This window comes from Myodes glareolus, chromosome 17 (assembly GCF_982192425.1).
Source record: "Myodes glareolus chromosome 17, mMyoGla1.1, whole genome shotgun sequence".
Classification (NCBI taxonomy): Eukaryota; Metazoa; Chordata; class Mammalia; order Rodentia; family Cricetidae; genus Myodes; species Myodes glareolus.
Window position 1 is genome coordinate 56100472 of NC_142042.1, and position 144179 is coordinate 56244650.

General features: G+C 48.7%; 1 protein-coding gene across 4 annotated transcripts; it reads right to left on the reverse strand.

Moving 5' to 3' along the window:
• Nucleotides 1-21611: 21611 nt before the first annotated feature.
• Igsf3 (immunoglobulin superfamily member 3) lies at nucleotides 21612-110817 on the reverse strand. 4 transcript variants are annotated; one of them, XM_085677918.2, is made up of 12 exons: nucleotides 110703-110817; nucleotides 109430-110103; nucleotides 58826-59203; nucleotides 56153-56563; nucleotides 51598-51987; nucleotides 50165-50221; nucleotides 47465-47866; nucleotides 43175-43579; nucleotides 32279-32689; nucleotides 29645-30052; nucleotides 26722-27195; nucleotides 21612-24830 (listed from the first exon to the last, which is right to left on the reverse strand). In XM_085677918.2, exons 2-12 carry the CDS (start codon nucleotides 109470-109472, stop codon nucleotides 24580-24582), a joined length of 3630 nt encoding a protein of 1209 aa, XP_085534044.2. In that variant the 5' UTR covers nucleotides 109473-110103; nucleotides 110703-110817; the 3' UTR covers nucleotides 21612-24579. The 4 variants fall into 4 exon arrangements, with proteins under 4 accessions (XP_085534044.2, XP_048298153.3, XP_048298154.3 ...); XM_048442196.3 differs by having other exon boundaries at nucleotides 50165-50224; XM_048442197.3 differs by lacking the exon at nucleotides 50165-50221.
• Nucleotides 110818-144179: the final 33362 nt, after the last annotated feature.

Consider the following 144179-nt stretch of genomic DNA (forward strand, 5'->3'; position numbering starts at 1 on the left):
GGTGACTCAGCGGTTAAGGGCACACACTGCTCTTCCAGTTTGGAACCTAAGTTCGATTCCCAGCACCCATGTGGGGTGACTTACAACTGCCTGAAACTCTAACTCCAGGGGATCTGATGCCCTCTTCTGGCCTATTCAGGTAACTGTAGTCACATGTATGCATACACACACACACACACACACACACAGAGAGAGAGAGAGAGAGAGAGAGAGAGAGAGCAGCACATTCCCACTTGAGATCTGCCTCTTTGATAACATTTATGTATATTCTCTGAATCAGTATTAACAGTGGCCATTTTCAGACATGAGCAGGGCCCTAAGTTGCCCCCAGAACCGTTCTCAGCTGAGGGGGAGCCCACCAAAGTGTTGCCTTTGATTTCAACTGTTCTTAACAAGTATTGAGGTTACAGTCAATTTAGAACCATGCTTTTTACATGTTTTTGGTTTTTGTGTTGATTCCTTGGGTTTAAAGGGTTCCCATGTGTGGTGTTGAAGCACAGCTAGTTCCTAAGTGTGAGAAGGCTATCATGTATTACTACAAAAGCATACGCGTTAGCCAAGGTCTATCCAGCCCTAACTGTAGTGTGGTTTACTGTGACTTACTCAAGATCCATTACTAATGAATCAACAGTGTGTCTGTTTTGGTTGCTTTTCTCATTTCTATGGTGAGACACTCAACAGGAGTAACTTCCAGGAAAAGGAGGGGTTTACTTTGTCTCACAGTTTAAGGATGCAGTCCATCATGGTGGGGAAGGCGTGGACAGCAGCAGGTACATGAAGCCGTTGGTCACTTAGCAACCACAGTCAGGAAGCAATGGGAGATCCAATTGATAACCAATCTTTAAACAGAAGCACACACCAAACAGACCTATGTGGGGATTAGCTAATGGATATGCTTTGATCAGAGGCACCTGGGAATCTGACCCTGTGCTCTTTAGGACCAAGAGGTTCAGGGCTCACTGATTCAGTGTCCATTGTGACTTTATGAGACACAACTGAGACAGAAGAACAGACCCCTCTTGTTAAGATTACTATTGCTGTAATGAAACACCAAAGGAAACTTGGGGAGGAAAGGGTTTATTTGGCTTACACTTCCATATCGTAGTTCATCATTGAAGAATGTCAGGACAGGAAGTCAAACAGGGCAGGAACCTGGAGACAGGAGCTGATGCTGAGGTCATGGAAGGGTGCAGTTAACTGGCTTGTTTCTCTTGGCTTGCTCAACCTGCTTTCATATAGAACCCATGACCACCAGCCCAGGGATGGTACCACCCACCAAGGTCTGGGTCTTCCCCATCAATCACTGATCAAGAAAAATGCCTTACAGCCAGATCTAATGGAAGAATTTTCTCAATTGAGGTTCCCTCCTTTCAGATAACTCTCAAGTGTGTGTCAAGTTGACATAAGACTAGCCAGGATAGGCTCTAACTTTCCTCTGAGGACTTAGAAAAGCCCATTCCTCTCCAGACAGCTCAGTGTATCCACTCCCAGAGTCTGTAGTCAAAAAAGAGGACATTGTGTGTGAGAGAGCATGTACTCTTCTTTTAAAAAAAATTTAAAAATATATGTATATGAGTGTTTTGCCTGCATGTATGTCCATGAGTGTATACAGTACATATGCAGGCCAGAAAAGGCCTTCAGATCCCCTGGAACTGCCGTGTGGGAGCTGGAAACGGAATCTGGGTCCTCTGGAAGAGCAGCAAATACTCTTGACAACTAAGTCTTCCTTCCAGCCCACAGAAAAAGTTAGTTCTTGTCATTGGGGCACATGCACGTCTACATAAGCACACAAAAAAATAAATAGATCAAAAAACTTAAAAACAGTTTTTAAAGGAGTTTTAAAGGTGCTTGAGAGAGAACAAATGTATTTAAAACATGAATCGCACATGGGCCCATGCAGGCAATTGTGCCAGAATGCAGGATAATCCTATGTGTGTTTTCACCCAGTCTTATCAGAATTTTGTTGTTTGCTTTTTGTTTAGATGCCTTGCCCTCCCCATAAGCACCCATAACAGCCTCTAGTTCAATAAACTGTATTTTAAAGTCTCAGTGGGTAAAGCACCTGCTTTTTTATCTCAGTGGGTAAAAGCCAAGCCTTATGACTTGAGTTTGATCCCCAGGAGCTACATCAGGAAAGGAAAGAGCCAACTCCTCCAAGTTGTCCTCTGACCTCTACACATGTGCTGTGGCACTTGCACACATACACATTAAATAAAACAATTTATCTTAACCTTAGAGTATCTCTCTCATTATTTTGATAATGTACAGACAGATGTGTATAACATATAATAAATGTGTGTGCATTGTTTCATTAAAGTAGTCTTATGTATATGTTCCTTTTCTCTACCTTTCTCTCTCTCTCTCTCTCTCTCTCTCTCTCTCGTGTGTGTCTTCAAAGAAAGGGTCTCATTATGCAGCCCTGATTGTCCTGGAACTCACTATGTGTAAGCTTCCGCACTTTTCTGTGAACACCCGAACCTCGAAACAGGCGCACGCTTTTCCTGACTCGAGCCCACGAGAATGGACGATTGTCCTAGGGGTTAAAACACATGACACACACACAAAGAGACCAGGCTCATCTGCCAAGGAGCAAGTGGCAAATGGCAGCTTTATTAAGCATAAGTCGGGTATATATACTGTGGGGCAAAAGGACACCAGCCCCCCATCAGGATCAAGGAAAGAGAAAAGTCAGGGGGCCGCACCCAAGGTCAGAGAGCAGCTGAACAGAGAAAAGAGGAAGCCAGGTGGGCGTGCTCATGCTCAGAGAAAAGCTGACCCGGGAACCTTGCCTGCGGGGCGAGAACCTTGCTTGCAGGTGGAATTACCATGACAGAAGAGTTCTCTCTAAGCTACACCCTTGGGCTGTAGGCGAAATTAACATAACAGGAGAGGGCAGTTCTATGCTACACCCTCAAGCTGATGCAGTAGAACCAGGAAGCAGAACAGCCCTGCAAAGCGCCTCGGGGAAAAATGGGGAAGCTGTGTACCTACAACTATGTAGACCAGGCAGGCCTTGAACTCAAAGTGATCTGCCTGCCTCTGCCTCCTGAGTGCTGAGATTAAAGGTGTGAGCCGCTGTGCCCGACTCTCTTCAATAATCTGATGACCCCACCAAGTCAATTGATCTAGTTATACAATATTCTAAGGTGTTCATAGATCATAACTTGATGTGGGAATCCCCCCTCTGTATGCTGTGAATGTGGTTTGGTACCATTGGTTAATGAAGAATCTGCTTTGGGCCTATGGCAGGCAGAATAGAGCAAGGCAGGAATTCCAAGCAGAGGCAGAGGAATAAAGAAGGTGGAGTCAGAGAGACGCTGTGTAACTGCTAAAGGAGAGAGATGCTTGCCCTCTGGAACCTTACCAGTAAACCACAAGCCTCATAGTAAAATGCAAAGTAATAGGAATGGGTTAATTTAAGATATAAGAGTTAGTTAATAAGAAGCCTGAGCTAACAGGCTGAGCAGTATTTTATTTAATACAGTTTCTGTGTGATTATTCCGGGTCTGGGTAGCAGGGAAACAAACAAGCAGCCTCTGCCTAAGAAACTGGTTGGCATGCCACAACTAGTAAGATTCCCCTGCCCCCCCCACCCCACTGATGTGCACGGTGTTTGCCTGTATGTGTGTCTGTGCACTGCTTATATACCTGGTGTCTGAGGAAGAAAGAAGAGGTATTGGTTCCTCTGGACCCAGAGTTACAGACAATTGTGAATCACCATGTGAGTGCTGGAAACCGAGCAGCGCCCGCGCTGTCAACCATTAAGCCATCTCTCTAGCCTGTGAAGGGCCCTTTGGTCCCTGAATTTGTTCACTGCAGTAGCACTGACATAACTTTATTCATGTGTGTGTGGGCTTTGTATTTATAAAATGCTGCTGCAGGAGTGGGGTTGGGGTTGCTGAATCAAAGAGCAAATCAATTTTGTGTTTTAATAGAAGCTGTAGTACGGCTTACAAAAAAAATGTTGCAATTCCCATTTCCATTAGTGATGTCTGAGACATATTTTATCTGTGCCCTTTGGTTTAGATTCTCACACTCTGCTATTGGCCACCAGCAACCTTTTGTTGCTATTTGAAGATGTGCTTTTCTGACCTTCGGGCTAGAAGCATCTTTCCTGTTGATGGCTTACGTTGCTTTTTCTGAGATCAATCTTTTCACATCCTTTGCCATCTTTTTTTTTTTTCCTGTCAGATTGCTAGTCTTTTTCTCATTAAATTTGAAGAGCTCCTGGTAGAATATATATAAAAAAAAGATGTATATTTTTTGTTATAAGTCTTACACTGTTTTTAAATCCAGCTTTGCCTGATGGCTTCAGTAAATGGATGTCGTCTGTACAAAGCTTCTAAATCTTCACATAATCAAAATGTCTATGTGTTCTGGCTCGGTGTGGGAGACAGTGGAGGAGCAATGGGGAGAGAGCGAGAGGCCAGTCAGCAGCAGGCAGATCCCGTGTCTGCCTTGAACAATGGTCTCTTGGTCATTCCGGAGGTGGCATGGGAGGGACTAGGATGGGTGGGCTCAAGAGACATCTGGGAGGTAGAACTGACAGGACAAGAGGAATGACAACGTGTGAGTAAGGAGGGGAAGAGTATCGGGTCCCTTTTCCCAGGTGGATGGGGATGTCATTTCCTATGGAGGGGGAAGGAATAGCACTGTGGCTGGGCTGGACACTGGTGCTCTAAGCTGGGGTCAGTGCAAGTGTGAGGGGCCCTGTAAACACACAGAGGCGCCATCTAGTGACTACTTGGTAGCAGGTGTGGGCTCAGGAGAAGGAGAGACCTTTAGGTGACTCAGGAAGAGCATATCAGGCCCAAAATCTAGGGAGAGCAGCTAAAGGGAGACAGGGAAGCCCACGGTGCCTTCTAGAAGTTGGCTGGAAAGGAGTAAAGAAGACCAAAAGTGGTCTGAGACCGAGATCAGGATGGGATGATTCAGTAACCGTCGTAAGTGACACATTACACGGGACTGGGGAGATGGGTAAGAGATTCGGAGTTGTAGCTCTGCAGTCGTGAGAACCAGAGTTCAGATCCCACAAAGGCCTGTAACTCCAGCTTCTGGGGGTCGGGAGGACACTGGATGGTTGTATGGCTTGCTGATTTCCAGCCTAGTCAAGAGGCTGTTTAGGAAGCCAAGTTTAGGAAGAAAGGAACAGGAGAAGAGTGGTAGAGGGGGTACCTAGCGCCCTCTTCTGGATACCTTCCGCCCTCACAGGCATGCACACCTAATGTACACACAGAGACAATATGCACACGAGTAAACACATCTGAGGGAGTCGATGGAGATGTAGATGAGCAAAAGGCATTAGCAATAGGACCTGGGAAACAGAAAAAGTGCGAGAAAATTCAGATGCAAACAGGACTGAATACACACACATTATGAATTTATTTTTAATTTAAAAAAATTTCACCCACATAGTGGCTCACAGCTGTCTGTAACTCTGGTCACAATGCTCTCTTTTAGCCACACAGATACACATGCAAGCAAAACCCCCATCCGCATAAAATAAGAGGCAGGCAGATCTCTGTAAGCTAAGGACAGCCTGGTCTATGTAGTGAGTTTCAGGTCCGTTGGCATACATAGTGACCTTGTGTCAACAACAAAATGTCTTTACAACAGCCCCATTTTTATCCTTCATCTTATTCATGACATTAGTGCAATTCAGTTTTTAACTTTTTTCCTTTTGAAAAGTCGATCACCACCATATTTTTAACTCTGCAGTTAATGAATTAGAATCCCTCAGTGCCGGCCATTAATCCCTCTGTGAGTTCTTCCCTGGGTTCTGAGGTTGCAGCTGACTCTGAGGGCCGCTTCCAATAAGACTTGGGTGGTACTTGCTTAGGGACAGGCTAGCGTATCTTACAGAATTTGGAGGGCAGGATTTCTTTGAGTTTGTTCTTAAAAATGAATGGGGTAAGTGTCGGGGTCTGGTGCCAGCCTGGACCCTAAATTATTTCTCTGAACCAGACCCCAACATTAACTATCTCTCTGGACCGGCGTGGGGGAGCGTGGGGGAAGCGTGGGGGAAGCGTGGGGGAGCGTGGGGGAACACAACTCACATGGCTTCATCGGGAGGGAGATTCTCAGTGATTCCCTCATGAAACCCTGAGTTCGCATCCTGAAGAATTCCTCTCTTTTAGTCTCCAAACAGCCTTTATACCAAAACATAAACTGAGGGGGAAATTCATTAGCATTCTGTTTCCTAGGTAACCAGGTGAATGGTTTTAGTCATGTCCACACCTTTGACCACACTCACCGTTCTATGCCCATTTTGTCCCGTCTCCCTATCTTGCTGCTCTGTATACCAGCTCTGTCTCATAGGCCTGAATTAGCATCTCTATCCCAGGCATCCTCTAAATTACAAAGGAGGAGCAGAACAACCTCCTGACCCTTTGTTAGGGTAGGGACAGGCTGTCTGGAAGGTCACGTGACCACCACAGGCGCGAACTATGGCTTGAGAGCCTGGCATGGGCTTACAGGCAAGCATAAAAATCTTATTCTACTGCTCTTTGTGGCCTGTAGATTTAAGCAGCTTTGATGCTTAATTTTAACTGGCCATGGGACCCAGTCAAGAATCACTCGGGCAAGAGGGTCTTAGTGAGGAATAGTCTAATAGATGATGTTGGCCTGTGGGAGCGCCTGTGCGGGATTTTCTTAACGGCGTTTTCAAGGTAGAAAGACCCACTCTGAATGAAAACCACATCGTCCAGGATGGACCCTGGAGTGAGCGGAAAAAGGAATCAGCCCATGTACGCATGCGCTATCTCTCTGCTCTGGGTCACGGAGATGACGTGGGCCGTGGTTTTGTGTTCTGGCTGCCTTTGCTTTCCTGCTCTGACAGAGGTGACCTGGAACCGTGGGTGAAAATAAACCCTTTCTCCCCTAAGTTGGTTTTTGCTGGGCTATTTTTAACACAGCACGAGAAATAAAACCAAGGCAGCTGTTACTGTTTTTAAAAAAATCATTCAACAAGAAGTCTCCCTAGAGTTTCAACACTCAACTCTGTAGACCCTGATATTTCCTTCTGGATACTGACATCACAGATTAAAATCTTGTCCCAGCGCTGAGACAGCAAGGGTGGCCTTAGGCATTGATCCCCAGTGAGCGACACCTTGCTGTGGCTTTGGGGGTCACACAGGGGCTCCTCTCTGCTCTGCAGGTAGCCCCGTGCTCTCCTGGATGATCAGAACGTGGCCACCTGGGAAGGAAAGCCTCCCTCCACGCATGTGTATGTCCGCAGAACAGCCACAGACACTTCTTAAAAGTCCAGGCCAGCTTGGATATCAAATAAGTTCAGGAATTCTCAGGCGAGTTGTTCCCAGTTTAGGGGTGAGCATGCTCCGTGGGTATGCAGACAGAAGTTACATCGTCTTTGTACCCAGGCAGGTGTTAGCAGCTGTCTTCTTCCACCAAGCTCTCCAGAAATCCACTGCTTTGAGACGGAGACGATGTCCCCCCAGAAGCAATGTTGAACCACGGAAGCTGCACAAACATTGACAGAGGGCTCACCACGGGCCAAGCACTTCTCCTCAGAGGTTTACTTATCAGCTAATTCAATCCTCAAAACTCGGAGAGTTGGTCTTATTCCTTTATTCATTCAGCAAATGTTTGCGGAGTCCCTCAGAGGTGCCGGGCACTGTAATAAGTGCTGAAGGCACACTAGAGAGCCAAGAAGACAAAGCCCCTGCCCTCTTGGAGTCTATGCTATAGGGGACACAGAGCACACAACAGCAGAATCTCCAGTGCTGGGTGATATTAGAGGCTGGTGAGAAAGACCAAGCAGAATGGTAGGACTGGAGAGTACAAATAATGGGGGGCTGTAGTTGAGCAGAACCGAGTAAAGGAAGAGTGAATCTGAGATTTGGGGGGTAGAGGGTAGAACATCCGAGAGGGAGAATTATCAGGCTACAGGTAAAGACTGTCTTAGATTTCTGTTGCTGTGAAGAGACCATGACCATGGCAACTCTTATAAAGGAAAACATTTCATCGGGGCTGGCTCACAGGTTCAGAGGTTTAGGCCATTATTGCTATGGTGAGAAGCATGGTGGTATGCAGGCAGACATGGTGCTGGAAGAAGAGTTGAGATTCCTCCATCTGGATCTGCAGGCAGCAGGAAAAGAGAGGGCAGTGCCTCTGGGCCTGGCTTGAGCTTCTGAAGCCTTAAAGCCCACCCCCAGTGACGCACTTCCTCCAACAAAGCCACACCCCCTAATCCTTGTCAAGTAGTACCACTCCATAACAACCAAGCATTCAAATCTATGAGTCTACGGAGGCCATTCCTATTCAAACCACTACAAAGACTGCGCTCAGAGGGATTGGGAAGTTAACAGTGACCACTCAGCAAATCAGGGACAGAGCTGATGTCCAGGCTCTGACAGTAGCTTTGAAACTAAGTGTCACCTTGGGTGGGGTCATCTCTGTCTTACCTTGTCATTTTATCCTCAGTCCAAGTTCATGACTTCTCTCTGATGGCCAAAGACAGAGTGATCTGCCTGCATCAGCCATATTGTCACAGCTCCCTCACCTCCACTGGGACTGTAGTTATCTGTCCTCTCAGTTGGCGACAAACCCCAAGATTAAGATTTTCTAGAAACTTGACCTACATATACTATTGTTCTTTTAAAAAAAAATATGATGATGGGATGCCCCGGACGGCTCACAGAGCAGCTGCTAGTCCGACAAGGATGGCTGTGGGTCCCTGCAAGATCTCCAGGGTGGCAGCGCCATGTGGCTGAGGGAGTCAGGTGGGCGGTTACGGTGGATAAAAGGCTCACAGGACATAGTATTATTTAAAGAAGAGGGTGACATTTATTGCTTAAAGAAGAGGAAAACAGAGAGACATAAGAGAAACATAGAAAAAAAACAAAGACACATGTACACACGACAAGAGACAAAACACAAGAGAGAGGAAGATGGCGACAAGGGAGGTCAGAAGTGGCTGGGGGATTGGCGTGGCTAGCTCTTAAAGTGACCGCAAAGGAATAACATATACCTTGGTAGTCAATCTGTTTCTTGACTGGTTCGTGCAGAATTGAGCTGCCAAATCAACATCCTTTTGTGTTCTCTTTTTCGAAAAGGTTTTTAAAGACTCCGTTTATAATTGTGCATGTGTGCACGTGAGCTCACAGGTCATGAGGTATGTGCCTGAAGAGACAGGAAGGCATCATATCCCTTGGAGCTGGAGTTACAGGTGGTTGTACCTGATATGGCTGCTGGGAACCAAACTCCTGTCCTTTGCAACAGCAGGGCATACACCCACCACCCCCACTCCCCGACCCATTGTTCCTGCCCATTCCTACGCTTTCCTGTCTCCTATACAGCTGATTAAAGGCATGCTCCACCATTGCCCCGCTCCTTTTATTTCTTATCCTTGGTACTTAAAGTCCTTCTTCATGATGTTTCCCTTTAAATCTACATGATCCAATGCAGCACCCACTGGCCACTCTCCGCTAGGGCCAATAGGAATGTGGTGTGAGAGTATAGCCCACACCAGGCTCCAAAGGCTTAATAGGAAAAGAGCAGAATAGACAATCTCTCATTAACATTTGTTTATAACAAAATGGTGAAAGGAAATGCTGTGGATTGAGGTTAAATAAAATGCATCATTAAAATTAATTTTAGTGGGGGCCCACAGATGGGGGAGCGTGTTCTACCTTGACTAAAGGTCAGAGAGTCTGAGTTTATTTTTACTCTTTCAGAGTTGTTGACAACAGGTGTGGCTACAAACAAAAGATTCTGACCTACAGTGTGGTTAATTAGTATTTTGAGTAGAGACACAGCTCTACCTTGCTATTCCTGCTCCTTCAAAGGAGATTGGCAGGAGGTTCTGGGGAGTGGCTGCCTGCAGGATACTTGGTCCATTCCTTATATCATGTTAATGAAATCTGTCCCCCCCACACACACACACTTTGGAGTGAAGTATATAAGTATGTGGAAAATAACCCGCGGGTGGTTCAGTATTTACTGAATTTCCCTCCAGTGCTGTCCCGGGTTTCTGTCTTTTTTATCTCTCATCTCTCTCTTCCTTTTGCTTAATAATTCTAATCCTCACACTCCTACCCAGGAACGTGCGAACTGTCGAGGCTGGATCCCAACAGATGGCCTCCAACGTGGAGGCTTACGACAAATTTTACCTGCTTCACATTCTACCTGCATTTGATGGCTCTATTCCAGCCTTGTCCTTTCAAGATACTCAATGCCAGCATGCTTGAAGGTCATGTCTACTTCCGACTGTTCCTGTGTTGGGTGAGGACAGAGCAGAAAGCTACAGCATGCCTTGGGGGATCCGATTCTTATAGAGCTATTTAAAACTCCACGAGGCTTTTAAAGTCTGTTCTCCAAAGTCTGATTCACAGCATTTCAATACATTATTGATCATTTTATTAAAATTCCTATAATTCCTGCTACTTTCCAGACACTCGGTCCCTCGCTGGGAAACTCCACGGCAACTCATTTATGATGCACGGGATCATTACCTTCTTATTCATCTGAATGTTTTATCAGTCTCAGACTTTATTTATGGAACTTCGTGCCTTCTTCTCATTTGTAGTTGTTGCATAGGTGAAATGCACACAAAGCAATGGGCCAGTGGCGCAGACTGGAGAACCCACAGCCACACTAGAGAACACTATGTACTTTTGTTTGTTTGTTTACATATTGCTGGGGATTGAGTCCAGAGCCTTAAGCATGGCAGGCAAGTGCTCTTCCACTGAGCTACACCCCTAGCCCTTTTATGAAAGTAAAGCAAAAATCAGGGGGATCAAGATAAGTTCATTTCCTGAGAAGAAGCCTATGTGGATCCCTCTGACGGACATGGATGAAGACTATAATTTAATATACGGTGGTCCCACTTTGAGGCAGGGAGCAGGCATGCAGTCATTTCAGTGCCCCGAGGCCAGAGGTTTTCTTACTTGCCCTGGTCTCCGTTTGATCTGTGGAGCCACGGACTAAGGAATCATCAGGCCAGGCACAAGCAAGAGGTGAGAACATGAGAATGGCAAGAGAAGAAAGCAGCCAGGGGCAGGGAATGAAAGAAGGATGAGGTCAAAGAAGACCTGGATCTACAAGAGGATGCAAAGCCATGTTCCTCCCAAGGAGCAGCAGATGTTGGGGGACCTCATACAAGAGCTCCACAGCTCTTTCCCGAGGGTTTCCTGGTCACAATGTGGGAGCCAGCCATGATAAGCTACGTATGGGCAGGTCACCCAAAGGAAGTTCTTTATTTCCAACCATTATCTCCTGCCAGAGTAGAACTTGACCCTCAATAAATTTAATATGAGTCTCAGTAGTTTACCCTGAAGCAATACCTGCTAGCAGGAACTGAGATTACCTGGACCACCGCCCAGGAGCAGACATTTCAAAGGAAATGCCTAACATTCCAACTGTGGTAGATAGGGTCACCTGCCAGGGCACCTCACCAGAACACCCCTAGGCAGATGTCAGCCAATCAGGGGTCCTGAGCCTCAGAGACCCCTCACCCCCACCTTTACTACTATAAAAACCCAATTTTAATTGAGCTCTGGGCTCTCCAGTTATTCCAATACATTGGACATGTGGAGAGACCGAGCTTGCAAACTTGATAAAAAATAAAGGCTCTTTGCTTTTACATATGGGACTCGGTTTCCTTGTGTGGGGACTTCGCGGATTTGGGCATAACAACATGTCATATGCAAATGGCTGTGTCTCAGGGTTTCACTCCCAGGCCTGAGATGGAACGTTTCTGTCTAGAGAACGTGAAGGGGTCCCTCAAGTACAAGTTTACAGAAAAAGCTATGGACAGTCTTTCATAGCCAAGCAGGAACTGCCCGAGAAGAACCGAAAGAGAGAGAGAGAGAGAGAGAGAGAGAGAGAGAGAGAGAGAGAGAGAGAAGAGAGAGAGTGCAAAATTGTTTATCTAGTTCTAACTCAGTCATGGACTTTTTGTTTTGATAGTAGATAGGTTCTTAAAATATATTTGATATTGAAAGTGAAAGATGGAGCTGGGTGTGGTGGCACGTGTCTTTAATCCTAGCACTCAGGAGGCAGACAGGCAGGGCCAGCCTGGTGCAGAATAAGCTCCATGTCTCAAAAAAACAAACAAGTGAAAGCCGTAGTGGGAACGCCACAGCTTCCGCTCTGAATGCTAACTCTAACTGTGCGCATGTTCATTAAGTTGTATAGTCTTTGAGTCTGTTTAATTTTGTTGTGTGATGCTTTTATTTATCCCCAAGGTTTCTTTTCTAATAAAAAAAAAAAAAGGAAGAAAATGGGTCTGGGATTTTGTGATTGCCTTCCTCATCCCTAGTGTTTATGTGTGTGTCTAGTAAATCCAGGTAATGTTGGTTTCTCCTCGTCAGAACAAGAAGTCTGCATAAACCAGCCCCGCTTGGCACAGTTTCTGCCTTTGAGGATCACGTGTAACCAAGTGAACCAACCAATTGACAAGGGTTGCTTACATCACCATGGGCGACAGCCCAAGAGAGCTGCGTCCCTGAGAGTTTGCTCAGTTTCAGAGGAAAGAGCCCCGCACCCTGCCCTCCAGCCCCCAGCAATTATTCACTGTTTTTCTAACCCTGGACAGAGGAGGGGGAATCCTGTAACTTTCCTAACGTCCTTTCTTTCTTTCTCTTCTCAGGAAGGAATGTTTCAGCTCAGTGGACATAGCTACCTAACACCCCAGCCCTTCCTCTGGCTCACACATTCTCCCTGTTCCTCTTCCACAGTGTTCCTTAAGGCTTGGAGTGGGTAATATAGACGTCTGATTATTTCCTTCCTTTTAGTTGTGAGTCTCTGTGGTAGGCACCACCTACTGCACAGAAGCGGTTTCCCTGCCTGAGCAAAGGAAGCCAGCAGCATCAGTGATCTATGGGCATAAACAAACTAGCAGAAGACAAACTGAAGGCACACCACATCCATTTAACAAAACAGCAGTAATGGCCTCCCTGATGGGGCCTATGACCTCCCTAGCCACAGCTTTTGCCTTGTTTTTATCTTACCCGACGTGAATTCCCTCCTGTGAAGTGGGCCTTAAATCCAACCAGAAAGCCACGGTCTGCATTCCTGACGATCATGTCAGATTGCACCATGCAGGCACATCTTTCCTGGCATGCTGGTAGTGCAGCATCCACAGTCCATAACCAAGCAGGATGGCTGATGACCACCCTCCCCTCCCCCAGTCGCACACCTGACACCGTCCTTTCCCACAGATGCCATCGTCCATCAGGGAGGGAGCCACCAGCTGAGTCCCAGCTTGACTTACTGCAACCAAAGCATGTGATGTCTTTAAGTCATTCTAGCATAGAAGCAATAACTGCAGCAATAACGTTCACGGTTTATGGAACTTCAGGGGGCCTCCATGGTTGAAACTTGCAGGGAGGTTAACTCGCCCTTGACATTGAGATTTCTGTCTAAATGTATGGGTTTTGAGATTGCCTCTTCCCACCCATGCAGGATGCCTTGGTTCAAACTCTTCAGCTTCTGATTCTGCTGTTCTTTCAGACACTTTCCAAATCGGCTGCTCACTCAAATGTTAGTGCTATATAATGAAACTCTTGAATGGGGCATGGGCACCGGTCTGCCAAACAGGCTAAAGAAATGCTAGGCTGGAAGTGTTAGCATGGTCCAGGACAGCATGCCAAGGTCCCATCACTTCTGTCAATTGTTTCAGCACAAGAACAAGGGGTAAAAGGCACTATTGCCATCTAGCCATCCAAATCCAGTCTTTCTCCATGATGTCTCCTGCTTCCTATGCCTAGTACCATTGCTCCTGCAGGGCTATTCAGCCATTGCTCTTGCAGGGCTACTAGGCCTCTCTTCAGCAATATTGGTCTTGGTAGGGCTGGCTTATGTCGCTTAGCCTAGCCCACTGTGCCTGCTACTGGTGCTAGTCCTGGACCCTGACAGACTCCCAGCCAACACTGTGGCTCTTGTCTTTCCTCTGGCCACACCTGGCTGGTGAAAGAGCCCTGATCTAACTGAACAATCTCTACTCTCACCCCCCTGTATACTCAGCTTTGGGGGAAGACATGTCTACCTCACTCTACTAGAGACCACCTGTCTACTCCTCAGGCACGCTGCAGAGGACTCCATGAAAGCAGGCCCCCTCTCCCAGCAATCTCTTTCTGATTTTATAATATCAGGGAAGGGTCTTACAAACTTTGTGACTTCCTGCATTTCATATGCCTTGTAAGTTGTGATAGTCCTTTGTGTTTTATGGCTGCTCCCCCCCATCCAGGAACGCAAAGGAAAAAGCTACACACAAGTAGGTTCAAGCTACTATGTCATTTTGTGTTGTGTGAACTTGGATGAGGTACTGAACCCACGTGAGCTTGTTCTCTTTACCCAATACCCTGGTGCAATGGCAGGGACTTACGGCCTCAGCTACTCGGGAGGCTGAGACAAAATGACTGCTTAAGATCAGAAGTTCAAGGCCAGTCTGGACAACATGGTCTGACTTTGGGGGAAAGGACTGGGGAGGGAAGGAAGGAAAAGATAGGAAAAAGGGGACTGAAAAGATGGCTTAGTGCTTAAGAGCATTGCTGTTCTTCCAGAGGACCCAGGTTCGGATCCCAGCACCCACATGGCAGCTCACCACCCTCTCTAACTCCAGTTACAGGGGATCTGATGTCCTCTTCTGACCTCCACGGACACCAGGCATTGCTTATACTCACTTGAGTAATAGATAATACACATTTAGTAGACATTTCAAAGAAAAGGATTTAGCACATTTTAAAAGTAAAAGAGTAGGACACCTGTACCCACAAAATAAAATAAATTTAAGAAAGAAAATGGTGTCTATACAAAGCATACAATAATATTACATTGCTCCGAAGTATTACTTACTTATCCCACTACAACAGTTTTGGTTTGACTTTACTATGTCTCAAGAAAAACACAAGACTCTCCGAGCGTGACTGCAGCAAATCGTGCGGACATATGTCGTGTGAAAATGTGAACTACCACAGATGGAGAGACAACAGCTGACAAACTAGATCCTCCGAGGCTCCCATTGAACACTGCTGTGGGGGAGCAGGAGACTAAAGTGAGCCAATGAAAGGGAGCATCTGAAAGAGGAATGGGTGCCTGAGTACAAGGAGCTCACTTTCGAGATGGGGAGACAAGGGCAAACTCAGCCACAGCCACAGCAGAAGATGCAGGTCTGCAAAAACTGACGGATAACAATAAAGCTGCTAACACTTTTTGTCAAGGTCAGGTTAACTGTTTTTTTGTTTGTTTGTGGGTTTTTTTGCTTATATTTATAAGACTTTTCAAAGAATTAGCTTTAACATATTTTAAAAGTAAAAACATAGACACCTGTGCAACAGATTTGTGTGTTGTATAAGGTAATATCTGGACCTCTACTGTCTTTAATTTTTTAATTTTTTTTAAAACGTGCATCGGTGTCTTGCCTGCATGTGTGTCTATATAAGGGTGTCAGATATCCTGGACGTGGAGGTACACACAGTTGTGAGCTGCCATGTGGGTGCTGGGAACTGAACCTGTGTCCTCTGGAAAAGCAGCCAGTGTTCTTAAACACTGAGTCACCTCTTTGATTTGTAAAAAAAATAAAATATTCACATCATTACCCCCTTTCTTTTCCTCTCTCTCTGGCCCTTTTCATACCCCTTTCTTCAGGGTCTTTCAAATCTGCAGCCCCTTTTTATTATTTATGTATATTATATATTCACACGCACACACACATACATATATGCACGCATAAATATATAAATCCAACCTCTGACTATCTATTTACTGTTGCTTGTATGTGCCTGATTTCAGGGCTGACCACATGGTATTGGATAGTCAACCAGGGGACTTGACTGTGGGGAAGACTGACTGTCCCTCTCAGCAGTTAGTGGCCAGCAGTTCTTTGTCTGAGGTGGGGTCCCACAAGACTCCTCCCCCCCTCCACATTAAGTTAGCGTGTTTACTGGCGTTGGCATTGCTTGGGTCTTGTTTAAGCAGCCATATGGTTACAGCATCCTGAGATGCTTCCTGTCGTTTCCAGGAGATGTGATTGCAAGGCCCACTTCCCATCCGTCCTCCCTGAGTCTGGGGTGCAGGAACAGTGCTGTAGATGTTCCTGTTGGGGCGGGCACCCCATGACCAGCTGTTCTCTGTATTTACAGTCGTAGTTTTCTGTGCTGGTATCCCTCTGTTGCAAAGAAGCTTCTCCGATAAGAAGTGAGAGCTACATTGATCAGGAAAAGATGGCTCGCGAACCAAAGCCTCCAGCTTTTAAACTCTTGCTTGGTCCTGTCTGTCCATGTGTCACGAAAGCCAGCCAGTGCCAACCCATGCCAGCTCTGCCTTCATAACAGAGCCAGGCATTTCTCACTCCCTCCAATACCAGCCCAAGCTTCCACTTCTTTTGTACCTGTGTTGTTTCTGGGACCCCAACTCCTCTCTATGGGCCATTCTCCACTCAGCGGTGGAAATATTAAAACACACGCACATTTCATAATACCTATTATATTGATAAATCAACATGTGCTCTTTAAACCTGTTGATAAAAAGACTCTAGGAGTAGGGGGGACTGGGGTGGAAGGGGGAATCCTTTGTCTCTTCAAAATAAAAAACAATCTCCCCCTCCCCAAAAAAACCCCACCCTGTTCCAGGTCAGGATGGCCCCTGGCTGTCTAATGGGGAGACGGAAAAACAGCAAACAGCTCAGGGTATTAAAAACATTGTGTCCTTGAGCACAGCTATGAAAGAACACTTTCCCAACAGAGGTTACGATTGCTTATTCCATGATATAGCAATGCCTGTGGGAACAGGAAGCTGTAGCTCCAAATGACTGCCTCAGCTGCCCCAGTGGATTTCTGCTGAGGTTGGTATACAGCCCTGACTGATGTTACCTCAGGCTAATCCGGTTGTGACGCTGAGTGCCGTAAACAGTTTCCAGGATGTCTTGCTACCTCTCTGCTGCTTTGTCTGCTACTGACAATCTGTTCATTTAATTCTGCTTCTAAGCACTTAAGAGACTGACCTGTTCAAAACCGAGAAACCACAGCTACCAGAGGCCATTTCCATTCTATAAATTTATTCCATTCAAACCTTCTAGAACTTTCCACGTCACTGACTGACCACCTTTTTGTTGTTGTGAAAGAGCCCAACCCTAGTCTCCAATCCAAGATGTTTTTGTGATCAACAAGGGGGCAAAACAGGATATCTGTGGGCAGCAGAAGCAGCCTTGAGACCAGCTGCACCTGCCAAGAGGGCAAAACAGGATATCTGTGGGTGGCAGGAGCAGTCTTGGGAAAAACACCCAGTCCTTTGTGTATCGAAACCAAGGGGGCAGAAACTGGCTGAAACTGGCTTAAACTAGACTTGCTTTTGTGCTGATGTTGACCCACCCCATATGTTAATTTGAACTGACCAATCGTGTTGCTGTTGCTATGCTTCCCCGTTATGTAATGCTGAGACCCTATAAATGCTTGCTGGAAAAATACACGGGGGGGGGGGGGGGCGGCGGCTCAGTCTTATGGGAGTACTGAGTCGCCTGTTGGTGCCTTCAACAATAAAAAAATCCTCTTGCTGTTGCATCCACTGGCATGGCTTATTGAGTCTGGGGAATCCTTCCTGAACCCTAGAAATTAGGGTCTTTCAGTTGTTGCTACTTTGGTTTCTTGTTTTCCAAAACAGAGTTTCTCTGTAGCTTTGGAGCCTGTCCTGGAACCTGCTCTGTAGACCAGGCTGGCCTTGAACTCACACAGATCCTCCTGTCTCTGCCTCCCGAATACTGGGATTAAAGGCATGTGCCACTACCAGCCTGACTGTCCATCTTAAGTTCCTAAAACTCATGGGGAAAAAAAAGTCAGGTATGCGACTTGCAGGGCAATGAGATACAGCCTGGTGCCCAGTAAGACACACTCTAGCTGTAGCTGCAGGAACATTGCTGGTATACTTGAGTCCACAAAAAAGAGTTAGGGAGAAATATTGGCTTCCTTTTCTTTTTTTTCAGTTTGAAACCACACCCCATGGGACAGTGCTACTGACACTCAGGATGGATCTTCCCTGTTAAATCTATTAGGAAATTCACTGACTTACCCAGAGGTGTGTCTCCCAGGTGACTCCAAGTCCATCTGAGTTGAGAAGGAAAATTACTAACTTGTGAAGTATTTCTATTCTCTTCCTTACCCCCCCCTTCTTCCTCTCTTTCACATAAATATTTTATGTTTGGTCTAGCTACAGATTGAGGACTGTTCCCTAGGTTTCTCAGGCTTCTGGGAATGCAGGAGAGGCTCCCAGAGGGTTCACCTCTAATGGGGCTACAACACTCAGTTGCAAAACCTCATTACAGCTCTGCGAAATAGATCCTATACACAGGTCTGTTGGCTGAAGTGACCTCTGAAGAGATTCATGGACTCAAAGAGACACCATTTCAGGAGTTTTAGGGTACAAGTCTTGATTCTAGAAGTTTTTAAAAAAAAGAAAAAAAAACAGGAGTTCAGACACTCATCCCAATATGCCAATGAAGGTGCAGGAAAGGAAAGAAGAAGGAAGTTTGATGGAAAGCAAAGGGAGACTGATTCAATGTGGTCATATTGGGAAGAGGAACAAACACAGGGGTTCAGTAACACCCTCCCAGTTCATCTTTGGGAGTCGTGACATAAGTTTTAGTTTTAAACAGCAAACGAAGCATATATACATCGCCCAATCACTTCTCCTGCTGCCCTGTGCGACCCCCTCCCACAGCCATGCCAACCCAATGAAGGCAATGAGGAGTGGAGGCTCAGGCTGGGGCTGCCACTCCCAGAAGGCTGTGCCCTATGGGGTTGGCTTTGAAGTGACACCATGATAGGCCAGAATGTTTCATCCCATCAAGAGGCGTGTTTCCTCTTCCCCCATGACTCAGTCCTTCCTACCTTTTCCTCAAATATTAAAAAGGGGGCCCTTTGAGATAACTGCTAGAAAGTGGGGTTCCCTGGAGTGCCTTACACAAGCACGTCCTTTCCTTAATCTCCCAAGGACTACCAGTAGCCTTGGTTTTTCTCTTCCATTGCCCTGTTGTTGGGTGTGGATTATTATTATTATTTACTTTCATATCTATCTATGTATGTGTGTGTGTGAGTACATGAGCACCATATGTATGCAGTACTCCTAGGAGACCAGAAGAGGGCACCAGATCCCCTGGAACTGGAATCATAAGCCCTTGTGACCCACCTGGCTGTCAGTGTAAGGAATTGAATCTGTTTCTCTGTAAGAACAGAGAGATTAAGTACTCTTAACCTCAGGGCTATTTCCATAGTTCCTTGTTGTTTGTTTACAGACAGGGTGTTTTGTAGTCCAGGTTAGCCTAGAACTTGTGAAAGCTATCCTTAAATTCCTCATCTTCCTGTGTCTGTCTCCCAAGTGTTGGGCTACTGACTGTTCAGTACACCCCTCCCCCCCAGGGAATCCAGGGCAGAAAGGCACTGTCAACTGAGCTCGGGCTGTCAGATCTATTCTCTCCCTTGGGAGTGACACTCCTGACCCCCAAGCACCCCAGCCTGAGCCTGTTGATTTTGCTTTCACAGGCTTAGACTCTTCCAACCCACCAGATACCAGGCCAATTGACTATTCTCAGACCTGCCCCTCCAGATCCTTCCTGGCTGTCCCCTTTCTTGCAAAGAAAGAGAAGCAGCAAGCTTGGCCCTGAGCAACTGAAGGAGTGAGGGCATGCTTGTCTTGGGAACAGGACTCTCTACTGCAGCCAAGGCATGTTGCCAGTTGTGAACATGAAGCGTGCTTCTTGCTAGCTTCTCCTTCGTCCTCAGGTGGTGACCCAGGCACACAGACATATGAACAGGAACTCATAGATGTCTCAAACGGCTGTCACTGGATTCCTGGGATTGAAGTTCCACCCCGTGGAAACCTTCATCACCTGTAGATCCCGGGAACTAGGCAGGTGTAAGGCGTGGCCCAGAAAGTGAGAAAATAAATTCTCCCGCCCCTTGGCAGTCAGAATGTCCACCACCTGGGAAAGGCAGAAGAGGTCAGACATCACGTACCAGGCAGCTGTCGGAAGCCTGTCTTGGAGCTGGGAAGGAACGGCTGGTTTTCACGGGGTTGCTGCTTCTATCTTTACAGCGAGGAAACTGACTTGGAGAAGATAAATGGCTTGCCCAAGACACAGCAAGGGGCCGAGTCCAAAGTCTCCCCTTTGTCCTGCCCACACAGGAAGGGACTGAGAGGAATGGGGCTTGAGACTGAGCTGCAAGGGCTGTCAGTATGGGCAACGGCAAGCTGCAGAATGAACTGCCCTATCGCCTGGGGCCGGGCAAGTGCCTCAGGTAGTGGTCTCCCCGTACTGGGTGAGTTTGACAGACTTGTCAGACAGAGCCCAGTGACCAGTTCCAGGCCTTTCATTAAGAGAAAAGCTGTGTTCCCATCGAGAAGCTCTAGATGTGCCGATGGGCCTTGCATAGCAGACTTCATGAATCAAAAGTGGCTTACGATGGCCCATAATGCATTTGGCAGAGAGCCAACAAACTCCCTCACAGGCTAAACTGTTTCTACTTCTTTCTTAAAGGATTGTTTGATGTGTGTTCATCCTGTGACTGGCATGATGTGGTCCAGATTTTCCTTCATTACCAAGGGGAATTATGGATGAGAAGGTAGGAAAAGATGGCACAAGGGGCTTGGACCACACTTTGTGGCAGGCTATTCTCTGTTGCTCCGGACTTTGGTTTCACCAAACGCTGGGAATTACAGTGTAGGAATCTGGGACATAGTGACAAGATACAGTCTCTGAACCCAAACACACAGATGGTCATTTTCATCATATGCCTCACAGAAGGTACACGTTCCCTTAACCCCAGGGTTTAATAGGGCAGTCTTACTCCACCATACTCTACCCCCTTTTAAAATTTAGTTCCTGGTGGAAAGAAGGCATGGGGGGGGTAGTCAAGCAAAAATAATGTGTACAACTTAGCTGGGGACCATTTGTGGGTACCTAAGAAATCAACAGTCACATTTTCAGCTCATAAGCGAAACTAATGCAGAAGACTTAACATGGAATCACTGTGGGCACCGAGGGATCGGCAGTCGCAGTTTAAATGGGGCCAAGCTTGCAGCTGCACAAAGGTGATAAGAACACAGCAAACGGGGCCAGGAGCAGAGGAAAGCGCAATGCCCAGCCTTGGTAAGGCAGAATGAAAACGGGAGACGGAGGGGAGGGGAGGGGAGGGGAGTGGAGGGGAGGGAGCACCTCCTCTGCTCTCAGCCCTCTGCGCCCTCCTCCTTTGCATCTTCGGTGAACTGTGAAGACCCAACAAGGTGTGACCATGGCCAGGCCTACACTATCCCAGGGCTTCAGAGCTGCCTGTCAGCCACTCACAGTGACTGGTGCTCAGTCTCACTGCCTGGGACTGTCCAGCTCCTGGCCTTACGTCTACCCAGGAAAATGCCCACTTCCATTCACGAACACTAACGGGGCTTGAGACGGGACGGTGGGGTCTGCTGCAGAGGCCCTAGTGAGCCGGCAGGTTCTTTGCAACAGTGTCTTCTTACCCTAAATTTCCCACCAAAGGAAAACGAGTCACATAACCCCTCACAATGTCAGATTCCAGCTCATCCATATCACAGCCCCTGGGGCAGCAGTCTTAATGGGGAAGGCGTAGAGTTACAATACACTTCAGCATATGGCAAAAGGATCTTGAGAAAGATTTTTTTTTTATCATTTGTACAAAAACATAATTTAGGCTGGGCGAGGGCATGCATAGAAAAGCTACAGCTTGTAAAACTCGAATCTGGTACATCAGTGCCAAGGGCAGAACTCCAGGCCACCCACCGAGCACAGTCCCACAGCCGAAGGTGGCTGGTTCAGTGAGGGGCAGGAGGGCATCAGACTCCAGAAAATGTAAACAGCGTATTGTCAACATAATTTACTACAGTCTCTGCAGTGTATATAAAATGTCTTAGTGCAGCGGCTTACAAATAGTTTTTCCTTTAAAAAAAAAAAAACTAAAACAAACCAACAGCTCTCTACTTCATGCACGGATAGTCTTTTCAACCCATCCCTCTCCAACAATGAACGCAGAGAAACCATTGGTTGAAACAAATATGAAAACTTGCTACAGAAACACCCTGGTGAGAGAGGGTGTGGTCATAGAGTGTCCTGGGACAGGCCTAGCACAGTGGACAGGACAGGTGTCCGGAGTCTCTATGGAGTCCTTTTCTCTCTGAACTCAGAAGACCAAACCCCAGCACACAATGTGCAGTGAGGTCATCCAGCCACTGGAGGGCACCATCACCATTCAGCTGACAACACATGTCCATGGAACCAGCCACAGAGAGGCCCTCTGGTTTTTGCTTGTTTTTCATAGAAAGCTTGGAGTTCAACTTTGATTGCATCCCCAGCCCCCAGAACATACACACAAAAAGCAGTTGTTAAAATACTGACTTCGGTTTCTTTGCTCCTTGCGAACGTCCTGCAACCGTTTTCGCACACTTATGTGCAGCATCAGTTTTCTGCGGTGAAAGAACCCATCAGAAACTTTAATCCAGGCCAGCCCTCTGGCGTCTTCCCATCCAGCGGCGGACTCAATCTTCCCTTGTTGACTCAGCCTGAAAGCCAGGAGTCAGCAACTACCCACCAAGAGCCCACACCCATGAAATGAAGGAACAGAACAAAAGACATTCTTTCTTCCTGACTGGGTCAGTTTGGTCCCTCTGTTTGCTGATGCAGCATGAATGAGAACCAGCAGGGTAGGCACCCAAGGAATTAAGGTGTCTGGACGCCTCTCAGAGAACTAGAGGGGCAGGAGGGGAGAGGAAGGTTTGTCTTGCTTCTCCTCTCCTCCTCTGCCACCCTGCAAGCTGCCCACACCCAGTAGACCTCTTGAAAGGACCTGTAACCACATGGTCCAGCGGCCTGGAACTTCCATGTTTGCTTATTCTCGTTAGATTTACTTCCACAACCTTGGGCAGTTTTTTCCACGGGGCTCTCTATCTTGGGACTCAGGATGCAAATTCCCATGGGAACGTATGGCAGGTGAAGATGGGGGAGAACGGGGCGGGGGCTTCACAAGGTCTTCAGAGTGAGCAAAAGGCAAAAGGCAGGATTCGCGATTGAAGCTGAGGCTTTAGGGCAGCTAAGCATCTGGGCTAACGGGGGTGGGGGGGATGGATTTCGGATTTGTGGGCTGAAAATTAAAAGCCACCAGCACAACCAGACAACCTGAGCACACGCGCACACACACACACACACACCCAGACAACCTAAACCACACACACACACACACACACACACACACACGCACGCACGCACGCACTCCAATAAAGCAAAGGGATAACCCCTGACTCAACGCCTGTGTTCCCTTGTCGGTTGAGACTAGGGGACAGCAAAGATCACAAAAAGCTGCTCCTGGTCCTCTCCTAGGACGAAATCCTAACAGCAGTGAGATTTGGGGAGAGCAGTGACGAATAAGGAAGACCTCATCATCGGGAAGGAAGACAGAGAGAGGTGAGAATTCCTCCAGCCTCTCCAGCAGGCTCTAGAGACACCCCGTACCCCTCCATTCTCCCAAGCTCAGTGTGATATAGCTCAGCACCCTCCATGGGGCCACACACAGTGGCCACTCTGGTCACAGCGCTCCACTCTGGCAGTCCCTTCCGGGTTCGTGTCCCTTTGAAGCTTTGGCAAAGCACCTGCAGATCAAAGCTACCTGCTCAGTCAGGAGACTGAACTAGCCGACGACAAACCTTCTTTCCTCCCTCCCTAATCACTGGCTTTGGTCACTACAATGGTAGGTTTGTATGCTCAGGGCAACCCTCGGAAACCAGGCGCCGCCGCCATCTGGAACGCTGGACCCATCCTTCAGGCTGGTTTGCCTTTTTATTTTTGGCAAGGACCGGATCCCCTTTCGCCCCCCTGGCAGATTGGCTCGCTGGACACCATCTAATCCTAACGGGGTTCCACAGGGTTTCTTCTGCACATGCGCAGTTCTTTGAAGCAAAATTCAATGCTTTCATCTTGACTATAAAGTGGTTCCAACAACTCCAGCTGAGGGAAAAGATAAGATACAAATTGGGCCCACGCTACACATATTTTTCAAGTCTTGCTAAGAAAGTAAAAAAAAAAAAATGTTTGGGTGTATTTTGATCCACGGGTGGCATTTTCAAATGTGCAAAAAACAAAAATGTCTTGGAAGAGATTTCTTGTTACTATAAAGTCGTCTTCCTCTTGCTTTTCAGTTGTGAGAGAAACCCTTCCACAACACTGTGAGATCCACACGGAGAGGACCAAAGGGGCTTAAAAGAGTACATTACACAGAACAGGAAACCCCGTAGCACCGATCTGAAAACACGAGACAGACTGGCGAGTAGATGCGGCACCTGGAGCTACGCACTACGGTACCAAAACCAAAAACTAGAAACCTAGGATGTTGGGATCACAACACCTGGGTGCAAATAGCTAACCGGAACTGCCACCCGGAGGCAGTCATCTCTGTGACTGGGATCTTCCAACACATTCCAGGTCTGACTGGTTCCTGCAGGGAAACCGCAGAGTTCGGGTGCCGTCGCCTGTCCAATCACAGAGCATGAAGCCATGAGGAGAAGCCCACAGGGCTCCTCTGACCCGACCCTGCCATGGGCAACGTCCACTGGGGGTCGCCTCCCTTAGTCTATGGCCCCAGGATGAATGCTGAGCACTGGGGGCTCCAGGCAGGTCGGAGAGTAGTTGAGGTGCGGCTCCTTGATCCACAGCAGGGGCACCCCGTTCTTGCCCTCTGAGTTCTTGCTGGAGTTCCGGCTTTTGAAGCGCACCAGCAGAATGGTGATGATGAGGATGCCGAAGATGGGGAAGGGGTAGAAGAAGACAAAGTAGAAGAGCGCATCGTTGGAACAGATGAGTGACTGCAGCGTGGAACCTGGAAGGCAGCAAGAACGTCAGGGGGGGGAGCCTGGACTGGATGGAACTGCGTCCCGCTCCTGAGAGGTCACCTGCCCTATGGAGCTCTTCCACACGCTCTCCTAGCCCTCCCCTGCCTCCAGTGGCCGGGAGACTTTTCCCTGTTATGTCTCCTAGCCATTCGTTCCTCTTCAGTTCATATGATACAGTGCTTCCATTTCTACTTGGAAAGTCTTACACTAAAGTTGACCTTATGGACCGAGAACATGATGGTGTCTGGGGTGGCAGAGAAGCTGACCCCATTCATCCTCACCCCACTTCGTGGTAAGTGGGTATCTAACAGGTCCTTCTGCACCCAGTACTGCTGTAGACGCCACTCTTGGGCAATCTAGCACACTCCCTTCCTGCTTGCTTGCTTCAAGGAGCAACTGTACCAGAAAGACACTTGCTTAACACTATCCACTCGCATGTCAATGTGTGCCATGGACAGCGTCCAGTGTCTGCCTGCACAGGGTGGACGTACAGCAGATACGGTAGAGAATGAAGCGAAATCCCTGACACCAGGCCAGGCTGCACAGTAACTATTAGCCCTTGGCAGGCAGCCGGTCTCCCAGTGAGCCCCATGTTCATGAAGCTTATTACAGGGATCCACAGAGCAGGTCAAGCATGGCCTCAGCACTGCCATTTCCGACACTGGTGCACATCGGTTCAGGCTCTCTCCATTTCCCTTCCGTCGGACAGTTGCACACCATCAGAACTAAGTCCTAAGTCAGCACGCGCTTACACTTATGGTTTGCAAATTTCTATCAAGTTACTGGTGGCCAACCACTCTCAACCCATAAAAGCTTCAGTTTCACGTAACATGAGGTCAACAGGAAGTGATACGGGCAGAGATTTCCGAGTAGCCTGAACCTCAAATCAAAGTGACAGAGATGGGATGAGTAAACCGATTGAAAAGAGGTTGAAAACTTGAGATTTCTTTGGTTTCTGAACTCTCAGCCGATTCTGCTGGAGCAAACACCATGCTCAGCCTGATCTGCTCTACATTTCGACAAATGGGCAATCAAACGAGCATTTCCAGGGCTGAAGAGATGGCTCAGTGATTAAGAGCATTGCCTGTTCTTCTGAAGGTCCTGAGTTCAAATCCCAGCAACCACATGGTGGCTCACAACCATCTATAATGAGGTCTGGTGCCCTCTTCTGGTCTAAAGGCACACACGTAGACAGAATATTGTGTGTGTGTGTGTGTGTATATATATATATATATATATATATACACATATAATATATATATATATTTAAAAGAGCATTTCCTCTAGTCTCTGTTTGGAGTGAAAGGCCCTCACAGGAAGGAGACCGTGTTCAGGGCCCATCTGAGGTGATGGGCTGCTATTATGTGTCTCCAAACTTCCCTGGCTCCGTTCTTCTAGGCTGGACCCAGTGACTAGGTAAAATCTATAACACCCACCCCTAAGTCAGCCTCCAGAATAAAACTGACCCAGGGACACGAGAGAAGGCATGGTTGATAGCTTCCCTTTTTCCCTCCCTCCTGTAGTCTGGAAACACTCGCTAAGTCACTGCAGACTGACTTTGCATTCTAATGTGTAACAAAAATACCAAGCAAGACATGCGCACAGTGAGATCGTACTGACTCAGGTAGAGGTCAGGTTGATCACACCAGCCATATGGTATCTCATCACTTTCATTCCTAGCCCTGTTTTTTTGCTTGGGTAACTAAGGGTCTGCTTTGTGGGCTAATGTGTCAAATTCTTCCACATCTCAAACCCTACTAGTAAGTGCCCATCGCAGGGAGAAAAAGTGCTTATTAACCCACAAACAAGCTCTGCATTTACTTTCCAGACACTGCAAGGACAACAGGGACACCCCTCTTCATAACTGGGGAGACTCACTTGTGTCCAGAACCCGGATGCCAATGGGGGCTGACTCCTCCTCTGTTAGCCGGTACCATTCCTTCTGAGGGCTGGGCAGCCACTCTTCCACACGGCAGGAGTAGTTCCCTGTGTCATGGGGGCTCGCCTCCAGCACTGTGAGCCGGTACAGCAGGGGCGAGAGTCTCTGGAAGCGTAGTCTGCCTTCCCAGGGGCTGCCTTCGGGACCAAAGACAGCATCAGGTCCCACGCTTAGCAGGACCATCCTCTCTGCTGGGTCTTCACCGTCCTCTTCTTCTGATACCACCTCCTCCTCTTGGTCCTCGATGCCAAGGCTGCCCCTTCTCCCTCCACCTTTAGTCCTTAGAGAATACCAGGCCACGGCAAAGCGGGAGTCCTGGCTTGATCGAGACAGGATGCTGCAGTCCAGTTGGAAAGCTGCCTTCTCAGACACGGTAGCATTGGGGACCACTGTGTCCACCTGCAGGGCAGCATCTGGGGAGGGACAAGAACAGTGAAGGGAAAAGAGGCTGACTCACTTCCCCAGGAAGGTGGCTCAGAGCTGAAAGAGGCTTGCTACACAGACCTGAGTTCAAGCTACCCCAGAACCCAAGTCAATAAGCCAGATGCCAAGGGTTTGCAGGAGAAGCGGGGCGGTGGGAGGATGGGGGTTGGGGGGGAATGATGGTGCTGATGCTGGGGAGATAGCTCTGTGGTTAAGGACACTTGATGCTCTAGTGTAGGACTGGGGCCCAATTTCTAACAGCTACATAGTGGCCTACAACCATTCTTAACTCCAGTTCCAGAAAACCTAATACCTTCTGCTGCCCTCTGCAGGTACCAGACACACATGCGCATGCACAAACACACACACACACACACACACACACACACACACACACACACTACTCATACACATAGAATAAAATTTTTAAATCTATAAACTTTTCTTGTATGCTATGGTGGCATACATCTTTAACCCCAGCACTTGGGAAGTAACAGCAGGCAGACCTCTGTAAGTTCAAGGCCAGTCTGGTCTAAGATTTCCAGGACAGCCATGGCTACACAGTGAGACCTTGTCTCACCACCCCCATGAGAAAATTAATTAAATGCATAAATGAACAAGAGAAAGGGAGGGCAAGAAGGAGGGAAGATGGAGGGGAACTCTAAACTGTGTGCAGGGTCTCGGGCTTAGGGGCCACACTGGGATCACGTCTGCGGCAGGACATAAACTTGCATCCACTCTGTCTGCTCTCAGCTGTGCAGAAATTTCCTTCAGGCTCATTTCCCTTGTTAGAGAAATCTACCAGGAAGACTAGACATCATTCTAACTGGCAGGGACCTAGCTGGTTCTCCATAAATGTTTGTCTCCGCCCACTCCATGGGGGGCTTTCCCAGTGATCTGCCAGATGGGTAGGAGTTGGGGAAGTGTGTCCAGCTGCAGTTCTCTACACTTTACTTCCAGGGAAAGAGAAGCAGCAGCCTCCAGGCAAGGTTGCAGCAGCAAAGCAGCCAGCTATGTACACAGAAAAAGAAAACTCGGAGGGCATTTCTCCTCCAGCAGGGACAAACGCAGGTGAAGCCAACCACTGCCCCTCCCCTGGGGCAGCATGGCACACGCACAGCTGCTGGCTCCAACTCTAGCTCCAATCAGATGTGACAAAAGGAGAGGAACCTGCAATGCCACAAGATCAGCGAGCGTGCACATCAAGATGCCCAGAAGACACAAGGCGAGGCGTTTACACTGACAGGTCGCAGGTTCAGTGCCATGCCATGTCCTCAAGGGATGGTTGACTCTTTGCTCTGATAAGGCTCAGTGATGCTGTGGTGCTACAGGAGGCATGGGGACGCTGCACATCTTAGTCTTAATTATGTGTTAAATATAACAATAATTACACCCAGTAATTATATGCGTTTACACACTTTAGAAATGGCAACAGGGACAAGAGGAACAAAAGGCCACATGGAAAAGTCATTAGTGCCAGTGAGATGACTGGAAGCAAGAGTGGCGGCTGGAGGTCCTCACTGCTTTCTGCTTAAAGAAGCCAGCCTTTCCTACTGAAAACCCACCGGCACAACTTCTGAACGCAGGGCCAGTGTTTCAAGGTTTCTGTCGTACTAACCACCTGTTCAGATCCGAATGTATGCTTTAAAAGGAAAATAGTCTTATGACCTAGAATAATTAACTGCTGGCTTTTATCCTAATTAAGAAATCTAATCACCTGAGGAGAAAGCCGGGTGCAAGTTCCCATTCACAGGAAAAACAAGTTGAGAGAATTTAGAATACAAGTGTACAATACAAATGTCCATATGCTTAGCTGCAAACAATTTCTTCCTTTTTTAATAAAAGGATTTATTTTTTTTTTTATTTTATGTGTACTGTTTGTGTAAGGCTGTTGGGTCCCCTGGAACTGGAGTTACAGACAGCTGTGAGCTGCTGAGAATGGAACCCGGGTCCTCTGGAAGAGCAGCCAGTGCTGCTAACTGCTGAGCCATCTCCCCAGGCCCTGCAAATCATTTCTTAAGGACTGTGACAGTTACCCTTTGTTCTCGACTGTATTTGGAATCATGCAGGAGACACCACCTTTGAGCATGTCTAGGAGGGAATTTCCAGAGAGGATCACCGAGAAGGGAAAACCCACCCACTCCGAATGTGGGCAGCACCACCCTACAGACTGGGGTCCTGGTAAGCAAAAGGAGGGAAGGGAGCAAGCCAGCTAAGCAGCAGCACCCACATCTCTCTGCTTCCTAACCGGATGTCACGTGACCAGCTGCCTCATACTTGACTTCCCCCCATGGGCCCGTCTGTCAAACCAACCCTTCCTCCCTTAGGTTGCTTCTTGTTGGGCACTTGGTCACATAGGCATTTGGTCACAGAGATAAATGCCTATACAAGCATCCAAAATATTCTGAACACGGAAACACGGAAGGGTAGGGGCCTTACCAGGTCGCATGACGGTGACGACTGTCTGCCCAGCTGTATCCTCAGCCCGTTTATACCACACACCACTGGGGCTGGGCAGCCACTCCTCCACTCGGCAGCTGTAGGTGCCACTGTCCTGGACCGCCACGTTCTGGATGAAGAGCCTATACATGCCAGAAGAGGGGCTCTCCAGGTGCAGCCGCCCCTTCAGGTTATTTTTGGCAGCCTGTTCACCATAGTGGAAGGTGGCATCCCGGCTCAGGTGGGCCACTACTTCTCGCTCTGGGTGGTTGGGCTTCCACACAAACCATTCCACCATGAGCTGGGAGGTCATGCTGGTACGGTTCAGGACCACGCACTCCAGCTGGATCTGCCGGGTCTCCAGAATAGACAGGTTCCCCTGGGCTTGGCTGAGCTTCAGGCGGCTGTCTGAACAGGGAGAAAGAGACACGGTGACGTGACAGCAGGCACTGTGAAGCACCCTCGAGAGGGCGGTTAAACAGGTGTCCTGGAGCACCGGAGGGATCCCATGCATGTTTCTCAAACATGGCACTCTGAGCGTGCTGGATCCCTGGCCGTGTGGGAGTCCAGTGCCCAGCAACAGCTGCCTCTGGTTCAGAACTCTACCCTAAGAGGTTGAGAGGTTTGGGGGAGGAGAAATGAGCAAGAAAAGACTAACGACAGAGACTCCAAAGTGTGCAGCTGACAGAAGAGGCAGTTAGCAAGAGAAGGGGCAGGCGAGGGCAGTGTGACAGCCCCCCTCCCAGCAGCGATAAACGTGAAGTTGAACCCAGGGTCCTGGACGTGCTAGGCAGGTACTGTACTATTGAAATATCACTGCGGTGAATGGCCCCCATAGCCTTCTTTATTTCTTGGTTCCCAGTTGGTAGAACTATTTGAGAAGGATTAGGAGGTATGTCCTTACCAGAGGAGGTGTGTCCTTGCTGGAGCAGGTCTGTCACTAGGTATGGGCTCTGAGGTTTTAAAAGGCTACACCATTCTCTCTCTCTCTCTCTCTCTCTCTCTCTCTCTCTCTCTCTCTCTCTGCCTGGGGTTTCTGGCTCAGATCAGATCAGATCATCAGTAGTTGGCAGCCACTGCTCCAGCCCCATGCCTGCAGCCATGTCCCTCACCATGATCGACATAGTCTCACCCCGTGAAACTATAAGCCAGCCCCCAATCAAATGCTTTCTTTTCTATGTTGCCTTGGTCATGGTGTCTCCTCTCAGCAGTAGAACAGCAGTAGACAATCACCAACCCATGGAAAACTGTTTCACTAAGTTGCCCGTGCTGGCCTTGAGCTTCTATAGCCTAGCAGGCCTTGAACTTGGGATCTTCCTGCCTCAGCTAAGAACCCAGGATTATAGGCCCACACCACCAGGCCTGTGCTCGCGAAAAACTTTGAAGTCTGACCACATAATAGATGGACTATGCAGAGAGCCAGAACCATAAAGGAACTGGCAAGGAAAACCCAGTTTAATATGCACAGACAATGGGCCTCCAAATGGCTTCTTTTTTGAGGCGGAGAGAGAACAACGTGACATCAGCACAGAAAAGATGGTACTGATGGGGCTGGGAGCTGTAAACAGCTGCAGAAAAGGTTTCCTTACGTGGAAGAAGTGCACAAACCATGGCTCTTGCCGATAGCATCCCTGAAACTTCACAAAGGACCCTTACGAACCTCTCCGTACCAGAAGATGCTAAACAAAAGAGCCTCGGAACCAGCATCCCCGAGTGACTCGTAAAGAGGAGAGCCTGACTCACTCACTCTCTATGCTTCAGTGTTGTCTAAATGTTTTGTACCACATAGAAGATTGCTGTTGCAAATAAGAGGCTAAAAAACAAAATGGTTCTATTTTTAAACAGTTTGGCTAAAATATATGTATGAGATGCTAACGCTGGCGCTATATCTGAGTTGCAAGACTGTGATGCTTTCCATCGTGAGGCCCTGCAAAGGCTCAGTAATGTATGCTTGCTTATCAGGAAAAAAGAGAAGGGGGCAAAAAACAGAAAAAGAAAGAGACGAGGATGCAAACCATAAAATCAACTGGAAAAGCAAAAACAGTCGTAGTCAGCACCCTGTGAGCTTTCTGGACTGAGTTCACTACAGAGAGACATCACTGTGCTTGCTGACGGGGATCCTTGTGACCCTGGCATTGTCACTTAGCTTAACACAGCTTTAGGTGGGAAAACCCCTTCAATATATTTAGGACCCAAGAAGACCTTCTTGGCATCAAACGAAAGGAAGAAATGGAAAAGATTGGTGACTAGAAAAGAGACCTTGGGAGGTGGGGGTCAGAGGGGCGAAAATAAGGTTATCCTAACGGAGACAAGCTAGGACGGAAGGCAGAGGCAGAGCAAGAACTCTGGCGGGCCTGATAGAAGCTGTCAACCAGCTCTCAGAAGGCCTGCCCTAGTGACCCACTCCAGCATAGCTGTAACCACAGCTACTTGGGAGGCTGGGGCAGGAATGCAGCTTGAGATCAGAATGTGGGAGGGCAGGCAGACAGGACCCAGGACATCGTGATGTGACAGCCACAGAATGCACCTCACAGACGGACTTCCTGCTTCATGCACCAGAGGAACATTTAGCAGAGTATGCTAGTCTCTGCAGAACAGCCACAGGCCTATGAGAGCCACACACTCCATTCTTACCTGGCTGCTTCACGGTGACCTCTGTGCGCCCTGATACCTCCTCAGCCAGCTTGTACCAGGCGTAGTTGGGGCTCAGCAGCCATTCCTCCACGTGGCAGTAGTAGCTCCCGCTGTCGCTGACCTCGGCTCTCTGCACGGTGAGGCTGAACAGGCCGCCTGACGCATGCCGCTCAAACTGCAGCCGGCCTCGCAGGCCCTCCTCCTCAGCATAGGTTCCGTACTCGAAGGCTGAGCTGTGTGTGGTCTTGAGAATGAGCTTGCCATCTGCGTCCGAGGGCTTGTGGACGTACCACAGCACGGCGAAGTGGGAGTTCTGGCTGGTCTGGGACTTGACTGAGCAGTTCAGCTGAATGGGCCGGTTTTCCACCAGGGTGAGGGTTCTCTTGGACTTGCTCACCTGCAGCTTTGTCACTGTGAAGGGAAGAGGGCAACTTAGGACCGACCCAGCCACGGAAACGAGGCCCGTCCCCAGCTCAGTTCCAGGCTGGGCGACTGGGTCTGTCCAACAGGAAATATACCATGAAGTAACATCCTTCACCCTCCTGTCACCTCCTGTGCCCGGTCCATTCTCCTTGCTCGCCCCCAGCCAAGATGCCAAACTGACAAGAACTTGGCCTTGCTTTAAAAAGTTTATTGGCTCCCAACTGCCGGGAGAATCCACAGAAGAAGTTCACATGGCCAGTACAAAGCCCCCTCAGAACTTGACCCTTGCCTAACTGTCTTGACTCATCTCCTAGGACTTACCCCCCAGATTCCCCAGCTCCCCCAACCCACACTTTACCCTGAGCTCTGGCCACTCCTCCTGTTCTTCTGTCTTTCCTGCCACCTCCCTGCCAGACTCTTCTTTCCATTCAATCTCTTGACCTTTCTGCCTCCCATCCCAACAGGCACTGTCTTTCCTCCTTTGCTGCCTTCTGACACCCAGGCTGTCCCTGCACCCTCACCTCGCCTCTCCCTTAGACCCCGAGCTCCCAGGAAGAGAGATCAAGCTTTTCCATCCAGACAGCTGGCATTCTCCAGCACCCACTGTCCCACTAGGGCTGTAAAATCCTGAGGACCCCTGAGAGTGGAACAGTCCCAGACTCACAGTGCTAACTGCTGGTGGAATTCCTCATTCCTGCACCCCAGAGCCTAGCAGTGTAGGCTTAGGAAGGCAAAGAGCCCTCCCTCGATGTCTGCTGGGATGCTGGAGATGTGGCAACCGACAGTTATGGGAGGCTTGATGAGAACAGCAATGGACAGAGCAGAGCGGGCACCAGCCTCGCTACCCTCACCATCGCAGTCCAGAAGCAAGAGGGGTGGCCAACTCCAGATATCTCTGCTCAATAACGGAGATGAAACTTCACCTTTAAGGACCAAGAAGCCGAACTCTAGTCAAGCGTATCTTAGGATGATAACTGGAGACTCTTCCCCTAGGCATTATTACACTTGCCTCTGTTTTTCCCTACCAACCTAAAAAACCTTCCTACTAAAACTGAAGAAACACAACAAAAACAAGAAAGGAGAAGGCAATTCTCTTAGTAGGCTGACCATGGGAGCAGGAGTCACCCCACTCCTGTCTTCACCCCTGGTTCTGGACCACTTTGCCAGTTGAGGAAAGCAGGGTATGGTACAGGTACCACAGCGAGGGGACAGTCAGGGCCCCTGCCTACTGGCCAGGCCCATCTTCAAGCCAGGCCGGACAGTCCGTTTCCTTAAGGCCGGAGTCCTGCAGCTGGAACACACAGAAACTGTCCCGGTGTGGGATGGGCCCCTGGTTGTGACCCTGGGACTCTGGCCTATTTCATTAGAGGCTCTAAGGGCTGAGTCCCGTTGTAAGGAAGGAGAGCTTTGACAGCCATAGACTGCTCCTCTGTGTGCCAGGTAACACACAGACGGATGGATTTGAGGCTGTGGCGAGAAGGCTTAGCAGGTCTGTACCCAGCACCATTCCTACAAAAGCACCTCTGAGGATCTGTCCCGTGTTGCCGAGGCAGACTTTCTTCACATGAAGGACCTTTGAATTCACACACAGACCTCAAGCCATGGAGCAACGCCAAGATGGGCTACGGCCCCACACTCTAGTGCCCTCTATTTTCTCCAGTCTTCCACTTTCTCCTTTCTTCAAACACCAAGTCCTTGGGGACACCCTGGGAATCCCGGAGACTGGGCTGGTATTAGCCTGCTGGACAACTTTTCCGAGTGGACACCGGTGAGGCCTGAAACAACCTGTTCCCTTTCATCCCTTCCGACCCAATTCACCACATGCAAATGATATCTCAATCAGTGCAGACGACACCACCTGAATTATCTGGTGTACGGCCAAACGAACTGGGTTGTTCTGTGTGGAGTAGAAAGAGCTTTAAAATGTATTATTAATTGGGGCCAGATTATTTTTGCAACTGTTACTAAGGAAACCTCAATTGCTATAGTAACCGCATATGTTAAACTGGAATCCTATGACTCAACTTCAAGTCAGTCACATGGTCAGAAAACCAGAAGCCAAGGAAGGAAATATTTCAAAGCATTTCCAATTTTTCTTTTTTTTCTTCTTTTTCTTTTTTGCCATCCTGTGTCAAAATATTATGAAGTGTTGGGGAGCTTAAAAGAGGGGTACTTTTGAAATCTGGTGCATGTCTGACAGATGGGCAGGGGGTCAGCTCTTACTCTAAGCTCTGCTTTTCCTCCCAAGTCTCAGGGGTAGGGAGGACACGTCCTGAAGCCCGGAGGAGTTAGGAGGCTCCACAGCTAATTAGGAAGCATTCACAGGCCTGTCTCAGCATTGCCTGGGGCAAGGTGCGGCTGCTAGCCTCCCTCCCCCCAGTTAGGACAGCCTGGACTTTTTAAGAGCCTGTGTTTTCATCTGCCAGCGAGAGCACCAGAAGTGTGCATCTAATTCACCCAGAGCGCCTGGCAGATTAAATGCAGTAGTTACAGGTCTGGGGGTACCCTGAACACCATGTAAGTTTTAGCTCTTCTCACTCCCTTTCGGTTTCTATTTCTGGTCCCAAGATCAAAACTCATAATTAAATGGGACACTGATATGTTGGCAACCAGACTTTTAAAAGTGCTGTAGATATGGCTGTCAAGTTGGATAAGGGCACCTGCTGCCAAGACTGGCAACCTAAGTTCAAACCCAAGGACGGAGAGAACTGGCTCCCATCAGTTGCCCTCTAACTTCCAAGGGTGTGCTATGTCACATACCTACTTCCTTCCCTCGCTCCACATCCCCCACAATAAAATAAAATAAATCCTAAGTCTGGAGAGAAGAGCACTGACTGCTCTTCCAGGAGGCTGGGGTTCAATTCCCAGAACCCACAAGGAGGCTCACAACCATTTATAACTCCATGTCCAAGGAACTTGAATATCCTCTTCTGGCATCTGGCATATGCATGGTACACAGACATACATGTAGGCAAAACAACTACCTACATAAAAAAATAATAAACAAAAAATTCTAAGTGGTATGGACCAGCAGCATGAGATCAACTGGGGTGGGGGGGGGTTCTCAGAAACAGACTCTGGGGCCCACTCAGTCAGAATCTCCATTGAACAAGACCCTTAACAGAATCAGACAAGCCTTCTGGTAGAGAAACAAATGCTGGGCTTGGCTGCTCAGCAAACGGACTTGGAGAACCAATGAATGCCTAGGCAAATGTAGAGACACTCAGAAATGAGGCTTAGTTAACCCCCCAGTCAATCACTGGGAGATGAGAGAATGCCGCGGGAGGCCGGAGCAGAGTCAGAGAAGCGGGGTGGATGGCGGTGGTCGGCCAGGATGGCGGTGATCTGTCAGGATGGCGGTGACCGGCCAGGATGGCGGTGGCTGGCTGTGCAGCACACTCACACAGCAGCACCCACCTTCCCAGCAGCTCCCATCATTCACAGGAATGTCCTTTCGTGCGGCAGCTGGACAGTTTCCACCCCAGGCTTTGGATCAAAGTCTGTCAGTCGAGGAAAGGAGGAAAGGCCGCTGAGCTAAGAAGAAGAGGGCTACATGGAGGAGGGAGCGTGGAAGCGGGGGGGGGGGGTAGCGGCAGAGAATAGCAGCTGCTCCCCAGCCAACCTACCCATCCTCCGGATTGGTTTCATGTGTGTACTGCTCAGGCAAATACACTTATTCTATCAGCAAATGACTCTCCTTAAACATAACCATAGCTGCCTCACACCAAGGGCCATTTTGCAAAGGTCTTCCCTTTCTGCACGTCTGGGCAAAGAACTATGACCCAATCACTGCTAATCACATTAATAAATGGGTGATTAAATAAAAACCCAATTAATCTTTTGAAAGAGGAGCCATTAATTCTGACTGTGATGAAAGAGAGATAACCTTGCAAAACAGCTGTGATCCCTGCGCTGGGCTCCAAGAAACAAATGAGCAGGTGTTCAGCAGGCGAAAATCGAAAGGGTTCGGGCACCCAGAGCAGGAAACAGGCCAACTTCTCTGTGTACTGATCAGAGAAGAGCCAGTGGTCGGGCATGGTGGATGCAGTTCGAAAGGTGAGTGGCATGCACGCCCTGGGAAGAAAGCAGCAAAAGCAGCTGCCACGCACGAAGTTACTGCACTTCAAGTGTCTACGCCCCTGCCATGTCTCAGTTCCTCTTCTCCCTCGCATGGCCATGACCTCCCAGGCCCTAATAGCTCTCCCTCAGACCAGGGAGAGCTTTCTAAGGGGCAGGCAGGGGAGTGGCCACTCCCAAGCTGACAGCTGTCCCTGGGACAGCAGTTCTCCACGGGACAGACAAGTCCCTTGCTCCCCTGCCACAGACAGCTCATCTTCACAGGGATCTGAAGGCAAAAAGTCTTTTCATTGTTACACTGGTTTAGGGAGTGGGAGAAATTGAATGGCTCAAATTCTCTCTGTCCCGTGTCCTCTGTAAGAATGCTGCCTTTGAGTCGAATCCTACTTGGCTTTTATAGTAAACACAGCACTGTTTCCCCTACATTTTTATTATGTAGGTTAACCAGAAGGGATCTTTATCTTCTACAGTCGGCCCTTTTGTAGTGGCTGTCACTCTGCAGTTAAGGGCAGCATTCATAGCCCCTCCGGCCAGGACTGTGCCCCCTTGTCACTGTCTCTGAGTACTTATTTATGGTGAGATGCATTTTGCTACAAAACTTGAATATATATATACATATATATACACATACATACATATATATACATATATATATATGCAATTAAAAAGACAATCTTAAATGAAAGAGGTATATGGTTTACATATGACCAAATTCCTAATTCCCCAAGTTAGGAAACTCTCCCTTAGCAGGCTCGTTTCCTGCTACCTCCTACCCTAAGCTCTTTACCAGTACTAACCGTGTTCCTCGCTACTAGCCCCAGTTTTACAAAGATGCTTTTCTCAGTCACAGAGCCAGTGATCTGGTAGACATGGAATCCCACCCAGGTCGTGTGGCTCGCTCTCACTTCTAAAAAGTATGAACCGCCCCACCCCCGTGTGTCCATTCTCTGTGCTGGCTAAGCCCACACCTGGAAGGTCTGAATGCCCTGCCTTCTCCCATCTGGAACCTCTCCAGACAGTCTGCACAGGAGTCCTGTGTGACAGCCACCTCAGCAGTCCCAGCAGGTGCTCAAACACGCCCACAGGGGTCTGGAGGGGCGGGGCAAAGGGAAAGCAGCAAGAGTTGGGAGGTGAGGCAGCAAATCAGCAGAAAGCCTGGCACACCCACCCTGCCTGACCTGTCTGCAGACAGAGCAGTGATCCTAACTAGCTGACACCAGGAGCAAGCGTCAGGTAGATACCAGCAGCCACAATGGCAATGAGGCCGAAGCATGAATGGAGGCTGAGAACTCCTCCTGGGACTCTTACTCACGTGCCCTGCAGAGACAACAGGCAGGCAGAAGCTGCGTGGGTAGGGAGAAAGAGAACCGAGGCTGCCCTGGGTGATGTCCTGACAAGGACAGCCATGTTCACAGGCCCTGGACTCATACAGGCACAGAAAGGGCCCTCAGCTAGCCCAATCTGCCAGGTCAGCAATGAGAACGCAGAGAAAACGGATTTGGCAGCAGGCAGAGGGCATTAAATATTCATCCACCTGCCCATCAGTCCGATCCCAGCAGCATGCACCCACTGACAAGCAGCCTTCTACCACCGGACGCTGTCCGCCTGGAGGCTTGTTTATTGCTTTGTCAATTTTAATGCACAGTATTTAATAGCCAGACCAAGGGATGGTCATAAACATTGGCTAAGTGAATGCTGACATTTCCCTCGTTGTTCTGCATTTAGCCATGTGAAATTGGAGGGTGTTTTTGGAACCGAAGAAAATCAGAAGGAAGTAAGATGATGCCTCACAGTTAAAAGAAAGAAAAAGAACTGAACGAGAATGGAGCACACTGGGCTGGCTAAGTCTTGACTATGGGATCATTCAGAGAAGAAGACTAGACTAAATCAAGGCAGAAAGGGAAGTTAAGATTGCCTTGGGGAATCACAGGCTCTGAAGTGTGCCTATATCATGGCGAGTCACTTCTGACAGGTTGCTCATGTCAGCTAACCAGAGAGCTTGATGAAGTAAACAGCAGTGGTGTGGTCACCATCAGTGGCTCGGGCAGGAAGGAATCTGCGTACAGACCACACAGAACGTGACTGGGACAAAGGACGTCGCGACGGTAGAGGCTGATGATAAAAGAACCAAGTCCGTCACCAGTGCCTGGGTTTCTCGCCAATTCTCCTCAAATAAGAACATTCCCTAAAATATTCTTTAGGGGTGAATGGTGATCCTTTGGAAGATGCTAACCCAGGCTTGGAGGGGAAGGCTCTACAGGGAGGGTGGGAGAAGGGAGGCTGGCACTGGTTTCCCCTGGACCTAGAGCCACTTTGTGGCAGAAGTTAAATAAAGGAACCTGAAATAGGTATATATTTGATTTTGTCTTTAACAGCTTGAATCTCAAGGAAGCTCCAAATGCTTTGTAGCCTTAATGCTACAAAACAAAGGTCCAGGGAATCTGGACAGCAAAACCAGACAGGGAATTCATAGGAAGTGCCTGGTGCTAGGGTGCAGCCCTGGAAAAGCCCTGCATTACACACACACACACACACACACACACACACACACACACACACACACACAGTACCAAACAATGCCATGGAGAGAAGAAAACACAAGTAAGTATAATTTTGGCTCATTGTCTACAAAGTAGATAATATAATAAAATTAAAAATTTAGCTCTGGGTCCAGACTGCCGGTTTAGGCCTGAATCCTGGCTCTTCCACTCAGCATGAGTCACTGGGCAACTCATTCACCCTGGGAGGCAGAGTCCTCGTCTGCAAGCTGCATCAGGCACACCCCCCACCCATTGACTCTGTATGGATTAAGGAAGAATGAAGCAAGTCATCAGAAGTAAGGCATTTTCAATGGTGACAGCCACACATTGCTACTGTTATTTATCCTACCATTGCTGTGGCTTCCACACACCAGGGACCTGCAAGGAAAAATATCCCCCATAAAGAATGTTATGGGGTTGGATGCAGAAGGAATAAGATGTGATTACACGGTTTCCAAAAAGGGCAAAGTCTCTCCACTCCCAGCACTTCATTAAGGCATACCTAGCTTCGAATCCCAATCTCCTACTCGTGGCTGATGGTGGTGAAGTTGGGGGTGGGGCACTGTTTGACTGTTCACTTATCCAAAAGACTCAGTGAGAAAGCACACAGCAAGGACGCAATACTGTCTCTAGCACTGTCTCCCTGCACCCAAATGAAAGCACCTGCACTAGCTGGGCATTTAGGGAGAAGCTCTTTGGAAAATATTCAGTGCTAAGTGCATAGATAATTACCACAAGAGAAACAGGAACACTTAGGGGATGCGCTCCGGTGCCTTAGTCATGCTGGGAGCCGCACACTGCTGCTCTTCCCAGTCTCCAGAGGGCCAGCCATACGAGCAGGCCTTGTGACAGCTATTGCCAGGACCTTCGCCCTAGGGAGGACAAAGCAACACCTCACCCCCTCAAGGTCCCAATAGCAAACCAGAATCCAATGCTACCAAAGCTCACCGGGGAGAACCAATGATTTTATTCAGCTTACTTACAGAGCAGTAGGTGAGGGGCTACAGGCAGGAGCCGGGCTGACTTTAAAGCAGCCACACTGGAAGGTATGCGCCCGGCAGGGATGGTGGTTACCACAGCTGTGTAGATGGAGCCCACTTTCCTAAGTCGTTTGCCCAACTATGCACCTATGCACTCTAGCCTCCCCATGGACCACCCGCAATTAATACAAAACTGCAATACAACTAGTTGGGAGGGGTGCCCAAATATTCAGGGGAGGGTCCCATGACCCTTTCTGACCCCTCCTTCAATGAGGGAAAGTCAGGAGCCAACAAGCCCAGGTGGATGATATTTGCAAGCAGGCCCAGCAGCCTCCTGAAGATGGTGGCCGTTGGGAATGCTCAAAAGTCTCCAGTGCCAATCACTACTTGGAGACACTTCCCAGGGAAACCACAAACAGTCAGAGGCATGTTGATGCTCAAGCAGATGCTGTTGCTGGATTCAGCCTTCTCCAGGTTTGGAGAGCAGGACTTGCCCCTCCTTGGATCATGTATGTATGTGTATGAGCCATGAAGGCAGCTCTAAGCCCCCAGTGAGGAGACCAATGAGATGGCAGGATGCGAAGGTGGGTGGAGTCAAAGGGATCTGGCCTGACACCTCAGGCTGAGTTTCAGCTCTACCACTTAACTAGCCTTGGTCACGGTTCATGGTAGGCAAAAGAGTCACCATAAATTTGAATCAGTATCCAAGCAATGAGAACCTTAAAGGACTAAGTGCACACATGTGCTTCAGGGCTCTAGTCGATTCCAAGTAGTAACAAAAAAAGCAAACGGTAGGGGCTTATTCAGGGGGACAAAGGCAAGCAAGGTCTGGGGGTCACTGTCTCTGCTACCGCTGCAAGCTGCAAAACCATGCGACAGCACTGCCACTCAGAACACTGACCTTGAGTGGCTGACACGACAACAAAAACGCACAATTACCACCCATACACACTCTACGCCATAAGGCAGCCGGTGGTTATCTCCCCATCTTCCGCAAGTGTTTACATCAAATGGGGTCTCCGCTTAGCCCTCCATTAACCTGAACGCCCACTGAAGAACACCCTCTTCTTCAGCATCCTGTTGGCCCAGTTCAGCTCTAATTGGCCAGACACAGTCTCAACATCTATAAAGCCCATTTGTTCCAAATGTGGCACAGAAGAGGTCTCTGTGATGGGGTCAGGCAAGGGGAAGGATAAACGCAGACCTTACCCCTTTTACCATCACATGCTAAAAGCTTCGCTGTTCGTGGGCCAGTCTGGGTACACTAATCATAATGGGAGAACACGGTCCAAACCATGCTTGCAAAGTGAGTGGGTCAGAAAGACAGGAAAACAAACAAACAAACAACTCAACTATTTGTAAGTTCTAACCACCACCATTGGCCGTGTGGGTACCTTTTCTATTCTAGGGGTACAGCATCCTAGACTGGACACTCTGCTCCATCACCTTCCAACCTAGTCAGTCACAAGACAGACAGAAAAATCCAAGTAACTTCTCAAGTCAGTGGAAAGCCTGCTGAAGGTGTCTGAAGGCACCTCCATGCAGAATGCCCCCCCAAGTGAGTGACTTTTGGATAAATGGACTTCCACAAGAGAAAGGAATGCAGCCCATATGACAGGAAATGAGTTAAGAAAAGACTATAGAAAAAGACCACATGGTTCCTCCAGTAACCAGGCCAATGGCCTTAAGCTAGTTCCTTAATTATTCCAGGAAATGTAAAATTGTAATCAAAGGGCTGTTCTTCCTAATGGGGGTGGAGGCAGAGAAGCTCAATAAATACCACTGCCTTTCCTTTCCCCTCTAAGTTCTCTAAACATGGACAAGGGAAACCACACACACAAAGTTACTGCCAGGACTTTAAGAGAAAAGTTTAAAGATTGAAACAGCCTGCCCATTTTATAATGTCAGTGTCTACACACACACACACACACACACACACACACACACACGGGGGGGGGGGGTGCTGGGCACTGTCCTGGATTAAAGAGAGTGCAAAGAGACAGGACAACTCAAAGTGCTGTGTGCTCCCTAACCAAAGTCTCCTTGGAGGTGGTGGTGGGGATTACACTGAAAAACCCTGCTGAGACAACTGGGGAGTTGTGGGTAATGAGACTGCACCAATGATGAATTCCTGAGTATGACAATGGGGCTGTGATTAGGTAGGACAACGTCCTGTTCTTAGGGGTCACATGCTGGAGGATCTAGACGTGTCCTAGTGCACACCACCTATAAACACACAGGGAAAAAACACATGCAAGACATGAACTAGCCACAAGGAAGGTGCACGTGATTGGAATTTCTCGGAGGTGGGAAACAGATGCTGTGCCAGGGCTCAGTATACCCTTTATTTCCTCATATCTCCCAGTCAGGCAAGCAGATGCCCTTCAGTGTCTTACCATGTCATATAAGCGGGAGCAGACATCCTCATGGCTCATGTATCATGGAAGGGCACACCTTCATATATGTCAGGGAAGAACAAGCATTCGTATCTCACATAATATGAGCACATATCTTCATATCACATATGCACACATCCCTGTGTACCCCACTGTGTTACATATGCACACATCCCTGTGTACCCCACTGTGTTACATATGCACACATCCCTGTGTACCCCACTGTGTTACATATGCACACATCCCTGTATACACCACTGTGTCACATATGCACACATCCCTGTGTACCCCACTGTGTTACATAAGCATGCATCCCTGTGTACCCCACTGAGTTATAAGAGCACACGTCTTCCATACTGTGTCATTTAAAGACACATTCTCACGTCTCTTACCATATAAGCACACACCCATGTCTCTCACCGTGTCATGCAGACACACATGGGCCCTACAGGAGGGAGGCCCTGGAGCCTGAGCACCCACCTGGCTGCAGCACCCGGATCTCCAGCAGGTTGGAGGTCCTCTCCGCCAGCCTTGTCCAGGTGTTGTTGTAGTTCCTCCGCCACAGCTCCGCCACACACTGGTACTTGCCTGCCTCTGTGTCACTGGCCCGGCTGATGCTCAGGCGGACGTTGTTGCTGGACTCGGCCTTCTCGATGGCAGTCCGAGTTCGGAAGGTGGATGACCTGTCTCCCCACTGAACCCCTCCATCCCGCGTGAAGGTCACCAGATCATGGAACTCGACCGTGCCCACTGGCTGGAACCGCCATGTCACCGACACGGGGACTCGGGACGGGTAGTGGGGTTTGATGATGCACTGCAAGTCAAAGGAGTCACTGTAGGTCACCCCTGGCGTCCGGGAGATGGCTGTGACTGCAAAGCCCGTTTCTGCAGGGAGAGTGGAGAGGTGAGGCAGACACATCTGGCTTTTCTGGGGTAGTGTGTCATCAAATGTGGGTCACCTGGCAAAGCTGGCAGTCAGAGTGGAGGCTGCATGTTCTTAAGCTTTCTGGTCACGAGAAAGCTATTTCTTTAGGTGTTGTGCTGAGGCCCAACTCAACGGGTCCTAAGACTTCTCACAAAGAGGGCCCAGGCTATTCTGGGTAACCCAGCCCTGTCTCCTCCCAGTGAGACCTGAGAGCCTCATGTGGGTTTACAGCACCTCCTCCTCTAGGCTAAGACACCAAAGCCACATCCACTCCTAGCAATCCCAGAATTCTGTGCAAAGCCAGTTTCCTTCACTGCATGTACCCAACACCTAGATACCAGTCCCTGGTCTTCTAGTGCATGACGTCCTGAAGCAGGCATGTGCAAAAGGCTGTCAGCCTCTCCTCTAATTCCCCATAAGATCTAGGTTCAGACAGGTATTAAGGGACATACGGCAGGAGGGCCTGGTCTTCAGTAGATGGACACCTGAGGTGGGGTGGGGAATCACTCCTAAATTGTGGTGCCTGCAGTCCCAGTAGGCTGTGGCCTCTCAATATTTCTTACTGACTGGGAGGCATCCCTGGCCTCTAACACTCATTCTCCAGTACAAGGGAGTCACAGTTCCTTCAGTGTGGATGGACACATTGGTGAGAATTATATGAAAGTAATGGTGGTCGGTGTGTGCTGCGTGCCAAGCCTGGTGTCGGAGGCTCTGCTTTCACCCCCTCATTTGATCAGCACTGGGAGTTCAGGCAGACCTGCTGCCCCTTTTGCAGGGTGCAGAGAAGTCAAGTAAACTGCTTGATATTGTGAGTAGTAAATGGTAGGGTCAGGGTACAGCCCTATGTGCACCTCACTCCAGGGCCAGCCTGGGGTTGCTGTGCCCAGGGGAATCATCAGACTGATCAAAGGCACCAACTCTGCAGGCAGTCACGTTCTTGGGACACTTCCTAGCTGTGTGACATTAAGCAAATGATCTAAGTCCCCTCTGCTTCTGTTTTCTTTTCTGTAAAGGGTCCTTGTGAAGTTTAAATGAATATGTAGGACATCATATACAGTCTAGAAAATACGCAGTTTGTTTAAGAAACCAAAGGGATGAAATACTTTAAAAGTCTGCAGGTGAAACTCAAAGCACGGAAAGAGTCTTCGGGATTTCCCTGGGGAGTTGTTAGAGAACAGGTTGGCAAAAATTGCTGAACTCTCTGGATCTTCAATTTAAAAAATGAAGACACAGAGACCGACCCTGTGTGGCCGTGATGGTCACTTAAGCAGTGGTGTGTAACACACACGCCATAAGAGAGGTAAAGATCAGAGACGCCAGGGAACAGGTCCTGCACTGGGTGTTTCTGGCTTCACATATAAGCCTTGGTGCCCAAGACCAACACAGGCCAACACTGTGGACACAGACCAGAGTGCAGATAGTCAAGCCTTCATAGTCACAGTGGTCTGTGGGCAGCCTATTAGTTCATCCACACATCCGTCAATGGCTGGCAGGACAACCACAGTCCTAGTTCTAGAGGGACGCTAGAGAGAGGGTCAAGTGAGCAGAGCTGGTCTCGGGAATCCAAGGGAGTGCTACTCAGTCTGTCCTGGCTGTGAGAGCGGCCAGACACATGGTGAGCTTGAGAAAACTGTAAAATTACCTCCAGGGAAAGCACCCTGACTCACCCTCCCTGGATACCGTAACGTCTTCAGTGGGGAAAAATCTACACGTAGCAGATCTCAGAACCATCTCCCAGGTTCTCATGTCCAAGTCCACAGCAGTGCCAAGCACAAGCGATCATCACTGTAAGTTTCTAGACATAGACATCAGAGCTGCCTGGTGACTGCAGAAGGCAAGCCCATCTTTGGTATGAAGCATTCGGAAAGCTGATGCAGTCACAGTGAGGTGCAGGGGAACACAGGCTGCATCTGGGTTACATGATGCTGTGTTCGTTCCAGGGCCTAGACAGCAACCAGTCTAACCAAACAGGCCCCACGGAATGCCATGGGTCCAGAGCAGCTTCTTGTTTCCCTACTGCTTGCATGTTTCTTTTTACTGCATGCCCTGCTTGGGAAGACACCTTGTTACCCTGAAAAGCCCAAGGATTCCTACAACAGTGACAGGTGGCTTCCCCCCATTGCAAGGCAGCTGGAGGGAAGCCCTGGCACGGGGGAGTTAAACATCAAATGGAAAATGCTTTATCACTAGAAAATTGAAAACAGACATTTAAGAAGAAAGCCAGAGCTGCCCTAATCCCAAAAGGGAGAACAAGGACTTGGTCCTGAGCAGATCTACCTTGCGCTGCGGCCTTTATTGAGTGCTCGACAGCACTACCAGCCTTACCTGAGGTGGTGACACAGTCCCCGGGAACGGGGACTGACAAAGCTTCCTGACAACAGAAGGCCTGACAAAATAAGTTATCTTCCCAGCAAAGAAGCGGGTTGGTCTTTTAAAACCGTGATAGATGGACTGCATCTGGCAGACAACACGGGAAGAAGCCTCTTTGGATACCCCGTGAGGCGCAAATCTAATAGTACTTGGTTTCCGCAGATCTCAAGGTATCTTTTCACTCCGTGCAAATGAGGAAATGTTTTTTTTTCTTAAGTGGGAGCTTCACAGAGGAAGAGATAAAAACACAGGCCTAAATGGGACAACTGAGCTGAGTACTGAGACTCAGCCAGATGTGGGGCAAATGCTGTATTGTTGGCAATGAGATTTCCATCCTGTTCAGACACTTTGGGGGGCTGGGCTGTGAGCAGCTGAGAAAGACATCCTGTGGCAGGAGAAGCTTTTCACTATACCTGGTCATTCCTCTTTTCCAGGCCAGTTTTACCACAGCCGCGTCCTGCTAGTATGACTGCACTTATCCACTAGGGTCCTCATACCGCCCAGCTCACCCAGCGCCAGGGATGGCGACAGCCCACAGGGGTCCCTAGCCCCACCCACCACCGACTACTGTTCGTTTCCTCTAGCCCTTCAATAAAACACTCTAGAAGATTCCATTATCTCTAATCAAAACTTGTTTTCCTTTTTGCCGTGTGTGTGTGTGTGTGTGTGTGTGTGTGTGTGTGTGCGCGCGCGCATGTGTGTGATGTAATGCATATGAGTATATGCATGTTTGCCTGTGGTTGTGTGTGCATATGTATGCACACACAGACCCAAGACTGATGTTAGGCATTGTCAATTGTTCTTCCACCTTATTCGATGAGGCAGGGTCTCTCAATCAAACCCAGAGCTAACTGATAATGGCTGGTCTTGATAGCTAGCTTGCTCTAAGGAGCCCATGTCTGTCTGCTTCTGGGGCTAGAATTACAGGCATGTGATATGGGATTCCCCTTTGTATGCTGTGAATACTGTTGGTTAATAAAAAATCTGTCTTAGGCCTGCACAAGATAGAACTTAGGTAAGCAGGGAAAACTAAACTGACTGCTGGGAAAAAGAAGATAGAGTCAGAGAGAAGTCATGTAGTCCCACAGGAGATATTTGCTGTAACTTTACCCTGTAAGCCACAACCACGTGGCAATACACAGATTACTAGAAATGGGTTAAACTAATATGTAAGAATTAGCCAGTAAGAAGCTAGAGCTATTGGGCCAAGTTGTGATCTAATTAATACAGTTTCTGTGTGGTTATTTCGGGAGTCTGGGCAGCCAGGGCACAAACAAGTGGCCTCCTACAACAGGCATGATGCTGAGCCCACTCAACATTTTACCAGGGTTCTGTGAACCTGAACTCCAGATGGTCACGCTTATGGAATGCACTGTAACAACTGAGGCATCTCCCCAGGCCCTCCAACCAGAACACTGCTAAGACGGGAAGGAGCCTGGCAAAAAGCATCTGCCATAGTCCCAGTGCTCACTCACCAAGAGCTGTGATGGAGACAAGGGTGCTGGCACGGCGCTCTCCCACGATCTGCCACTCTCCATCCACAGCCCGTACCCACTCTGTCACATGGCATTCGTACTGGCCCTCGTCCTCCTTCCTGCTGTTGAAGATGCCCAGGCTGAAGGAGTTGGGCTGCACCTGCTCCATCTGGATGCCCCCGAAGCTGCTGCGCTCCCAGTAGGACGAGCCCGGTTGCACGGTGCCATCGCGGTCCAGCCACATGACGTTGCTGCGGCGGTTCTGCCTGTCCACAAGCTGCCAGATGACAGAGAACCGGCCCTGCAGTCTGCCCACTGTGCGGACGCTGCAGGAGAAGTGCAGATCCTCGCCCTCGAGGATGACACTGGCATTGCTGGCCACCTCCACGGAGATGCTGCTTTCTGGAGAGAAGAGAGAGTGCCACACTGGGGGTTTACGGTCTCCATGGCGCCCTCCTCACAGATGACACAGGAAGAAGGGTGCAAACCGAATCCCATGACTCTGACAGTGAAGGTCAAAGGAGCCAAAGCATTCTGATTTGCTCTGACAACTTACTGCTGTGAGATCTGGCTGGTGCAGACCAGGCATTGCCTCCTAGATCTGGTAGCCTAGAATGCTCTTTGCTTTGTGGAGTGGATTGGAATAATGAGGTCCTAAGACCTAAGAGTAAATCAGAACCTGAGAAATTCAATACAATGACAGGGTGTGGATAGCATGAAATTATTTATGGGTGACCTGTTCAGATGCAGTTCAAGGCTTTTGGCTCGGAGTTTCGGAGTTTCGGCATGAGGAAAAACTTCCTAATCCGACCACACCTCAATCTTCTAGCACTTGGAGCCACAGCAGTCAAATAAAAGCTATAAAAATCCATGTTTTTATATGCCATTTGAATCCTTCGGGGAAATATTAGGAAACAGAAAAAAAATGTCAGGAAGTATTTGGAAGATGGCACGTGCTTGTGTGTGGAAATTGGGGCACAGAAGGTCTAGCCTCACCAGGAGTGTGTGGAGAGCAAAGTTTCATGTTTTCATTAACACAGAAGAATGAGCTGCAGCCAGTGGCTCACCGTCTACTGCTCCCCTGTTCTACCCACTCATTCATCCCTGAGGTGCTCTGCTCACCACCCTGACAGTCCGTCAAGCAAAGGTGGGGATAAGAACTTCACTCCCAGCCTAGCTTGGTCTAGCCTTTGCCACTCCTTTGGATAGCTGGTCTCAGTCAAGGGGATGAGTCAAACTCGACAAGGCTCAGCTTCTTCTTCTGTAAGATACCATTTTTAACTTACAAAAGAGTAAAAAGCAAGTAAGACAAAGCACACAGATTGTGTAACACACAGTGCGCTTTTTAAAGACGGTGTCCACAATCATGATTGATTTTACTATACTCGGATATTTCTGCTTTCATAAACAGCATAGCTAACACTTTCCTAATTATGCATATATTATTTTGCATAATTACCTATATTGAGTTCAATAAGCTCATATAAATTAAACAACACAATAGATAGTGTCATAATCAATTTGGATTCAATTTTCTAGGCACCATTGACAATCGATTAAGTCAAATCCCAGATCAAGAAGCACACCCGATCACGGCAGCATTTGGATCCACTTTATTCTTCTCCCTTTTATTTCCCCACAGACAGAAACAGAAAAGAAGAGCACCAGGCCTCAGCGCCTAGCTTTCGTCATAGTGAGTAGGCTGAGCTTGCTTCACAGGAAGTGGATCTGGACAATGTGGGAAGAGCAGCCCTCAGGAGGACAGCCTGCCCAGGGCAAGGCTGTTGTTGGCAGGGCTTTGGAGCTTGGCTGCACTGCCTGCCTCCTGACTGGAATCCTGGTGTTCTCACCAAGCCTCAGTTATCACGTGCACAGTTGGGGACTCTACGAGTGTCTACTTCAGGTCATGACACCGAGAGGAGGAAATGGGGAAGTGGGCAGAACTGAGGCTGAACCTAAGGCTCATGGATGCTCCACAGGCATTCCACAGCTGAGTTACAGCCCCAGGCGTTATTCGTCATCACCAGTATCCTTCCTCACTGTTTTCAGCTCGAGGTGAAATACGGAAGACAGCTTCAGGATCAAGGAATAAACCCTCTGGTCTGTCTCATACAGAAGAGCAACCTGTAGGACATCAGTCGTATGCACGACTGCCAGCCCAGTGGACTCCTCAGGACATTCTGGATGGCTATTTGGAGGAAGCCTGGAAAACCTAGACAGAAGGAAAGCCTCTGGCAGCCAAGGCCTGGACAAACCCGGCTCTGCTGCTGCACTGCACGCTGTAACTATTTACACGGGTTCCCAGGCTTAGAACAAGGTAAAATCCTCCGGACTGAATGAAAACTAGGACAGAATTATTCAACATCTGAGTGTGTGTTCATAAATGAATTTTCCAATCAAGAGGCTGCCGGCGGAGCACAGGCTAAGCGCGGAGCAGCGGGTTTGGAGTTAGAGCGAATGTTCCTAATGCAATCGCAAGCCCCACCACTAACTGAACAACCGGATCAGACACTCCCTGTGTGTGCTCTGATGTCTCCATTCACAAGATGGATGTAACGCTAGCTTGGACGGAGATTGGAGGATTGAGAGCAGAGAGATCATTTATGCAGAAGCACTTTGGGTTCTTAGGAGGAAAGGTGCCATTAAAATCCAGGGCATTATCACCATTACCGATTGATTGTTGTTCTTCAGTAGACTTACCCAAGTGGCCTTGGGGCAGGATCTGGTGCTGCTGGGGGACTTTAACTACCCAGTTATCTGCTGGAAAAGCAATATAGCAGGCCACAGATCATCAAACAAGTTCTTGGAAGGGCTGGGGGAAATCTTTTAGCACAAAAGATAGAGGAAGCAAACAGGGTGGCTGCCCTTCATGCCATCCTTACGAAACAAGGAGAGATTAGTTTAAAAGCACAGAGTCTGTGGTTAGGGCAGGCACAGGAAAACAGGATAAAGAGTGTGGGCATTCAATCTGATCGTTTCAACTGTACAAGTATTCAGCAAGCACCTACTCTATGCAAAGCACCATGCAATTGCAAGAAAAGCACCAGAGTTCAAGGTTACGTGTGTGTGTGTGTGTGTGTGTGTGTGTGTGTGTGTGTGTGTGTGTGAAGTACAATAAGCATGACAGAAAAACAATCCCATTGATGAAAAGAGAGAGAAGGGTGACAGGCCTTCTCAATCTATTTTGGACTTCACACTTAATAGATAAACATTTCAAACACACAAACGTGTAAATAAAAATGTAAAGGAAATCATTACAAGGCTAAGAAGAGGAACAGTCCTAGGAGCTAAGAAAAGGTTAAAGGTTAGTTCTTAAACTGGACCATCTTGTTTAAAAATCAGAGCGTTGTAAGTTGTGATTAACTTTTTGCTAAAAACAGAACTGTGAGAGAAAAGAGATTAATAAGAATGTCTCGACACCATGGATATTTTAAACACAGCATGCATGCACTCTGTTCATCTCTGAAGTTCCCAGAAGGGCACCACCCATCCTGACATGGTCAGTGTCATGCATGAGGCAGAGCCCCTGGAACAACCTTGAGAGGCCCAAGCTCTCGAAGCACACTCCAGTAAGGCAGACACCCCATCCCCTGACCATCTATGTGCACATTAGGATGAACCTATCACTTCGTGCACGCTAGCCGAGTGCTCTACCACCCACCGCCTTCTAACAATGCAATTTCAGTACAGAAGAGACAATTAGGGAACTACCCGCCTTGATACCTGAAAAAACCCAGACAGCAAATCCTTCCTAACAATGCAGTTGATGATACCCAAATCCTCCCATAAGAGATGAGCTCTCCTTAAGTGAGATTTCAAGGCAGGCCTCTACCCACTTCTGGGATTTAACTCCTCCAGAGGAACAAATGACTTCCTGGTCTTCCCCCAGGCTGAGCTGGCAAGGCTGGTGTTTTACACCAAGCTGCGTGAGTTCAAGTCTGCAGGTACCATCTCCAGCCAAGACAAGCCCCTGCTGCTTTGTAGACCGGGGGCTGGAGAAGGCAGAGAGGCCCTCTTTCTGGTCATCTTATCCCGACCGCCCCTTCCCCCTGGAGCTATTCTCTCTCCACTACTTCTCCAATATGACACTAGTCACTGCACTAGGAACTAGTAAGCGCCGCACTTCTACTTACTGAGGGGAAGGACGACGATGGGGATGTTCTTGGGACGCTTGCTTTCCTTGTCGATGAACTCGCCAGTGACAGTCTTCTCTCGCTCTGTCACCCGGCAGTTGTATTTACCGCTGTCTTCCTGGCGGAGGTGGTATATCTTAAGGACAAAGACACCGTCACCCTCTTTAGCCACTTTAAGCTGTCCCTTGGCTTCACGGTGGGCAAATTCACTGTTGAGGACTGGCACAGCGTTGGGCCCCATGGTGGCGATGAGTGAGCTGTTGAAGGCCCAGGAGACGGCAAAGTACCGGTCAGGAATGTTCTGAGCCTCTAGGATACACCTGAACTCCACTGTCTCGCCCACTGTGTGTAGCCGCTTATCTGTCTCCAGGCGCACGGTGAACTCTTTGTCTGCGAACAAATTGGATGCATTCTGGGTAAATGAGGGCTGCAACCCAAACTGCTTCAGGAAATTCCTATTCCCCAACCTTCTTCACGACACTAACCACAGAGACGACTCAGCGTTCATCTTGAGAGAAAAACCCAACTCCAGCCATGCAAACTCTTAAGAGTCTCAACCAAACCCAGGCGGTCTCAGGAGCTCACCATTTGCATCTAGACCAACGGGACTCTGTCAAGGAGCACACTGCTCCGGATTAAACCTCCGGCGCCTGCAGACAAGTCTAGTCTCACTCAGTGGCAGCTGGCAAAGGTCCAGGCCTGAGTTCCGCTAGAGCAACATGATCACAAGGACGTTTGTTTGCTCAGCAGATCCTGTAGGACTCACAGAGGTCTGTGAGACAAAATTAGGTGCTGACCCCAGTTCTAATCAAAACTCAGGTGAATTTACTGAGATTCTTCTCTACTACTATAAGAACACTGAAAATTAGATGTGGGTAAGACAAACTAGCTGCGTCCCATAAAATGTCTTTGCACCAGCCTAAAACCTGCCAGGTCATGACTTTAATCAGACAGAGCAGGAAAAGAATCTACTTCCACTAACAGTCAAGCACCTCTGAAAATGGCCAAGGATCGAGGCAGGAACTCTCGCAAGAGCTGGTATCTATCTAGGCCCAGCGGTATCACCACTGCAAACAATGCCACGATCTCCAGGAAACAGTAGTAGTTGATGGTCGACTCAAGAGACTTCACCCTGTGGCGGGAGGCACTCACGGTGAAAGTGGGGGGGGGGACAGGAAGAGGGGTTAGGAGTTGGGGAAGTGGCACCATCTCCCCTTGCTGTGGGAGCCTGCAGCTCCTAACTCCTTCCAGTTCCAGCTTGAAGAGACTACAGAGGGAAATCCCATCATGGTGGCGTGTGAGTGTCTAAGGACTCATCAACCTCAATGCCATAATGGCCTTCCCTCTGCGGCACTTCCGGGCCACCACTACCATCTTTGAGATCCATGCCTCGGTTGTCCCGAGCCCATCCCTCATGCTCTTCAAGCACACGAGCGTCCTATTTCCCCGTGGGAGTGGACTGTGTGAGCCAAGGAAGCGTTGCTCTTCTCCAGTCCACTCAGCCTGTTTTCTCTCCGTCCCCTCCTTCCACACAGGTCAGTCTCCTGAGTCAGACACCATTTCTTGCCCGTGACTAGCTCCTCCCTGTATTACCCAAAGCCCTCTCAATAATACCTGTGACATGTCAGCTGTGGGCTCCACCCCACCTCACATGAAAGAGTCCTGGGAGACAACGGCAGAAAGCAAAAGGGTTTACTCTGCTACCGTCTGCTCGGACAACGTACCCAGATGAGACTGTGCCCATGTTATCCATTGTCATTAGCCCTCTGATCAATAAAATACAGTACTTCATAATCCATCATCAACCCTAAAAGGCACTCCTTCCAGGAGATTGCCCGTGTGGCAAACCAGAGGATCCCAGGGTCTCAGACCTTCTCGTCTGTCCTAGGCTAAGTGAGCTACCGCCAGGGCTTTCCTCTCTTGGCAGCCCCGGATGCTGCTTATCCCATGAGAATGCCTCAAGTTCCATGGAGTCTTCACATTTCCTGGAGATGCAAACCCCCCTTTCTGCAGAGCAATCTGCTCTTGCTTATACCCAATCAATTGACTATGGATTTGGCGTACGCTATTTTGTATCCCTTTTTCCTAGCCCACTGACATCTGGCTTCCTGATCCCTTGTCCACTGACCCAGTGAGCAACACCAATGGTTGACGCGACCCTCATCCTCCTGAGCAAGCTCTAGCCTCTAGGGCCACTCTCCTCCCTTGGTTCCAGGACAGCATCATTTCTGCCTCTCCCCTGTCTCTGCCTCTCCCATGCCTCTGCCTCTCCCCTGCCTCGCCTGACCATTCTGCTCCTTTCACAACGGGGCTTGTTCTCGGACCACCTCCTACTGTCATGGGTCTCTTGAACTTGGTCCTAGTCTTGCCCTAAGGGCTCTCCCGAGTCCTCCTCATTTGCGTTCAGTCTTTAGATGTCCATGTCCAACGACACAATGGGTGTGTCATGCTATGAGTGTCTCTGAGAGTCCGCTTACAATGGACCCCTCGACCAAGTTACAAAGACAACCAGTGCTGCCACCAACAGGTGAACAGACCTCCCAGCGGGGCTCTGCATGTCCCCATGACCCTCCATCACTGCACAGGGTAATGTCATTCATCTTGGCAGTCCTGGGGCCTCGTACCACACCTTCAGTGCTGGAAAGACTAATGTCTATTAAAATAAACATGAAGAAAAAGGCCGGAAGGTGGAGTTGCAACTCCTGAGCTTGAACAAGTACACACCGTGAAGATATCAACGTTTTATTTTTTCCATTAAAATTTTCCTCTGCTGGCTTAGTCTGGATACATGCGCAGGGCAAGTTCAAATGTCCTAATTCTAAATTGGTAAGATTAAAATAAAGAAGATTAGCTGATGCAACCTAATTTAAAAGCATTAAGACTCGAAATTAGGTTCAGACATTTTTTTTGACACTGATCTTAAGACCAACCAGGAAGGCAAATGATAAACAGGAACTAAAGCCTCTTGGGTAAACTTAATATTAGAAGATCCAGAAGCCACTAAGAGCCCCAGTCCTAAGTGGATCAAGTGTGCCCCTCTCACCAAGAACCCCACCACCATTTGCTTTCACACCCACTGGGTGTCCAGAGATCCTGCTAGCCTGCTCCCTCTAGAGCTGTGCTAGAGAGAATGTAGACCAGTGAAGAAGGACCTGGGAAGTCCATCAGCTTCCCAGCCCTGCCCCAGGAGTCTCTGAGGAGGGATCCTGGATGAGTCAGAAAGTTCAGTATCAGGTGACTCGGAAGCATTGCTCTCAAATACCCCAGCACCTTCGCAAGGAGGACAAGAGACAGGGCTGACAAGAACACTGCCACCTGTAACACAGAAACATCCTGTCCTCATCAGGACCAACAACCCTCAGCAGAGAGAGGAGACAAGGCCCTCTGGCGATAACCATTCTCCAGCCAAAGCCAGGCCCACATAAGAACCCGCCCTAGCCCTAGCTCGGCCAACACCGGTCACAACGGCATCAGTTCTCAATGGAGCTCTGCAGGTGCAAGAACCTAGAGGAGAACCCGGAGTCTCAGGAAATATCAAGAGAAGCTGTGGAGAGCTGCGGCTTGCTAGGCCACCACCACTACCTCAGCCCTAAGGACTGCACAGGCCGCCACCACTACCTCAGCCCTAAGCACACCATTCTTCCCCTTCAGGGACCCTGCCAGGCCTTCCCTTGACAAAGTGTCCACAGCAGGAGCTAACACTCTACACGGGCCTCATGGCACACATCTGGTTCTTACTGGGGTCACGCCAAAGAGCACTGTATTCGCTACGCTCAGCCGCAAGGTGAGGAAGCCATCCTACCTTGCCTCACAGACGTAACAACATGTTAAAGCATTTTAGAAGTTGTAAAAGAATGGCAGGAATATTAATGTCAAAATAATGGTACACTAACATCTGCTTTCCTTGCTGTTTCACACATCCAACAAAAGGCTCATCTCAAATGTCCTTTGCAACCGAAACATCATCAGACTGGGTGGCACCCACGGCTGTCAGGAATGGGAACCCAGAGTCATACATACATAAGACACAATGATTTTCTGTGATATCTCTCATTTTTTTTTTAAAAAAAGATGTACTCATTTATTTTATGTGCCTGCATGTATATGTGCATATCACATGTGTGCTTGGAGATCCAAAGAGGGCAAAGGATCCCCTGGGACTGAAGCTGAAGAGTTGTGAGCCACTGTGTGGGAGCGAGGAATTGAACCTGGGTCCCCTGCAAGGGCAATACATGCTCTTGGCCACTCTCCAGCCTTCTCTCCAGCCACACTTTTCTGTAAAATCTCTCATTTTTAAAAAACAAATTTCTTATTCAAAATAAAGTATGAGACCGTATAGTAAGGAAAACATGATGATGAGCAGGCCCAGTATAGGCAGCCGTGACTCACGGCAAGTTGGGTCTGTGTGCCCGTTTTCTCCAGCAGACGTCACAACCATTTCTAACCTCACCCAAAACCCTACTGTGTTGTCATGGTTACCAAACAAGGTGTTCCCAAACCCTCCTAGTGTCTGACTCCCCACCGGATAAAGGACAAGAAGCTGAGAGAGACTGACCGGTGGGCTGAACGTTGACCACAGCACCCTCGGAGCGCTTCCTAGTCATGGCGTACCAAGAGCCATCTGGATCTTGGATCCACTCGGCAGCCTCGCAGTAGAACTCGCCCTGGTCGGACGGCTGCAGGTGGAAGATGGTGAGGCGGAAGGTGGTTCTCCCCAGCTTGTCCAGCCGTACCTCGCCCAGGCTCTGCCTCTGGGCGTATTCACTGCTGGAGTGCAGGATGAAGTCTCGGCTCAGGGAAATGACTTCCACCGGCTTCTCGCCACCCTTCCGCCGAAGCCAGGATACTGAGAGGTGGCTGTGCTGGTCGCTCTCAGTGGACACTTCACAACTGAGCTCCAGTGGGTCCTGTTCCACTTTGTGCAGAGTCTGGGGGACAGCTGTGGCCTGCAGGGAATCTGGGATCACTGTAACATAGAATGTTCCGACAGAGGAAGGTTACAAGGCTACAGAATCCGAGACTCACCTTCCGAGAGGCGAGGGCCCTACTCTACACAGAAACCACTATTACTGCCTCAACAAAAGCAGCCCTAACAATCGATTTGAGGCCACAGACAACCCCGAAAGGCATATAAACCTAAATACACTTTTCTTTTATGGTAGCCGAGATAATATTTTTGGCACGGACACCTGCTTGGTATTTTAATAACACTCAGAGCAAAGATGGACTTTATTTTTAAAATGTATACAACAAAAAAAAATTCCCTGAGAAAACTGTAAGAATAATCGCTGAGGTCTAATAAGATTTGACGTTGGTTTTGGTATTGCTTTGAGATACCTTCACCTCACTTCTGACTGGGAACGGCTCCTGGACCTTCTGGCTTTCCATTCCTAAGCAGCCCCTCCCCTCTTCCCTTCTGGACCCTCCTCTCCATCCCATCTCCCAGTTTACCTTATCCGCGCACTGTCCTGAGATGTGGGGCTGGGGAGTGGGAACGGAGAAAAACCACCATCATTCCCTATTTTCCCCTTGTCCTGGGGAAAAAGCCTAGGACTTGAATAGGCAAGTACTCTACCACTGGGCTCCAACCCCCACAGTCTACCTCTTTAATTTGGAGACCAAGTCTCACAATGTTGTTCAAGGTGGTCTCGAACTTGTGATCTTCCAGCCTCAGCCTTCCAAGTGGCTGGATTACAAATGGGCACCACGAAGCCTGGCTGCACCCTCGTGCCTTCACGGGATTCATCAAAGTGGCCACAGCTGTACACAGAGGACTCAGGCAAATGAAGACACTGCTATGTCCAGTCACTGGGGTTTTTACCCCGACCTTTATCTTTCTGAAGACTATACGCCATCCTACTCGGCCTGATAAAGGCCTGATAAAGGCGCTCCAGTCATGACAGGGGCATGTTTTCCTCCTGTTCCTGTCCCAAGGTTGATGTTTAAAGTCCTCTTACTTTAGAGGCTCATTACAGAATGAAAAAGAAGCAGAGGCAGCGTCCTTATTGACAAAAGCCCACCAACAGGTTCTGCTGAGCTCAGGACTTGGGTACAAATCAGAACAGTCTTGCCGCTGTCTGCCCTTTCTCACCGGCAATGGTAACCAGAGGGGCCCACACTAAATGCTCCCGACTCTTCCAGCTTACAACCTCCCCAGCACAGAGAGAGCACCGAGAGAGACAGGCAGTCTGTAGCTTCTTAGCACGCAGACAGGGAGGTCTCGGTACCCGGAGCCCTACTCTCTCCCGCACCTCAAAACCTGTCCTTTTTCCTCATCATTCCTGAAAGATGGAGTTCAGGGAATTGCACCCCAAAATAGAGACACTTTTCTGTCGATTACTTCACATTAAAGACAGACCCTTTGGACAGTAGTGGAGGCTTCAAGCAGTGCTATTCCAGTGCGTGTCTGCCCAAAGAGCAGGCCTGCTGAAGAAGCTCTCACCTTCTGCTTCTTCGTTGGATTTTCTATTCATTGAACTCAGATCAACAGGGAAGGAGACTAAAGAACACAACTGTTCATGGGCAGCTTCAGTCACAAGCTCCTGTCTGTCTCTGAGATCCACTCAGTTCCCAGAAGAACCATTACTGTCTGAGAATCACTAAAATCACTTACTATATCTCAAATGGTCTCATTCCCGTCTCGGTCTCTGTCCCCTCTGAGCATCTGGAACTCACTGGGTTATCTGAGCAGGAACTCTCCTGAGATTGCCCTCACACACATGACCGCCCTCCTGCAGTGATCCTCCTGTTAGCCTCTATCTACTGCCACTGTCCTGCCTCTGGAGGGTGGGACTTTTGCTCTTGCTCTTGAAGGGACTTGGCTCTCTTCCCATTGACCTTACCCACTTTACCGTCTGAGCCATCCCTCCAAATTGTCACCCACAAATGTCCTTGCCACAGGGTAGTGCCTTGCTTCAGCCTCCTGGATACTGGGATGATAGGCGTGAGACACTACTCCCAGATCTTGATTTTACATATTCATATTGCCTTTGACCAGGAAAGGTCTGGTTAGTCACTGAGGTTCTTAACGTTTGCACAAGAACTCCCAAGTGTCAGCCTCAAATAGTGTTCACAAGTACACACAGAAATAGTGTTCACTTATGCTCCCCTATGTATCCCAAGATATTTGGGGAGTCTGTCTTTCAGCCATACAGTATGCAGCAAAGATACATGGCAACAGAAGGGGCTCAGGCCTGACACTGGCCACACAAAAGCAATGTCTCCTTACCCACTAGGTTCATCTTGGCACTGTAGCTTCCAAAGTAGCGTTCATCCGTGTTGGGGGTGTGACATTCATACTCCCCAGCATCCCGGGCTTGTAGCTCTGTGATGTGCAGTAAGGCTGAGTTCCCCTGGATTCTCTCCACGTAGATCTTCCCACTTCGGACTCGCTGGGTGTAGATGGCGTAAGGGAAGGACGAGTCCACTGTGCTAACGATCTGGACTTCACGTTCTGGAGCAGAGGGTAGGTAAATGGACCACTGGAAGTTCTGCTCAGAGGGACCCTGGTAGCCACTCACATTGCACCAAATGGTGATGTGGGAGCCCTCTGTGCGGTACAAGGGTCCTTCCTGGACGGTGACCTGTCGCTGTGCTGACACCACACCTAAGGGGAGACAGACAACAACGTGCTTACTTTTCCGACCAAATGCAAAGCAGACAGCACTCCCCTGAGGATCTGTTATTTGTGCGACATGATAGCAATATAAATAGGTTACTGGTCCTTTCCAAGGCACTCTGTGATTTATAAATATTAATTAAAACACTGTAGTAAAGCTCTGGATCTAATTTGCATATATGAGCATTTGATCGCACAAGGACGTGGCTCTGTTACTTATTCAACGCTGACCCTTGTGAATTTCATTTGGGTCTCACTGTCATTTATACGGCAGTTTTATATCTATTTATTATTACTGTTTATAAAGTTTTTAATAAAATGAACAGGAAAAGTTGAATCCTTGGCACAAATCCAGCCAAAAACAAATAAAAGAAACCGCCTTGTAATCTGGTTGAAATTAAATGTTTCTCCCATGATTAGCGGAGCTGGCCCAAGAAAGCCATTGAGTCTTTTTTTATTTGGAGGAGGGGTGGGGCAGTGCTGCATTCTTTCTTCCTCTCATCCCAAGGAGCAGCTCCTTTTCCCTGTACAAACAGATGCCAGTAGATCCGGCAATGGGAGTGAGCGGGGTGTGTGTGTGTGTGTGAAGCAGAACAGATTCCCACCAGCTGGCACAGAGGGGCGGGGCTTAACAGTACTGAACCAAGGTTAGCTACCCTTGGGCTCTTGGCTCTGTCTGGCCCATAGAGTCCCTGCCTCCTGGTTCAGACACAGCTCTCCAGGGTCACTTCTGCCTCTGCCTACCCTATGTCCTTCACATTGCATCCTCTTGTAGGGGCAAAAGTTAAATCTGGAGACTCAAGATTCTCATCCCACGCCAGCTGCTATGCCTTCGACAGGGTCTGAGTGTGTTCCATAAGGGCTGATATGCTGGTGAGAAGAAGCGAGAGGGTTGGAACCTGTAAGAGATGGGGGCCTAGGACAAGGTCAAGAGGACATGGGAACACTGGAAAGGATCAATGTCAACAGCTGGGATGTGTTAGCTTCCACAAGGGTGGGGTGTGTGTGTGTGTGTGTTTTTTTTTTAAATTCTCCAAGTCTGGCTTCCTGCCCCACCATAAGATGGTTCCTCACTCTTGCACATTACACTTTCCAGTCAGGACACCGTCCACTATGATGTGACACACTCAGGAGGGCCCTCACCAGAAACAGAACACACAGGGCCAACCAACCATAAGCTAAAGAAACCACTTTTTAACACAAAACACTTCAGCTGGGCGGTGGTGGCGCACGCCTTTAATCCCAACACTCGGGAGGCAGAGGCAGGTGGATCTCTGTGAGTTTGAGGCCAGCCTGGTCTACAAGAGCTAGTTCCAGGACACTCTCCAAAGCTACAGAGAAACCCTGTCTCAAAAAAAATCAAAAGAAAAATAAATAAATAAACCGAAACATTCCGCCTTAGGATTTTGGTATAGCAATAGAAAATGAATTGCTAACTGGGTGGTGGTGGCGCATGCCATTAATAATCTCAGCACTTGGGAGGCAAAGGTTGATCTCTGTGAGTTAAGAGACCAGCATGAGACCAGAGACAGAGCAAGTTCTAGGACAGATAGGGCCACACATAGAGAAACCCTGTCTTGAAAAATTAAAAAGGAAGAAGAGGAGGAAGAGAAGAGGAAGAGGAGAAGGAGGAGGATGAGAAGGAGGAGGAGGAAGAGGAGGAGGAGAGGAGGGGAAGAGGAGGAAGAGAAGGAGGAGGAGAAAGAGGAGGGGGTAGGAAGAGGAGAAGGAGGAGGAAATGGATTGCTTTCTCTACCCATTCCACTCAAACAAGGAGAGCCACTTTAGAAGTCAGCACAGCTCAGACCAGATACAGCCGAGTCACCTTGGTATCCATTTTCATCTCCAGACCCTGGTCTCATCTTACAAAAGGACTTCAGAGAGGACAATGTCGCAAGGCTGGCCCTGTCACTTATCGGTAAGTCACTTAAGGCCTACAAGCCTCAGAGATGAAAAAGACAGGATGTCTACAAAGCACTCAGTAAAAAGATGCTAAGTCTCAAACTAGCTGAAGCACACAATGGACCTGAATCCGGAGACTGACCTGGGTCAGTAACCGCTAGGGACATTTCTGTAGCCTCCTGTGAATGACCACATCCCGGCTGCTCATACCTACCCAACACTGCGGTCCATTCCCACGAAACCTTTCCTTTTACCCAGGAGAAACTTAAGCAACTCAGCTGCTACAGAGGTGGGACAACACCAATCCTGATGGGGCACAGCTCAGTTTAGCCCACAGGGCCTTTGGGCCTCAAAGTAAGCTAGCCTAATCTGCAGGACAACAGACTCCCAAAGGCCAGCTATGCTAACAATAACAAGAAAATAAAAAGCTTTTGGGGGGTTGGGGAGGTGGCTCAGTGGTTGAAGCATTGACTGCTCTTCCAGAGGTCCTGAGTTCAATCCCCTGCAACCACATGGTGGCTCACAACCATCTATAATGAGATCTGGCGCCCTCTTCTGACTGCAGACATTCAGGCAGACAGAATACTGTATACATAATAAATAAATAAAAGATTTCCTTGTAAGCAGAAAATATTTAAAAAAGAAAATAATAAACTTTTTTGTTGTTTTTCTACAAAGGGCAGGGAAGGGTTGAGGAGAGAGTTTAGTTGGTTAATAGGCTTGCCACATAAGAATAAGGAGCACAATTTAGCCCCAGTATTCACTGGCTAGGCACAGTAACCCACATCTGTAATCCCAGCACTGGGCAGACAGGGAAAGGAAGCTGTCCTGGGGCTTGCTGACCAGCAGAGTTAGCCAACTTCTGGGTAGTGTAGGCAGAGCAAGGGGAGCTCCGGGTTCGAAGAGAGACCTTGTCTCAAAAGGTGACTTCCCTCTTCCATACGCATGTACAAGTATGTCTATGCGTGCACACACACACCCCAACCTGAAATCCCTCCTACCCCTCCATCACCCCTGCACACGCACATACATGGGGAGAGGATACCTAAGCAGGACAAAAGCAACATGAGAACCTGCTTTGTTCTGCCTGATGACAGCCATTACTATATTTAAAGTCACAGAGGAGGCAACTGACAGTAATTTCCAAAGTTAGTATTCGGCACCTAACATGAGTTAGGTACTTTTATGGAATTGAAATGCACTCATACTTTGTGACAATTCAAGCAAACACTTGAGTTCTCCTGAAACGCACAACACTATGAAAACAAGTTGGCTGCAATACTAACATTAGGTCTCCTTGGCATTAGGGCTTTGTACTTCAGTGATCTGACACTGAGCAGCTCATACATGCCTCGCCCACTGCGAAGGAGGCTGGGGGCAGGTCAGAGAACTCTAGCACCTTCCTTCCCGGACTGTTTCTCCTCTTTGGACCCACATGGAACAACGGCGGTGGGGGAAGCCTCAGAAAACAACAGTGACTTGATGCCCCCTATGATGTCATCACTCGGGGCTGCAGCCTGGGGGAGTTGGTTCTCTCCTTGTACCATATGCTTTCCAGGGACTGAACTCAGGTCACAGGCCTTGATGGCAAGTGTCCTTATCATCTCACCAGCCCCATGAAGTGCGCACAGGGATCAAGTTTTTTGAATGCCCTCATGTAATCCTAAATATGTGTCTCAGACGTAAGAACTGTCTGCCTTGGGGCTGGGGAGATGTTATTGGCCACACAAGCACGAGGACCTGAGTTCAGATCCCCATCATCCGTGTACAAGCTGACACAGAGGCGCAGGCCTGTGATCCCAGTGCTGGGAAGGTGCAGACAGGTGCACCAGTCTAACAGACTCGTGAGCGCCAGGCTCAGTAAAAGATCCTGTCTCAAAGGAAATAACGCTGAGAGCAATCAAGGAAGACATCCGAAGTTGAATGCTGGCCTCAAGTGCACACTCACATGTGCGTGCACACACACAAACACACAAAGAACCGACAGCCTTAAGATGTCTCTTTTCTGAACAGAGCCAGTCAGGTGCCTCCACGAATAGATGCATCGTAACTGTAGATCCCACAAAGCGCCATTCTCCTCTTGTCTTTTCTTGTCCAAAGAAAACAGCTGAGCTTCATTTCGTCTGGTGCAATAGATGAAAATGAGTTTAACTAGAGTGCATTCAGCTCGCAGACCTTGCACAAGCACAGATCCTATACCCCCCGCACCCAAGGGTAAACAGTGTCAAGTGCCTGAATGAGCAGGGCAACAGGGTCAGAACAAGTCGTGCAGACCGGAAGCAGATTACCATCTGTCCTGACAAACGCGCTAGCCGCAGCCAGCCATGCCTGTTTGTTACCATCTCTGCCACTCCGCAGCCAGCCATGCCTGTTTGTTACCGTCTCTGCCACCCCGCAGTCAGCCATGCCTGTTTGTTAACCCTCTCTGCCACCCCGCAGCCAGCCATGCCCGTTTGTTAACCTTCTCTGCCACCCCGCAGCCAGCCATGCCTGTATTAACCGTCTCTGCCACCCCGCAGCCAGCCATGCCTGTTTGTTAACCGTCTCTGCCACCCCGCAGCCAGCCATGCCTGTTTGTTAACCGTCTCTGCCACCCCGCAGCCAACCATGCCTGTATTAACCGTCTCTGCCACCCCGCAGCCACCTTACAAACTGCTCTCCAGCCCTGGAAATGGGCTGTTCTTACAAAGTGGGATTTTGTTTGCTTATGTTTGTTTTTCAGACAGGCTCTTGTTCACTAGTTAACAAAGCTAGTTTTGAACCTTTGGCAATCCTCCAGCCTCAGCCTCTCAAATGTTGGGCTTACAGGCATGTATCACCATACACCGTAGGGAATCCACCTTAACACAGAAACAAAGTGAACTTCCTTCTCACAGACGAATCCCGCTTCCACACTCCAAACTCGCAATGCCCTGGAATGTCTCTCTGCCGCCTTCCCACAGAGCAGGACCCAACTCCGCCCACAGCATCCGCCTGGTCATCTCCTTTCTGAGCCTACAACAGCAGGTTCCTCACCATGAGGACCATTTCTTTAAAAAATAATAATCACAACTTAAGGCATCCTATACATTTCAGATTGCTATGTAATAGGCAAATTCCACTTCTGCAATGAGAAAAGAAACATCAACTGTCATATATAACAATATAAAAAGGACCAGAAAATAAATACTGGGCCAAAGGACAACAAGTGATTTTATTTCCCTTTTTATATTGCACTCCTCGGCAAGGAGTATGAACCAAAGCTTTGCCCCAAATAAAAATAATACCTAACTGCAGTATAAAATTTCTTCTTTAATGACTAGTATAGTATAATAAACATTTGCATGCAATATCTATATCACAGTATATATATGTATATATATATATGATATATATACATATAATATACATGCACACACTTCAAACCTTTGGACTAAGCCCTAAGTCCTGAGCTCCTAACTCTCTTGCAATATTAATGAGAGGAGGCTTCTGATACCCGACGAGCCTCCTCCAACCATATCAGAATTTGCGCTAATGAGATGACTCAAGGTAGGCCCTTAGAGTTTCCGAAGTTGGACATGAGTAGCAGGTTGGAAATTTCAGGTCTCAGATGGAGCTGAAATTTCCAACCTGCTACTCATGTCCAACTTCGGAAACAGGATGGGGCTAGAGACTAAGTTCAATCACCAATAACCACTGATTTAAAGAGGCATGCCCATGTAACCAAACCCTACACAGAAACCCTCAGTGATGGCCAGGCACGGCGGTTTCTTTTATTCCAACACTCTCAGGCGACAGAAGCAAAAGCAGGCAAATATCTGTGAGTTCAAGGCCAGCCTGGTCTACATAGCTAGTTCCAGGCCAATCATAGCTACACAGTGAGAAGAATAAAAGAAGAAGAAGAAAGAGGAGGAGGAAGAGGAGAAGGAGGAGGAGGAGGAGGAAGAGAAGGGGAAGAAGAAAAAGAACACCTCAGTGATGGGTTAGGACACCTTCTAGGTTCATGAACACACTGCACCAGGAGGGTGGTATCCAAGACAGGCACAAACGCCCGGCCCTAGGGGCTCCATACTTTGCCTGATAAGATGAGTAGGGTTGACACGTGGGACACAGGAAACAACTTCTGAGGGTGGATCTGTCTCCTCTCTCAGATCACATATTCTGTATGAGGACATCAAAGCAGTCAGATGGGGGCCCACCTGAGGCTTGGTGCCACCAGCCAACACTAACCTAGTAGCAGCTGGCAGAGCCACCCAAGAGCGGATCTTCCAACCATAGTCAATGCTTCACATGCTAGCCAGCTGGCCCAGAGAAGATGGTTGCTTTCTAGGAGATCCCAAGGCTAAAATACTACTGAATACTGAGTCAAGAGACACCCCACCCCTTCTGTGGCTGCCCTTTAAATGTAAATGTTTGTTGCTAATTTATCCTGAGTCAATACAGAACAAAGACTCCTTCCAAGTCTATGATTAAACATAAAACCACATCACCTGTATTATTTATATATACTAGGAAGACCCTCAAAAGAATTATTCAAGGCCCCCAAAAGCCATGGTTTGTGGGTGGGGGGTCGTCTGTCTCCAGCCACAGAAACACACACTGTCACCTAACTAGCTTTCAAGACATTGTTTGTCTGGATCTGGAGAGACGGTTCAGCCATTAAAAGCTAGGCTCATGACCAAAATATTGAGACGTTGTTTGTTCAAGTGTGCATCCATATTCTCTATGCTCAACTTACTGAGCCCGGCTCTGGATGGCAAGACTCAGCAGTTCAGGACCAGGGAGCGGCCAACACACTTCACACCCATTTCTTAAAACATGCCTTGGGATTCAGGTACACACATCTCTCATTACAGGATCCAATATTTTATGTTCAAGATGTATGATTGAGTAGGTAGGCAAACATCTAGACTCTGGGAATACAGCTCTTGAGGACAGCTCCCCCAGCAAAGCGCTGGCCCACAAGCCTGAACTCAAGCCCCACCCCTCAATGCTCACTGAACACTCAGGATTCTGCACGTGACTCAGACACATTGATTTGCCAGAATATGGAAATAGGGCTTGACAGTTCAGTCAGCAAAGTTTGACACATAAGCATAAGGATTCAATTGTAATAATGCCCAGAATACACATTTAAAAAAAAAAAAGCTGGGCGTGGCAAAGCCCAATTATAATCCCAGCTTTAGGAGGGGCCAGCCAGACAAACCTACTTGAGCTGCAGGCCAGAGAGAGATTCTATATCAAAAACCAAGGTTGATGGGGTTGGAGAGCTAGCTCAGCAGTTTTAATGACATTGGCTGTTCTCTGAGGGTTTGGGTTCAATTCCCAGCACCCACACGATAGTTAACAACCATCTGTTAACTCTAGTTCCAGGGGATTCAACACCCTCTTCTGACCTCTGTGGACACTAGGCATGCACAAAGCGCACAGACATACATGCAGGCACAATGCCCATGCACATAAAATGAAATTTAAGATAAAAAAACTAAAAGGTTGGTGGTGCTTGTGGGACAACACCTAAGGTTGACTTCTGACTTCCAGGTGTGCACATGTATACGCATACACACACACACATACACACACAAATGCATGCATGCATGCATATATACATATATATGCATGCATGCATGCATGGAATTAAGCATAGGAATGATGTAATGCACCATGTACCAGTCTCCTGGGGAACCCTGAAGAGCAAATAATACTTGAAAGCCAACAAATGAGTATTTTAAAATTTCATCTCACTTCTACCAATATGAGATATCGATCTAAAAATGGGTCTCATGAAAGCTCTAGGTATAGGAGTATTAAAAGGAACATTAATGTTTAACTTTGAGTTAAAGATGCAAAACAGCATATGTACACAGTGAATTACGCTTGTAACCCTGCCCCTGGAAAGTACAAAGCATTTTCAATACTGTATCAAGTTGCTGGATAGTGAGGGCAGGGTTGCCTCTCACTTGTTACAAGAACAGCAACATCTCCGCTTTCCCATTTTCCCACTTTTCTCGTTTTTAAATTAGCAAGTATATGGCATCTGAAGATGAAGATGAACGAGGCTAGTGAAGGACCCTGCCCTCAGTTTTGCGCACGTCACCTCACCTGGACTCATCCTTGACTGAATGAGGTCGATTTCATTATAGCTACACTTACCAGAGGAGGAAATGGTCTTCAAGGTTAAGTAACTTTCTCTATGACACAGAACATGACTAATGGCTTTCCCCTCCCTGGCGCCGAGGCTGGTGAGTATCAGAGATAAGTGAGAAGGTGCCTATCTGCCTCCTGGCTTAGTTGGCACTGAAAGAAATGATGGGGAACCTAGAAAGCCCCAAATGTCTAGGCGAACCTAAACCAGGTCAGCTGAGCATCAAGGTAGTCTCCAGACAGAAAAGACCAAAGTGCATTTCAACCAACACATCAGGGACAGCATCTGGGAAGTCCCTACGGTGAGCTTCAGTCAGGGGAGGACCGGAAGTGGAATAAGCTAAAGCGATCCTCTGTCAGACCCCCTTCCAGATCAGGGGACAGGCAGACACAAAGCTTGTCGTTGTCAGAGGGGCTCACTAAGCCCCAAACAGCCTGTGGCACTGTTCCACATCCACTGCAGAGATGACCTGATCTAATCCTCACAGCAAGTTAGGAGTTACACCCACCTAGTGACCTTGCAGCCCAGAGGCCGAGGCCTGAGGCAAGGACTAGGGAGAGCGCAGAGTGGGGCTCAATGTACCTGCACTAAATAAAGTACATTAAAAATGGAGTTTATGGCTAGGTCAGTGCCATGCCCGAACAGAGACAGGCTAAGGTTTAGATGTGACATGTGGGGTGCAAAGACAGCCAAGCCTCACTGTGTAAAGAAAGCCACAGGTGCCCGGAACTGGATCAGAGTCCTCACTTTCATCAAAATGGTCCCTTCAGAAGAGAACAGAGGTGGGGGAGGTGAGACCAAAAGGGGTAACGTGATGGGGGCAACAAACACGACAAACACCATCAAAGTATGCAATAAATCTCTCAGCCGTAGGGACCTTCCCAGTTAAGGCCTCAGCCAAGTCCACTGTGCCTGGCCCAAATTTTCCAATCCACAGATTCTGTGAGCACAACACAGCAACCATTTTAAGCTGCTTAGAATTGGGATGATTCGTTACACAGCAAAGAGAACCAGTGCCCGAGCTACCCTTCTACCGCTGTGTTCTCAGAACCTGCTGGATAGCAGTGTGAGGGAAGGGTAAATCCTACAGCTTCATCTAAGCTGATGTTCCTGATAGAAAGACACCGACTACTATAACTCAACAGGAAGGATGGCAGCAGCGGGGTGCCAGGTGAGACCCTCTCTGTCCGTCCGATCCACAGGCGCTTCACAGGCATAGTGGTATCTGAACTGTTTCAGAGGATGCAGAGCAGGGCATGCCACACGGAAGCCTTACTGCATTCTAGGCTGAGCATGAAGGTGGCCTGGGTCTGTCCTGTGAGTACAGGACCCTTCAATTTCAGTTAGCAGAAGGCACAGAGAGACATTAATAAAGGCAATCTTCCTCCAGGACTGGAGAGCGGAGGAGGGTACAGAGGTAAACAGGCAGACAGATCAGATTCATATTTCTGAGTCCTCGCTCTAGAAGCAGCTGGAAGACAGAGCAGAGGGCAGGGCTGGAAGCGGGGATACCAAATTAACAGTCAAGGGAACCAGCAGGAGAGCTGGCCTGCTGAGAGACTCAAGGGCACGAGCTTCATCCATTCATCTTTTCAGTATTTGGGGAAAAAGAATGTGAATCTCCTCCAGTGGTACCTAAAATAGAAATGGCCTAAAGAAGATTAATAAATGCTAAATTATTAATGCTACTTCTAAGAAGGTGTAACTATCAATGATTCATTTTGCCTCTGATGACTTTATGTCCCTGACAGCTGCATGGCCCAGTGACCAGCACACGACCAGTCCCACACACAGACACTCAGCTGGGGTCTTAGGCGGGGTCTCCGCTTCCATGTAGTCCTTCATTAGCGAACGCTGAAGCCATATCACTGCCAAACCTCAGCCTGGACACACTGGGGACACTGTGCTCTTTACTTAGGCCAGAAGACTGGCTTCGGGTGTTTTGATCGTTGTACTGATCTTGCTCCCCTTCATCGTCTCAGACTGTCTCAAAATGTACTTCAGGGCCAACTTTCTCAGCCCTCTGATACAGGGCTGTGTGTACACAGCCACTGAAAACATACAGTATTGCTCAGAATTCTTATCTAACTATCATACGTTAGGGACTAAAGAGTTGGCTAGCAGTTAAGAGCACTGGCTGTTCTTGCAGAGGATCCCAGTTCTCAATTCCCAGCACCCACGTTGGTGGCTCACAACTGGCCATGACTCCAGTTCCAATGGATTCAGCATCCTCTTCTGCCTCCGAAGGCACCAGGCATGCGTGTGATGCACATACATATGTGCAGGAAAAGAAATCTTTAAAAAATTAAATACACTTTATAATGATGTGCACTCCTTTATATAGCTACAATATTCTATCACATGGTCATTTCATATTAATGGGTATTTGGATTACAGACAGACAGACAGAGATAACTATACATTTTTTTTCTTATTACAGACAACCCCTTTTCACACATTTGTCCTTTCCTCATCTGAACTGATACAATTCCCCATCTTTTGTCTCAGTGACCACTTAGTGGGAGCTCCCAAGGACCATCCCTAAAGCAACCCCTGCCTTTCCGCTGCTCCGGCTCCCTTCCAGAGGACCTTGCTCATTCCTCCAGCAACAGGCTCCGCACCACACAGCCCAAAGACCACACCTCCTGCGCTCTCAATTCTACCCCTCCCGAAGAGGTAAGGGAAGCAGCCCAGAGTTCTACTTCCCTCTCATCCCTCTTTCCCCCTTACACCCATGCTAAAGATGGCAGGAAAGAAGCTTCCAGAAGGATGGGCAGCAGTGGACAATCTGCAGCCTGTTGCCAACCCAGTGCCCACAGCCACAGGGTAGACACTTCCCTCCACCCCACTTGGAGTCAACGCAGTAGTCAATCAGTGTTTCTGTCTGAATACTTTCTATATCCTAGATGGGGGAAATTAAAAGATGGCATCAGATTACTTGCCTGTAAATGCGAGCCTGATAATTACCCTGCCCACTCTTCCTCTGGTCTCAGAAATGATGGAAATGGGCTGGGTTTGAACTGCTGGCTGCAAAGAGCGGCCTCATGGCGCTGTTCTCTGGGAGTCAGGGACCACAAACTTCGTGTGACTTCCTGTAAAGGACTGCCACAGAGAACTGTCACAGGGCATCCACAACTCCTGCTGTCACTCTTTCAGGCTTCGGGTAACAGTCTCCCCAGATTCTCTGACTCTGGCGAGGTGGCTGCTGTGTTTCTGTCTCTTACCTGCCCCACTGTCCCACCCAAACAAAGAGGCCCAGAAGAACTAACTCTTCCTCGGCTTCCAGAATTTAGTCCCTCCTGTGTATCCTCCCAAAAGATACGGAGTGTCATCAGCATGCCCTCCATGCATGACGCCCAACATGGCCACTAGAAGAAGCTGCTACGTCTGGCCCGCCCTTGCTGAAAACAGGCGTGTCAAAATGTCACTCACTCAGGCAGCAGAGCGAGACAGCAGGCTGGGAAGAGCTTCACCAGCGGCCTCAGGAACAAGGCTATGAAGAGGTGGCCACTGTTCCAGGACAACTTAGGGGGAACTCAGTCTGCCACATCCATCGGCACATTGTCTTCATCCTGCCCCCCAGTACCCAGGCAGTGGAGTTAGAGCTAACGGGGTATACAGCCCTCAAGGAATGAATGCACAGGCTCTCAGTAGGGATGGTCAAAGGAGCAGAGCATTTCCTAGTCCAGGAAGCCCCTCTAGCTCTCAAAAAGTGCCCTGTGCAAATCTCCAGGGCTCTTCACACTCCAGTGCCTTCCTGACAAGGTCCCTCTGGACGCCTGGCGGAGCTGCAGTGGACCTCTCAGTAGGCAGGTGAATGACCAGGGATGAGCCCACACTGATAACCACCGAGTATCTGAGGTGAGGGGAGAAGTGTGGAGGACAGACAGCAGACAGAGCATATGAAAAGATGCATGGGGGGATTTCAGAACAGCCCCAAGGACCACAAGAGGAAAGCTCTCTAGCTTGGATCCCTGCTCATCCAAGCATCTGTCCCCTTGTTCCTGTCCTGTTGAAGGCCCAGCTTAGCAAAAGCATTGGAGGAACCAGGCTTGCTAAACACACGGACCTCCAGAGGAAGAAAATGACTGAAGCCTGGTCACTGGGGAGGCTGGAGTGGGTGTTGTCTAATCTGGTGATCGTTTTGCTGTTCTAAGTAGCTAACCTTCCTAAAACCCCCAAAATCCTGAGCATTGTTTAGGCCCCCCGATCCTGAGCTTTGTCTCTCAGTGAGTAGAACCCAGCCTTAAGAACTAACGCTGCATCCTCCATAAATAGAGTCCATCCTTACGCTTATTACAAATCCTTCCTCCTTAGGGCTTGCCCTCAGCTCTATTTATCAGCCAATGGAAATTATCCTTATTTTAAGATTGAAGATGCTTTGTTACTTTGCTAGGAAGATTCTATGGAGCGATGCCTAACGCTTTGTTCTGATAACTGTCACGTGGAAACCTCTTTCCAAAAAGTTTTACTGTGCTAAAATGTGTAAGAAAAATAAATCACAAGGTCAGACTCTGGAAGGTTTAACCCTGGTTCTGCTAAAGTACGCTGACCCAAGTTTCATCCTTCACCTCACAAAGATTGTTTCCCGCCCAGCGGTGATACTTGCAGAGCTTCCCAGACACTCTGCCCTCTGGGGCATGTCCTTCCCCCAGCCAGTGTGAGCTCCACGGGCTCTGCTTACACATGCTCACCCCTGTGACTACTGCATCTACACATTCTCTAGGCCAAGCTCAGGCACCCAGGCAGCTTACAGCATGGCCACTAGCTGTTATTAGTGCATGGATGAATGTGTGCATGACTGTGTGGGCAGGTGTACTACAGCATGTGTGTGGAAATCGTGGGACAGCTCTGGGGAGTCTGTTCTCTCCTCCACCGTGGCTTCCAGGTCTCCTGGCTGTGCAGCAGGAACTTTAGTCTACTGAGCCACCAATGTGTGGTCAGATGGTTCTGGAGTCTTGTCAACCAGATTTAACTGCTTAGGGCAGGGATTGAAGCACGGGTGGCTAGGCCCCTGAAACACATTTACCATTTTCCAGAGAGCAATCTCTGCATTCAACTAAAAAAATATAGTCTCAAGCACTGATACAAATCTGTGGGGGGGGGGTCCCACATACCTGTTGCTTATGGTGACTGTTGTAATCTAATGGCCTGACCTGGGTCCCCTGTACCTTTAAGAGACAAGCCCCGCCCAATCCCACACCCCCCCCCCCATCCGGTGAAGCATGGAGGCAAGCAGATCTCTCCCACCTGGACTTCATCTCTCTCCCTCTCCCTCTCTCACCTTCTTCTGAAGAGGCAGCTTATTCCTCTCTCCCTTCCCTTTCTTCCTTTCTTCTCTTCTGCGCCCCCACTTCTCTCTCTCCTTCTTCCTCCCTTCCATAATCCCTTACTCTTATACCGTTTCCAATACCCACTAAAACTCTATACCAAAGCTCTCTCTGCATGGGGTATCTGTCTGTCTCCCACCCCGGTCACTTCCCCCACCCCCGCCTTCACTCGTGGGGTCTTCCGACCCTCTTCATGAATGGTAACAGTGGCATTCATCATTCTTCCCTTTCCCACATCCCTGGTGTTCACTGTTGGTGGTTCAGGCTATTGCACACTGCCCTCTGTGGGAAGCCCTAGTGTTGCACAATTCGAGGAAGATGCACTGACCATGGCTCCACACAGCTGTGAGCTGTGGACCCACCCATTTGGTTTATTCTTCTGAGGGACACAAAGCAGTCAGCATCATAGACACACAAAGGAACCCAGGGACAGAGATGAATTCTGCAGCAACTCAGACAAGAGAGCGGTGGACACATGGGACCAGGAAGGTGTTGTCAGACTGCACCATGGAAGGAGCTAGCAGGAAGAGAAAGCAAGCAGAGGCCCGCCAAAAATCAACAGCTCAGACAGGCTGGGTGGCTGGGTGGAACACACCTGGAAGCCCAGTGCTTGGAAGGTCGAGGCAAAGGAATCAAGAGTTTGAGGCCAGCCCGGGCTGCACAGTGAGATCTTGTCTCAACTCCTTGAAACAAGAAAAGCAAACCAAAGAATGTATCAAGTAAAGCACAGCATCTGTCACTAGTGATCTGGCCACTACAAGTCACAGAAAGGATACTAGGAGTTTAGTTAGCTCTGCAATAAAGTGTTTGCCCAGCATGCCCTGGGTTCAGTCCCCAGCAATCCCCCCACCTCTGTCCCCCACCCCCCCAAAAAAAACTCATAGAGAAAATACAAACATCTGAAAACGCTTAAGGCATGTTACCAAGTAGAAGGGGGGAAAAAAAAGAAGTATAAAAAGAATTGAAAGTATTTTTCCAAATAAAACCACTCCCCCACCTCCGAATGCATGGGGGAAGGACTGAGCTTTTAGCATCCTTAGAGAACCGCCTGCAGAGTAACAAAGGATGGGCTGCTTCCCTGCACTGTCTTCTAATTCACAGCAATGAATCATGGCCAATTTCTCAAATCACTTGCTTTGCAGAACCCACGAGACAGTATTCTGATGCAGACTAGCCTGAGGTTGTGTAAATGTGACAGGATTGTGATCAAAGGCTTGAGGTGGGACAGGAGAGCAGAGCTGGGAAGAAAAGGACGGCTGGAGCCAGCCTGGTCAGGTAAGCTGGGCAGGTGTGTGGGTGTCGGCTGCCCTCTGCCCAGATTCTAACTGCTCAGGGGCCTGTACGAACAGATACGACCTCATCTGCTTATTTTTTTTTTTTTTAGCTTAGTCACTTTCCTGAAAACACCTTATTTTTTTGAGTTATTAAACTTTCAATTCCACGCTGATCCTTTCTGAGCCTTCTAAGACAACCCTGCTGCTGGCATCTCCCAATCGGATGCCTCCAAGCAGCATTAACAGACACCAGGAGCCCGGATTCAGATCAGCCTTCCAGGACATACAGAGGGCACCTGAATGGCAGATGGCCCAAGGAGTCCTGAGAAAGCAGAAGCCAGAACTGCTTCTGACTGACTGCGGCAGGCCAAGGATGACAGGCAGTGCAGGGCTATTTCTAAATCCCTGGAGGGGGCGGGGGGTTGCAGCAACTGCAAATGCAGGATTTGGGGTGTGAACATCTGCAGCAGGGGCCGACCCACCGTGATGCAGTCTCAGCTCAGATTCCTTCCATAAGGGGCTCCCTAAGGTGCATCCTACTACTTCAGGTAGATGAAGCCTTCTCTGGAAGACAACAAAAGATAGGAGAGGAATTACCTTGAAACAAACCTTCCTCCTGAGACTTTGTTCCTAGTGGGTTTGTTGGTTGGTTTGTTTGTTTTTGCGGGAAAGGGAGGAGGGGAACTAAGACAGGATGTTCCTAGCCTTGGCTGACCTGGAACTCCTGGGGAACACTTCACCCACTCCCCAGAGGCATGCCCGCTTCTCCCAGCTTTTCTCCAAGGTTTTCAACAGGAGGCGAAATGGGGGCTGAGTGCCTGTCATTCCAGACCCCATCCAAACCTGTGCTACACTAGCACTTCCACCAGGGCCTTTGCAGGCCACTGCATTAGCATCTACAGAAAAGTAGACTGTTCCCATTTTACAGGTGACAGAAAAGAGGCTTCGAGACTCCAAGCTCAGTTCACTCCTTCTGCAAACACATATGGTGCTTCTTCTTTGAAGAACAAGATGCTAAGAGGCCAAGCTACAAGGTCATAGTCCCAGTCTAGGAAGGAGAAAAGGTGTGTAAAGGGGCTTTGAAGGATACAGGGAAGATTAAGTAAGGAGTCCTTCCAGAACAAGGGCTAGGGAAGGGGTGGAGTCAGGAAAGGTTTCACAGAAGTGGGGAGCAGGATGTCAGGCTTAAATTCAGGAAATTGGTATTTCCACACAGGGACACAGGATCTCACCAGAAGGCAACCTAAAGACAAAAGAGCCACAGTGGGGACCTGGAGGCCCAGGAGACAGTGTCTTGCATTGTTGGGTGGTAAGTACACACAGACATAGCGGAAAACCATGAGGCAGCGGCAGAGTAGCCGGACCCAGGTGGAACCAGAAGGCTGGCTGACAATTTGACGTTTCTTCCTCCTGTGTATAGTGGAGGGCCAATGAGGAGGCAAGGTAGAGGGTGTGCACTTCAAACTGTGACTTAGCAGAGGGTTCTAGAAGGAATGATAAAGTCCAGAGCTGCTGAGTCCTCGGCCAGAACAGTCATGGCTGGAATGGGAGAAGGGGGTAGGCAGTCTGGCAGGAGAGACACAGTGGAAATGTGGGCAAGAGACAGGCGTACATAGGGTGTACTGAGAGCCATCCGGAACACCTTCCGGGTACAGAGGGTGAACTGAGAGCTATCCGGAACTCCTTCCAGGCCTTGAGTGACACTGCGGGGAAGAAACCCACCCTGCCCTGTAGCTCCACATCTTCACCTGCAGCCGGCACTCAGCTTACTGGACGGCAAGCATTCCGACAGCCGGTGCCTTTACAGGCCACAATAACCTGCCCATCGATTGCAGAAGGATGCCAGAAGACAGTTAATTCAAGGCCGCTTTAAAACACCTGCCATTCGATTCCCTCACAGTCCCCGTCACTTGCATACCCTGAAGCTCCCAAATAAGCTGTGCTGGCCACAAAGGGCAAGACAGAGCCAAAGTCACCAAGGCAGAGCCCATTCCTGGAAAGCAGTGGACTCCAAATTTACACATTCAATCAAGGAAGGGCTCAGAAAGCTGCCAGAGAGGAGAGGGAAAGGACAAAGGAGACATTCAAGCTGGAAAATAACCCTGGCAGGGAGGAGCGGGGGTTGGCCTTGATGGTAGGCCATGAGCTTAGACTAGGGGAGGGGACCAGGTTCCACCTCCAGCAACATACATATATGCCCCCCTCAAAAAAAGAAAAAAAAAAGCAGGACCAGAAGAGAAAACAATCCCATGAATGACTGACAGCTGTAGAGGTTGATACCCTGATGGGGTTGAACATTTGAAATGTCTTCCTGAGAACCAAAACTTAGCACCAGTCAGCACCCCCTGAGGACTCCTATTCTATCTATTCCTGGGGAAAAAGGTTTCAGAGCTCTTCTGTGTACAGCAGGGTAAGACAGGGATCTGAGGAGGGGCCAGCATCCCTCCACAGCAGCAAGGCAGGCTGCTATCGGGCGGTGACACGAGCACTAGGGTTTAAGCAGTCTCAGGCACCAGCTTCAAGATAAGTGCAACCCAAGGCTTCGGCATTCCAGATAAACAGCCCTGGGAGGCAGGAGGAGACAGGGCAAACTCACAGGGCAACGAATGGGTATGTGGGTCTGAAGGCTAAGTTTTCAATTTCCCCCTCGATCCTTTTTCCAGATTTGGGAGAGTTGTCAAAGTTCTGGCTCTAGGGGGTAAAAGAGAGAGAGAGAGAGAGAGAGAGAGAGAGAGAGAGAGAGAGAGAGAGAGAGAGAGATTATGCCCATTAATTGCTGCTGACCTTGTTTGGCAGGATTAGCTGGCCCTACCTGTACAGCCACAGGGCCCAACTCCAGCGCCTGGGGGAAGCAGGCCCAGCCCAGGACAAGGAAAGGCCACAGCCGAGGAATAGACAAAGCCACCGACAGAAGCCACTCTGGAGAAGTTCTAAATCTTCCCCTCGAGGGACAGCGACACAAGCGTGTTTACTGGGTATTTGATTTACTCGCCAAGGCAGAATTCCAGAAGAAAGAGAGCCTGGGACCCGTGCGAGTTTCCCACTGCTGTGATGCCTGCCAGGCTCATTGTAAAGTAATGAATTTTGTGGACGCTTGCAGAGAAAAATAGCTTCAAATGCTATGGATCGATGATGCGCACTGCAGAGACATAGCGCATGGCTTCCTCAAGCTACGTCTGGGTATTACCCAGAGTTCAGTGGCGATCTGTCCCTTTGGAGGCCAGATCCAAAGTCAGTCCCAGGCCTAGGCAGGGCACACGAGCCCACAATTCAACCATTGAAGATGCCCTAGCTCAAACATTCCTGTCATAGCTGAATCAAATGCTATGACATTTTTTTTTTCTTTTTTTTTTTTTTTTTGAGGGGGGCATATATGTATGTTGCTGGAGGTGGAACCTGGTCCCCTCCCCTAGTCTAAGCTCATGGCCTACCATCAAGGCCAACCCCCGCTCCTGCTCCAGGGAACTGGTTGGGGGAGGGGAGGTCACAGAATGTCACCATCTACCCAGTAAAGTACAGCGGGGTTCCTTCGGGTTGGACACAGGGATTTGATATTATAATTTCCTTTCTAGGGATGAATTCTCTATATACCAATTTAAAAAAAAAAAAAGGAAAACAGATAATCCTTAAAATCTCTTCTCAGCTCCAAAGTTGTGTAATTCCAGGAACTGAACTGTGAGATTCAAAGCACCTGCGGTTCCCTAACTTACGCAGGCCTCCGTGCCAGGAAAAGGCACTCCCTTAAGTGATAGGAGGGAGAAAACTGCAGAATCATGATCTCAGAATCAAAACAAGACCGAGAAACCACAGAAAGCCAGGATGCAGGGCATCATGCAGGATCTGGTTGGAGTTAGAAGCAGCACTTAAAACTGCAGGTTTAGGAAAGGCTGGACAGACTCCAGGGCCGAGGTTATCCCTGAGCCTGCCTGCAGCTCTGCATTCTCTGGAGGTGGGTAGCCCAGTCTGGAGGCAGTGGCCACAGCAAGGCCTCCATGCGACGGAGGTTGAACCTAAAGACTCAAGATCAGTTCAGTTCTGCAAACATGGGCAGTTCACATCAAAGAGTTGAAAATAAAAGAGGATACACACAGAAACCAGAAGGTGGAAGGTGGGGAGAGTTAGGGATGGGATGGGAGGAGTGGGGGAGCATGAGAAACTGATTTAATCCTGATTTAATCTGTGCTGACTGCCTATTTTGTACTTTTTTTTAGGTAGGGTCTCACTAGGTAGCCCCTGGCTGTCCTGGAACTAAGTAGACCAGGCTGGCTTCAATGTCATAGAGATCCACCTGCCTCTACCTCCCTCGTACAGGAATTAAAGGCGTGTGCCGCCCCACCCCACTTTTCTCTTGTACTCCTTGTAGGTAAGCACATATGTATGCATTGCCTCCTCAAAAATAAATGAATAAAAATTTAAACTAAAGTAATATAGGGAGATGGTAAAAACAGACAAAGATAATTTTAAACTTTTTCCTAATAAAATATTGCTTAAAAATCTTTGGGTAATAAAAATAAATGAGGTGAGGGGGTGGCTGGGGCAAGCAGAGAAAACACTGGAAAACAAGAGCATGTGGTCCAACCAAGCTCCTCTTCTTTCCATCCTCACCTGCCCACATTTGCCTGTGAGCACCCATGTCTATCCTGACCGGTGCCCAGAACACCTCCTGGTTCTCCTCCTCTGTTCCCCCTGCAGAGCCCTCAGTCACCTGCCATCTCCTTTCCTGTCTCTTGGCTGTCACCAAACCCTGGGTGATGCCTGGTGCTCTCCTCCACCCCTAACCATGCAAGGAGGCAGCTCACCTGTCATTTCCCCTCCTAGGCCAGAGTGTGTCTCCCAAGCCAGTAGCAACTGCCCTCTTCCTCACCCATCTGACAAGTGACATTGATCCCCGCTGGGGGGGTGGGCTCTGTGCTACCCTCCTCTCTATCCTCATGCCTCTAGCACAAGTCCCACTTCAATCCTAGATTAAAAAAAAAAAAAAAGAAAAGAAAAAAGAGGGCTGGAGAGATGGCTCAGTGGTTAAGAGCATTGCCTGCTCTTCCAAAGGTCCTTTGTTCAAATCCCAGCAACCACATGGTGGCTCACAACCATCTGTAATGACGTCTGGTGCCCTCTTCTGGCCTGCAGGCATACAAGCAGACAGAATACTGTATACATGATAAATAAATTAAATAATTAAAAAAGAAAAAAACCCCGCTATACAGCTTCTACAGGCAGCCTGGGATGCACATCTGGAGCCAGAAGCTGCTGTGAGCATTCTGACTGCTTTAAGCCCACCGTACTCTGAAGAAGCCAGGGCCAGCACCCAACTCCAGTTCCCAGTGTCCCCAACCTGTCTGCAACCTGAACCAGACCCAGCACTTCCCTCAAGTCTCATTCAGAATTCTTGAAAGCCACTAAGACTTAAGGTAGCACTAGGTAACTATAGCCTTTGCCTCTAAGCAGTGGACCCCAAAACCTAGCCTCTTCCCCATTCCCTTAAGGGACTATTTCTTACTGGCTTTAAGGCCTTGAGCCACCAATTCCAGACACTTATTTAGATAAATTCACCACTGCAGTCTGCCCTGCCCACCCCTCCAGACAGCCCCATTATTGTGGCTCCCTCCCTCTCTCTGGCCTCCAGGAGTCTGTTCTCTCCTCCTTCCCTGATTTGACCCTCATCAACAGTCCTCCCTGGGGCTGCTCTATCCTAAACCTGTTGGCCCTAGTCCTTTCCTCCCCTCCCCCTCACAGTTTGGCCACTTCCCAGGGGCCTGCACCTAGGGCTGCATCAGCCGCCTCCCAGAACATCACCCTTTCCAACTCCCCACACACAGAGAAAAAAGGGCTATTTTTTATTTCCCACCCACAATGTTCCAGAAAAGACTTAAGGCTCAAGCAACAAGAATCCTCCTCTTCAAATACTATAATGACCATCTTCTGGGGGCCTGAAATACAGACCCGTCATTCCAAGAGTTAAACGAACACTGACCCATGGGTCTCTGGCCTGCACCCGCAGGACTCAAAGCCCCTGAAGTCCTTCACCGACAGAAGGCCTGTGCTCCTCTGGGCCAAACTCCTAGCTAGTTAACAGTGTAAAGCCCTCTGTCTGCTCTGCTCAGAAACTGCCCTCACCGCCTTCATCAGAAGTCCTGTGTTGTGTGTTCACACCACATAAACATTTCCCCCATACACACCTTCCCTGTGGGCTGAGGACCGCCACCATCCAGAGCCAATCTTGTCTCATCCTGCGGTCCCATATGCCCCAGGAGATAGGTGCCCAATATAAACACTTCTGAGACGAATCACCAGTCTTTCCTGCCGCCCCCAGTCCAATGCATGAGCAGTGCAAACAACAGCAGCTGTCACAGGTCCAAGGCATCCCATCAAACAAAACCCCTGTCCCCAGAAGCACATTCCCTGGGAAGGAGGCCTTCACCAGCTAGCTCTACCCGTCTCTGACTGTCACTTATTCCTACTCTGCAATCCATACCCTCATGAATGCTTCTCACTTTCCCATTTAGGCTTCAAATGCATCAGGAGCAGAGGCTAAAGATTTCTGAGCTCAGGTCCTTACGTCTGAAAAAATGCTGCACTTAAGTAACATTAGTAAAATAATGACGATATATGTGTCATCTTAGGTCTTAAGGCTAGAAAGAAATACGGGTACTAGATCCCCAGTCCCTAGAATGTAATGCCCCACAAACAGCAACAAAAACATCAGCTGAATGAATGAATGAACAAACGAATAAATGAGCGAACAAATCGTCATCCTGTTTTAGAGAGGATGAGGTCTGCCTAGCCCCGTCTGCACCAGGCACCATGGCAATCACCAGTAAGCCCAGAAAGGGATACCAGGTACCTCTTCCTGGCAACACAGCACCCTCCTCTGTCCAACCCCGGGTTTCTCACCACCCGCCCCTCTCAGTTCCAAATGCAGGGTTCCATGGGAGGGTCTGGACAGCATCCAGGACTATTTATCTTCCAGGCTTTAACACAAACTGTGACAAATGGCTCTGCAGATCTACTGGGCCATGGAACAGAGCAGATGGGACCGCAATTCACACCACTAGCTTAAATTCTATCTAGTGCTGTTTCCAATTAGGGCATTTCACCTCGGACTTCATAAGAAGCATTGTTTGGGGGTAGAATTACACCTGTAAATCTGCCAGCTGCCTTCACTGATCAAATGAGTTATCTCATTCTACATGTTTGCTGACCAAAAAGCCCCAAGTGGAGAAGGGATGGGTTTCTGGGGTGCAGAGTTGTAACCACCACCCAAGCCTGACTGCCCTGTCTCTTATAATGACCTCTATGAAGGTAGGGTCTCTACTGACAACAGCCCTGGTGGGAAGCTCTTCTCTGGGGCTGGGGATATTGTTCAGTGGTAGGGAGACTGGCTAGCGTATGTGAGATCCTGATTCCAGTCAGGGAGACCATGTGGGAAGGAAGAAAGGATGGGAGGGGAGGGTTGAGAAGGAATGCAAGGGGGAGAGGGGAGGAGAAAAGGAAAGGGAAAAGGTGGGAAGGGAAGGGAGGGGAAGAGAAAAGAAGGGAAGAAAAAAGAAGAGAAGAAAAGAAAAGAAAAAAGAAAGTCCTCTTTTGATCCGACACCAACAGGGCTCTGAGATCTTGGATATGGGACAAGCTCAATCTCATGTATCTATTCAGTGGGTAGCAGCTGAGTGCATACCATCAACAGGATGCTGGCACTGGCACTGAGACTCCAGGACATTCATGGGCACAGTCTGCTGGCTTATGGACCAGTTCCGCTCCCCACTTCTAGCAAACAGGCTCCAGTCTGTCGACGGCCCTCAGTGTGTAGTCAGAGCTGCACGCTGTTTCCCTTTAGGTCTGACCAGGATGGAGCAAGCAGATCCAGGGATACAAGACAGCTTTGTTTGGGGGCCTCATCGCACGGCCGATGCCTGCCAAGTAACAGCCTCTGTCTAGCCCACCAGTCTCCACAGCACACAGTGCATCTGGAGTCAGAGTCCAGCAGACCCAAACCATCAGCCTTTCTCCTTACTTGCCAATCTGTGCACCTGCTGCCCTTCTTGCTTCACCATTATACGTGCACGGGCTGGAGACGTGGCCTGGTGGTGAGTGCTCAACTAGCAGGTGAGACTCTGAGTTTAATTCCCAATGCTACGAAGACAGACAGACAGACACACACATATATACACACATCCTCAGATTAGTGAAATCCCTACTTTCATCAAACTCACTAGGAAAATGCAGTTAAGGGTAGAATCCCTCAACACACCCAAAGGAAATCCTGAAAACATATTCTTTCCCTGAAGTCTCCAAGGTCTTACTGTATTTTGGAGATGCTATCACTGCTGCTTTCTGCATTGGCTTCATCAATCCACCCACCCAACCACTGCCAGACAGGTCTGTCCACGGCTGGCCACATCAAGTACAAAGTTCTCTGGACACTCAAGGCCTTGATATTTTTAAAAATAGGACCTCATGTAGCCCAGGCTGGCCAGGAACTCACAATACAGGTCTGATGATCTTGGAGCCTGAGTCTCGAGAAACTAGGATCAGACCACAAGCACACACGAACATGCCTGCTCAAGGCTTGGATGTTCCGGCCCTACTGCATCTCTGCAGCCTGACCCCCACAACCCCTCCCAACAATCCTCTGTGACCTGGTGAGGGGTGCCATCACCACCCCACTAGGCCATCACCCCCTCCCCACACCCACTGTTTATAATTCATACCTCTAGTTTTTTCCTCATTACTGTTTATCGGGAAAAAACAAAACAAAACAAAAAACTAAGGAGGAAAAAAAAATAAAAGGAAGTGGAAGAAGTACGGAAATGAAGAGGGGGCAGAAGAAGAAACAATGGGGAAGACAGCAAGGAGCTCTGACAGCCCAGGCCCTCTACAGGGCCTGTACCTGTGTGTGACAACACACAGCTCCACCACTGCCCTGGGATGCAGACAGCACGGCAGGAGGGTCGAGGGTCCAGCTGGGCCAGCCAATCCGCCCAGGCTCACGCAGCAATTGCAGCCTGGGCCACTCCACCTAAATGGCTTCCTAGGGAAGTCCCAGAAATATGAGACAAGCATGGGATGAAGGATAAAAGCAGATCTGGTGCCAGTGTTTGAGGTACTGTGGGAGGGCGGGTCACTCAGGCGACATCGCAGCCAGAGCATGGAGTGAGCAGAGGAGTCTGGCAGACAGCCCAGGGGCAGGTAGCAGGGAGCGCCATTCCGTTCTGCTAGGGCTTTCAGGGCACTTGTGTAGTTAGGGGCAAAACTGCAGTAGCTGAGTTGGTGTGTGGGGTCTGCTGGAAGGGGAGGGACACAGGAAGCAGCGGGGGAGAGCGGACAGGCAGGCAGAGGTCGATGGATCATCTGTGACATGCTAAAGACAGATCCTGCATCCTGTAACACCTACTCAACCATTCCTTCTTGCCTACTAGCGCCAGCTATTCCTTAGCAAGCCTCAGCAGAGGTCCTATCTCCTCCATATCCATCCTTCCTACTTCCATGCAAGCCACAGGTGTGGAGACAGGTGCGAGCCACCTGCAGGTGACAGAAGAGAGCTGCCTTTCGGGTGGATCTGACTCACAGAGGACAGGAGCACTTCTGGTTCCACCTCCTCCCTCCGCTGTTCAAACCTTCTCTAGGAGGAAGAACGGGAGGCCATCAAAGCGGCTTCTTCCTCCGATCACTAGAGATGCCTAGCTCTGCTCTCTCTACCTCTCAACACAGACGTCCATGAAATACCTGGAGTCACTGGCCTCTAGGAACTCATTAGATGTAGGTAAAGCCATGAGCTATCATTAGGTGATGAAGAAACACATTTCCTCAGGATCAGGAAAACAAAAATACTGAGTTATCTGAACTCAGTCAAGAGACTAACAACAGAAGACATGGTGTCCCCATCCACCTCCCTTTTATCTGAGATAGGGATTCCCTGCATGGCTCATTTTGACCAGGCTGGTCCTAAATTCACAGTTCTCCGGCCTCAGCCTCCCTCTGGGACTGAGACTACTCTAGGCATATGCGCTCTACCCACCCAGTGGCCATCAAGCCGTTGATTTATAAACTATTTTTATTTACTTATTTTGTTCATCTATTTGTTTTGCTTTTCAAGACAGGGTTTCTCTGTGTAGCCCAGACTATACTGGAACTCACTCTGTAAACCAGGCTGGCTTCAAACTCAGAGATCCACCTGCCTCTGCCTCCTGAGTGCTGGGATTAAAGGTGTGCACCACGGCTGGCTGGCTTACTTTTTCAATAGGTTAGATTTAAAACATCCAGAAAGTGTAGATACAAACACCCGTGCATACCCATGGTGTGCCAAACCTGACATTTTGCCCCTTTGCTCTAGGCTTTTTCCCAAAGAAGAACCCATCATAGATTCTGCTCGGGTCCCTATTTTGCCACCTTCTCAACCCTGTCACTCCCATTTGCCCCAGAGTAGCCAGGTTTATCACTCTTACACACTTAGACTTTGACTACACGGTCATAAACAACACAGAACTTTGCAACGGCTTAAAATAGTCAGAAATGGCATTGCTCTGCAGGTGCCGGTCTGCATTTCTCTTTTTTGACTTGAGGAAACGTTTTCTAGGGTAGTCCTTGGGGATGCCAGTCAGAGAGCTTGTTTCAGCGGCTGGGTGTCAGAGTGCACTGGACAACCGGCAGGAGCTGCCCAGTGAGCTCATCTTCCAGCTGATGAGCCTTCAGCTGCCTGCTGCTTTCCAGTGCAGCCTAGAGTCTCCTCACTGTCCCCAAGGGACCCTTCACCCGCACCGGGCATTGTTCAAAGCTCTGCAGCAACACTGCCCTGATTTATAGTCCCAGACAGCATTCCAGTGTCCCCGACTTGTGTCCCCCCAACCCCTAGTATTGTTTGACATTTCCACTGACTCACTGTGGATGAAAGGCTACCTTCTTGTTACTCTGAAAATGAATTTTTTAAATGGAAAAATAAATGCCTAAGAAATTCAGCTTCACAGACAAAAGCCTTGAGCAGCACACGGGAAAACACTAGCAGACCTTGTATTTCCTTGGAAATCATGTTGGGTGGTGAGGCACATAAAACGGGATGAGCTGCAAGCCGCAAGCCGGCAACTGTTAGAAGCAAGTGCACGGAACTTCGTTATCTCATTCTCTCTCCTTTGGTACCCGGTTGACATTTTCCGCAGCAGTAAGATAAGAGAAGGAGAGGTGTGGTGCCCTGCCAGGGCTCTCCGGAGCCCGAGGGGAGCAGCGATGACGGCAGGAGGGTCGCTGCTGCCAGACTCCGGAGAAGATCTACCATGACTGCAGGAGGCAGCTGATCCTACACGGAGAAGCAGAGCCTGCTGGTAAGGCTAAAGGACAAGAAAGGGGGCCAGGAGCAGTTTGTGAGCTGTCTTAGGTCTTCATTCAGAAGTTACCAACACTAGTAAATTTACATTTCTAGTGATCCTGTACAACCTGGCAGCACCTAGCAAAATGTTTTAAGATGTTTAAGGAAAAGAACAAAAAACAAAAATGAAAGCTAGAGAGACGGTTCAGTGGTTAAGAGCATGCACTGTTCTTGAGTTTAGTTCCCAGGACCCACATTAGGCAACTTACAATTCCAGATAACCCCGGCTCCAGGGACACTGGCACATCTAGCCTCTATGGGCACAAGAATGTGTGTGCACACACATACTTAAAAAATCAAATGGATTTTGAAAATTACATAAATCTTTCACTGAAGCCAGGCATTGTGACACATATTTTGAGAGGCAGACACAGGTCAGTCTCACTAAGTTCAAGACTAGCCTGGTCTACATTGTGAAACCTTGTTGGAAGAAAAGAGGAGAAAAGATGGGAGGGAGGAAGGGAGGGAGGGAGGGAGGAAGGGAGGGAGGGAGGAAGGGAGGGAGGAAAAAGGACAAGGTTTTACTACTAAATTTATTTGAAATACAGAACATTTCATTTATTTTCATATTCTGCATTTTTTAAAAAATTGTCTGAATTATTATTTAAAACACAAAAGCCAGGGGGCCAAGATCAAGATGAGGAAATCTAGAGGACCGAACTAAGCTTGTGGGAACTCACAAACTCTAGATGGACAGCCATGGAGTCTGCATGGGACTGAACTAGGCCCTCACATGTGGTAGACAGTTGTGTAGCTTGGTCTGTTTGAGGGGCCCTTGGCAGTGGGGTCAGGATCTATCCATGGGGCATGAACTAGTTTTCTGGAGCATATTCCCTCTGGTGGGATGCCTTGCTCAGTCTTGATACAGCAGGGAGCGGCTTGGTTCTGCCTCAGCTGAATATACCAGGCTTTGTAGACTCCCCACCGGAGGGAGGCCTTACCCTGTTGGATGGGGGTGGTGGGGTGGGGAGGGGGAGAAAGGAGGAGGGGGAATTGTGGCTGATATGTAAAATGAATAAAAAAATTAAAAAAAACACAGAGGCTGGAGACATGTTTCCACATGTAAAAGTTCCTCCGCACAAGCCTAACAACCTGAGTACAATGCCCAGAACCCACAGATGTGCTGGGCACAACTGGGCACATCTGCAATCCCAGCACTCAGGCAGTGAGGTCGGGGGCAGAGGCAGGAGTCACCTGGAAGCTCACGGGCAGCTAGAGTAGAGCATGTGGTACAGCGGCAGACACAGGAGGACAGAGAACCCACTCGCGAAAGCCTACCCTCTGACTCCACATCTGCACACCGCCTGTAGAAGCACGAGGCTGTACACACACGCACAACATGCGCACACACACACAAACAACACACGCATATTTATAGATACGAGACTCTTCAGTGGAGGGGGGACATCTGAGTTGCCGGGTTCTAGGAGAGGAGGGTAACTCTGGGATCACTTGGCAAGGATGAGAAGTCAAACTGTCTTCTTCCAAATGGAAATGTGAGAATAGGTAAGAACCCTGGAATTCTGGGTCCTCCTGGAAGCTGGAACAGGAGGTAAGTGGGGAACCCTTGCCTAATGAAAGCAGGTCCAGGAGCTGGAGTTGGTCAGGGCTCCCAGAAGGTAAAAGATGAGTTGGGAAAAACAAAACAGTAGGGCATGGTGAATTACGTCGATGACCCAGCACTGGGGAAACTGAGGCAGGAGGCTTGCCATGAATTCCAGGTCAGCCTGGGCCACAGAATTGAGATGCTCTCAAAAACAAACAAACAAACAAACAAAAACCCACAACCAACTGTGTGGGATTCAAAACATTTTCCCTGAAAGAAACAAAATATCTTCTCATACTAGTATCCAGACTCAACAGGGCTAGGAAGTGGACAAAGCAAAAGCCCTAACAAGAACTTAAGCCCATGGTTTGGAACGGGGACCACAGAAACCGTCCGCGGGCGTTGGCATGCAGCAGGCACGGGGCTGCCGGCAGAAGCACTCCTGTGGCAGCGCCATCCATCACTTCTCTGTGCTAAGCCCTGGGAGCTCCAGTAGCAGATGCCAGCCGAGGCCATCAGGGCCACCTGCCAACAAGCCGTGGGCAAAACTGCTTAGCCCCATCACTCTTGGGTGCCTCTGCCTAGTGCAACCCAGAACATCTCCCTTCCTGGACCCTATCTGTCCCGAAGCGGCAGTCCTCCATCCTCACCTCGGCCTCTGAAGCAATTATCTATCTCCAAACCACAGGGACTTCCACCCAAGAGGCTGCCATGGGAAGCGGCTCCTCTGTGTAGCTCTACTCCCCAGCGCAATGAGGTCATCGACCCTGCCCTCTCGTCTTACAGAAAGGAAACTGTGATCCCAGTCTGTGTAAGGTTCCCCTGGTCCTACTGATTTCCTGAGAGGCCCAGGGAACCTAGATTCCCTCTTTCCCAAACCCATGCTCTTGTTCCTGCTCCAGGGATCCAAACAGAAGCCCCTCCCCATGACACATCACAACTATGCCTCCCTATTCTTCCAGGCCACTGACAAAGCCAAGGCAGGAGGGTCACTGGAGTGACCTTCACCTCCGCATCTCACCACTCCTCAAATGCTGGGTCCTCCTCTGACATTTATTACTGACACTGGCAGTCAGAGGCCCATCAAGACACTTTCATACCTGCCTATGCTCAAAGGCAAGAACGGAGTCTTTCTTTGCCAGAGGCACTCCTGGGCACCGGGTCCTCCTGGGTGGACAGGCAAGGGACCAACAGGATAAAGGGAGAGACAGCAGGGTGTCTTTCTGAGTGCCTGCGTTGCCTCCACAGCTAAGCACATGATCAGAGATAAAGCCACCTCTAGGTGTCACACTGTCACACGGGTTAAAAGGCTTCTGAGGTGACACATCCTTTATCCCCGGTGAGGCCGAACAGAACTCCATAGTAAGGAAGGCAAAGTCCAGAAAGGCCAGGTGATCCTACACACTCACTGATACTGGTAGGAGCAGGGAGGGGCCGGGAAGAACTCTCACTCCCAAAGCCCTGGCTGGCTGGCTGGCAGGCGAGCTCCCCTGCCTTCTCTGCCTTTCCCAAACACGCATTGGGCTGGTGAGGCTGCTTCCAGACACCCGCCCTGCAGGATGAGCTCCTGCTTTCGGCACACGCACTGCGGTCCTGCAGAAAACATGACTTGAGCTGTCCCTCACTGGAGCCTCCAGTCACAGAATGCCTGGCTATCAGTGGTCCCCACTCTGGAAATTCTGCCTCAAAGGAAAAAAAAAAGTTAAATCCAACCACATGTTCCTGCTTCCCTCTCCATTTCAGACTCCACACGGAGCAGAGCTGTAACCTGATAGCGCCCCTGTCTGGTTTTGGCTCTTTCAAAACACAGGGGACCTAACAGGAAAGCAATGCAGGAAACTGCAGTCTGGCTGCCAGTCAAGAGGAGCCCTCAGCAGGGAAAGCCAAGCCTAAAACGGGCTATAAAACAGGACAGCCCCCTCACAGCCTGCACATCAACAAACAGTCAGTCTCTCTCTCTCTCATTCTTTCTCTCTCTCATTCTCTCTCTCTCTCTCACTCGCTCGCTCTTGCTCTCTCAGCTACAGAGATGCTAAGGCAGTGTCCCCAGCGTCCCATACTCAGGTGTCTCTAACTCCAGCTCTGGCCAGGAGCCAGCATCTCAGGTGTGAACAAAAGCATGGGCCGTGAGTGGCACAGCACGGACTGTTCCAGTGTCCACAGGCTGCAACTGGGTCCCCAACAGAGCAGAGGGAACTCCACCAGTCAGTCTTAATGATGTTCAAGTCTATAACAGAGATGAAAGCCAGCAGGAGGAGGAGGCAACCTTGGGGGAAAGCGGCTAAGGGTTTCCCCAAGGAAACATCTCCACCATCAACCGGCTCCCCAGGGGTTAGATTCTTCCTGATACCCCATGTTAAAAGGCAGGCTCAAGGCACAGGGACACTGTAGTATTACAGGAGAGGTTCCGACTTCAAAGTCGGAAGTTCCAGGTCCTTTTCATATGAGACTGGGGGATGGTGCAGCCACTTTGGAAAAACAGCCTAGATATTCCTTATGAAGTTAAACATAAAATCACTGGAAAGCCCAGCAGTGGCACGCCTAGGTATCCAGCCAAGAAAAACAAAAGCCTATGTCCACTCAAACACCTACGTGTCACAACAGCCTCATTCTTAACAGTCACAAACTGGGAACACCAATACTCAGCGGCTTCTGAGTGTGGTACAGCCACACAATGGACTACTACTGTGCAATACAAAGGAAGAAACTAGACACACACCAGCATGAAGCACCTAAGACAGACCCAAAAGACAACACTGCACGACTCTGTGCATACAGCATATCCGACAGGGACGTTTGTAATTGCAGGGTTCATATCCCCTGCTCCCAAGTACCTGGAAGTTGGGGAGGAAGCCAATTGCAAGGCACTACCGTTGAGTGGGATCTAAGAGACCTAAAGGTTTCCGTGTGTCCAGGCTGCCCAACCTAGCTGCCCCTTTACTCTGATATGTGCAACTGTTCACACTTTACGACATTCAGACCACCACATACTTTTAAATCAGTGAATTCTGTTTAATGCAAACCACACAATAAAACGAATTAAAACACCAAGCTCCTTAACCTTAGCTTGAGCACAAAACCATTGCCGTGTTGACTGTGACCGGAAGAAATGACATGACCTTCTGGGCCTCAAGTCTGTAAGGCTAAATAAGAACACACGTGAACACACAAAGCCTGGACTGGCGTGGGAGGACAGGAGACACCCACTCCCGCCCACCTTCCACAGTACAGAATACCGCAGAGAGCCACAAAGCCTCTAGGCAGCTGTCAGAGATGCACAGGAAAACAGGCGACAGACACTGAACACAGCCAGACCTAAAGAGCAGTGTGGCTGAACCATCCTCGAACTCATGGAGGCCAGAGACTCGAGGAAACACTGGACTTAGGGAAGACACGGGTGAGGGGAAACCGAGGGCACATGGAAGTCAGAAAGCCACGCTGCTTGCTGGAATGTGGGGTGCAGAAATAGCACAAAGCAGGGGTTTAGTGGCAACAGCTTGACCATTCAGCTCAGGGTCAAGCAGTGGCCTCAGCATCTCATTTCCTGACGCGGGGTTGTCCACATGCCCTCGCTCGAACGCCACACAACGTTCCCTTTATAACTCGCTGTGACTTGCCGCTTGTTGCCACTGTCTCTGCCTGAAAGCCTGCGGCTGAAACATGGACCGCAGGCTTCAGCGGCTCCTGTCATTTTCCACAGGCCTCGCTGCATTGCAAACAGAGTATTCCCTGGTCTAGCCTCTAATAACATGCTGTTTTATCCAAGAAGACAGAAACTTTAGGAGATGGGCCAAGAACAGAACAGCTCCAAACACTTCTAGGAACTTGAAACTATTAAGGACACAAGAGTTTACACACAGATCACTTCTCTTAGCATGACTTATCCATCAAGGCAAAGTCAGTGCTTGGCTTACCAACAGCAAAACAACTTTCCTCGATTAACTCAAAGAGAGCTGGAACCAGGCAAAAGTGGCATTGAGACATATTCCAGGTAACCTGGATGGCCAGGGGCAGGAGCAAGTGAGCTGTCATCTGTGACGCTGGAGGAAGATGGAGCTCAGCTGAGATGTGAAAGGCAGCTGAGAGGCCATGCCTGAGGCCACTGTCACCAGCCAGGACAGCCTGATGGCTGACCAGCGCTCCTGCCCATTACCTGCCTATGTTTCGAGCAACTCTAACTCGGGTAACAGAGTCTGACCCTCCCTGCCCACCACCCAGTGATCAGGCAGGCACCTCCCCAGCCACCTCTAAGCCAGTGCTGTGACCCTGTCGCAGGGGGCCAGTGCTGGTGCCAGCCTCACACACAGCCTGGGACGTGATGACTCAGCCCTGTTCTCAGCGTACCGGGAGAACGGCAAACAAAAAGAATCCTCACCAGCAGGCCAGAGAAGGGCAGGACTGGCAGGAGTCTGGGAAGACAAAGAAGGGTAGAAATTCAAATGTTCAAATGTTGAGGGGGTACCAACAAGTCACAGTGTAACAAGTGGTCGAAAAGTTGACAGCGAAGGGCAAGGGAGACCTAGGCAGTGACACCTGAAGGACGAGGCAGAGAAGCTGTCTCAGAGCCGCCGGCCCTCGCCCATCACATTCAGGACAGGTAAGCAAGCATTCAGTGACAACCAAGTACAAGTTTAGCCTTCTGGAGGGCAGTCGCAATGGCCTTATCAAAACTGAAACAAGAAAGCCATCCCAAGGGAGATGACAATGTGGTCAAAGATCACAACTTTATGATCTGAAACTATGTACCATGGCACAAATCCAAATTCCAAATGGCCACACCATGATGAAAGCAACCTGGGGCTGGTCAGCTGAGGAGGGTGGCGACCCCAGCCTGGCCAACACTAATGGCGCCTACCACTGACTAGGGCAGGAACTGTGTGTGCACCAGGCCCCGTGCCAAGTGCTTTCCCTAAGGGCTCCGGCTAACTCTCACCATGCTCACCCCTCTTCATTTAAGGCCCAGGAAACGAGACCTTAAAAGAGTTCAATAATTTGCCCAAACTAATGCTGCTGTCTCCGAAGCAAATGCTGAATGCTTGTTAGGGAAAAGAGGGAGGGATGATTAGAAAGACAGACAGACAAATAAAAGGCTGGGCCAAAAGTATCACCCTCTTCCAGGGATTCAATGTGACATGGGCCTGTCAGAAGAGAGAAGAGTGGCTGCCAGGGAGCAAAATGGCCTTGATGTCATGATGGCTCATGACGACACCCTGGGTTATGGGAAAGCCGAGGGAAGAACTCGAGCGCTCCATTAGGAAGACAGACGGTGCTGTCCCCGTCTTTAAATTTTTCAGCTCTGAGAGAAAAGTCCCAAGCGGGCAATGCCATCTGTCTCCCGAGCCTGAGGGGTTTTCTTCTAGGGTGCTTCTGGAGTCAACGGTGGGAGCTCCCACAGTCGCACAAGGGATAAGGAGAGGGTCTCGCCTCTGCCTCAGCTTTGTTTAGAGGGAGAGCTGACTCCCCCACCCGCACTCTCACTGCTGCCTGACGAAAACCAGATGTCAAGTGCCCCTGGCACTTGTGGGGCCCTGTGCTCTTAGGAGAGTAATGGGAGCCAGACAGCAGACAGACTACACCCCAACTAAGTGCGCAGTACAGGCTGGCAGCGCCTAGCTCTGGACTCCAGAACCTTTAAGAAGGGCGCCTTTTGAATGTCTTCAGAGCAGGGAATGATAAGGTGTGAGAGACAATTCCTGCTACTCAGGGACTAGAGCTTTTGCTTGAAGCTCCAGTTACCAAACAATGCCCTCTGCAAGACACTTGACTTTTTAGGGGCCCATGGATTGAGAGAGAACAGCCATATCACTCATGAACAAGCATTCCCTCCCCTGAATAGCTGAAGGGTCCTGACGCTAGGACGAAAATCTGCTGTCCAAAACAATGAGAATCCCAGGGATCAAAGGACTTGTAAGCTCTAGTTCGCTGCAGAGCCCCAGCAAACCGGGGAAAGGAAAGCAGCTACGGCCTGAAGACCACATTCCACGCGGAGCCTGCACCCACGACAGCCAGTGATGCCCACCACACTTCAGTGTGTGTCCACTGACCTGTGGTCTGGCATGTCACAATAATTCCTGACGTCTCATTCTCGGAGTCGACCCATCGTCTCACTGAATTCAAGGCCTCCTGACGTGGCTTTCCCATCATCACCCCAAAGCCCTTTGGCAAAAAAACAAATAACCTCTCCCTAAAATCCAACTCTCCCAAATTTTCACTGCATGGCATTTTCCACATCATTACACACACGGCCCCCAGAGTCAGCGTGCGGGTTTCACGGTCCCTCAACAGTCACGCCGCCTCTCGCTGGTTATTCTCTTCCTTCACTGTCTTCCTGAGATGGCTTCCCCACCATCCCCATTCCCTACACCTCCCATCTCAGAACTCATCCCTACGAATGACTGCTTCGGTAGCTTAACTGTCTACGTAGCTTTGACCCCCGCCCTCCAGTCGGCCTGGTTCACAGCTCCTTACTCCTACCCACAGCCCAGGGTCTATGTTCATCAGCCTCTCCTCTGCCCAAGGGCCCCCACCCAGTACTCCCAGGTATAAACCACGGGTCAAAGTCTACACACACAATCTGAGGTACTGTGGGATCCCAATAAAACTGGGACATAATATCCCCGTTCCAACAACCTTCACGCTTGCTCACACTGGCCCCCTCCTCAGACGCCCCCTGCTCTTCCACACAGATCCTGCTCCTTCAGAATCCATCCACTCCAGATGCAATCTCCTCGCTCCTATGCTGCCTCACAGTGTGTTTTCCGCTCTTCTTTCCGGCTTACCGCAGGGCCGAGCACTGGCTGCTAACAATATGCTTTTTGAGGACAATCTGAATGGCACTCTTTCACGAAAAGAAATCCCATTTCATGCTCACTCAGGGAGTATCTGATACAGGTTGCCTCCAACTATGAGCAGCCAAAAATATCAACTCGGTCCGATAAACACGGAGAACAGAAAGTCTGGAGGCTGGACTGCTCGCTCTCCAGGACCTCAGTCAAGGACCTTAATCCCTCCCAGTTCCTTCTCTCTTGACAAACTTGCCTTCCTCATGGTGACAAAACAGCTGCTTTGCCTCCAAGAATCTAATGGGAGGAACTTTCCCCTTTCCGATGATTAGGAGAAAATGCTTTTCCCAGAATTCCCCAGCAGCCTTCTCAAGTTTCGTTGACCAATCTCATTGGCCCACATCTCAATGATGGACTGCTGTGACTAGCTTAGATTGATCCGCACTTACTCCAGAGCTGGAAGGAGGGTCGCTTTTCCTGGAGTGGTGTGCAGGGAGTGGTGTGACATCCAAACCAAACTGCCCCTCCCCCCCCACCCAGCAGGAAGAGAAAAGAATAGCGGTTACTGAGCAGTCAATTATCCCTGCACCAGCAGAGGCCAGGTCATACATCTGTGTTTCCCCTCACACTTCAGCCTCATCCTGTGCTGGCACAGGAGGACACTCGGCAAATAACTGGGCTTGAGCAGAACTAGAAATTACCCTGCGCGTGTGCGAAAATGCTGAGCCTCATAGCGTGGTGGTACAATTGGACATTTGTGTAGAGAAACTAGAACGACAGCCATGAAATCCCAACAGATGCAGAGATGCTCTCATAAGAGAAGGTTGGGGTAGCTCAGATCCAACTCTAGCCTGGGCCCAACTCCCAGTGCCACAGATAGGGAGTGGGACCCCAGCCAGAAGCCGGGCTTCCAACAGGCCCAGCTGGGCCTTCTCCTCAGTTCAACTCTTGCCTCTAATGGACTGGTGGGCTCCAGTCCAGCCCACAGCTCACCACACTCACTCTCCAGGCTCAAAGGAGGCTCCGGAGGAGTGTCCGTCAACTAACAGACCGTCCTGTGCGCACCTGTCAGTCTTCCTTTCCTGTGACGACAGAGCTGGGACAATCAAAACAAGGACAGCTATTTGGGCTCAGGATTTCAGAGGGCTCACCCTGCAGTTGTGGGTGCTTTTGCTTTGGGGCCTGTGACAAGGCATAGATAGCACCATGGCAGGGAACAAGAGTGGAGCCAAAGGGCTAACCTCATGGGGGCAAGGAAATGAAGACATAAACAGGAAGTGGTCTTTTGAAGAGCATAACCCCAAAGACCTAACTTTCTCCCATTAAGCCACACCCCCTAAAAGGTTCCATGGCTTCCCAATAGCATCACAGGCTGGTGACCCAATCTTTAGCGCAAGGGCCTTTGAGGAACATTCAAGATCCAAACCATAGCTCTGTGGCCACACGAATCCGTCAATGAATGCAGAGGTTCAGAGGTGCTGGCCTGGAAGAGGGATGCCTTCTCTCCCGCCTCTTTCCTGCCCAGGTCAGTCAACCCTACCCTTGCCTTCCAATTCAGACTTCCAGCATACTCCCCTAGCTTCTCCAGCTATCGACAGCACTGCAGGCCCCAAATACACGTGTCCCCATGTGGGGCTGTAAAGGGGCCTAAAAATATCATGGGAAGCACACAAGAAGCAAGGTTCTCCACCCCTCTGCCCTTCCAGTGCCCCCAGGCTGTATCAGAAGACTACACAATTTGAGGTTTAGGAATTTCCTTCTAAATACTGTAGCTGACATTTCCTTGGCTAAAGAGAACCACATGAAATACTCAGATGTAAGCCAGCAGGCCTGCCCAACCCACAGCCCACAGCCTGCGTGCAGCTGGAGAGCTGCGTACAGCCCAACACAACATCATAAAATTATTTAAACCATTATACAATTTTTAACTTGACTGCACCATTTTTTTGGCATCACCTTTGTAAATGACAAGGTCACGTTGCAGTATCTAAAGGCTGGACACACCTAGATCATGTGTTCAACCTTCAATAGAACGGAATAAATACTAGGTTGAGCCCGATGGCCCTGCTGACACTTGGCTCTTTTTCTGACCTTTGAAACTGGTGACATCACATAGTTCATCTTAATACTAACCCTGTGCAAGGCAAGAGCGAGAATCTGGAGACACTACAGCAGGTAACAGATACCATCTCTGTAAGGATGGGGGTGCACAGTCCGGTGTTAAACCATGCACTACAAAAGGAACCCGCAGTTTAGCCTCAGGGTCGTCAGCAATGACAAGGGTACCAATCCTCTTAGGCATGACTTCACTGTTTGTCTAAAAATGGCATCCTTGCTGATTGCCTGCTAGGGCTGTATAGGCTAGCACAGGCAGCTGAGTCCTCCCCATACACACACTGCCAAGCGCACAGAGCACATTACACATGCGTTAAACGTGTTGGTTTCTATCGTGAAAGACAAATACAGGTGTGTGGAAGCATTTGGAAGAGAAAACTATGGAATCTCTGATACTGCCGATATGGTTGAGTTAGGGTCTTAACAACACAGATCTTAACACAGCATGTAAACTACCCGCATCCGGGAGTTTCATGGGGACTATTTAAAATACTTAGGAGAACAAACGGTTCTCAGGCACAATCTAGTATTTCGGAAACTCCATTTGCATCAACAATGGGTCTGCTAATTGCAAATCATTCTTCCTTCTCTCCTATTGCGGGTCCCCCAAGGATCTTTATTAGGCTTTCCATTAGCCTAGTCTGAGTTACAATATTTACTTACAAGTAATAACAGTGAATTTCTTGAAAAATATTTGGTAATTCGGGCATTTCACTAATTTAACTAATCTTCCTCATTAGTTTACACTGTTAGGGATTTGATCATTCTACCAAGAGAAATGACTGAGGCTGCACTTGGGATCGTGGCTACCAAACTCTTTCAAAGGGTACCTCTGGTAGTGGGAACGTGAGCTCACATTCAAAGTGGGTGGAAACAGGAAATCAATACACGACAACTTGAAGAGCCACTGTAATCCAATTTAGTCCAGCACACAGATCCGTGTGAAGTCACAGCCAAACCAGAAGCAAAGCGCATGGAAATGTCAGATCCTGCACCTCTGATGTCTCAACGAACCCGATCTCACTTGTGGGCAGCGGGTCTCAGATGGGCCTTGCAGCATCTCCCTGAGCCAGCTCCAGACACACACTGCAGAATCATGAGTGAGCCAGGATGAGATCTTCACTCCAGCTTGGCTTCTTATTGTTCCGAGTATCAGCGTGGAGACTTAGTAACACACTGGTCACATTCACGGGGCATCCTGAACTCTCTTGACATGGCAAATGAACATTGGGCCTTGTCCCTGTGCCAGGGACACATGAAAACCTGCTGCCGGCTAGAAAGACGCCAGGCCTTTCCAAAGAATACCAGGGCCCATCCGTCCTCCTCGGCAGAACCCTTACAAATCTCCCAGATGCAGGCAGGATGCTCATGGGCTAGGGAGATTATGTTTTGAATGTCTTAAGAGATTAGTTACTTAAAATCCTCTCCGTGACTTCAGTCATCCCTGCCACAGATCACAGAGTAAAAGGCCCCTTGATTAAAGCTTACACACTGGCAGAGGGGGAATATGCAGAAGGAAACAGGAGTTGGATTCCTGATGGGCACAGCACCAGCTCTGGGACGGGAGCTGAATGACAGTGGCAGGGAGGGATGCACAGGAACCATGCCTTCAGCAGCACCGCCAGACTCCTGGACTCACTCCCCCCACCCCAACACAGATAGCAGAGATGGAAGCGAGATCTATCCCCAAATGAGGCCCTGTTCTCCCCAAAAGCCAAATATGGGAAACTGCAGATCCTCTGCAGTGGGGTAAGAGGAAAGAGTTTATCTCCTGAGATGTTCTAAGCACAACAGAGCCGATATTAGGGGAATTTTCCAGCCCTTCTGACACACCTTCACTCTCCTCCCACAAGGCCACCGCCAGCCTTTTCTTCACCCCTAGAATAATTTACCTCTATAATTAAGAAGACTGCGCGGGAAATCTGCCGGGATTCTTTCAAAATAAATTCAAGTCTAGGGACACATTAGTTCTGGTTCTGCCTTCTCCTTCCCAGAAGCCCACTGTTCTAGTCTTCTAGCCAGAGACTATCACTATTCCCAGGGAGGGACAGGGAAAGAGCCAAGTAGGGTGCTTAAACAGGATCTTGCTTTGTCTTAACAGTGCAAAACCACAGGCCCACAGGACTGTTCGGGATGCAGTTTTTCATTCTCAAACACCAGAAGACAATATAAAACTGTTCAGCAAATCATCTCTAAGCAGAGTCAGAAAGGGCTATCGAGTTTGGGGCTAAGCCTGGAACCGATGCGTCATGCCACCCCCCCCTCCCCAAATAACAAGTGTGTGTGTGCATCTGTGCATCAGAATTCTCAGACCACGGCCGAATCACTGTCAAACTAAACCAACAAGGAAATTCAGAACAGCCTCAGGCAAGCACTGCTCACAGCGAGAAAGCAGGGCTAGCACAGAGTTCTCAGGGGCAGCAGCTGCCTGCGCTGGACCACAGCCATGGCCACCAGGCACAGTTTATAGCCAGCTTGAACCTGCAGACTTAAAGATTACTGGAGGAGGAAGAAATCCCTGGCTACCCTGGAGTCCAGCAAGATCTCAGAAGAGTGTAGAGGTACGCCTTCTTAGAGTCACCACCAAGGCTGTAGGATGCCTGGTAAGGGTGGGGCCCAGCAGTGGTGTGGCCTGGGCTATGGATTCCTTGACAGAAGTCACCCCGCATGGTGACAGGGAACAAATGGAAGGCAAAGAAGACCCATCAGCCTTATCACCAAAACCCCGCTACAAGGAGAAAGCCTGGTGTGGACTCCATCTCCTATCCAATGGGAAGAGTGCCCTTTTTCTATTTCTCCCAGTTCCCCAAGAAAGACAGTATCCCCAAGAGCCAATAACAACAGTTGGTCCCCACATCCAGATAGCATCCCCAATAATCAATAGCAACAGTCAGTTCCTGTATCCAGACAGCAATCCCAATAGCTAATAACAGCCGGTTCCTGTATCCAGACAGCAATCCCAATAGCCAATAACAGCCGGTTCCTGTATCCAGACAGCAACCCCAACAGTCAATGACAACAGTCAACCCCTATATCCAGACAGCATCCCCAACAGTCAATCCTCATATCCAGATAGCATCCCAACAGTCAATAACAACAGTCAATCCTCGTATCCAGACAGCATCCCCAACAGTCAATGACAAGAATCAATTCCTGTATCCAGACAGTATCGTCAACAGTCAATGACAACAGTCAATCCTCGAATCCAGACAGCATTCCCAACAGTCAACGGGAATAGTCCACAAATCCAGTGTTCAGGATACTTGCATATTTTCAACAGAAAGAATTTTCTCTGTAACATCTATTACTTTCATCTCCCCACATCGGCAATACTCTAAATCCTTTCCCTAAAGGCCCTTTGTCATGGGCTGCCCTGGGTATTAGTAATCCATGGCCATCAAAGAACTGAGGAGTTAAAAAAAGAAAGAAAGAATGTCAAAGTGACAGCCAGAAAACAGACTTACCTTAAGGGAAAGAAGAGGGAGGGGGAGGGAGAGAGGTGGAGAGAGACCCTTTGTATCAGTGTTCTTAATTAATCCCCCTATTTATTAAAGATTAAAAATACTTATCAGGTGAATGCCTAGACTGTTCGTCAAGGCGTTAAGTTTTAATTCTGAGGCATTTGAGATAACAGAACAATGAGCACTTGGAGTAGACACTCAAATATTTCCTGGGTGAATGGATAAAAGGGTTCGGGAAGTCTTAAAGTAGATTCTAAGAGAAGAGCCCCTCTGGTGGTCTGGGGAAGGGCGTCAGGAGGTCAGACTCTGCAGCCTCAGAGTCTCCACTCTGGGATGGGAATTGACAACCGTCTCCCCAAATAGCAGCTATTTTGGAAAGGCAGTGGAGAGAAAGGTGAGCCAGGCTCTGGGAAGCCACAGCAAAGAGCCCGAGAAGAAACCAGTGCCGGTAGTAACCGGCACTGCACAGGGGAAGGCTGTCTTCTGGAGCGGCACCCCCTGAGCCTGCAGGCTAGTTACCTTCACGGTGAGTGGGGAGAATCCTGTGGAAATGGAAGACTCCATTCTTTTCCAGTCCACGAACAAACAAGAATGTCGGGTTGAGTCAGACACAAACCCCACTGTTTATGGCTGTCTCTTTAAATTCTCCATGGGTTTCGTTTATAATCTAACAGAATTTCAACATTATGACAAGCTGGTCAGTAAAACATGAATGTGCTTAATTTGTCAAATTTATGTGTTTTTCAGGGAAAATACTCAGGATAAACAAGTCAATTATCCTCATTAAATACACTAACATTCAAGGCCAGGGTTTTATTATGACTCTTGGTTGCCTGATGATGGGGAGACGAAATTATTCTGTTGTATAGCTACTGAATGAGTTCACGATTCCCTGGTGACTTTACAAATTACAGCTTCAGCTAGCTATAAAATAAGCAAATCAGTTCTGATATGACTATAAAATTAAGCCTGAAAAAAAGAAGTGAGGTAAATCACCCCTTAAAAACCATGTTGTGGAACAGAATGTTCTGTTTGCCTCCATTTACGTCAGAAAAATGTGCATCTGAGTATCCACGCACAAGTGTCTGAGAGACCATATACTAATAATAAGGAAGATATATCAGTAAGGGATGTGAGACACAGACAGGAGTCTGCACATTTTAATCTCTGTTTTTCCTTTTTCTCTCTTTTTTTTCAGTGTTAGGAATGACATCTAGCCACCCTACTGGCAAAGCAGTGCTCTACCACCGAGCCAGTCCCCAGCCCTACTTCCTATAGACCTTATGACAGTTCTCTTGCTACCTCTGCCAAAAAAAAAGCCTCAAAATTAAAAAATAATAAAGTGAATAGACGTTATCATCTAAATTAAAACCAGTATCTCATCATCTTACTGTTATAGAATACTCTAGCCTACAGCACTTTATTAAATGTTTTAAATTATGACTGCATTCAAACCAAATGCTGTTTTAAAAGAAAAATTTTAAAAAAAGAAAAGAAAAACCTCAACATTTCCTGTAGGCAGGTCCTACCTAAGAGGTTGTGACATTTCACTCGCTGGAAGTCTTTTTTTCCCTTTCTCTCTTGGCTTCCTCTTTGGACTGATACAAAACGCATATTTAACGAGTCTGACTCTGTGTTTTGATTACACAATATGTACATTCTCTAGAAGTCTTTTAGCAAACAGTGAGAGAGTCCTGGAGGTGGGGCAGGGCGGGGCTGGGCAGGAGCAGCTTGACCTGCGGCACAGAGGGCAAGACTCAGCTCCAGGCTCTTCCCTGGCTCTCCACGGAAAGTGCTTCCTGGCTAAGTCGGCCAAGGTTAGTAGAGTAAATAAGGATCGCACACCATTGAGTTACCCAAGGTCCCAGTGGCCTCAAGCTGCCACTTGTGGTCAGGAAGCTGGCCACCTTGGAGAAATCAAAACACTTGAGAGTGTTGCCACTCCCAGGCCAGGGGCAAGGTGCCAACGCTCCGGCACACAGGTGTGTGTGGACTGCCCCCCCCCCATCTTTGCAACCCACAGCCCAGGCCCGGCAGCAGGATCATATGAACGTCAGCTACCATACTGATTACCACACAGGAAAGGCTCACTAATTATTACTTAATAGACAGTGTCTCCGAGAAAAAGCTTTCAAAACGGGTAGCTCTCGGGGACCAAGGAACGCCAGAACGGGCCCTTGAGAACAGGAGGTTGGAAGCCTGCCTCTAGACCCAGGCCCTGCAGGGAGCAGAGGTCACCACCGCAAGGGATGGCAGCAGACAACACTCTGGAGTATCAGACAATGGTGTCATGGGCAAAAACTGATCTGTAAGCAAAAATAACACCAACTCAAGGCAAGCCTGGGCAAACACCAGAGAACCACCACAGAGGGAACACATTACCAGGATCAGCTGGGTGGCATTTCTCCCTGTTGCAATAGCGAGAACAGTGAGCACCAGCAAGCTGGGGGCTGGGGAGGAGGGGGGACACTGACTTTTTTTAGATCCCCAGCTCTGTGGGCTGCTGCGTCTCTGATTATCAGGAGATGGATACCAACAACTGAGACCTTCGTCTGGTTCGAGAGCAGGCATGCGCCTTCCCATCTTTATTTCCGGATCCCTCCACCTCAGGTGACAGCCCAGAAGCTCGGCCACCCCTTCTCCCAGGGATCCTCCAGATTTCCCACTGACAGCTTTCTCTGCCACCTGTCTGTGACCCCAAAACCCAGTTTTCAGACCAACTGTCTGCTCCAGTTCTTACCAACCAGGAGGACCTGGCTCACTGACAATCTTCCCTGCCCTCCTAGAAGTCCCCAAATCCTGCCAGAAATGTCATTTAGAAAAATGTGTAAAATTTAAGCTGCCCCAGAAAGCAGAAGGCACTTGCAGATGGACCAGTGACCAGCTTCTTCCTCGCCTGCAGTCCCTTTGCTGTTCTCGGTCCTTGACCCCTCCCCCAATAACAGACATCCCTCCTCCAAGAGTGTGTGATGTCAGTATTGGCCAGTCTATTTGCCCATCAATTTACCTTTTGTTTCTCTGATGGCCTTTGATTATCACACCCTAGAGCACTGGTTCTCAGTCCTCCTAACACTGTGACCTTTTAAGACAGTTCCTCACGCTGCGATGACCCCCAAACATAAATTATTTCATTGCCACTTTACTGTTACGAATCGTAATGTAAATATCTGATATGTGGCCCCATGAAAGGGTTGCTTGCCCCCCGCCAAAGTGTCACGACCCACAGGTGAGAGCCGCTGTCCTAGAGGGCTGGGTGTGTGCAGCGAAGCCTCACCTGTATGGCGGAGAAGACACTATCTGGTGAACTTAATTAAAGGGCTGGGCAGAGACTCCGTCTGAACGCTCATTAGTATAAAGCCGTACTATAAAGCTTTTTAAAATGCATCTGACCACCTTCCAGCCGGGGAGAGCTAACATAATTCAATCTTCGATCTAGGACCTTGCAGGGCCCCAGGCTCATCATTCTCTCCTTGCTATTATAATTATAGATCCAAAAAAATTAAAAAATAAAAACAGAGAGACTTGGGTGGACAACTGCTGGAAAACTAAACTGGAGAAAACACCTCCAGCTTGTGAGTTTGGCCCTTCTGAAGGCGGAGTTGAACAATGAAAACAAACCCCACTTTGGGGTTAAGGGAGGTTCGCGGCTGAGGTCTTTGTGGAGTACCTGCCTCTGTGGTTCACAATTAGTCACTTAATAAAGGGTTCTTGGTGAGGGAATTTGGTAACATGTGATTTTGACAACTACAAGCTGGATTTTTATGTAACTGCTCATTTCTTTGAAAATCAGGGGGCATTCACACACAGGTGTCCTAAATTTTCTTAAATTGAAAAATCAACGTTTTACAGGGAAGAGCCGTGCTTCACTTCACTGGGAAGTCGAAAAGAAGCAGGTGCCTGCTTGTGGCAAGGGAGGGACTCCCAAAGAAGCTGAAAATGTGAGCGGGCCGGGAGGGACCCGTGGCCAGGAAGCTCCACAGTTCTGTCTGGGAGCCCTTCCTCTAGCTTCAGGTTCCCCGGTGAACGAGAGCAGACGGAGCTCTGGATTCTAAGTCCAAATTCCAAATTCACTATAGTCTACCACAATCCTCTTTCTAAAACCATCCACCCTAACCTGGAAGCTTCTGCTTCAACTTCAGGTCACAGAGTCATCTCCTCAGCCCCTAAAATGTCACACCCCCCCTCCGTGACCCATCACTGTAACTGCTGCCTGCTGCCCACCCCTCCACACCCTGCCCACTCTAAACACTGGAAAAGACACCACATTAGAGCCTTTAAAATCAAGGACGCATCCATACACAAGTGATCTAAACTTACTTAACTAGAAAAGCCAACATTTAGGAATTAGAATATTCGAGTTTCTCACAGAGTACAGAGCGGTAGTGGCGCAGGCTTTTAATATCAGCACTTGGGAGGCGGAGGCAGGTGGATCTCTGTGAGTTCAAGGTCAGCCTGGTCTACAAGAACTAGTTCCAGGACAGCTAGGACTGTTATACAAGGAAACCCTGTCATGAAAATAAAAAAGGGAATATTTGAGGTTTCTCCCCCAACCGCTACAACTTTTTGGGCTTGCTATTAAACCCTGACCGTCTGTGGGGGAATCCAGGAGATATGTAAACCTGAAGAAGGGGGAATCACGTCTTTATTCTCATTAGCCTCTAAGTGAACCTTTGATTCCCCCAGTAATGTTTCTAGTATCAGTGATTCTCCAAATAGAAACCACCACACTTTATCAATGAAGTCGACGCAGTCTCAAAATACCCAACGCTCATCACTATCACAACACCGATGCTGATTGGGTTCAACATTAGGAGCTGCTGGTCTAATGTGTTATGAAAAGAGGCATGCTACTAGATCACACAGTTCTTTTTAAATATTTCGACAGTTCTATTTCAATAGAATTGATTTCCTTTTATGTATGCATTTTTAAAGGCTAGGCTTAGGATTACCAGACTGCCAAAAGGACTCACCGAGGGAACAGAAAAGATCCAGAACCCCCGTTTGGTAGACTGGAGGCCTGAGTGTCACAAACAGCACCACTTGGGTTCAAAACCAGACCCTGACCTACTTCCAGTTCTTTCTAGACCAGTGGTTCTCCACTTTCCTAATGCTGCAACCCTGTAATACAATTCTTCATGCGGTGGTGACACCCAACCATACAATTATTTCATGATTACGTCATAACTGTCATTTTGTTAGTCTTATGAATCACAGTGTAAACATCTGATATACGACCCCCAGGCTGAGAACAACTGCCATTCTAGAGTAAAATTCCTTCCACACTTTCAACTGTGCCGTGGTAGCCAACAGGAAAACAGTATTTACTTTGTGAGGGCTGGGAACATAGCTCAATGGTAATTAACGGACCTAGGGTGCCATGGGTCCGGGGGTCCACTGCCAGCACTGCAAAGTAAACCAAACTAAAACATGTATACCCACCTTTGAACCCACTCACCAAAAATTAACTGAACTGCTACTTCCTTGGTGGGAAACCCAGAACAGTCCCGGGGCTCAAGTAGAGCCCATCCTTAAGCACTTTATACTGAAGGCCGCACTGTGGAAAGTGTTGGCGCACACCCTATAAACACAGTATTCACTGCGAACGCCACACATGTTCTTTGTAATTATATGCTGGCTTATGCTGCTTCCTCGGCAACAACTGTTGGTTCGTCTAGCTCATGTCTTCCCAATAAGGCTCCTTATTGGCCAGAGTCTGGGCCTCTCTCTCAGAAGGGACTCCTTGTCTGCTACCAGAACCCTGGATTTGGAACTGACAGTCCTGGTTTCAGCGCCATACTCTGCCGCTTAAAAGTTTGTGGCTATGGCAGAGGCCGATATTTGTCCTCGAAAGCCTGCACTCTCCTTAAGGCAATATAAGCCTAGGTTTTAAGCACGACCCCTGCACTTAGAATGCATACACTTCCCCGCTCTTCTTGCAGTTAAGTATGGCCACTATGTTCAAGTGCAAGCCAACGAGAATATAGGTTCATACCTTCCGATACGCATCCTTAACATACAAGATTCATCATGAATCCTTCATTAATCCTTTCCTCCCTCCTGACGGCCAGAGCCAGAATGGCCATATTGGACCCTGAGGTAATACTGAGAGTAAATGCCACGCACAGGAAACAAGCCTGCAGGAGCCTGGAGCCCAAATACTGTGCAACACATTAACCTCGCCAGCAATCCATTTTAGGCGAGTTACTTAATCTCCTTGGACTTCAACATCCCCATCTACGAAAGGGTGGGATGGACGGTACCTATTGTCTGAGGTTGCCTTGAGAACTGAATGATGGGCGGTTCACAATTAGGACTGGAGTTCGCAGAGCTGGGATTACTGCTGCTATAGCAATAGCTGGAGCCCTGCCATGGACAGTATAGCAAAAGGAGCAGAGCACAGCCCTGGGTACAGACCGGTGACTCAAACCGCTTACAGTCTAAAGATGCCATTGTTGGGATGGTAAACGACCCCTATACATCCAAAAGTTTGGGCCATGGGGTGGTGGTCTTGAGAGAAGATGGCACCTTTCAGAGGCGGGGTCTGGTGGGAAGTCTTCTGGTCACTGAGAGTTTGCCCTTAAAAAGCAGAGTGGGACCCAGTTCCTGCCCTTCCTTTTACACCCTTGGCAATGAGGCGAGTGGTTTTGCCTGCCCACTGCTTTGCCACCATGATGCGCTCTCTGCCCCAAAGCAATAGAGCCAACCCCTAAAGCTGTAAGGCCCAAATGAACTTTTTCCAGGTTATGTTGGGTATTTTGTTATCATGACGGAAGGCAGATTACCACAAGAGGCGTCCTGGCCAGTCCAGTCCTCCCGACAAAAACCAATTTCTCCAGCACCTTCACTGATGGTACCACCCTTCCAACAGTGTAAGAACAGGCGTGCTGGCTCATCATCCATCAATCACGATGCCCTTCCCTGCTTCAGAACCCTCCCCTGAATGATGTAAACCCCTCCTCTATCATCGGCTCCCTCCTTCTCCTCTGCCTTTGATCACCACGCTCTTGCCTCTGAGTTCATGCCTATCAGTACATCAAAGTTTCCTGCCACCTCTTTTGGAAGCACCCTCTGGCCTCTCCCTAATAACTGGAAGTGAGCGAGTGGAAGTTCATCCCACCCTGCTCAAACAGAAGGCTTCCCAAACCCTACGAATCGTGTGTGTGTGTGTGTGTGTGTGTGTGTGTGTGTGTGTGTGTATGCACACTGGAGAACACAATGCCCACTAACCTCTCCTCTCTGGATGCTTTGTGTACATGCCGGTGGCTCATCTCCTGCGTTTCTCACTGTTAACATTTCCAAAGCTACTTCATCGTACCTGCAACATCCACACTGGCCATGGGAGATATAAGTCCTCATGGTACACAAAACTGAACCGTGCTTTCTGTGTTTACAGCCGACATGCATCTTTCCGGAGTAGCCTCTTCCCCTTTAAGAAGGCATAACCCCTACTTCCTTCTCTTACGCCACTGCCAGTTTTCCAAGTCACAGTCACTCACACAGGCTGTGCCCTGGCACAGGCACGTGCCAGTCACCCCATCTCTCCCACTTTATTCCTTCTCTTCACACTCAGATGAGCCCCCACCCATCTCCTGACCCTCTGGCTCCATCCATTCCTGTTGGTGGAGATGCTGCTGCTCACCAGACCAGGCCTAAGATGCCTCTGGAAGAGACACGAGGGGGTGGTAGCAGCCAATGGCTGCACACTGGAAGAGCCACGGGGGACAGCAAAAGAACAGAACAGTGGGCAGTCAGAAGAATAGGGACAGACACTTGCATTATCAGTGTCCTGAACAGGCAATAAAAGAGAAGCCTGGCCAGGCGGTGGTGGCGCATGCCTTTAATCCCAGCACTCGGGAGGTAGAGGCAGGCAGATCTCTGTGAGTTCAAGGCCAGCCTAGTCTACAGAGCAAGGTCCAGGACAGGCTCTAAAGCTACAGAGGAACCCTGTGTCGAAAAACCAAAGTAAATAAACAAACAAGAGGACCCTGAACCAAACTCCACATCCTGGCAAAGGGCTGGAGCAGAAATGTGCAGGCCTGAAGGTCATACATCTCACAGTTCACCCTGCGGCCCCCATCACAGATGGTCACAGGATTTTCTAGCTCAAATCGTCGTTTCTGGAAGCTGGTCCTCTGTCAGTCTCACAAGCACTAAACCTGACTCAACTTCTGTACAGTTTTATTCTAGGTGTGTGACCAACACGGGCTCCAAACCGCTGGATTCTTTGCTGTTTTAAATTCACATTGATCCACATTACACAGCAAGAATGCTGACACACGAAGCGGACCACACCAGGCGGCCAGCAGGAAAGGAGACTGACGTGTGCTTCTCCCAGGTTAAGACAGAGGTCCACAGTTCCAAACTCCACTTTCACACACATGGGGCCTTCCACCCCAGGAGCCTTTTACAGCCACAAGGCTGTAAAAAGCCACAGTCAGCTTCCTCCAGGGCCCCTCTTTGCACACTAGGGCCCGGGTGGAGGGAAGAGGGCAGCACTCACTGGGTGCCAGGGCCCAGCTCCCCTCCAAAGAGGGACCCAGAGAGCCAACAGCAGGGGGGACCAGCAGGCAGCCTCACATCTCTTCAACAGTGCAAAGGGAAGGCAAGAAGGAGGGAGGGAAAGAAAGGCACTGATGTCATAGTTCCATTTCCCATTGGTGGCTCCTTCTGTCCTGAGTCCCACCCATCCATCCCCTCAACCATACACCCATGCCTGGGAAATGGGGCAGGAGTGGGGGGTGGGAGCTGTTTGTATCCTTCAGTTTCCATGAATTACTAACTGCTGATTCAAGCTGAGACACAATGACAGATCCCTCACAACACCTATAAATACAGTCAAAGAGACCAGCCAAGGGAAACCGACCTGCTTACTTTCCTGTACCTGAGCACACAGGAGACATGAGGATCCTGCATCCCAGCAACAGCACAAAGGGACTAAACTCTCGGTCAGCCAGAGGTGTGCACGTCTGTGCATAAGTGCACTAGGCAGGCAAGGGCTGGCACTTACGGACTCACACTCGTTCCTCAGCTCAGCCAAAGACTCCCCTCCCACAGCAGAGGAGAATCTGCTGTCACTGTCCTGAGGTGGCTGCCCGACTCTCAAGATTTTTTTTAAGAAGATGCCTTCAAGACATCAGCCTGTACCCAACCTTGAGCACCACTGAATGAACACATTGATTATGAATTTCAAACACGGTGCAAGGCAGTCAAGATTTCTTTTAAGGACATCCTACATCTCTTAATTGCAGACTTAGGATGTTTTCTTGAGATTCAGATGTCAATCAAGATGAGGCTGAGATGGGAATTCAAGTCTCTAACTCCAAAGTCCACCCTCACTCCACACACCTGTCAACTTTTGTACGGGTATAGATAATTCAGAGACAGTCTCCAGGCATAAATCCCGTAAGTTCAAGACACCTAGAACAGAGAAGCAAAGGGCCAACACCGACAACTTCTCTGAATGCATAGGGAACAGTCACACAGAGAAGGTAGGGGGTGTGTCCATCCTCAAGGTCTGAGATCTGGTAAAGGAGCGCGCTGGGTGCCGGCTATCAAGTTTACTATAAGCGGACGCATTGGCAGATACACAGTGGGGATGTGCTCGAGGCAGAAGAAGAATGGACAAGGGGGCGGGGAATCTACAGTGGAGATGAGAGCCTTGAGAGGCGTCAAGGGCTCACTTCTGAGACTACAGTTTCTTCTTCCTACTCTAAGCCTTCAGACTTTCCTCTGAGGGTATGAAAACCAATCCTCACATACCCCTTGCGGGCAGCTCCAAGGTCTCCAGCTTCACCTCCTACAAGGACCATGAGCTGAGCTTCCTTGGTACTGAGACACAAGGCTAGTGTCTTCAAACACATTTAGCCTACAGACTTCTTTGGCAAGACAAAGCCTCCCTTCAACCCCCAGCCCACCCACTCCCACGTCCCCCTCCAAAAACAACAAAAAGAAAAGGCACCGTCATTCATTAAACCACCTCTCCCAACAGGGTGAGAATTATGTTGTAACTTCCCTGGAACCAACGGAGACCAGCACAAAAGTGAAAACCCTGGAAGCCTCAGCCCATACACCAATCCCTAAGCCACAGGGGCTTCACCCAAAGGCCCAGGGCAGTAAATACCCCTGCTTAAAGACAACCAGTATTCCACCATTCTTCCTGGGTCAGAAATGGAGCCCCTCTTGGTACCTGAAATCCATTCTGTCACACTCTGGCTACCCCTTGTTGTTCCCCAGAGCCCGGTGTTGATGGGAGAGAACCACAAGGAATTAGCAATGGGAGCAGGTTAAACTTTCACAGCAGCCATAGAACTGATCGGCAGTCACTTACCCAGCACAGCCAGACAGCCCAGCACTGGGAAAAAGCACTTCATTTCGGCAGCCGCAGCAGGAAGAGGACACGGCACTGGGCACGGTGCTTCTCCCACCGCCTAATCTCTCATTACTGCCAATCCACTTATAGCTCCAGGGAACAGTTTGGAAACAGAACTTCACCGGGAAAACGAGATCCAGTCAACGACAGCAGGAGAGAGTTGGGGGCAGGGGAGGGGAGTGGCATAGGCAAGAAGAGTCCTCCAGGCTAAAAAGGCAGGGTCCAGAGTGATTCCAAAGGCGCTCTAGGCTTCTGCCACATTGTATGCCTTGCAGTCTCCACCGGAACTGTGGATTCTGGTGGATTAATCCTCAAGGAAAACGGTTGGAAAGAGAGTCTGAGAAAACCCTTTCATCCGTTGATTATACAGAAATGTCCTTGGCTTCGCAGTGAAGGTGTCTGAGATCTCTCATTCGGATCCCCCGGAGGGAACTAGGTAGGTTTTGTCAAAACCTTGGCCAGTCAAAGCACCCTGACTGGTAAAGACACTTCGGGTTTCTTCATCGAAAAGTCCATCTCCCTCCATGGTGATAGGTCACGGTGCTGTCACCTGCCCCAAAACCTCCCAGATGCACACGAAGTAAGCAGGCATTCAGTAGACCGGGAGCGGTCCCACAAAAGCCGGCAGATTTCTAAAACAAACACAGCAGACGTTTATCCAAGGCCAACACAACCGCCGCAAAACCAAGAGAGGCCGAAGCGCCGGGTTGGCCGAGCCACCCGGGTCCCCTCCCAGGGCTAGGGGCAGCCCGAGTGTGCATCCTGACCTTGTACAAGTCTTACCTTCCGTGCCCTACGCCTCAGTTTCCCCGCCCAGAGCAGGGCAATTATGGTTGTTCTCAAAACACTTTCACCAAATGCCTCTCACTCGCGGGCTTTTCCCGTCGCGGTCCACGGAGCGGGGCGCGGCGGGCAGCCCCACCCTCGGCAGCGCGGGTCGCCAAGGGGCTGGCACGGGGCCGCGACTCGGGGCGCCGGCCGTGGGAGCCGGGGCGCGCCGCGTCCCAGGTGGCCCGCTATTGTTTTACCTCCCCGGCGGCTGATTCTGAGACGCTGGCAAAGAAAAGGCACCGAGAAGAAGGGGGCCCGGGGCTACGCTCGCCGACGGCCGAGCCCGCTCCGCGCACGCCGGGTCGAACGGAGGAAGGGGCTTGGGCCCGGAGCGGGACGCCGATCCTCACGCCATGCTCCCCGCGCCCCCGAACCCCGATCAGCGCCCGCCCGCGCTCACCTCGCCTGGGGTCCCGCAGCTCCCAGCGGCCGATAGTCCGCCAGTACGTGTCCCGCACGCCTCCCAAGAAGCGCAGCTTCCTCCTCACCTCCCGCAGCGGCTAAGACTGCCCGGCTCCCGCCCCGCCCCAGGCCCCGCCCTCCAGCTCCGTCCTGGCCCGCAGCTCCCGGCGTGGCGATCAGGGGCGAGGGCGGTGGCCTCATAGGGACACGCCCCCGGTTCGCCCCGCCCACCGCCCCGGAGCTCCTAGGCTGAGCCCGTGCGCAGCTGCGGACCACCTGGTCTGTGCTGATGGAAAGTTAACCCCGGGTTCGCGCACCGTAGCCCCCTTTCCAAACCCCAGGCTCTGGGGTCGCGTATTTTGCCCGATAAACAATAGCAAAGCGCTTTGCTGGAGACTTAAATTTGGTTTTGTAGTGAACCCCCCACATTGTGTTTCACTCTAGTACAGAATCTGAACCCCTTGCCCAGATGTCTCCACTTCTTAGCTGGGGGCCTTAACCCGGTTGCTTAACCTCCCTGTGCCTCAGTTTGCTCATCTAATACGAAAAGGAAATAACCTTTGCTTAATAGGATTGTGTGAGATGTCCACATCACTCTTGTAAAGCACTTAGCGGAAGGCCTCATATGTCAAAAGCACTCAGTAAAAATGAACTGTCATTATTTTAAAACAGTACTCGCCATGCAAGTGCCTCCATATTTATTCGATATTACCAAACGCAAAGTGCTAAAGCGACTCATTACAAACAGAGCAAGTCAGATCATACGGCCGTTGAGGAGCTCGTTGTCTATTTGGGGACACTAGCATGAGTCCTGCATAACTGGAAAATGGGGTCAAGGAAGGCCCCCAACCCTGTGTGTTATGAGGTGGAATGTTGGACAGGATAGGGCCCAGCATCTCCTAGAGAAAACTGAGCAGAATTCCATAGAACAGAATACATAGGCAGAGGAGATACAGAGGCCATCACAGGCCCTGGGAACACACCTTCAGAGGCCCAGAAGGGGAAACACTGAGTACCTATGGCAGACAGCTCTGTGGGTCCCTAGGTGGGCTGGAAGGAAGACTGACGAGAAGGGTCTGTAACAAAGAATCAGCAGTCAGAGAGGTGAAAGACCAGGCCTTGGGCTTGGGTCCAGGGGACTCCCTTGCAGGGTTTGAGTAGAGAACTGTGGCTAACGGTTGTGTATTTTATAAAACCACTCAGCTTAGACATGAAGGGATTTTCTGGAAGACTGAAGAAGTCATGGCTCAGGATGGCTGAAAAAAAATCCAGGAAATGGAAGTAACCAAGACCACACAAGCAGCTACAGGGTCCGAGTGGGTGGAGCAGGCCTTGGGGGTCACTCCGTGGGATGTCCAAGTGGGTGTGAGAGAGGCTTGGTGACTGAGATCAGGACTCACGGGATCAAGATGAAGGTTTGAGCTTGAGATGTCCAAGCAGCATCTTGATTGGGTAGCCACGTCCAAAGAAACAATCAGCGGATTTCAGAACACAGAAGGACTTACTGAATTGTATGGGAGCAAAATATTGTAATAAAAGAAGACATTGCGGAGATGGCTTGTTTGGTCAAGTGCTTCCCATGTAAATCCCCAGAACCTGCTTGGGGACAATGGTCTTTTATCCAATCACTTGTATTATTTTTAATAAAATGCTGATTGGTCAGTAGCCAGGCAGGAAGTATAGGCAGGGCAACAGCAACCAGGCAGGAAGTAGGGGTGTGGCCATGAGAATTATGGGAAGAGGAAAGTTTCAGTCTGCAGTTGTCACCCAGACACAGAAGAAGTCAGACACAGAGCAAGCAAGATGTGACTGCCTCGCCAGAAAAGATACCAAGCCACGTGGCTAACACAGACAAGTATTATGGGCTAATATAAACTATAAGAGTTAATAAGAAGCCTGAGCTACTAGGCCAGTCAGTTTATAATTAATGTAGACCTCTGTATGATTATTTGGGACTAAACGGATGTGGGACCTGGTGGGACAGAAATCTGTCAACAAGAACCCCACAATAAAAAAAAAAGACAAAGTGACCCAGGCAATAGTGGCACACACCTTTAATCCCAGCACTTTAATCCCAGGAGGCAGAGGCAGGCAGATCTCTGGGAGTTCCAGGACAGCCTGGTCTACAGAGTGATTTCCAGAACAGGCTCCAAAGCTATACAGAGAAACCCTGTCTCAAAAAAAAAACAGGAAAAAAAATGTGGATAGCACCCAAGGGACCATGTCTGAGGTTGTTGTCCTCTGGGTTCTACACATAATCTATACACAAGGACATACATATGCACACATATTCAACAAAAAAGTGAATGTATTAGAATATACTCATTAACTCACTCACCCGCCCCCCAAATTCAATACCTCTGGTGTACAAGACAATGAAGATCTTGTCATGGGGTACCCGGATCATTGGAAAGTGTATGTTTGTCCTTTCCCCTCTCCCTTGGTTGTAACTCCTTGAAAGCAGTCTGCCGTGTAACTATCATTTATCCCCAAACAACTCTTGGCATTTGATCTGTATATGTAATTGAACTATAAATACTTCTATCATATCAAATTGAACATTTCTTGCATAGTTAAAGCATTGTATTAAAAGTCTCCTCTCGTAGATTACATATTCCCTCTTTCCCCCAAGACAACAGTGGCCCTGGTGTCTCTCAGCTCTTGCTTACTAGATGCCTTTGTTTATTTCCTAAACATCTATGTGCTGAAGAAATGTCTCTGTCCTCTTAGTACATTCTCCTGAGAAACACAGACAATAAAACAAGTAAATATATAGCACAATGGCCTGTGTTCTAAAGAAAGTGAGGTGATGGAATAGTGTGTGTGATGCGTAATGTGTGTTTGTGTGTGTGTGTGTGTGCATGTGTGTGGTATGTGTATCTGTGTGTGTAGTGTGTGTGTCTCTGTGTGTACTGTGTGTGGTGTGTAGTGTTTGTGTGTGTGGTATGTGTATGGTAGGTTGTGGTGTGTGTAAATGTAGTGTGTGTAGTGTGTGTGTGTGTGGTGTGTGTATGGTGGGTGTGTGGTGTGTGTAAATGTAGTATGTGTAGTGTGTGTGTGTATGTGTGGTGTATATGTGTGGTGAGTGAGGTGAAGTGAGGTGAGGAGCAGAACTCTGTTGTAGGTGGGCTGTTCTATGAGGATCTCTCAAAGAGGTATTGAAATAGAAACTTGATTTAGACGCAGGGAGGAGGAGAGAAAACGGTGATGTCTGCAGGAGAAAGAAAGCTAACATGCTCTGAAATTAAAGTGTTTTTTTTTCTTTAAAAAAAAAAAGATTTGTTTATGAGTGCTCTATGTGCATGTACAACTGTTTGCCAGAAGAGGGCATCAGATCCCACAATAGATGGTTGTGAATCACCTTGTGGTTGCTGGGAATTGAACTTGGGTCTGAAAAGCAGTCAGTGCTCTTAATCTCTGAGCCACCTCTCCAGTCCCTAAAAGTATTTTTGTTTTGTTTGTTTTGTTTTGTTTTTCAAGACAGGGTTTCTCTGTAGCCCCAGGTGTCCTGGAACTTGAGCCTTACACCAGGCTGACCTTGACCGCAGAACAGAGATTCACCTGCCTCTGCCACAGTTGCTGGGATTAAAGGTATGTGCTACCACCTCCCAGTACTTCTAACATAGCAATAAAGGAGAAGCGGGAGGACTGTGATCTGTGAAGCCACAGAGGTCAGACCAGAGGACCTTGTCGGCTGGGAAGCACTTTTGATCCCAGGCTGCTACAGCAAAGGAAGTGGAAGGCAGATGATGGATGGGTCTCTGACATCGCACGGATGAGAGGGGTTTTTAGCTCCGCTGAGGGCAGTAAGCATGAAGGTCGTGGTGAACAAATGGAGTCTGGGAACCTTCCAATTGCACTCTTAGAAGAACCGAATATGGACAAAGTGAGAAAGAGGGATCCAGGACTCTTCTTGAAGGTCCAGCTCAGCCTGCTTGAGAACTCTTGGCCCTATCAAGCTGCCAGCACCCTCTCCAAAACTGGGTTTCCTGGGTCCTCTACCTGGACCTCCAACCTTGAACCTCTGCAGTCAGTAATCCCTTGTCGGTTTCCCAGATTTCTCCTTCTTACTCTGCCTCTCCTCTACCATCCGGATGCCTAGCAACCTTCTCTTTCAACTTTTGGCCTACATCACCATAGCGGATTCCCAGCATCGGTTCCTCCTACATTCCACACTTAGGAGACACACACAATATGCAAAGAATTATGCTAGCTACTGGATAACGAGAGAAAGACAGAGTTAAAATGCCTGCGCCTCCCAGACACAAAAGAAATGATGGGATGAAGTAAACGTAACCGTGAACTGGAACCAGGGTTGATGGTGGCCTCTTTGAGAGATGAGAGGCAGGCACAGAAGTGAGCTGGAAAGGGACTCGAAGTGGAGCTAAGACATCAGCTGGGAGGGCAGTGAAGAAGACCCCTGTCAGCAAATCCACCCTGTGTCCTGCCTGCACACTGGCTGCTTGCTTCACACTCTACACCCCAACTTCCCAATCCCCTTCTAGATTGGCCTGGAACAAGGTAGGTGTTTCGTGAGTCTTGGAAGACCCCTTCTCCATCAGGGAGCTCAACCCAGGCTGCCCGTGCAGCCAGATGGAGAAACAACAAGAAGAGGAGCTGGGGCTAGGTGGGCTGAAGTCATAGTCCCTAAGAATCCCAGGCAAGTACCACTGTTAGGCATGGAGGACCCTGGTATCTGAGTTTCCTACTTCGAGAAAACAAGGGTATCTAGACTAGATGTTCTAGAATTCTTCCTAATTTCTAATTTGTTAAATGTTCATTGTTTTGTGTGCCCGTGTGTTGCTGTGCTTGTGGGGAGATCAAAGGTCAGCTTGCAGGAGCTCTTTCTCTCCTTCTAGCATGTGTGCTCTGAAGATCAAACCCAGGCTTGGCTGCACCATGCTCTATGTTGTCACTTTGACAATCTTGGGGACTGACCTTGGGGCTGCCTACATGCTCAACAAGTGCTCTACCACTGAGATACGTCCATAGCCCCCTTTTCGTTTTGAGATGGAGCCACTAAGTTACCCAGGCTGATCTAGAGTCGTTGCCTGAGCCTCCTGTGTAGCTGGGGTTTCAGGCCTGCCTGCACCACCAGACCTGGCGTTGAAATTAAATGCTGTGGGGGAAAAAATTATTTTTAAATAGGGTATGGTCAAGAGATTCCATGAGTTTGAGATTTCCAGACCCACAATTGATTATAACCAAAGGATCAGTTATAAACCAAAAACCAGCAAGACGTCCAAATTTTAAGGCAAAATGAGAAAGGGTGTCGTCTACCAACGTTCTCCTTTGTCATCAGAAAGAAAGTTGGGGTCAGAGCGTTTTGTCTAAAGATCGTAGGCATAGACAACACTCTCACAAGCAGCCCCAACCCCCGACTCTCCCACGGCGCTGACTGCTCTTCCGTGTACCAGGAAGTGTCCTGTGAAAAGAGCAGAGCCTCCTACCTCACAACTCAGCCTGAGCGAGGCTCAAAGCGTGCGCTGAACAGTTCCCCTGAAAGCCAGCTTTCCTCAGTGATTACCACCTACACAGACAAGGATCCCCGGAGCCGAGACTAGGAATAGCTTACACAGGCTGCCATCTGTCTTCAAACACAGAGACTATTATATCTGGAGACCAGGGTAGAGAGTGGGTAGTCCCCAAAGGCTTCACCCACAGGTGGGTGCTCAGAACCGTCGATGCGCCACCTAGCGTTAGAGGAGTGAGTAGGTTTGCCCCAGTGCCTCTGACGCCTGGATTAAGTCCAATTCTATTTAGGGAACATTCTCCATTCTCCACAAAACTGTGCTTGCTTCTTTCATTCCTGAGAGAGAACAGGGGCTCTAAAAGCTAAGGCATGAGTTTGGGGCCAGAGTCTGTGTTTTCTGACACCTAACTCTGCGTCAAGCTTTTTTGTTTTGGTCTTTGAGATAGGTCCTCACTGTGTATCCCAGACTGGTCTGGAACTCACTATGTGGTCCACGTTAGCCTCGGATTTGAAGCAGTTCTTATGCCCCAAGTGCAAGGTTTGCAGGTTTGCGCCTCCGTTCCCAGTTACTTATCCTTTCTGGTCTGATGTTCCTATTTATAAATGTGAGTTACAGTACCACATGCCCTCAAAGTGAGGTTGCTCGTGTTAGTGATCTGAGGAGTGGAAAGAACCTAGCCAAATGCCTGGTTGTCAGTACTCATGAGCTGTTTTCTATACTAATGCGTACTTCCCAATATCCAATGAGGAATTGGCCAGGGCTAGAAATTCCAGCTTCCCATCCAGACTCTGTTCCTTTGTTCCAAGAACCTTCTGTAAAATAAGGTTAGTTAAACTAATTAGAAAGCCTTAAACTGGCTATGCACTGGCTATGCACACACGCTTAAAAGTATAGGTTCCTGAGCCCATTTAGAAGATTCTGTTTCTCGATCCCTGCTTCAGACTTGACTTCAAATGGCTTTTAAAGCCAAAATGTCAGGATGTGTCAGCTGTAGCTTCAGTGTGGTTCCTTGGCATTTGACTGCCAACGTCGCAGTGCTAAGAGGTGGAGGGACTGTGAAGAGGTGTTTAGATCATGGAGCTCCACCTCTGTGAGGGTGTCACACAGGAAAGAAGGCAGGCTAGCTAGAGCTTGCTCCTTGTTCTCTTACTGTCTGTCTCCCAGCCTCCAGCCCATACCTACATCCCCCTCTACTTCACCCACATGTACCGACATACCACAGGGCTCTCACCAAAAGTCCACACCAGTGCCACAGTCTTAGGCCTCCAAAGCCATGAGCTAAACAAACCCCTTTGGTTTATAAATCAACTAGCCTTTTTTTTTCTTTTTGATGGGGGCATGCCTCACTATATAGGACCAGACTGGCCTTGAACTCACAGAGACCCACCTGACTCTACCTCCAAAGTGATGGGATTAAAGGCATGTGCCACTTAGCCTGGTTCATCACGTGGTCTTAGGTATTAATGTTACAGCAACGGAAAGACTAAACCCAGAGCTGCCTGGATTCACAATCACATCCTTTCTGATCAGCGTTTCTGGTTTGACTAAGGAGTCTCTTGGCTGCATAGCATCACTTGGAATCAAAGAATCAAAAGTTAACCCCAACTGTGGTCCTTGGGACACCCTTGTTCCCAGCCCCAAACATTGAACATCTGATGACTCCCTGGCTCACAATCTCAGAAAATCCTGCTTTGTTTTGTTTGTAATTTAGCAGACTTAGATCACCACCCTTTCTTGCCCTTCCCTCTGTGAGCACCCTCCTTTTGTTAAAATACTGAGAAGCCCCAGACGCTGTGGGTAGGCTAGGTGCCATGCTGCTTGTCTTGTTGGAGTGACTTCTCTGGGTTAAATTGGCTGACCCCCAAGCTTTCTCCTGCTCCATGTCATAGGGCTGCTGGGCTGGATGCCCAGACTGGCTGCCACTTTCAGTCACACTGTGGTCCAGGTGAAAAACTCTGAAGAATTTGTCTTGGTCCCTCTGGTGAAGAAAAAATGCCTATCCTTGTACACAGGAAGGTGTTTCGGCACAGGTCTGAGATTTTAAGATTCCCAGCGCTGAGTGCAAAGCCTAACAGAACCTTCTGGAAGGGGTGCTTTTTCTGAGACATCTGTTACCCCATGATCGCCAGGGCTGTCTGGGCTGATTGGGCTGGCATGCTGCCTCTCCCCGTAAAAGAGTGCAAAGACATTGGCAAACCTCCCCCCAAATATACATGAGCCTGGCTGACAGTTTCAAAGTTCACTTGCAAGTTAATTATTTGGAACTCAGAGCATATTTTCCCATAACAGTAATATGATAGATGCCGATTATGTTTCCAGAATGATATGCAAGTGTGCTTAACCCTTCGCATGCCTGAATGTTACCCACTGAAGCAGGGAAACACAGTGAACCAACACTGTAGCTGAAGCCTTGGGTATTTGGTTATACTGAAAAGGAACACCGATGCAAGACTTCGGTCCTTTGAAAAAGAATAAAAAATATTCGGTTAGCTGAAAACAGTGCCTTGGGGTGTTAAAGAAGGCAGTCCTCAGGACTGGAGCGATTGCTCAGTGGTTAAGAACTCCTTCTGCTCTTACAGAGGACCTAAGTTCAGTTCTCAGCACCTCCATCAGTCAGTTCACAACTACTGTGATTCCAGCTCTAAGGGATCCATTGCCTTCTTCAGGCTTCCACCAGTACCCGCGCACATGTGGCGTACAAAGACACAGAAACCCGTAGACAGATAAATAGAAGTAAATCTTCATGAACCCTGAAAGAAGGCAGTCCTGTTTTCTGTGCCCCTGGGATTCTGGTATATGTGCTTCTCTGTTCCTTGTATGTCTTCCCAGGAGGATGGAAGCTCAGAGTTGCCAGAATCGCTCTGTCTGGCTCTCCAGGGTGTGCTCAACACTTCGAATCAAGGCTAATACACAGCATGTGCTCAGCAAATGCTAGTTGAATGAACAAATAAGGAAAAAAAAAAAGTTAGCAAAGAGAAATGCTATCAAAGCCGGATGTGGTGTTGCTTGTGTGGGGGCAAGAGGATCTCTGAGTTCAAGGTCAGCCTGGTCTATAGCACGTTCCAGGCCGTCCAGGGCTGCACAGTGGCTTGGTTTATGTTTTAATGACCTCACGCTCTTCTATCTGCCCTACAAAGTATGCATCTTATCCCAGTACTCCAGGAAGCCGAGGCAGTAGTGTCTTACGTTCCAGTTTAGGCTAGCCTGGTCTACGTAGTTAAGATCCTGACTCAAAACAAAACAATATCCCCCAAAAGGTTTCTAAAGCACAGACGGAACCCTTCTGAGGCTGCTACATGCTTACATAGGACCCAGATGTTCTCAAATGGGTTCTAAGCAACCCCTTAATCATCTCCACCTTCCCTATGTTCTACCAGCAAGCTGTGGTTTCCCAGCCGTGTCTGTGTGTGCCAGGTACTCTGTGAGGCAAGTGCTTCCTTCTACTGCTGCCTGTAGCTTGGCAAACTCCCACCCTTCTCATGAGTAAGAAACATCTCTCCTCCCCCCTCTTCCGGAGTGAGTTCATGTCTCCAAGAACTAGGTAGAGCTAGAGGGGTTGGTGGCCAGGGCAATGCTTTCCAACCGACTGAGGCTCTTCGTTTAAAGCACGTTTTTCTTAGTAAGTTTCTTGAGGTTAGAGACTGGCTGCTGTTAACTGAGTAACCACGCTGGCACTCGGCAGGCAGTCAATGGAAGCAGCACAGAATGGATTCAGGATAATGAATTGATTCCATGAATGAACGCCCTTGAACTTACTTTTACCACAGAGTGGGCCTCCAGCCCCTGGGCTCTACGACACTGTGGTAGCTGGGATGGGGACATCACGTATGTTTTCAAGTAGGGTGACTTGGTCATAGCACCTGACGCTCTTCTGAGCGGATGTGGGAGGTGATTCACATAGACACTGAGAACAGTTTTTTTTTTTTTTTTTGACTTGTACCAATAACTTTAATTACTGATCACTCCCTTTAGTTCATCCACCAGAGCTTGGAAGGACCATCTGCTGGGGATCTCCAAATCCCATACCCAGGCTCGTCCCAGGGACCCTTGGGGAGCAATCAGCAGCAGCACCCTCCTCCAGGCCTCATGCTGCCTGGTGTTTAGGGTCCCCCACATGGACCTTAAGTTCACAGTGCAAATCACTCCACATGGATACCAGCAAGCTTTCCTCAAAGTCGCCTGTAATTTTTGCCACACTCAATGGCCCCTCATTGTCCCTTTCTCTGCAGTTATAATTTGCTATTTATGGACAAGAGCTGGGAGCCACAGAAAAGGAAGAAAGGAGCTGGGGGAAGAAAGAGTGAACCAAAGGAGAATTGGGTGGAGGGAATACAGAGGAGCAGAAGGGACGGAAAAGAACAAGAGGGAGGGAGGGGGAGAAAAAGGGAGAGAGAAAAGCCTGAAGTAACCACAGATATCTGTGAAATATGTCTGAAGTATTTCAAACCCAGCAGGGACCTCCCAGTAGATCTTCCACAATTAATTGCCCAGAGAATCCAGCACAGAACAAAGCCTTTTCCCTAGCAATCTCTCATTTCATAACCGAAATACAGGGGATGCTATTTTCCTCCAGATTCTATCCACCACAGCCATCTGTCTTGGTCCCGAGCTGTTCAAAACCATTTTTTTTCCTTCACACGTGAGTGAGCCTGTACGTGGGTGTGTCTGTGTGTATCAGCTATCAACACAAGGGCCTATGTAGCCTTTACTACAATGGCTGACTTGTGGAATTCCGCGGTAACTTCCCCAGCCACTCCTGGCCCCCAGATGTCAGGCAGTCAAGTCGGCCCGCCTTTCATCCTTGCCCACAGCAGAGCCACTACAGCCTTGGGGTGGAGGGAGTCACAGACGTTTGTGGGCTCCACCCGGGATCTGAATGAGGTCTGATTTTGCCCGAGGTCAGCTGTGGGGTGAGGAAAGAGGGAGCAAAGTCACCTGGAAGTAGGACTAGGTTTGGGGAGATTGGTGCCAAACGTTCAGTTGCGGCTGTGTAAGGAGAGCCTGCTCTGTCTGGGAGTCTGGCCTTGGCCACCTGGAGAAAATGAGAATGGACACAATACCAGGATGTGTGTGGAACTCTGTAATCGGAGGACGAGGAGGGGAGCAGGGACTTCCCTGGCGGGTTTTGCTGCGTGACTTTTTCTCAGCTGGACACGGGGATCTGCGTGGTCCTAGGCGTCATCCCTTCACCAGCTCCTCCATCTTTCCCTCTTCCGATTTCTTCTTTTTTTTAATGCATGTTTTACCCCTCCCCTCTTTCCCTTTTTCTTCCTCCTTTCCTCTCGTAGCTACAGATTTACAACAACAGGATCAGATCAAGGTGGTCAGATGTCCCACCACACAAAGACACTTCTGTCCGAGGCCTTGGAGCTAGTGGTCCTTCCCCGGGGATGCAAGGAGACAGATGAAGGCAGGCGACATTAAACTCATCAGTTAACTCAAACTACACACTTCCTCTGTCACCGATAGTATTGATCGTCATCTTGACAGGTTCTTGAACTGAAAGCAAGCCTCTAGCTATGCCTGTGAGGGACCTTCCTTTTTTCCTTCCTCTTCCCTCCCCCACTCCACTGAAAAGGTAGACCAAGATGGCCTTGAACTCACAAAGACTCGCTGCTTTCTGCCTCCCTCCTGAGTGCTGGAATTAAAGACATTCGCCGCCTCCACCGTACCTGACTGGGATTATCCTGATTATGATAATTGGTGTGCAAAACCCATCATAACTGTGAAGGGGATTCTGAACTGTATGAAATGGGGAAGGCGAGCTGCGCATAAACATGCATTGGTGGCCATCTGTCACTTGACTGCTTCAAGCTCCTGGAGCCTTGGCTTCCTCACGGCAGTCCCTTGACCTGTGACCCAGAACAAGCCTTTTCTTCCTGAAGCGGCTTTGGTTGGGACGTTGTATTACAGAAACAGGAAGAAAAAAAAAAAAAAACCAAAACAACGAAGATGTTCTCTTTCGCTGGCGGAGGGGTAAAAAAAGATTTCACCTGCCCCTCAAAGGTTCTATTGATGTGAATTGACAATAGACAGATTATTAGAAAGAAAAGGAGTAAAATCCATGAACAGGACAGGGAAAGAAACCACAGAACATGTCAGTTCCGAGTCTTCCCCAGGGCCAGATGGTGGAGGCTTAAGTAACTTCTGGGAGCTCCAAAGCTGGATTCCAGAAAGGTCATCTCATTATGCAGATGAAGTCTCTGGGGTAACCTCTTGGTCTTCTTGGGGGAGAACTGACAGATTTGGGTCTAGGCAAGAGTTCTAGGGCTTAGACACTTCTTCCTCCTTCTAGTTATTCAGGGAGATTTCTCGGGAACAGACTGAAGACAATTAATTATCTTTTCTTTTCCCCCCTGGAAAAAGCTTTCCTCAGTCACACAAAGGCATTCCCAAGAAAGTCCCTCCCTGTATGGAGTAAAATTGGGGAAGGACGGGTCAGAGAAGTTCGGATTCTGAGGCAAATTCTGGCCCTTTTGCCACTTCCAAACATCATTTGGTTTTTCGAGACAGGATTTCGCTGTGCGTAGCCCCGGCTGTCCTGGAACTTACTCTGTAGATCAGGCTGGCCTCAAACTCACAGAGACCTGCCTGCTTCTGCCTCCCGAGTGCTGGGACTAAATGTGTACATCACCACCAACAGGCCTCGAACTATTTTTTTTAAAGATGTCTGAACTAAGTGGGGCAGTAACAAGGCACGGCTTTAATTCCAGCACTCGGGAGGCAGAGGCAGGCAGAGCCCTGTGAGTTGAGGCCAACCTGGTCTGCAGAGTGAGAGCCAGCACAGCCAGGACTGTTACACAGAGAAATCCTATCTCAAAAAATTAAAAAAAAAAAAAAAAAAGGTGTATGAACCATGATGTGGGTGCTGAGAACCAAACCTGGGTCCTATAAAAGAACAATGCATGTTCTTAACTGATGAGACATTTCTCCAGCCCCCGACCATACTTAAAAAAAAAGGTTTATTTTAGTTTTATGTCTGCAAACTTCTGTGTGCGTGACTGAAGAAGCGAGAAGAGGTTATGAGTCATTCAGTGTGGATACTGGGGACGGAACTTTCTGTCATCTCCAGGGTCAGCAAACGCTTAGCCACAGCACCATCTCTCCAGGCCTGGGAAATTATCTTAGTCAGCTAGCCTGTTGCCTCATCTGCAGAGTGGCCACCAGAACATCTGCTTTACAGGGAACTTTCCTCAGAGGGGTAGTGGTGGGATTTGTTTGTCTTCACTGTCGACTTGACTTGGAACCACCTAGGTGACGTCCAGAGGTGTCTCTGAGGGACTTTTTCTGAGAAGTGAGGTAAAAATATGAGTGAGCCCTGAATACACGTGGTACCAATCCCTAGGCTCCGGTCCTGTACTGAAGAAAAGAAAAAGTGAGCTGAGCACCAGGTTAATCTCATCCCGCTTCCGGAGCGCAAGCGTTCTGTAACCAGTTGTACCCCACACCTGCCGCCACAGCTCCCTGCTGCAACAGACCATAACCCCGCAATCCTAACTTTTTTGTATTTATTTTTTGAGGTAGGGTTTTTCTGTAGCTTTGGAGCCTGTCCTGGAACTTGCTCTGTAGACCAGGATGGCCTCTAACTCACAGAGTGCTTGAATTAACGGTGTGCGCCAACACCACCTGTCCTGCGCATGCTTCTTAAACTGCCTTTGTTAGATGTTTTGTATTGAGCAGAGTACTGGATATAGTTAGCATGGGAACTGACAGCACACAGTAAGCATGCGGGAAATTCAGCCATTTAACAAATACTATTGATCGTATTATATTATCCTATAATCATATAACACTGACATTAACAAATAAGAACAGCAGGTTAGCTGCCTCCTAAATGCAATATTCTACTCCAGGTGCAACTGTTTTAGGTATGACTGCATTGCAATTCTGATGAGCAACATATGAGTCTGCTGATTGTCTCTTGGTAAAGATAAACAGATAGTTCTTGAAATGCTGGGGTTTTGTTTGTTTGTTTGTTTGTTTGATTCTCGCTGCTGTGTACAAACAGAAACAGGACTTGAAGCAACTACAGTGACCAAGGCTGATCAATAGCCTGGCATCTTGTTTGTTTGCTTGCTTGTTTTCTAGACAGGGCTTCTCTGTGTAGCTTTGGAGCCTGTTCTGGAACTTGTTCTGTAGACTAGGCTGGCCTCAAACTCACAGAGATCCACCTGCCTCCGCTTCCTGAGTGCTGGGATTAAAGGTGTGCGTCACCACCTCTCAGCTTCCGCCTGGTAGTCTTTAGTGATGCCCCTGAACATCAGGTGCAACCCTGGAGCCTCCCTCCCTCCAGATCTCTTAGTATGCGAGAAAAAGCTGCATCTTTTTCTCACCCACTGTGACCTTTTGTATTGACTCATGTGTGATTCTCAGTTGGAAGAATAGTGATACAGAACATCGGTCAAACAAATACAGAATCTGGCTTGAATCATTGAGGATATAAATTGAGTTTTGTGTAGACAAAATAAGAGCAACATGCCCCACGCAGTCTAGACACAGATGAGCAAACCTTGCCTACCCTGGTTATTTCATAACAAAGTCTTTAGTAATGAGTTGGGGTGACAAAGTGCAGACATTGCCATTCTTTTAGAAAGCAGAAAATTTTAGGTACCTTGAAAGAGATGTGAGATGGTGAAGCAGTGGGTTAGTGTTCATCAAAGGAGCAGGGGACCCCTAGAAACCAGGATGGGACAATAACAAATATAAGGCAAATATCTGGGTGTTCTGGAAAATCAAGTGGTCAGCCCTGATTGGCAGACTTAGATACAAAGGAGCCATGGAGACAATGCCACAGAGCTGTTGTGGCTCAGGGTTGAAGAAGCCTCAAATGACACCAAGAAAGCAAAGCTTGGTTTAGGTTAGAAACAGCGGCTGTGAGAGATTTTTGTTGTTTTGTTTTTGTTTTTGAGGCAAGATCTTACTATGTAGCTTTGGTTGGACTGGAAATCACTATGTAGACCAGGCTAGTCTTGAACTCACCAAGATTCTCCTGCCTTTAACCTACTGAGTTGATGTTTTTTGATTTTGTTTTTTATTTTGGTTTTGGTTTTTGGAGACAGGATTTCTCTGTGTAACAGTCCTGGCTGCCCTGGATCTCACTCTGTAGACCAGGCTGGCCTCAAACTCACAGAGATCTGCCTGAGGGGTTAAAGGTGTATGCCATCACGCTTGACTCTTTCTTTCTTTCTTTCTTTCTTTCTTTCTTTCTTTCTTTCTTTCTTTCTTCCTTCCTTCCTTCCTTCCTTCCTTCCTTCCTTCCTTCCTTTCTTTCTTTCTTTTTTCTTAGTAGAGAAGATATATAACCTGAGCTGGGCATGGCAGACTCACACCGAGCAGAGGACTAGAAGGCACGTCTTTCTTATCTGATAACTGTTTCAGACATTAACCACACCCTCAGAGTACACAGATGTGGAAGATAGACATGTCTAAAACCTCAGTGAGTATAAACATGACAGAATCACATTTTAGACCCAAGCAATGGGAGGGAGCGACATGGGTGGAGAATTCACCCTCCACTCGGACAAACCCCTCTCATTCTTTTCTCTGTACCTTACTGTCTCCAAGTAGCCCCGTGGTTACCCATTCCAACCAAAATCTGCCTCCCAGCCCACCTTGTTCAAGTTCTTCTGCCACAAGCCTGACTGATGGGTCACACTGTCCGTGCAGAGTCCTGTGAAATACTCATAGATTCAAGCCAAGCTGCAGCCTATGAATTAGCAGAACATTATATAGTGAGCACCTTTATGCTTAAATTGATTAAAAATGTTAAATTTAATTAAATTTACAGACACTAGCAGACAATATAAAACTATAACCATAAGCCCAAACACCTGTCCATCTTAAAAAAAAAAAAACAATCTGTCAAACTGAGCACCGTGGGCTGTGTCTGGTTCCATTAATATTCATTTGCTGCTTGCTAATTCTCCTTGTCATCTGCCCAGTGGACAAGCAATAACAGGTGCCAAGGATTTAATAAAATTGCAGTGAGAAAAAAAGCACTAAAAGCTGAAGAAATTCTACCCATTACCTTAATTTTTCTGGGAATTAATATGTTTCTTTATTCAGTTGGCGATCGATTGAGTAGTGACCGTGTGTCAGGCACCATGCCAAACAGAGAAGGCTGAAGGAAGTGAGACATGGTTCCAGCTTCCAGAAGATCATGGGATGAGCCCTGTCTGGTGGTGAGGGCAGATGATCCCCATTGAAGGAGGAATGTAAGGTCAAAGACTGCCTGGGCTAAACTGAGTTCAAAGCCAGCCTGGGTAACTCAGAGAGACTTTGTCTCATAATGAAGAATTTCTGAAAAGAATTTCTGATACATTCATAAAATTATCTTTGTATTCCTGTGTACGATAATTTATATATTGATACAAATTCTAATTATATTTGTTATGTTAAGTATGCTCTTATTTCTGTTTACAATATTTGTGCACATATACAGTTATTTTGTCCCATTGTGTACATGCATGTTTCTACCTCAGCCCAAGATATTTTGTATGTTGATGCAATTTTAGGATTTATTTATCATATTGCATTATACATTTCTACCTCTAATCAATATATATATATGTGTGTGTGTGTATATATATATAGTTTACATTTCAAAGTCATTGTCCTCATTTGCTGCACATCTGTTTAAAGAGTGTTTATTTTTATAATGTGAAGCCTTAGTCTTTAAGCTATCTAGGTATTAAGAATTACAGTAGCCACTCATTTTTGTCACACTTATAGTTAGCCTAGTCAGGTTCTCCAGATGCACAGAGATTGTACTCTGCCTAGACAGGTAATCTTCAAACATTTCGATGAACTGTAGAATACAGCATTTACATAACTCAGGTTCTGCTGATGTGAGACATGATTGCTCTATTCCTGAGAGAATGTTAGATATCAAAGACACTCCTCTTGGAGCTTGTTTTCTTCTTGGCAAAACCGACCTTTTGGCAAAGAACTGTTCTTGCCTCAACTACTGACAGTATGTATGTTGTCCAAACTGTACAAGCAGGGTACAAGTCAAATGCCGGCAAGTGTTGCCAAGACAGAGTAGGACAATCTTTCGAATTTTCCTATCTCAGACAATGGTCTGCTAGGTATTTTAGGTCTTAGCCAAGGTTGGTTGTCCCAACTTTGCAAATGAGACTTTGAGTAATTGCTCAGGTAGCCAACTGTCTCCGTCATTTCTTGCACCTTTTAGGAGTCACTTTCTTGCACTTACTGCTTACTCAGCTAATATTATTTCCCTTCTCAGGTCTTTGATGGGTTTGAAGACTAGATTGTCAGAGGTACTTTCCTCTCATGACTTAGCTAAGACATTTTAGTATAAGACTTAGACCCCTCAGTACAGGACAACTACTGAAATATTCTGTTATTTGATAATTACCTTAGGCTGGACATTTAGTGTGCGTTTCTTGTTTGATGTTGTTCTTGTTGGCTCTACTTTGGTGTATGTTTTTGCCTTTACTTTTTCCTGGACAACACTTAATATTTTCTTATTGTATATAGTTTTGTATTAGGCTTAGAACTCTCTTATTTAGACAAAAGGGGGAGGTGTGAGAACTCATTCAGCCAACAGCCTTTTGAACACCGGTCCATTAGATCATGGTCTGAGGGACTGCATGTTGACTGATAAGCACAGACAGAAAGTGTGCTCGCTCTCTTGGGTTGTGGTCGGAGTTCTGTTTGTAGCTGCCAGTGCCCACAGAGAACTGTAACTCTCTACTTGTATTGGGTGGGTTCCCCAAATAAACATTTTCTATCCTTACTCTGGGCTCTCACAGACTTTCTTAATTACGCCTACAAGAGCTGAAGATGTGGCTTAGTGGTACAACACTTGCTCACTGTGGTTCAGGCCCTGGGTTTCATCCCCAGCAATAACTACAGAAGCCCCAGGAAGGAGTGGTATACTCTGGAAGAAGAATACTGGAGCCTGAGGAATCAAGGGGCTAGGACTACAGTGTGGTGAGGCTCGTGAGACTTAGGAAAGGGTGAGTCAGAAGACCTAAGTCTCTGTCAGCCAGTGTTTCTCAGAACAGGATTGCACACCCCAGGCCGTTATCCATGGAGCTGGAGAAGGGGGAGGGATGGCCGGGGCTAACTCAGGGTTATCAATTTTGCTATTTAATGGGACGTTAACTCAAATGACCATCTGCTAGGGTCGTGATTTTCGAGAAGAAAGGGCATTTTAACATTGTCAAAAGACATAACTGGAACGAGTCTACAGCCTTCGCTTTGTGAAGTCTAGAAGCAGGCACCTTCGTTGCAGAGAGTTAGGGTTCCAGGGGACTGAGCAGATGAGCCCAGTTTCCTAGACAGAAAAGGCAGTGGAAAGCACAAACAAAGAACAAAAAGCAGACTGCCTGATCCAAAGCCCCAGCCTTGTGAGGCAGAGGAGAGAGATAGAACAATAGAAAAACAATGAACTGTAACTTCAGGTACTTTTGTCGGGGAATCGTCCATAAGGGATTAGGGCACAGTAGCCTTCATTATCCTGCTGACTGAACCTGGCCGGGTTGGGAGTTTGGCTATCGTCTCTGTCTCCCGATTCCTGACAGGGTCAGATAAACAGCTTAGTCTCCCGTTGGTGACATGGAACTTCATTTTAAATGCCTCGTTTTTATTTTTAGCCTGGTCTGTCGGGACCTGCTGCAGGAGGTTACACCAAAACAGCCTCCTCCTATCACTTATATCTCAGCAGTGCCAAAAAGAGAAACAAAATATTAAAGGACATAACGTCAGGAAAAAGAGCTGCCCTTTAATTGTCCTTTAAATACAGCTCCGTGAAGAACCCACCGCCCTACACCCCAGCAGCCCAGAGCGCTGTGGCGAGGGAGAGGTTTCATCTCAAATACAAGTAAGTCAGGGCAGAGAGCCCCTGGCACCTAGCCTCCATATTTTTGTGATTTTATTGTGTGTGTTTTTTTGTTTTGCGGGTTTTGTTGTTGTTTTGTTGTTTGTTTGTTTTGAGAGGAGGTCTTACTTTGTAGCTTTGGCTGTCCTGGAATGCAGATCAGGCTGGTCTCGAACTCACTGAGTTCTGGACGCCTTTGCCTCCAGAGAGCTGGGATGAAAGGTGTTTGCCATCATGCTCAGATCCATAGTTGTTGTTGTTGTTGTTGTTGTTGTTGCCGCTGCCAAGTTTGGGAGGGAAAAATCAGGGAAACAGAACCAAAAGTCTATCCCCATGTTATACAGTTTGTTTTGAAGTGTGTGTGTGTGTGTGTGTGTGTGTGTGTGCGCGCGCGCACTAGAAAGTGAGCACAGCTTTGTGGGTAAAATTAATGAAAATGTTAAGACTGCCTTGGTGTTAAGGAAGATGATAACCTTCAGCCACCGAGTTCTTGGTGTATGAGTCTGTGCCCCTGCCTGCTGCATAGGTCTACATTTTAGGCAGTGACCAGTGGTGTGGCCAGGACCCCAAAAGGCTTTGCATAGTAGAATTTCCCACAAGGCCTGTGCAGCCCATAAAGAAGGCTGGACTTGGGGAACAGAAAACACTAGAGAAAAGCAGAGGATCAGATTCACAAGATGCCCCTGCAGTATCCACAGATACACACAACTGAGACACAGGCTTGGCCAGGACGTGTTCTCCACAGGGCAAAGGGCCCCTTGCCAAGAGCTGGTGGGATAGGCTGTCCACTTCTGGCCCTGGAGACTGAAAGCAGCAAGGACCTGCTGTCTAGAAACTGCCAGATGGCCCAGCATTCTGGACTAGGTCTGATCCACATTTTATCAGCCAGGCCAGACCAAGCATTTCACAGCTCAGAACCCCTCCTCCCTTGCAACCCAGTTCCCTCTGTGGCCTGGGACTGGAGAAACTAAGGACGTAGGTTTAGTCTTTCTGACCTTTGCTTTCATGCTTCAGGGGTCTGTGTGCGGTCTCATAGCTTGCCTATGAGACCAGCTTCTCCCAGCTTCTGCCCAAAGCATCCTTCTCTAGGATGTGCGGAGCTGAAGGGCAGAAACCAAGGTCATCAGTGTTGGAGATCAGTGGTGGAAAGACTTAGAGGACAGAAAAGAAGAATGGAAGATAAGGAAGGGGGAGAGGAGGAGGAAGCAGAAGGGAGAGGAAGGAGACACCCAGGAATACAGGACAGGAGCCTGCTTAATCTCTTCAAAAGAATGCAGCCGCAAAACTTCATGTGATGATAAGCCCTGGGTTTCCCACCTGACCTGACACCGAAGCCTAAAGATTGTCATATGGTAGTAAAAATGAGAATAAATGTGCATATAGGAAGATATCTTTATGAAGCCCATCACTGTGTATGGCAATAAAAACTTTATATTTAAAAAAAGTTTGATTGATTCAGACAGGATCTGGTGCTTTTTGGAGTGGTTTGGCCCCACACTTACAAGCAAATCAGAGTGGGCAAAAATGTATCTGATTAGAACATAGGCTTAAGCCGGGCAGTGGTGGCGCCTGCCTTTAATCCCAGCACTTGGGAGGCAGAGGCAGGCGGATCTCTGTGAGTTTGAGGTCAGCCTGGTCTACAGAGCTAGTTCCAGGGCAGGCTCCAAAGCCACAGAGAAACCCTGTCTCGAAAAATGAAAAAGAACTGTGGCTCAGTGAGTGAGCTTAGTTTTCTCATTCACTGTGAAATCTCTCTGCAACTTCTCATGAATGAAAAAGTACAAAGCTTTAGAAAACATAGAGAAGACTAGACAAATACTATGCATCCCCTTCCTGAGAGTCACTATCTACTTTTCTTTTCTTCTGTGTGTGTCTAAGTAGGGTGTAGGGTATGCATATGACCTAAGTATAAACATATGTGTGCACGCACATAAGTAGCCATTGTACACATGGGTTTTTTTCCCTAAAGTTATTCAAAGAAGGCCACATACAGCATGACATGTCACTATGGAACTAAGAAGAAGGACAGTTCTTTTTTCAGATGTATTTTTCAGCACTCAAGAGGCAGAAGTGGGTGGATCTTCCTGAAACCTAGGCTAGCTTGGTCTACAGACAAGAGTTCCAGGCTAGACAAGGCTACATAGTGAGACTCAGATTCAAAGGTTAAAAACAATCTATTTTTTATTGATGTGTACATATGTATGAGTGGTCAGGTGTCCAGAGGCCAGGAAGGCTGCTGGATACCCTGAGACTGGAGTTACAGGAGTCTGTGAGCTGGTCCTACCATCCTACCGGCCACCAGTAAGACGGCCTTAGCTCTGTGGAAGGCTGGCAGTGACTGAGCTCCTGTCCCAGCCATGTGTTTCTGTGTCATTGTCTGGACTCATTATTTAGCTCTCAATTCCGTGCTGGGAACTGAACTTGGGTCCTCTGGAAGAACAGTGAGCACTCTTAACCTCAACCACTGAACCATCTTTCCGGGTCTGGGTCTGAATATTTCTAAGCCGGGTAGTGGTGGCGCATGCCTTTAATCCCAGCACTCAGGAGGCAGAGGCAGAGGCAAGCAGATCTCTTGTGAGTTGAAGGCTAGCCTGCTCTACAAAGTGATTTCCAAGATAGCCAGGGCTGTTACACAGAGAAACCTGCATCAAAAAAAAAAAAACAAAAAAAAACAAAAAAAAAAACAAAAAAAAACAAACTTCTAAGGCTTCTAAGCCAGGAAGTGGTGGCTCATCCCTTTAAACCCCGCACTCAGAGGCAGAGGTAGGTGGGTCTCTGAGTTCAAGGCCAGCCTGGTCTACAGAGCTAGTTCTAGGACAACTACACAGAGAAACCCTGTCTCAAAAAACAAACAACAACAGAAAAGAAAAAAGAAACAACAGCAAAAACTTCTAAAAAAAATTTGAACAATAACGTAGTTCAACTATGTTGTAGAGTCCAACTATCTAAAAATGTATTTTATAGCATTTTTATCACTCATGACAATTTGGCTGTTATAATTTAGAATTTTTTTTTCCAATCTAAGGGAGCCACTGTCTCTCTTTCGCTTTCTGCATTAACAACAGTCATTATTTAAAGAGTCCAACAGCTGTCTTGAAAGTCCTACCATTTGGTTTTGTTCACTGTTTTCTCATGATTACACATACGTTGAATGTTTGAGGCAAGAGTTCGAAACCCGTGGGGTATACTCAGTGGTAGGCGCCTGCTCGCTCAGCAAGGCGGGTGCCTGGGCTCCATCCCCTGCACCACAAAACCCAGAACAAGAGCTGCAATAAGGCAGGAAAAACAACAACCAAAACAAACACACACAACAGCAAACCAACGAAAACAACTGAAAACAAACCCAAATATCCGCCCTGGTTATCCAGAGCGAAGCTCTCCCGCGGCCTCTATCTGGAGACCTAATGGGGCCATTTCTCCTCACGCTTGTGATGGCCACGCCTAGGTGTGTGGTGTTTTTGCTGCTGTTTGTTTGAGAAGATCCTTGCTGTGTGGCCCAGGCTGGCCTTAAATTCGCAATCCTCCTGCCTCAGCCTCCTAGGGTAGCATGCCGCCACACCTGGGACGTTTAATTACTTGGCTGAGACAGCGATCTCGCTTTCTCCTCTGCGGATACATCTTTATGCCTGTGTAATGAATAGCTCACGATGTGGGCTTTAAAGTCTGCCCCCCTCCAGGGAAAACATCAGCCGTCTTTCCAGGGAAAGCCCCTTCCCTTCCCCCTTCAGCACTCCCAAGGGAAGGACGTGTGGAGAGCTCGCCAGCATCCAGGGGGCTGCTCCTCCCAGCAGGAAGAGCCGTGAAGGTAATAATTAAGAATCATAACATTTCCCAATGTTTTCATACCATTTTACAGTTTATGGAGCTTTTTCACACATACTGCAGCTTTTGACTTCCCCCCTAATTTTCTCTTCTTTGTCTGAGGGGTGGGAGCCGATTTGGAGCGGTTCATCTGCTCACTTGCCCGTCCCACCCTGACCACCTATGGGTTGGTGGGCTGGCAGCAGGGCCCTGATCATCGGATACAGGTGAAAACAGTAGCCCAAATCTCTTCCCAGACTTCAGCGGGTACCTGAGTGAAGAAGGTCCTGCTGTGGAGATCCTGGGGGAAGGAGAACTAATCAAGAAGGGACCCAAAAGCCAGATGTGGTGGCACATGCCTTTAATCCCAGCACCGGGGAAGCAGAAGCAGCCGGATCTTCATGAGTTTGAGGTCAGCCGGGTCCACAAAACAGGTTTTGTGACAGCCAGGGTTCTATAGAGAGACGGTCTCAAAAACAAAACAAAACAAAAAACCCAGAAGTAAATAAAGAAGAGAATCACACCACACACACACACACACACACACACACACACACACACACACAGAAGAGTCACCGAGGAATGGAAAAGCCCACTTCCCCCTTTCTAAAGCCCTGCATGCTGGGGTCTGGTACCTGCTGCAGCTAAGCCTCCTACCCAGTGGTCATTCTCACATGGCAGCCAGGGCACTAATGCCCCGAAGTGAAGTGATCTTTTGCTATTTGACACTTAGCTTGTATGTGTAAGGTCGAGGTTGGTTCCAAATGGCTCTTTGTTTACACACTACGCTGTCTCAGAGGGACACACAGGGAACCTCTATGGGAGCCGAGGTCCTTTCCTGGCTGTCCTCTTACACACACAGAGCAGAAATGGCAGGACAAAAGGTACAAAAGAAGATCCCGAGGACACCACTCGGGCAGCCTGAGTACTGAGAGATGGAAAATCATTTCATTAAGTACAGTATGGTTCACCTGGACAAGGAGTAGGTGTCCCCAGTTAATCAGTCCTAACAGGTGAACGTCCTGTCTGAGGCCACGGGGTGCCCCATGAATAATTCCCCATAAGCACAAATCCAATGTCCTGGTTTCAGAGGGGCTGAGTGTGGGAAAGACGACTCGGGGCACTGGAGCTAATGGCTGGGAGGAATCTATTGGGGTTGAGGCCAAAGAGTAGGCTCAGCGTAGCCAGGAGCAAGCCTTGGAGCCTGCTGTGAATTTGAAATACAGGGGCAATTAGGTATGAGCTATTTGCAGACAGAGGGAAAAGGTGAGCCAAGCAGCTCAGCGCCTTGTGCAGCTGGTTACCAAGCCCTGTCACCCTCAATAGAGGCCCGGAAGTGATGCCAAGGGGGGCACTCTGGGTCCTGAGTCAGAAACACTTAAAGTATACCTTCTGGGTTTTAAAAAAGATCTTCTATATAATGGGCGACACAGAGGTCAAGATTTCTAAAGCCATGTCTGCTAATTGTTCCACTTCCCCTTAAGTAATTTAGCTACAGAATGCTAACAACCTGTATTTGTGTGTGCGTGTGTGCGTGCATGTGCGTGCATGTGCGTGCATGTGTGTAGGAGAGGGAGAAAATTGTGGCCTTTGTTGTTGTTACTGCTAGCATTTGCCTTTTTTTTTTTTTTTGGAGGTCCTCCTCCCACGTGCTGTGTCTCCACCCCTACAATAAGCTGAGCCAGTGTAAGTTACAATTTATTAGCTGGTTGCCATGGGTTACGCCAGTGCTCCACAGATATTCCCTTCAGAAATAGTAACATTTAATGTAATGTAAAACAGAACTACAGCATCACCACTCCTGGCTTCTGCTGGCTTGCAGTATTATATCCTTCCCTGCTGAGGTAGAAGCCTCAGGAAATTAGCTGGTCCCATTATTTTATTATGATGAGGGGTGTCTTGCATGCCCCCCTGTTCACAGGAAGGGGAGCTTGCAAGTCAAAGGCATGCAGAAAATCTGGGGCACCCATTTGAGGGGCCACATGGCGCCCCAGACCAACACTGAACTGGCTTCACTTGCTGCTTTGTAATTTAAGACGGTTTTCTCAAAGAGAGTCCCTGAGGGCACCAGGCCTGTTATCATTTCGAGGAGGCTAGTTGTAACTACTGATGGGTTTATTTATTTTGCCATCTGGATAATATTTGTGGCAGGTAGGTTAACAAAAATTTGTGGGCTGGTAAATTGTTAGGGTAATTTTTAGCTTCAAGGGTGATTTAAACGAGAAAGCTTGGGAGCTGGGGACTCCCGAGCCTGGCCATTCAGTTCCAGACAGACACAGTGGAAGGGACTGACATTTTGGGTCACCCGTGTTCTCTCTGCTCTGCCCCTGTCTTGCCACCCACTCACCTGGTCGTTGTCCCTCTCAGAACACTCTCCCCTCCTGCCTGCTGCTCCCAAAGAAGTGTGTCCTCAAATAACTGTCAGCCACTGGATCAAGCCACATGTGTTTCCCACAGGTTTGCATACGAGTGTAGGGGTGATGGAAAAAAACAGGGGCTCCTCAGTCAGACTGTGGGGATTCAAAGCCCAGCTCTGTCACTTTCAGTCTGTGTGATGCTGCAAGTCCCTTGGTGCTTACAGCCTTGGCTTTCCTATTGTAAGCAGGTGAGCTTATTCATTGTCTGTGCACAGATAGGAGTTATCAGGGGAAATGTATGTGCAGTCACTTAGCACGGATCCTAGCTCATCTTAGCCCCTTCAAAAGTGGTCCTTCTTTGGGACACAGCGTCTCGTCTTCTCTAACCGAGAGATTCATGTCTAGCTCATCCACCTGCGTAATTCCTGCTTTCCGTTCAAGCCTCAACTCAGATACAAGCCAACTCAGATACTCACCCCTGACCCCCACCTCCTCTGTGTCTGCTCCTTCTATGCCCAGCCAGCGCATAGCTTTTTGTGTTCACCTCTACTGAAGCAGGCCACCTTGCTCCTCCAGGTTCTTCTCTGTGTCTTCCTATCCCGGGACTCCAGGGCTATAATGGGTTAATATTCGATATCAAGTTGGTTATATTCGGAATTACCTAGGAGACACACCTCTGGTCTGTCTAACCTAGAGAGGTTTAACACAGAGGAAGAAACACCAACCCTGAATGTGGGTGGCACCATCCCATGGCCTGGAGTTCCAGATTTAGTTTAAAAAAGGAAGGAAGGAAGGAAGGAAGGAAGGAAGGAAGGAAGGAAGGAAGAAGGTTGGTTCGGGGGTTAGATATAAATATCAGCAATCAGAAAAATTCCTGCTACCCAACTGTAGAAGCACTGTGACCAGCTCTTTCAGGCTCCTGCTGCCATGCCTTCCCTGCTGCAGTGTGTGAACCCCTAAAATGCGAACCCCAACAAACCCTTCTTTAAGTTGCTTTTGAAACTGTTTTGTATCAGAGATGAGAACTAAGGTAGGAGTTCTTCAGGTCTGAGAGCTCCTTCTTCGTTTCTCTCTCCCCAGTGAAAACTGGGGATGTGGAGGCCCCCAGGATGTCTGCTGGATATGTGAATGGGGACCCCAGGACATCTGCTGGATTTGTGAATGATGCCCCCAGGAAGTCTGCTGGATATGTGAATGATGCCCCCCAGGATGTCTTCTGGATATGTGAATGAGGCCAAAAAAAAAAAAAAAAGAACAGTGCATAAAGTCATCTCCACTTGTCATGCCCCTGGCAGACAGTACAGCCACCAAGGAGCAGCATGTGCCTTTGGTTGTAACAAAAGAATCCCTCTCTGAAGACTTAAAAAATGATGACGTTTCTTATAGTCCATACATAACAAGCAGAGTCCAAGTATGGAAGCACCAAGCGTGGTTAGTGTGGCTCCTTGTGACATCCTGGGCATTTAGCCAGCCCATGTGCAGCTATCTCCATCAGATTGGAATTTCCTTCCTCTTAACAGCTCGGGGGGGGGGGGGGTGTAGGGAGCTGGGCATGCTGTGCATCAGGCCTCTCTGGGACCCCGCCCTTACCCAGTGGAGTCCTGTGGGTGCTTCTGGCCCCTTCTGCTGTGAGCTCACTCCCTCCCTCCTCCGCTCACCCTATGGTTATGTAAGTGACTGCCACATGTCAGCCCTGTGCTGGAGGAACCAACCTCCCAGAAGGAACAAAGCCGGGAACTTGTAAACAAACAAACAGGCTAATTACAGGTTGTGCCATTGCTTAGATCTGAAGTGATTCCAAAAGTCTTGCAACTCGTAGGAGATGGATGAACCCAGAAGGAAGCCCCAGTGGGAGGCTTCAGGCCTCTGTGGAGGGAGATATGGGGACTCCAGTCTCCCCCCCACCCCACCCTGGCTCTCTTTTACATCTTGGTTGTGGAGAAGAGTGTGACTACATTCGTCACCGTGATATTTTTTCAATAGGCCAACTGGTCATGTTCAGAAACTTCTGGGACAAGCGGAATGAGCCTTTATTCTTTTGAAGTTGCTCAACTCGAGCATTTTATTACAGTGTCCTGTGAGTGCAAAACAAGCAATCCGTAGTCTAGAGAGGGAACAGGGGCTATTCTGGAGACGGTTACAGAAGGTTGTCTTCTGAGCAGGCAGCACTGGATGGAGTGGAGAGTCAAAGGAAGTTCAGGGAAGAGGATTGCAGGCAGACAGACAAGCAAGTGTAAAGGCCTCGAGGCAAGAAAGGAAGGTTGGTGTGGCTGGAGCCTGCTCTGCCTAATGAGTGATCAAAAGTTACTTGTGGCACCCAGCCCAGCTCCTGCCCCAGGCTCCAAACATCATAGCCCTTGTCTTCAGAACTTTCCCTGCCCAGACTTGCAGCCCACTTAGGGCCTAGGCACAGCTGTGAGCCCACAGAACAATGGGCTTGGCCCTGGGAAGCTGGGAGAAGCTACCATGTTCTAACAAACGAGCCCATGATTGGGTCAAAAGCTTTTTGGGTACCGCCTATTTTATGGAGCAATTTCTGGGGCCACAGCTACCAGGAAAAACACAAGGACCCACAAGTCATGATGAAACTCCTTTCTCCGTGGGGACTCATCTCTCTCTGTCTCATGATCTTATCTACCCTACCTCCTTCACTATGGTAGAGCAGGTCCAGTAGCTTCCGCTCCCCCTGGAGGCAGGGGAATACCGCTGTGGAATTTAGCAATTCTGCCAGGGACCGAGGAGCGAGGCTGGACTCCTCACCATGAGGTACTGCCTTCCGATCTTTCCTTAGCTTGCTCCCAGGGTGGGTATTATGTTGATTGGACTTGCTCTGCTCCTGGGACTTGGAGGCCCCTCACCTACCATGCAAACCTCTTGCAGAGGCACAGCCTTCTGCTGAGAAGCACACAGAGAGAGGCAGGGACAGGTCTCAATACCTGCTTCAAGGGCGCCCCCCCAGTGCCCTGCCTTCCTCCCCGTAGGATCCACCTCCTAAAGGTTCTGCCAAGTCTCATGGGCAGGTAGCAAACCTTCAATATGTGGGCCTTTGGGGGACATCTACAAACCAAAAGCATAATAATGGGGTGTTTGTTTATTTTTGAGACAAGGGCTTACTGTGCCCCTCAGGTTGCCCTCCAGTACCTGGGTTCAAGCAATCCTCTGCCTCAGCCTCCTGACTATCTGGGGTGACAGACATGTGTTTTCACGTTCAGTATTAGATTCAAATTCTTCTCCTCTCCCCCTACTCCCTCTTCCCTTCCTCTCCTCTCCCTTTGCTCTTTTAGGCTGGGAACTAAACCTAGGGCCCCACGCATGCTAGGAAGTGGTTCTGCCACAGAGCTATGCCTTCAACCCCGCCAAATTAACTTCAGATCTTTTTCCTTTGAAGCACCTGTGGTGCTAGCAGAGCATGTAGATGAGGCGGTGTGAGTCTAATGCCCTCTCCCTGGTCCACACTCCTGCTCACACTCTGTGGCTGTGTCTCAGGACAGCGACCCCTTTTCCGTGACCCCTAGAGATGTCTTTCTCACACCGGCACCTAGCTGGTCTTCCTGGCCTCTGAGGCTTGGCTGTGTGAAAATCTACAGAACCGAAGAGCACCTACCCTCAGCTCGACAGTACGTCAGGTCCCCAGGGCAGGGTTTTTGTCATTCAGGGGTGAGACATTTGGACCGGTTACTTCCAGGATGACTGGTGGCAGTAGGGACCATCGGGCCAGGCTTTCTCGGAAACATTTGGGGACAGGATTTAGCTTCAGTCACCAGCCTCCCTACTCCCTCTTCTCTCTGGACTGGTACCCCAATTACGAACACAGGTAGAGGTGGGGAGAGCCTGGGAAGGCGCTCCCTGCCATTCAGACAAACTCTAGTCTTGGCTCTGGCCAGGCTACTTAGGATGTTAGCCTAAGAGGGACTTGTCAGTCCCTGGGCCGATGGCCTCATTTTGCAGATGAGAAAGCAGAGGCCAGAGTGGTGAAGTAGTTGGATGAGGTCCGGGGCCTCAGAACTCATAGTGGGGTAGATGAACTCATCCTGGGCTCAGGGTGGCACTGGGCCTTTGCCTCCTTCTCTTCTGAATCTTCAAATCGTCTTCTCGACCAGGGTACCTCTTCCTTTCTGCTCCCCACTTCTGATAAGGGGCCTGGGCTGTGACTGACATTCTTAATTTGTCTCAAAGCAAATGTTGCTTCCTCTTTAAGTACAGGCGGAGGACCAACAAATGAAAATGGAATCAATGAGTGTCGTTGCCCACTCTGTCCTTACCCCGTAGCGTATGAATACGACTTCTGTAAAAATAAAAGTGCATATGTTTGACTCACACAATTAGGTAAAAGCAGCTTCAATGGGCGTTTCACTGTAGGGCTTAGATCTTACCACCGACTGAAGGATGGTCTGATTGTGGTCACCGAATCAAAGCCAGCAGAAGGTGCTCTCAGCGTCTCATGCAGGCAAGGGTTCAGGCCGGGTGTGTGGAAACCCACGGGGCTGCCTCCCAAGAAGGGTCCCTGGTGTCCTGTGCATACTGAGCTTTGAGTCATCCTAGGGACAGTCTGCTACAGAGCTCAGTCACATTCCTACTCAGTCACACAAGGGGCATTTAGAGTGGCCGAGACACTTAGGCTCCCAACTCTTGCAGCGGAGGACAGGGAATGAGGCAGGCTTTTGGCCCAGGGGACCAGACATGAAACAAAAGCTGTCTTCCAGCAAGCGTTCTGACTTTTCCTTAAAGTGGTATTTTGACTGTAGGATTGGGTTTAAACATTGAATTTCAGTTTTGTACACACAACCCTAAGGGGCCTGGGGCAATGGGGTTGTTTGAAAGGAGCCCCAGTCCCAGGATTCTACCTGCCAAGTGTTCGATTAAGCTGCATAGGTCTGTTTCCACCATCCTGTCTTTCAAATATTTATGTGGCAGATTATAGGCAAGCTTCAAAGGCAAGGAAATGCAAATCTGTTCTATAAATCATAGAATAACACAGCTGCTGTCTTCCTCAGAGTGACAGCTACGAACACCGACATTTCTGCCTGCAGAAGGAGTGGTGGGAGGTGGCCTCTTGTGTGTAGCTAGGCCCAGAGTGTGCGTGTATATGTGTGTGTTGTCTCTGTGTGCACATGTGTATTATGTGTTTGTATTTGTGTGTCCCTGTGCACATGCATTCATTTGCGTGTGTACACATGCATGTGCATGCGTGTGCACTGGAGGTGGGAAGGGAAAAGGAGGCTCTAGTGATATTTTTTTTATTTTTGCAGAACAGCAGATAAATAATACAAAAAGAAGTTCCCAACAGTTGAAGAGTTAATTTTTTCCATGAATCTTCAAAAACTGTACAGAGACAACACATTACCTAATATCTGCGAATCTTTAGGATTTGCGATGGTGTGGGACTGGAGATGGAAGGGGCTTTAGATTTGGGAATATATACCCAGAGCATCACCCTAATGGGAGAAGTCGACAAACAACCATGAGAACTCCAAAATGAATTTAATTTAGCCTGAGTGAATAAAAAAGAAACCGTGCATTGCAAATAGTTATGCAAATTAACTTCTGCCCCCAGGGTCTCCGCAATCTGCCAGTGGAGGCCCCAGCGTGCCAAAGATGAGGCTTCTGAGGGCTCTCTTCTGCTGTTGCCATGACACAGCCATTTGGTACATTGGTGCTCAGCGACACATTCACATCCACCAGGACTAACACTGGAGTTGATGGTCCTTGCCACCAGTTGGTTTGGGCCTGGTGGTGTCCTGTGGGAATACCTGGGGAGGGTGCAACAGAGACTGCGGGGGGGTTAGAGGACAGGTGGCGTGGGGCAGGGACTGCTGGGACAGGCTGCCAGGCCTTACTCAGCGTTCCCTGTAAGTGACTCAAGCTCACTTAGGCAATAGTGGGTATTCTCTGGGTCATGCAAAGGACTGCTGGATAGCTAACTCATGGGAAAGGAAGGAATGGAGCTGGGCTCAGGACCAGCCGGGCGAGGGCTGGACTTCTGCAAGGACTTCTTACTTCACCCATCTTTAGTTTTTCTTGGGGCTGGTTTCTAACGCAACTGTCAACAAGTAGCAGATTTTGTACCCGATAACTTTTGACAGATTCTTAGTTGACTAAGCCCAGGGAAGAAATATATTTGGCTAAACGGGGATCAGGTGCCTACACCTGGACCAATTAACAACAGGGAGAGGACCCTGGGCCATATAAACACTCGCCTCTTAAGGGGCCATGGGTGATGGGATGGGAGGGCTTTCTAGTAAAAGGGTGGAAGAAGTTCTGAACAGAAGACCCGGTAATAATGTCTTCTGGCCTATGGCCTAAAGAGGCCTGGGTAAAAGGGAAGACAAAGCAAGGGAGGGGGGCTGGGACCATCTAGATCCACAGGTTACAAAGAATCCAACTAGCTGCCTGTCCTTGAAGCTTAGTAATCCTCAGAACTTAATGACAGTAAGTTCCCTCCCCTCCCCTCCCCTCCCCTCCCCTCCCCTCCCCTCCTCTCCCTTCCCCAGCTTCTTTTCTGTGTCCTTCATTGTTCTAGATCATCAGCTTTTCTGCACCAAGAATCCCCTTCAAATTACAAGCTCACAAGGCTGGCTCAGTGGCTAAGATCATTTGCTGCTCTTGCAAGGGACCAGGTTGAGTTCCCAGCATCCACATGGTGACTCACAGCATCCTGTACCTCCAGCTCCAGGGGATCTGATACTCTCTTCTAGCCTCCAGGAGCACTGCACACGTGTGGTACACATACACACATACATGCAGGCAAAAGTACTCATATACATAAAATAAAAATCAGTTTTAAAAATTGAAAGCTGGGGCTGGAGAGATGGCTCAGTGATTAAGAGCACTGCCTGCTCTTCCAAAGGTCCTGAGTTCAATTCCCGGCAACCACATGGTGGCTCACAACCATCTGTAATGAGGTCTGGTGCCCTCTTCTGGCCTGCAGACATTCACACAGAATATTGTATACATAATAAATAAATAAATATTTTAAAAAAATAAAAATTGAAAGCTAAGCTCTTTGCTGCCTTGTGCTCGCCAGCTTCCTATCACTACGATAAAATGATGAAGGTAACCAATTTAGAAGAAAGAAAGGGTATTTTGCCCATGGTTCCAGAGGTTTCAGTCCATGGTTGGTTCACTGTTTCTTTGAGGGCTGTGATGAGACTCTCAACTGTGGTAAGGAGAGCACAGCCACCTCAGGATTCTTAGGAAATGAACAAGGTCCCCACATCCTGTTCAAGGACACAGAATCATGACCAGATTTTCAATCAGGCTTCACCTCTTAAAGATTTCACCACCTCCCACTAATGTCAAGGTAAGCAACAAGCTTCTGCCAGGTGGGTCTTTGGGGACAGACAGGATGTGCACCACAGCCCACCGTTGACAAGACAGATGATGGACAGCCTCTTCCTGGCTGCACTAAACCGTTCTCTGGCTGTTAAAGTCTAGCAGGAGCCTGCCTGCACCTTCTACCCCTGGGTTTTCATTAGTCACTTTTAGTACCTTTCTGCAGAAAATGTCCCCGAACCAGCCGCATCAGAGTCACCTGGGAGCTTGTTCAGAATGCAGAGTGTGTGGCTGTGGAGGTGGCTCAGTGGGCGAAGTGTTTGCCACGCAAATATGAGAACTTGAGTTTGATTCTGAACCCCAAGTAAGAGACAGTCGTGATGGGGCCTTGTGCCAGACAGAGGTCACTACGGTCTGTCTTCAGGATGGGGCGTGTTTCGAACTCACAGAAGAATCAGAGAGAAGCAGGAAACACTAGGCCCGTCCTCCCTAGCTGGCAGCTGCTTCTCTAGGTGTTCTCTGTTCATCCTAGGGCTGAAAAGTTGTAGGCAGTCTGCTATGGGATTGAGCCTCTTTCAGAAAAGGAGGGACTCGTGAGCCCAGAATATACATTAGATAAGGCTTAATTGCTGAACCAATAGGATGGAGAATCTGAGGAAGAGGGTGATTCTAGACACCTCCCGAAAGAACTCAGACCAGTGAGATATTCAGGGTTTAGAAAAATCATGACTAGGAATCTAAAAACCACTCATTTGTCCCCAATCAGCATACCAGTCGTTTTTATCCTTTCTCCAAGCTGATGCTACACTTTGCAAGGTCAGAAAACTAACTGCTTTGCTCTTAACACTTAGAGTCTCCATGACGCTTGTCAGAAAGGGGGCATCACTGTTTCTTCTACCTGTGACTCTAGCCTGTTGAGGCTGAAGCTGGTGCATCCTGGAGCTCTTACCGGTCAACCAGTTTAGCCGAAATGATGAGTCCCAAGCTAACAAAAGTCCCTGTCTCAAAATTAAAGGGGGGAGTTGAGCCGGCAAGACGTCTCAGTGGATGGAAGTGCTTGCCACACAAGACTAAGAACAAGAGTGTGATACCAGGAACGCACGTAAAAAGCCAATGCGATGACGTGCGTGTGTAACTTCATTGCTCTTGTGCTGAGACGAGAAGAGGGAACAAAAGAATGGCCGGGAAGTTTGAGGGTCGGCTAGCCTGGAGTACGCAACAGAAAGCAGAGAGACCCTGCCTCGATAAGGGAGAGAAAGACCAGACGCCTAAGAGCTGTCCTCTGACCTAAACAAGTGTATTTGACGCGCTAGCACACACATGCACATACACACATACACACACACAAATTAATTAATTAGTTAAAATTACACTGGAGGTCAGTAGAGGAAGGGACTTGAAATCAACCTCTTGTGTCCACATGCACACATGCAGGTGAGATCACGCATACACTTGCCCCTCCCCTCCCCACACAAGCACATACAAACCCAAAGAAAAACCATGTGTAGACGGCTGCCTCCCCACTCCCGCACCACTGTGTGAGAATCTGCATGCTAATAAGACGTCAGAACTAGAACTGGAAGGTGTTTTGTTTCTCACAGGTTCAACATCAGAAACTTTGTCTCCAGTGTAATGCAGTTGAGGGGGTGTGGCCTTTAAGAAATGACAAACCAAAGAGGCAGGACCTCTGGAAGGGATTAATGCATCTCTCACAGGGCTGGGTTAGT

What these genes read in the sequence shown, in the direction of transcription:
- Igsf3 (XM_048442196.3), bottom strand. Translation starts at nt 109,472, where the DNA reads ATGAAGTGCTTTTTCCCAGTGCTGGGCTGTCTGGCTGTGCTGG. An exon ending in CATCGTCGTCCTTCCCCTCA is followed by an intron (nt 50,225 to 51,597) that starts GTAAGTAGAAGT and finishes TTGCTTTTCCAG; the next exon opens with CAGATAACTGGGTAGTTAAA. An exon ending in CGTCACCGTCATGCGACCTG is followed by an intron (nt 27,196 to 29,644) that starts GTAAGGCCCCTA and finishes GTCCCTCCCCAG; the next exon opens with ATGCTGCCCTGCAGGTGGAC.